Consider the following 144,179-nt stretch of genomic DNA (forward strand, 5'->3'; position numbering starts at 1 on the left):
TTCACACAAAACAGCATTTTCTGTCTGTACCAGGTACATAATCGGTTATGATGCACATGGTTGCCCCTCATACTGGAATTAGAAAGTCAGAACTGCAGACCAATACTTCTAAAAGCTGAATAAGTAATTCCATATTGCTCGTCCAGGAAATCTTGGCAGTTTATGTGGACTCAGACTCCATTTCTTAATTTTGATGTTTCTTCTGTGCTGAAGAGACAGTAAACGTGTGCTTGGGATACAAGAAGCAAGGAAGATCTGATATATTTAATTAATAGCATATTTCATTTGGAAGCTCTTAAAAAGCAATGGGTAGCAAAATAACACATTCTTCCTATCAAACTTGGAGCTGATTGCTTTGCTTTCCCGCAGGGCTTTTCTCTTTGCAGGAAGACAGGGCACTGATTTAAGTGAGGAGATCATTGACCTCTCAGTAGGGCTGGTTTTCCCAGAGGAGAAGATGTAACCTAATTCTCTGCTGTTTCTTGCATTATTGTGCAAATGATGGCTGCTGGTTAGCCAAATGGGATTTAATCTGGTTTTGTCTTTGGTCTTCTGTAAAATCCATACCTTGCCTTGTGAGCAAAAATGCAAAATTAACACATGTTTTCATGCCTTGATTAGCGAGATATCCCTCAGTTTAATTATATATAATATAATTAATATAATTATAATTAATATAATTAATAGTTTAATTCTGTGCATTAAACAACACTTACATGATACAACATTCTCAGGTAACATACACTTAATATTTTATTACAATAGGAATAAATAACAAATCTAGAAATAATCATATACATACACATACATGGGTCAGGATTTCCTTCTTTTGCAATAAGCAATATTATATAAAATGCAAAATAAATATACACCTCCAAAAATGCAGGTTTATCAACAATCACAGAAAAATGGCCCAGTCAACAGCAACAGCACTTAAACTTATATGCCGCTTCACAGTGCTTTACAACACTCTCTAAGCGGTTTACAGAGTCAACATTGCCCCCAACAATCTGGGTCCTCATTTTCCTGATTTTGGAACGATAAAAGTCTGAGTCAACCTTGAGACAGTCAGGCTAGAAACCCTGGTAGCAAGCAGAGTCAATCTGCCATACTGTATTCTAATCACTGGGCCACCAATCAGAAAACTACCTAGATCAAGTGGCAGAGAAAAGGTAACCCAAAAGGGTTATTGGGACCTCTCATTCCATTTCAGACCTTAAAAGTATCTTAAGGTTAGGACTCTATGCTAGTTGTTTCTTAGCTAAGATTTGGTTAGATGAGCCAACTGTTTGAATTTACATAAGCTATAAACTGGTTTACCAATTGTATTAGGATTCATACAAGGCAAAACCAAACAAATTAGATTTTTATGTTTGTGTTGTGAGAATTCAATCTATCAGTCCAATCAGAATGATCACGCACTATGCCAAGTTAAAATGTGAGCGACTAGTTCATGTGTGTTCACACAAGACTAACCACATCAGATAACTAGCAGTTTCATTTACAGCAAGTTTTATTAATGTCAACCTTGGTTGGTTGGTTGTTCTTGTGGCACTGCAGGTTGTGCTAAGCCAGCCCATTTGGCTAGCTTATTTGAACTCCTAAAACCTGATTGATTGAATAACCAGGCTAATGTGTAAGTGCAGCTAATATTTGCAGAAAGTCAGTATATTTAAATAGTCTGGGTTTTTCCCCCAAAAGTTTATTTTTTTATCTTTTACATCTCTTTTGGTGAACAGTATGATTCCAGGTTTTTACATTTCCATACAAACATGAGCATAATTACATATCTATCTCACATATTGAGTTTCTTGTCATATAGTTGCATTTTCCATTTTCCATAAATTTTCAAAAATATTCTTATATTTTTTGCTTTTATTTTATCCAATTTTAATTCTTATTCTGTTTTTCTTCATATTCCTATCTTCCTTATATCTTAAAATTATTTCTTATTCTATATTCACTGTATTCTTATACTTTTATCTGTCATATTTGCAATTTCATCACATCTTATTTCATTATTCAATGAATTCCACATTAGTATTAATAATTCCAAACATTTCCCCCTTAATTACCTGTTTGTGTGCACCACCTTTTTGTCTTATACATCATTCAATTTAACTCATACTAAAAATTACCATAATATAATCATTTTTAGTTATCACCTAAATACTACATATCACACATACATTTTAGGTTAGATTCCACATGGTATTCTTTTTTTTATTCTAAAGCATTTATTTTTTCTAATACATTAATCTTTTCAGCGAAATAAAGGAACTATATTTGTCTTTTTAGTACAATTCTCATAGTTCATTTTTAACTATATTTTTAATTTCATTTAATGTAATTAACATTCTTACTATAATCCCATCTTTACATGTATCCCAGTTAATTTAACAATAATTCTTAGAAAATAATCAAATGAAAGAAATAAAAACATCAGTTCCAATCATTCCATTTTTTACAATCTATATTCTTATACCTCTTCATATATTATACCTTGTAGAATCCCCTTTCTTATTCTCAGTTTACCCATTATCTCTAGGTCTTCTAGCCATATAGCTTCTTTTCATTTTTTTGGCTTTCTATATGCCCTTCTTTTCTGGTCCTTTCCCTTATTCCTCTTTTCCTTTATTTTTTTATTTTTCCATTCCATTTCTGACTCCATTTTTTATCCCTCTCCCTCTTTTGAACTTTCTTCTGTAATTCCCCTTTCTGCTGTTTCCTTTGTTTGACTTTCCTAACAATTACCTCTTTAATTGTCTCCTCAAACCTCCAAGTTTTAATTTCCATGTTTTTTCCCCCTGTTCCAATGTTCGTTGTATCTTTTGTTCATTAAGGCTGGCCTCTTCTTTAATCAACTCCGCCCCTTCTGGTTCTCCTTGTCCGTCTTTGTTCTCCAACAACACCATTTCTAGCATTTGCAAAGCAATACTGCACAATTCCACTTTTCCCCATATCATTTCCCTTATACTTCTTAAGTCCAATTTTATTTCCAGACAGCATTCTGCCATTTTTGTGCACCTCTTTTAATTTTAATTTTTCTTTTACCTCTTTCTTCAGTGTTTAAATTCAGTCCAGTTATCCAGTAGTTAATTTAATCCAGCTTCTAACCATTCACTTCTGTTAAATCCTATTTCGAGTTTCCAGGTTCAAAACAATCAAATGTTCATATATTTTTGTTGTTAAATTCCTTCTGTTGAGTTTTAAATTTTCCTCAAAGGCACCTAGTATTCCCAGGATTCAGGCTTCTTTCTTCTTCCTTCATAGTATAGTAATTTCACTTTTCAGGGTTTCTGCCTTATTGTTTCAAAGATCCTCTTTGAATCAAGTTCCGGTCTTTATAGAACCAAACGCTTTTTTAAAAGTCATTAACAGTTTTCCTTTACCATTATTAGGTGGCACTCTTTGTTATGTCCAAATGCCACCTTTTCCTTTCCACTTTCCTTTACCTTTTAGGGCTTTTAAATTTAAAAAATCCAGTAAATCCAATTATTGTAAATGTTTTCCTTTTGGCACATTCAAGTTCAGCTTTTAAGTATGCCTATTTAGTGCAAATTGTATAATTTAGTATAATCCAATTTACACAGATGTTTCCCTCTTTCAATTTACTTATTTTACTGTTCAAAGCATATTCACTTATCTCTTTTTCTTTTTTCCACTCTCTCTGGTTGCTGCTTTTCCAGTCTTTTCTTTTAAAGTCTCTTTAAAGTTTTAAATCCGGGGTACCTTGTATTCAGATATTACACTTAATTTGCCTGGTCTCCACACTCTCCGCTTCTTCACCACTCCTGCACGATCTTTGTCCTGGGTAGCTCTCCTTCTTCAGGGTGGCCATATTTAACCACCATTGCAGCCCGTCTTCGTGGGGAGTCTAGCCAAGGAGGGGAGATGCGGCTCCCTTCGACCTGACAGGTGGTCTCCCCCTTCTTCCCCACCCCTTTAAGGTGGTTCCAGCCCCATTTGGAGCCCTCTAACAGGTATAACACGGATCGAAGCCACGCATGATCGCAGTCTTCGGTCCATCCTCGAAGAAAACACAACCAGAAGTCCAAATGGTTTGTTGTAGGGGTGTCAAACTAGAGGCCCACGGGCCAGATTTGTCACATGCTCACCCCACCTCCATGAAGGGAAAAAAGTCACAATACATCACATGACAGCAAAGTGACACCCGTGCTCTATTGTGTTGTGTTAATCCATTTAAATCAGTAAACTTTGGCCAGGTAAACCATAGGGTGGTATGTTACAGGAACAGAGTCGTCCAGAACCAAACTAGGTCTTTACTTTAGGCCTGGGAAGTTTTCTTGAAACTTTGCATTACTTTGAATAACCTCAAACCATCCCAGACGTGATGAAAAATATATAGCAATACATCTGGAGCAGCACAGATTGACTAGTACTAGAGTCCATTAAATACTAAAGTTCTTGCCATATTGTGTACCATCTTGCACAGTTAACTATAACAGTAAGTTATACTAGGAAACAGCTGGCAGATTGAGAAAAAGCCCTCTGGAATATCATTCAGGCTGTGTACAATATTTCATGGCGTTTTATGTGCCATATTTGTTACTGTAGGGAGTCAATGTTTTGTTACTTTAGGAGAGAAATTCTGATGGAAAAGCTATTTGTTAAAACAAAGAAAATCAAGACTCTAATTGTAGGCTATCACATATACTGTACTCATAGCCTTACTGAGATCAGCCCACTGAAAAAGAAATTCAAAAGAATCTCCCATTCAGACAATCCATAGGTACACTACAGGGTGTGGAGGGAGCTATGCAATGACTTGGACCTTGGGGTTTCCTTTCCCCAATCCTCCCCCACTCCAATCTGTTTTCAAAGTGATGGATTATGTTGCACGTGTTTTAAAGTTTATCCTACAAATTCCCCTCTGAAACCCTAAATCCAGAATCGGCAACTTGGTGTTTCTTTATATCATCCCTTCTCAAGTTGGCCAGCTGAAAGAATTGGAACTGAAACCCAATTATTTGGAGAATGCCTGCTCACTTTTTCTAAACGTTCCGGAAACCAAAAGCTGCACTTAAGACTGCATGCCTCAGCCAATCCTGCTTCTGTCTACAAAAACAAGGGAAAATCTAGTCATACCATAGGCCCTAGGTAATTCACTCTGTATCTGACTGATCTAAGCGCAGGTGGTCTGCAACTTTCTTCTGATCACATACCAGATCTTCAAGGAAGATGCTTGCTGTGCACTTCATATATAAAGCAATATCTTGCTGTGATACTACTACTTTCCATAACTGGAAGATATATCTATCTAAAACTGCAAACTTTGTGGAAAGCCCTCTAGTGGATAATTTTGGTAAATGCCAATTAATCAACTCACAGCAACTAGAGAAGACCATGGGTCACAAATTGCACTAAAGTAAACAACCGTCAATAGCCCGGTTCAGGCACTACACATTAAGCTCTAAACTGTGATTTACAATGTCTTGATGCACACAAAATGCATGACTTTTGAGTTAACATAGCAATGTTCCAGTATTTAAGGGGCTGCCACAAAAAAGGAGATCAAGCTATTCTCCAAAGCACCTGAGGGCAGGGCAAGAAGCAATGAATGGAAACTAATCAAGGAGAGAAGCAATCTAGAACTAAAGAGAAATTTTCCTGACAGAACAATTAATCAGTGGAACGGCTTTGCTTCAGAAGTTGTAGGTGCTCCATCACTGGAGGTTTTTTAAGAGGAGATTGGGCAACTCTGTCTGAAATGATTTAGGGCTGTGATAGTGAACCTATGGCACACGTCCCAAAAGTGGCATGCAGAGCCATTTCTGCTGGCACATGAGCCATCGCCAAGAACAGAGCTACTGCGCATGTGTGCGTGCCTCCCGCCAGTCGATTGTCAGGTATTCGTTGTGCATGCGTGGGAGGCGAGGCACACGGGGGGGGGGTCATGCACAGGGGTGGGGGTGTGACACGCACATCACATTATGGGTGCAGGCATGCATGCACACGCCCACTTTCAGCATGCGATGACAAAAAGGTTAGCCATCACTGATATAGGGTTTCCTGCCTGAAGGGGTGGGGGACTGTAGGACTAGAAGACCTACAAGGTCCCTTCCAACTTTTTATTCTGTTGACAAATCATCCAAACCAATAATAGTGATGTGTAAATCACGGGGTTTTCCTGTTTAGTGGGGAGAAACTTGTATCTTATTCCTGTTTAGTGGGGAGAAACCGTATCTTATTTACAACCCAAAGGCTACCATCAATGCGATAAAGCAAATAATGCTACTTGGGAGGGCAGTGATAGTTATTATTTGTGAGCAGTAGAACATTTAAAATTCCTCCATAATCTTTAAGATTACCTAAATTTGTATATATCATGAATTATCAGCAACCACAAATGAGTCCATGTACCAAGTCAAGCTAAAAACCCAATTAAAACATAATGGTGAACTCCCATCATTGCTCACAGTATTTCTCCCATTTTAATAGCCAAAGATACAAAGGTTCTGCAAGGTATGATTATAAAAGTCGAGGAGCACATTGAAAAACTGGGACAAAAATTAAATACAAAGAAAACCAAGCTAATGATAACTGGCACAGGGGCAGAGGTGGTATTCAGCAGGTTCTGACCAGTTCTGGAGAACCGGTAGCGGAAATTTTGAGTAGTTTGGAGAACTGGCAAATACCACCTCTGACTGGCCCTGCCCCCATCTATTCTCTGCCTCCTGAGTCCCAACTGATTGGCTGGGTCTTCTTTTGTTGCCCTGCACAGGAGAACGGAGCTGGAAAGCAGGTTAGTGGGGTGGGGAGGGAATGGGATTTTGCAGTAACCTTCCCCCAGGAGTGGGGTGGAGATGGAGATTTTACAGTGTCCTTCCCCAGCCACGCCCACCAAGCCACACCCACAGAATGGGTAGTAAAAAAAAATTTGAATCCCACCACTGCACAGCGGCCAGTCTTAGAAATGACATGGAAGAAACTGAAGTGGTGAGTAGCTTCTGCTTTTTAAAATCAACCATCAACAATAAAGAAATAAGCAGTCAAGAAATATGCCGCAGACTAGTGCTTGGTAGAGCAACCATTAAGGCCTTGGAAAAGATACTCAGATGCTATGATACAATTGTATCTACAAAGATCAGATTACTGTAGTACAAACCTTGTGACACTTTATGGAAGCAGAAGTTGGGTGTGGAAGAAGCAGGATAGAAAGAGTATTGACTCTTTTTGAAGTTTGATGTTGGGGAAGACTCCTGAGAAGAGCATGGACAGCCAAGGAAACAAACTGATGGATCATGAAACAAATCGATCCAGAATTCCATTCAAGACACAATGACTAAACTCAAATTATTCTAATTTGGGTACACTATGCAGAGACCCAGCTTTCTAAAAAAAGGCTCTAATGATGGGAAAGGTGGAAGGGAAAAGAAAATGCTGACCAGCAGTGAGATGGATGGACTTAATTATAGTAGCAACAGATACATCATTGGAAGATCTGAAGGGACAGGTTAAGCACAGATCATCATGAAGAAAATCTGTATATCAACATTAAAAAAAATAACCTGATTTAATAGCACATTAACTAGTATTTCATTTATTTGAATTTCTGCTGTAATACAGTCCTCTAATTCATTTTGTGTTGCTTTAAGTTCTTGGTATTTTTATTGTATGTTAACAGAACAACAAGTTGGAAGAGATCTTGGAAGTCTTCTAGCCCATTCCCATGCTCAGGCAGGAAACCCTATAATACCACTTCAGACAAAGTTGTTCAATCTCCTCTCAAAAACCTCCGGTGATGGAGCACCTACAACTCTGAAGCAAAGCGGTTCCACTGATTAATTGTTCTAACTTGTATTATCATATGAAATACATCTTTACCCACCATTTAGGTGGCCAGAATAGGAATAACGAACAAGTAATTTTGGTGAGAAATCAGATAACAAAATAATACTTCTGCTTATTTCAACAGTTGTAAAATACTTTTAGGGAAGGAGCGCACACATTTGAAAGTAAAATTCAGTGATTGAATTAGATAAGCACAGTATAAAAGTGAACCCTGCAATTAAGCCAGATAAGCATTAAAAAGAAAATACATTAACAGGTAGGGAAAAACATTCAGGGTATGTTTATGTGTGTGAGTTATTTTGCTTTTTACTTTGTTCTGTTTTGTTTAACTAACTGAAGGCCAAGAAACAAACTATGTTACAAAGGTTTTTAATTAATAGAATAGAATAGAATTCTTTATTGACCAAGTGTGATTGGACACACAAGGAATTTGTCTTGGTGCAAATGCTCTCAGTGTACATAAAAGAAAAGATACATTCGTCAAGAATCATAAGGTACACTTAGTGATAGTCATAGGGTACAGTAAGCAATCAACTCATACCAGGAAACAGTCAATATAAATAGTAAGAATACAAGCTGTAAAGTTAGTCATACAGTCACAAGTGGGAGGGGATGGGTGATAAGGAGTGATGAGAAGATTAATAGTAATAGTAGTGCAGACTTTGTAAATAGTTGGACAGTGTTGAGGGAATTATTTAGCAGAGTGTTGGCAGTTCGGGGAAAAACTGTCCTTGTGTCTAGTTGTTCTGGTGTGCAGGGCTCTATAGTGTTGTTTTGAGAGGAGTTGAAACAATTTACGTCAGGGATGTGAGGGATCTGTAAATATTTTCACAGCCTCTTTTGACTCGTGCAGTATACAGGTCTCGATGGAAGTCAGGTGGGTAGTAATTGTTTTTTCTGCAGTCCTAATTATTCTCTGAAGTCTGTGTGTGTCCTGTTGGGTTGAAGAACCAAACCAGACAGTTATTAGAGGTGCAGATGACAGACTCAATAATTCTTCTGTAGAACTGGATCAGCAGCTCCTTGGGCAGTTTGAGCTTTCGGAGTTGGTGCAGAAAGAACATTCTTTTGTTTTGGGATTCTGATCGTTTAACTTCTAAAAATTAGCCAAAGGAAACTTAACACAATGAAGTCACCTTGATCCTTAAAAGAAAATTGAGCGAGCAACAGGACCACCATAGAACTAATACACATACTTGTTCATTTTGGTACAACTGCCATCATTCTCCTGTATTATAACCTATTCTTAAATTTCTTAAACAATTCGTCCCCCGTGCAATTAACAAGTGTTTCTTTAAACTTGGCCACCTTTGAGACAAGTGGACTTCAATTCCCAGCATTCCCCAGCCAGCTTGCATTCTGGGAGCTGAAGTCCACTTGTCTTTAAAGTGGCCGAGAGTTTGAGAAACATTGCATTCATATTTCGGACACAAGGCACAAATAATCCATTGCTGGCGTTTTCGCTCCCGGCATCAATATTCTTTCCTGGGTTGGATTTCTTTTTTGCAAGAAAGGAGATGGGCTCTAATTTTTCTGATCTCAAAATTCTTTTAAGGACAATTCGGCCCGAAACAAAGACCGCCCTAAGAACGGAAACACGCGTTAACAATCCTAATTTTAAAAATCTCCCTTTTCTTCCTGTCCAAAGACTCGCCTTCTTTCTGAACTGGCGACTGCTGTTGTCATTCAAAACCGCTTCGCCAATCATGTTCGCCTTTTCTTCCCTCCCAGCGTATTAGTCCCGCTCACCAGCCGTGACGCGCGTCCTTGAAATATAGTGATTGGCTACGACCAACTCTCCCTCTCGTCGCGCAGGCGCTCTTTCTTTCTCAAGTCTCCTCTAGCCGCTTGTTGGTGATATAGAAGCGCTGCTTGATTCGACGTCGACTCGTCTCGAAAGACTCTCGCCTAGAGAGCAACGCCATGTTCCGGCGGAAACTGTCGGCTCTCGACTACCACAACCCAACTGGGTTCAACTGCCGAGGTGAGGGAAGCCGTTACCAATAGGCCGCAATGCGAACCCAAACGTCTCATTCATGGTTGCTGTTGGCATTTTGATACGCATGCGCGAAGCCCCCTTCGCTTTCTCTCAGATAAGAGAATGGTTGCGTTGACCACGCCCCTATGGCGCTTTTTTTTCTCCCTGTCCCCTCCCCTTAAAGCCGCTTCCCTCATGATGCCCTCCAGGTATATCCAACTACAGTTCCCATCACTCTTAGTTGAGCCAAGCCAAGGGTATTAGCTCATATGAAGAACGGCTGCAGGATTTGGGGTCTGGCTAGTCTAAAGAAAGAAGAATTAGGGGTGACGTGATATTAGTATTACGGTATTTGTGGGGCTGCCGCAAAGAAGAGGGGGTTAAATAATTCTCCAAAGCACTGGAGGGCTGGACAAGAAACAATGGTTTGAAGCTAATCAAAGAGAGAAGAAACCTGGAATTAAGGAGAAACTTCCTAACAGTGAGGACACTTAATCAGTGGAACAGCTTGCCTCCAGAAGCTGGAGTTTTTTAAGAGAAACTAGACAGCCACGTGTCTTAGATTGTATAGGTTGTCCTGCTTGAGCTGGACTAGAGGACCTTATTCTATTCTATTCTATTCTATTCTATTCTATTCTATTCTATTCTTGGTAATCAGCCATATTTGGAGAGTACCAGGTTAAGAAACGCTTCCTTAAGTGCTCACATTACCGAGAGTACAAAAGTTAGGTTTGCATGGAACATAAACATTTGGTATCTTGCCAGGGTACCAGCCCCTGGTGGAGTTGTTTCCCAAAAGGGGGTTGAAATTAATTACTATAAACCCTGTAGTGGCAGCTCCTGAAATTACAGTGAGCCCTCAGGGGAGCAATTCCACACTTTTCCTGCAACTTCTTATGACTTCCTGGAGATCAAAAGAGAAGGAACTCACACTTGGGAACTTATGACTAGAAAACTGGAGCCAAAGTTGAGCAGATAAAGTCTTCTCATTTCAGGCAAAATGGAGGTGGGAGAGAGGTTTGATTTTTTAATTTTTTTTTTGCTACTTGTGGTTATTTTAGAATGTCAAACAGGCGTTCACCCTTGGCAACCCCCCAATTCTCCAGCCAGGTTATCAGTACTGATTCAGTATAGGTTACCAACTCCATCTTTAAATAAAGTTATATAGAGGTAGGATTTAAAATTGTAAGCTACCTTATAGAACAATAATATATGACTATATTGTTAGTGTAGAGTAGAATAGAATATAGAATAGAATATTGAATTGAATTCTTGATTTGGCACACAAAGAATTTGTCCCTGGTGTATAAGCTTTCGGTGTACATACAAGCAATAAGTGATAAATCGTGATCGTTGTCATCGTAAAAATGCATTCATTATTTGCCGCCCACCTCACTGCAGTACTCCCCCATTAAGGGCCCTAGGCCAACTGGCAGAGCCAAGTCTTCAGGCTCTTAGGAAAGGTTAGGAGGGTGGGGCAGACCTCACTCAGGGGGGACAAGAAGTTCTAAAAGACTGGCGTTATGGCAGAGAAGGCTCTTCTGGACCCCACCAGCCAGAGTTCCTTGACCCACAGGATCTGCAGCGTGCCACACTCTGCCAGCATGGGGGAGGGGGGGGAGAGGGAATATCTCATTAGGGTGAGATGGTTCTTCAAGTAATCTGGACCCATATTATCCATGCAGGGCTTTATAAGTAATAACCATGCCTTGAATTGCACCCAAAACCAAATCAGCAGCCAGTGCAGTTCACAGAACAGCGAAAAATCTGTCCATGTCAAATTTTCACCAGTTGTAGCTTCCAATTGGTCTTCAGGAGTAGCTCCATTGCTGTAGTCCAAGCGTGACCAGGACTTCAATGACTGAGTGCACAGAATCCTGATCCAGGAAAGAAATACACTTGAGAGGTCAATGAAAATTGGAGTAGAATGCTGCATTGACTATTTACTATCTCTGAATAGTGCAAGAAACCATTGGGTTAGGCTGCAGTCATGTGATATTTGATTTACAAGAATTTAGTAGGTTTTTTCAGAATTGACCTAAAGATTGCTATTAATTATGGTATCTTCTAGGTCCAGGGTCTTTAAACTTGCCAAGTTTGAAGACCCATGTTCTAGGTACTAGAGAATTTAGTAAAATAATGCAAAGATTTTATGAGGACTTTTTATTTAAGGAAAAATATTTTTTATGATGTAACTTGTATTTATTTGTTATTGTAGATGAAACAGAATTCAGAAACTTTATTGTTTGGCTTGAAGACCAGAAAATCAGACACTATAAAATAGAAGACAGGGGGAACTTAAGAAATATCCATAATGCCACAGAATGGACAAAGTCCTTTGAAAAGGTAGTGTTATTTTTAAGTGCAATTTCTAAGCAAATGGATGGGATCATTACACACTAATTAAGTTAGACTATTAAGGACTAAAGTTGATACAAGCACAGAAAAGTAAAATTAAGGTATTTTCCCAGGCTATAGCATTTTTTTAACAGATAAAAGTTTGGACATACTAATTTGGTTTCTACAACTACATTGTCAGTTGCAATAGAGGTCTGCAACATGCTTAAAAAAAAACAAGAGTAGAATTTAGTGATAAAACCTATTTGCCCTGATACTGCTAGAGTAGTTACATACTTTTTGCTCAATATGTGATACATTATAAAATTTTCTTCCAACAATTGGTAGCCTTGCTGATTTTAAATTGGGATATTTTCATATTAAATTGGAGTATTTTCATATATTATCTTTCTGTTAATAGCCATGAGTGTTGAGAATATTTTCATATTTGGGAACAATGCATGTTTCTAAAATCCAGCAGAAATCCAGGAATCTTCTCTAAATAAATTTATAATGCTTGTGGCCTTAGAGAGAATGAAGGAAAAGTTTTAATAGAGCAGCTGATGTTAGTATACCATAAGTCAGAGCCATTGTACATTACTTTCTAGAAATCTTGAAAGAAAGAAACCCCCAATTTGCATTCATCAGTTACTCACAATTGCAGTTTTCTTCCTGTGTTCATACAATTCTCTTGTTATAGGAAGATATTTAATTTTGTGGTTTCACTTAACTTAAATCTTTGTTTATACTATAGGATAGATCAGTAAAAATTGTTTTCAGCATTAAGGCTAAAAAGGTCAACTTACAGAAATCATTACCTCTACAGAAGAAACCCAGTTTATATTTTTCTGCCATCCAATATTTCCTTTTAATCAGTCTTGGAAGTAGACCGCCAAAATAGTGGGTACACATTGTAAAAATCCATTGTGAAGTAAGAAATGTGTGAGAGGGATCAACTAAGAATTCACTGTGCTAACAAGTAATTTGGAGTTAGGATTGGGAAAGATTGAGGAGGCACAGCAGCAGAAAAAAATGTAGCAGAATTAGAATATAAACAACTGAGAGTTAAAAATAAGTATACTGCTTTGCTCCATGGCACTGTGAACATTTGAAACTGTTCAGGATCTTATTACCCAATGTTCATAGCTAATGAAAAGTTAGATGAAAGGAAAGAACTGGTCCTATTCATACAGCGATACTTTTAATATTATGATTGTGGCATAAATAAGATCACAAGGAAGTATTTTCCAAACTACACTGCTCAAAAAAATAAAGAGAACACAAAAACAAGACATCCTAGATCTGAATGAATGAAATATTCTTATTAAATACTTTGTTCATTACATAGTTGAATGTGCTGACAACAAAATCATACAAAAATCATCAATGGAAAGCAAATTTAGCAACCCATGGAGGTCTGGATTTGGAGTTACACTCAAAGTTAAAGTGGAAAAAAACACTACAGGCTGATCCAACTTTGATGTAATGTCCTTAAAACAAGTCAAAATGAGGCTCAGTAGTGTGTGTGGCCACCACATGCCTGTATGACCTCCCTACAACGCCTGAGCATGCTCCTGATGAGGTGGCGGATGGTCTCCTGAGGGATCTCCTCCCACACCTGGACTAAAGCATCCCCCAACTCCTGGACAGTCTGTGGTGCAATGTGGCGTTGGTGGATGGAGCTTAAGTCATGATGTCCCAGATGTGCTTAGTTGGATTCAGGCCTGGGGAATGGACGGGCCAGTCCATAGCATCAATGCCTTCGTCTTGCAGGAACTGCTGACACACTCCAGCCACATGAGGTCTAGCATTGTCGTGCATTAGGAGAAACCCAGGGCCAACCGCACCAGCATTTGGTCTCACAAGGGGTCTGAGGATCTCATCTCGGTACCTAATGGCAGTCAGGCCAGCTCTGGCAAACACATGGAGGGCTGTACGGCCCCCTAAAGAAATGCCCCCTAAAGAAATGCCCACACCATTACTGACCCACTGCCAAACCAGTCATGCTGGAGGATGTTGCAGGCAGCAGAACGTTCTCCACGGCGTCTCCAGACCCTGTCATGTCTGTCACATGTGCTCAGTGTGAACCTGCTTTCATCTGTGAAGAGCACAGGGCGCCAGTGGTGAATTTGCCAATCTTGCTGTTCTCTGGCAAATGCCAAATGTCCTGCACGGTGTTGGGCTGTAAGCCCCACCTGTGGATGTCGGGCCCTCATACCACCCTCATGGAGTCTGTTTCTGACTGTTTGAGCAGCCACATGCACATTTGTGGCCCGCTGGAGGTCATTTTGCAGGGCTCTGGCAGTGCTCCTCCTGTCCCTCCTTGCACAAAGGCGGAGGTAGCGGTCCTGATGCTGGGTTGTTACCCTCCTACGGCCTCCTCCACATCTCCTGATGTATTGGCCTGTCTCCTGGTAGCGCCTCCATGCTCTGGACACTACGCTGACAGACACAGCAAACCTCCTTGCCACAGCTGGCATTGATGTGCCATCCTGGATGAGCTGCACTACCTGAGCCACTTGTGTGGGTTGTAGACTGCGTCTCATGCTACCACTAGAGTGAAAGCACCACCAGCATTCAGAAGTGACCAAGCCATCAGCCAGAAAGCATAGGAACTGAGAAGTGGTCTGTGGTCACCACCTGCAGAACCACTCCTTTATTGGGGATGTCTTGCTAACTGCCTATGCTTTCCACCTGTTATCTATTCCATTTGCACAACAAGCATGTGAAATTGATTGGCAATCAGTGTTGCTACTTAAGTGGACAGTTTGATTTCACAGAAGTGTGATTGACTTGGAGTTACATTGTGTTGTTTAAGTGTTCCCTTTATTTTTTTGAGCAGTGTATTTCATAATAGCTGGAAGTAACCTTTATCTATCAATAGTAGATATTAACTGCTCTTGACACAAAAAGTGCTGAAATGTCTCAGACCAACAAGGGATTTTTTTCCTGGAAGATTCTTTAATGCTGAATTCATAATTCAGTGCTAGATGCCTGTTAAGCTGTTCACCCAAGTGAGATGTATAGCTTTTAAGATTTGTTGTTGTTAATTGAAATGTTTGATTTAAAATTGCTTTTTTTAAACAGTACCTTAAAGATGTGAATTGTCCCTTCACTATACAAGAACGGCAAGAAACCATTGATTGGCTTTTGGGATTGGCAGTTAGGCTTGAGTATGGCGACAATGGTATGCTGAACTTTTTAATCTTCTCTTGCCTAAAATGTGATATATTATTATTTCATTGAAAATTGCAGTCATATTTTTAAATCTGAGTAAGGAAGAGATTTGCAGTTAAGCTTCAATTAATTTCTTTATTTACACATACTCCAAGTTTAAGTACCTAAAAACTAGAAGCGTGTATAATTAAAATATATACTAGAGAAATCTTTGTTTCTACCTGGTAAATTCAAAGTTTGACTCCAGTATAGCAATAGCACTTAGACTTATATACCACTTTATAGTGCTTTACAGTGCTCTCTAAGCGGTTTACAGAGTCAGCATATTGCTCCCAACAATTTGGGTCCTCATTTTATCCACCTCAGAAGGATGGAAGGCTGAGTCAACCTTAAGCCTGGTGAGATTCGATCTGCCAAATTGCAGGCAATGTTGTTTGCTGTCACTGGACATGATAATAGATGCTATTTAGGATTCATTATTAGTAGCAATTAACAAGCATCTAAAATGAAATTTTTGAACAATGTAGACAGCTGCTGCTGTTATGCACATGCTGTTCTAAGGAATTAGAATAGTATAATGCTTATTTCCTTTGCTCTGAGGCTTTCTTTAATTTTGAGCTTGTTCTTTATATTGTGATTTATAGTTATACATTGAGTGAACTGGCTTTTCTTTTAACAGCTGACAAATATAAGGATCCTACACCAGAAGGGGCTAAAAATGCTGATAATGCAGCCAAAAATACAGAACCCTTGATAAACCTGGATGGTGAGTAAAGATGTGGCTTAATTTTTTCTTAGTGTGAAATATGCATTTTAAAAAACCCTGTATCAATGTCTCTTTTTTTTGCAGTGAATAATCCTGATTTTAAAGCTGGTGTGATGGCTTTGGCAAATCTTCTTCAGATCCAACGTCATGATGACTATTTGGTTATGCTTAAGGTTAGCTTATTAATGAATTATTCAACTAGCTTTAATTTAAATTCTTCTTTAAAAATGATTTGCGCAAACTTGCTGAATGTTCCATATCCATCACCTTTAGTGTGTATTTGATAGCCATGAAAAATTTGAGGTGGACAATGTAGTGTAAGAAAAAGACTCATAAGCGGTTGCCAACCGGTGGGCCGTGAGAAAATTTTGGTGGGCCGCAGAGAAATCTCACCCCCAGAGCATCCCCCCAAGGCAATTAATCCAGGCGGCGCAGAAACACAAGGCTGCGCCGGCCCCATGGCCCGCGGGAACCCTCCCTGCCCACTCACTCCTTACCTGGCAAACTTGCCTCCTAAATTGCTATTTTTCCTTTTTCCGACCATCAGGTGTTCTGTGCCAGGAGATTTAAATTAGCTAGGAAGCAGGAAATGGTTGGATTTCTTGCTTTCTAGCTTGTCTTTAGACCTTCGGCTCTGCTTTTAATCACAGCTGAACCTCCCTTAGGACTGAAGGTTCTATTATTCAGTGCAGACTCACGGCAAGCAAATTTGAGAGACTTGGCTAGCCGATGGCAGATAGATAGATCACTGAATGATTCTGTGAGCAATTCAATCTGCCTGCCTGCTTTGCTTGATTTGGGGTAAAAGTTTTTTTTTTTATAAAAAATTCAATATTTTTATAAATATTTATAATATTTACTTACAAGCCATGCCCAGCAGTCACATGACCACCAAGCCACACCCACAAATTAGGCCATGCTCATAGAACCAGTTAGTGGTCCCTGGGATTTAAAATTATGAGTTTGGTGGTCCCTGAGGTCCAAAAGGTTGATGACCCCTGGTCTAGATCACGGGTGTCAAACTCATGTCACATTGCCATCACGTTTTGTGACATTTTTCCCATTCATGAAGCTGGGGTGGGTATGGCCTGCATGTTTTGTATCCGGCCCATGGGCCGCCAGTTTGACACCCCGGTTTAGATGCTGCCTTGAAACCTAATACCCTTCTTCAGAAATATCTGCTGTTGAGGATGTGTATTTTTAGAAGTTTCTCCTTTTCCAGAATTTTTTCTTTTTAGTTGTTTTTCCTGTATTTAACATGTTTCAGTAACAGGGTGTTCATTTTTCACTTGACAGCTGTATCTAAGGCTGTATTCATACTGTTCTTCTTTACTCTTTTTTAATTCAGTTTTTTGGGGGGGAAACTTATGTCAAATATAGGACTACTTACATAACTACCAACTATAAGAGCAACTCAGTTGAAGAACAGTTTAAGAAGATTATCAATGATCTCTTCTTTAGAATGAAAAAACAAACAAATGCATCTAGAATCTAAGTAAATACACATGGTTTGAGTTTCAGGCCTAGAGTTGTGTGCTTTTGCCAATCCCTGCCTTGGATAAACTTATGCCTGGTGGTTGATTCATTTTGTTAATGATTTGATGATCACATGCAATATAAGTTTTGCACTGTTTTCAATAAAGAATGATGGGCCTTTGCAACATGGCCTCTTTGTTATGAAGGATACAAATTGTAGGACTTTGAAATACCTTTCACAGCTTCAATACTAGAGTGTTGACTTTTCTTATTCTACTAATATGTCTGTAATGATTCATCTATCTCTTTGGAATGAGGTAGATGTCAAGAGTATTAGCTAGTGAGCCCGCAGTATAACAGGCACAGTGATGATCAAAAGTAATAACTCCCAACTCATTCTTCTACAGTTGTTCAAACACTGTAGAGAAAGAGCAGGTAGAGAAACATTAAATATGTCCTTCTTAGATGTTTTTATACCTGTTTCCCTACAGCACGATAGAGTTCAAATATATATACTGTAGATGCAACTATATTTGTTCTTAAGCATGTGTTTACATTTGTTCAGTGGGACTTATTATCTTTCTCCACTATGCTTGTTCTACAATAGCAGTAGCACTTAGACTTATATATCACTTCACAGTGCTTTACAGCCTCTCTAAGTAGTTTATAGAGTCAGCATATTGCCCCCAACAATCAGGGTCCTCATTTTACCTACCTCAGAAGGCTGGAAGGCTGGAAGGCTGAGTCAACCTTGAGCTGCTGCAGCTGCCATGTTGCTTTCATACTCATACTGAGAAAACATGACTGCAGGTATATAAATTATGTCACTGGACATAATATATAGCACTTGGCTCCAAAAATGCATTTCTACATGAAGTCACATCTAACACTAAATGTTGAACTGCAATAAAAACAAACATCACCCCAAACAGAGAGCTGGAATCAAATGTGAATGTACACATTGCTGACAGTTTCCATTTGATCTTAGTATTTCCGCTTCTTTCATCCTTCCCGCTTTTGAATTCTAGTTCATAAACTGCTTGAAGTTAGAAACGATTATGTTTTTCTATGTAAAATGCTCCATAGCAGCAGTATGAAACTTACGTTGTCATGTGACATATCGTGACTTTTTCCCCTTTGGGGGCGTGGCCAGCACATGACGCATCCAGCCCATGGGCCGTGAGTTTGACACCCCTGCTCTATAGCAATATGTATAAGTGCAGTGCTGTATAATTTGTTGTATATGTTACACTAGCATTTATAAGCACACAAGTACATCTACTATTTTTCCTATTTCTCAGGCAATTCGCATTTTGGTTCAAGAACGCTTAAGTCAGGATGCTGTTGCAAAAGCAAATCAGTCAAAAGAGGTATTTTATATTTTAAATACAAGAAATTATGGTTTATTTCATATCTTTAAGCAGGATGCTGATAGCTGCAAATCCTAGGGCTGTATAAAGCTTTGGAGGAATGTTTTGATTCAACAAAGCATCCATTCATTTTTTTTCAATCCCCTTCCTCATTCTACCACAAAGCAAATCATGTCTCTTCTGAACGTAAGATATGTTGTATCTCATCAAGGTAAAGAACAGCTACCTTATACTAGCCCCTACTAAGTTCTTTTACAAGGATCAGTACAGGTTAAAACAGCAACAGTCCACACAAACATAGAAAAGCTACGGAGTAAAATACTTTTGCAGAGGTAGCCTTAAACACGAGTCTCCTTGTTTTAGAAAATGTCTAAGAAAAGATCCTTGAGGCTGGGTAGAACTGAAGTAATCTGTTTTAGCCATTCAGACATTTGCTTAAGTGTATAAATAAAAGATCCTACAAGACTGTTTAGCTACAATCTGATAACACAAGCATTTCCTAAAATAATATGTTCAGAAGCTTAGTAAGAGTTGAGATTTGTATTTATTAATGGAGAATGTGAAACTCCCCAAAATTGAAGTACAAAGATCAGAATGGGTCATATTTCTTTATTTTCTCAATCTGAGAGCAGCTGTTAATATAATAACTGGACATATAATTTGATGTTAAGTCCTTCCATTCTGTGTAGTGTCCACTCTGCTCTTAACATCTTTTGAATGTTTCCCTTTATCAACTTGTCGTGTTTAAGGATAACTCCAGAGTTGTGTTTAAGGATAATTCTTGCCCTTCTCCTAAGGATACTAGACAAATATTCCTCCTGGATCATAACAACACCCAGCATTATAAACTTGAATTGCCAAGTTAGCCAACAAGAATTTTATTTGCTGAATAAATGGTATCTGGTTTTAATCAGGAACATGTGAGTTTATTGTTTGTAATGCATAATTGTTACTTTATAATTTAACCTAGTTTTTGTCTGTTTAGCTTGTCAACATGGTCATAATCATTACCATTTCAGTGACAATCTATGATGAATTCTCAGTAGTTTCCTGTTTAGATATATTTTAAATCTGTAGATCTGTTTTTTACAAAGTACAAAAAGAAATGATTAGCTAAAAAAATGTTTGATACCCAAAGACCAAGTTATAGGAAAAATCATTTGGGCCATTGATCTACATGGATAATTTATATGTTTATTTAATTGAGTGATGAAAGCAAATTATTTGTGAGACAGCTTTTTTGTGGAACAATTTTTAAAATGTTTGTGTATTTTATTTTGAATTCTTTAACATCTGAAGCTGTTCTGCCCACAGTGTGTAGTTGGTATTGCTCAACTAAAGTTTTTGCAGGAAAATCCATACACATGATGATCCAAGCACTTGGTAATTAGGAATGTTCCTTTGAAAGACACAATTTAAGCACAGCAAATTACCTTCAGTCTAGATAATTACTGCAAAATCAGTAGGATGTGCCAGATTCAAATTACACAAAGTAATTTGTTTTCCACTTGTGCATAGCATTTTGTTTCAGTGATGAGTTTCCTGTCTCTTTCTTTAAGGGTTTGCCTGTCACCTTAGATAAACATATTCTTGGCTTTGACACTGGAGGTAAGTGATCCTCTCCTTGCTTTCTCTCAAAGCTTCTTCCTCAGGCTTTCTGGCCTGATCCCATTTACCATTTCATTTGTTCAGAACAATCCCTTCTTTTCTTCAAGAGTGTGCTTCTTTAACAGGATGAGTGTTCCTTATGTGCAGAGGAAAGCAGATTTTATTTTTAGGAAAATGTGCCAGCAAGATCAAGGAATATTTATTATGTCACAAACTATACCACATTTGTCTTTCAATTTACTGCAAACTATGTAGTTATTCTAATGACTAATATGCCATAATTTAGTCTGGCATTTCCCCATGAATTTTCATCATAATTATACTTTACTGGTTTGGGGGCGTGATGGCTCAGCGATTAAAGATGCTGAGCTTGTCAGCTGGCCGCCCAGGTTCAAGACCTGACATGACGGGGTGAGCTCCCATTCTTGCTTCAGCCCCTACCCACCCAGCAATCTGAAAGCATGCAAATGTGAGTAGATAAACAGGTACCACTTTGGTGGGAAGATAACAGTATCCCATGTGTCTTGGCATAATCATATAGTCATACTGGCCACATGTCTATGGAAGTGTTCTTGGACCATACTGGCTCCCTCAGCTAAAAACCAGAGGTGAGCATCACCCTCTAGAGGTGGACATGACTGGACAGGGGAAACTTTACCTTTTATACTTTACTGAGTACTGTCAGTAGGGATAAAATCAAGTAAAAACAAAGAATGTTAAAGATGAATTAAAATATTCAACAAAAGAGATTTGCTTTCAAGGCCATTTTAAACACAAAATTAAGCACCTCAACTTACTAGAAACTGCATTCCAAAGAATTGGTAATAATAAAGAAGGCAAGCCTATGGCAGCTGTAGGCAGACTGCAGGGACCTAATATATGTGTCATCACCATAAAATGAGGGACATTTCATATCCCCATGGCAGGGGTGGGAAATTGATGTGTTCTATGTAATCTTCAAGTCTTGTTTTTTTTCTATGACCTCACAGCATCAAATTTATCTCAAAACTCTAGCAAAATGAATCTCATTCCACAGGGTAGAAAATTAAATTGATACACTGTAAGTTTAAAACTTCTATAAAAGGATGCTTGTTCCAAAGGGTTGTAGAGGAATTGACTGAGGTCCATATTTTAGACCCACCACTTAAAGAGTTTTGAACTGAGCTGTTTCCTCTTTCTTACCTTCCTCTCCAGACGCTGTCCTCAATGAAGCCGCTCAGATCCTCCGACTATTGCACATAGAAGAGCTCCGTGAGTTACAGACCAAGATAAATGAAGCCATCGTAGCCGTTCAAGCGATTATTGCGGATCCAAAAACTGATCATAGACTTGGCAAAGTCGGGAGATGAACAAAATAAAAAAAAGCTTTTGGCTCTCCTGTTGCTGGCATGCAGTTTAGGGACTCCTCCAGATCTAGCATGCAATTCCAAAAGGATACAATTCCCATGTTTGGAAAGAAGCCAAGGCAACTGCCAGCACATCCACTAAATATTTTTCTTCACATAAATAAAGCTTGGGTTACACCTCCTGTACCGGGAAGTTGTCCAGTACAGCAATGGCCATTTTCTCATCTTTTAGAGTTTATTCATTCATAAGACATTGCATGTGTAGGTAGAGTTAGATGTTTCTATGTGGCTTTTTGGGGAAAGTGGGAGGTTGTGTGTGTGTGTGTGTGTGTTTTAACTAGATTGTGGTACAGTTCCTATCCTGTGAATCTAAAGTGTTATCTGCACATCCTCAGTTCTGTGGTTTACGATTAGGAAAAGTGTTCCTGGCAGGTTGTCAAATACAAAAACTGAAGTGGCCTCATGAAAAATTCAGCCTTTTTATTGGATTCATGTAATAGCCTATAAAAACATTAGCAGTTACTGTCAGATATTAACATACACGCAAACACACTTTTCTCTCATGCAGTCCCAGAATATGAAGAGTGGAAGGTAAATCTGAAACATTTCAGCATATTCTTACATAAATCTTAAAAAGTCATGCACCAAGTCGGAAGCAACAAGAGATGGCAGAATATTAAATTTTCTAAAATACCTTTAGCAATTTTGCCTGGCTCCTAAGAACAGGCAAAGAGACTAATTTTTTCCATTCTGTTCATGTAGTGTTTCCAGAAGTCATTCTAGACTGTTCCCTGTTTGAGTTAAGATGGTTTATTCCCCACCCTATTCCACTTTTTAAAAGTCTTCCCCCCCCCCCCCATAAAATAGTGATGGAGTAAGGCTATTTATATGGTCATATTTTTTTTACAATGTTGCTCCAATCACCAGAAGAATATATATCCCTGTCATAGCACCATTTCTTTTTGGCAATATATAAAATTGTTTTCATTGTGAAAAAAAATACAGTAGTAAAGATTTGAGGTATAACTTAAAAATACTAGATAATTTTGTTCTAAGTTAAACCACTTAATTCCCTCCAGTACATATTAACGGTCCTGATACAGCCAGAGGGGACTTTTGCATGGTGTGCAATAATGATAGGAAGTGGAACTCTTCTTCCAGCTGCCGTGGTGGAATTTATTTCCTCTCCTTCCCTCCACTTAATAGCTTATTTTCTTCCTGCAAACATAAATAAAAATAAAAGTGATTCTATAAGGGCTGCTGCCAGCTGACAGTGATGGATCGCATAGACAATGTGTGACCAGTAACTAATAGTGCAGTTCTTTCTCAAGTAAGAGTTTTGCCATTTCCTATTTGACCCATGACTTCCTTGTTGCAGAGACTGCAAAATGACTTGGGGTCTATTGGCACCAGCATCTCATCAAAGCTAGAAGGGAACAATTTGCTAGACTGGCTCTAAGAAGCGGTAGCAACAAGTGGCAAAAGAAGCCCAGGGACTCCATAAATGATAAAAGACCATAAATAGTCCTCAGTGTACAGCCACTCATTTATTGATTGAAATGTGTTTAAAATTGGGTTTAAAACTTGCCAACGGGTTCATATTTATGGCATTTGTGGGTCATGGGATCACCTTTTGTGACCTGACAAGTGAAGTCGATGGGGAAGCCAGATTCACTTAACTATTTTACTAACTTAACAACTGCAGAGATTCATTGAACCACTGTGGCAAGAAAGGTCATAAAATGGGACAGAATTCACTTAACAACTGTCTCGCTTAGCAATAGAAATTTTGGGCTCAATTGTGGTGGTAAGTTGAGGATTACCTGTATTCTTTCTCAGCTGACGTATCTCTCTTGGAGCAAGTCAGGATTGGCATAAAATCAGAAGAAAAATAGCAAGATTTGTGTTCTAATCACTCTTTTTTCCTGAAACCTGTCAGGTGAATTAGGGACTTAAGAGATTCAGAATACGTCTCCAGTTTTAAGTGTGCCTCCTATAAAATAATCAAGACACCTTCAAAACACTAAAATCGCTTTCTGACATGTATCTATGAATGTTCTCCTTTAGCTATGATTGTGCCAGATGTTTAAACAGTGCCAGGGTAAGAGGTTTGTTTTCACAGACAAAACTTTCAGACTTCCACCCTTTTCAATTGTATAGGTGCCATTTTCTCCATTACAAAGTAATCCTGGCCAGCCAAGGATCACAGGAATTAGAGCATCCTACAACCACATGGCTGTTTAGGAGGCGATTTTGATTACTCCATTCTTTCTAGACTGCAGGGCGGGAATGTCTATTACCAAGGCAACTAGGACATGGTTTTTGTATTCTATGGTAGCTCAAACTATTGCAGATCAGCAAGATAAATGCAGAGTTGTTTCCTATAATGCTAATGGCTCTGATGCACTCTCGAAAAGAAATTCCAGGAGCAAAGATATGGGGCCATTTGTCCTGCTTCCTCCCCTTAAATCCTGCCCCAACATTTACCGTTAATTCCTAATTTTTACCTCCTGGACAGTATGGATGAACTACGGTTATTCCATAGAGATGTGTCCGCTGATCTGGAAGATACTCGCCCGTAAAAGCACCATTGTCTTTGTTCACAGCTATAACACCATCCCTGTTGAAAGAAATTGAATAGAACATGAGGAATGTGTCAAAGCTAAATAGAGTCAGACCTGTTTAATATTTGCAGAGGACAGCATCAGGGATTCCAAGGGCAGGAGCCTAGTTTGGAAAGTCGGGGGGGAAAAAGCTAGATGAAGGCGAATAAATCACATTGTTGCCAAGAAATCTACATACCCTATCACCGTGATGGCGAACCTATGGCACACGTGCCACAGGTGGCACACAGAGCCATTTGTGTGGGCATGCAAGCCCCAAGCAAACTTACCTCACTGTGCATGCGTGTGCCTCCCAAATGATTTTCAGCCTTTTTTCTGCCTCCCAGAGGCTTGAGGGAAGCCTTTGCAGCCTTTGTAGGCCTGTTTGGTCACTTCCTGTATTTCCAGAAATACCAATAAGGGGGCAGCAGGGGGCAGATCGTGCACGCATGCACAGGGGGCATGAGGCCCCCCGCGTGCATTGCCTTCTGGGTGCTGGCACGCGAGGCAATTTTCGACACAGGAGCCCAAAAAGGTTAGCACCTATCAGGTCCCCAGGAAATCAATTTTTTACCAACTTGAATTGCATTAAAGAAACGTAGTTGCCCAAATCAGAACAAGTGGATTGCATCCAGATCTAAATCTAATCCTTTGCAGATTGCGAGACATTCTTAATTCTGAGGGACACTAATAAATGCAATAGTGTACACTTTCTTCCAACTTTGCCCCATAAGCAGAATTCCAATGTAGAAAGTATGAAGGTTTAATTGACATTTGGTTATCATTTCATGAGGTCTCTTTTTCTCATAGAACCAATAAGCAAAAGCATGGGGTCATTTGTTCTATCTCGTCCCCTACATTTTGCAGGTTTCTTGCCCCCAACCTGCATGATACCCAGGATCAGTGTCAGGGAAAACAATTTTTTTTCTCGGACCGGATGGGAGGAGGGATGGTTTCATGCACTATCTATATCCCACATATGAACAGATGACGTTTCGCTCACTTGCATGGCTTGACCACAGACCAGCACCAGTCTGCGAACCATATATATATATGGTTGATGATGGTTGATATGGTTGATTGATGAGGGCAGATGAGATTCTGCCGAAACGTTGCTACAACTTTAAAAGCACAACTATAATGACGTGGGAAATTTTGCAAATTTCTTTGGTACGGTTACCTCAATTCTCTTTCTCATGGCAGGACTACATTTTAAAGAACTGCTCCCCAAATATTTGCTATATAGACTTTCTTTGGAAAGCCAAATTTGTAAGTAATTTTTCTACTCTGAATATATTGGCCTCCTAAGTACGATATCACACATTTATTTAATGGAGTTGATTTCTAGATTTGTCTTTTAATTCAAACCTTTACACTTTGAGAAGATCCTACCTTCTCCAATCTGTATGATAGAAGTGATTGACATAGCCGACGATGCTGAAGGGATAGTTGAGATTATTCTGAATGACCCGCCGTCCTGTTCCGTTGGGTAGTACACACTCCAGCTTCTTGGTTCCTTTTCAAACGAAGAGACTTAGATTAGAAATCAAGTTCTGTCTCCATGTTTTTCTTGTTCAAATTAATAATTGCAACTGCATCATCTTGATTGTACAGTTAGATTTATTATATGTGATGTTGTTGTTAAGGAATCTCCAACGTGTCAAAAGACTTATCCCTACAGGAGAGGTCATTCAATGCATTTTTGTGCATTGATGCCATAGCAACCATATGAGATTGAGGGTTGGCAATTGTCACCAATATCATCCTTTCCTAGAAGATGTGGTAGGAAGCAATCCTTTTCTCACACAAACAGAATGCTCATTCCCCATTTCCCATATTAAAGGGCTGGTCTTACAATGGATACTGCCATCAATGATGATGACAGTATCTGTTGTAAGGCCAGCCCTTTACATGCTATATATTATTATGGTCTAGGAATCCCAAGAAGGTTTCTAGGGTTCTATTACTTTAATTAGAAAACCATCGTGGTGGGCAAGGGCTTTTTGGTACACTTTTGGCAAGCACTGCCTATTGTCCATGCAAAACAGTCTGATCTTTTCTGCTTTTCAGGGGAAAGTATAACCACCTTTAAACACTTATATAGGCAGATTCTTATCTGTTTTAATTATGATTTGCATCAGTATGGTCTTATCTGTTTTAATTAAGCAGCAGCATCAGTATGATTGCTGATGATTGAGTACATAATCCAGATCTCATTTTGAAGCGATTCCAAGTTATATAAATATAAATTAACAGAACTTTGACTCTTTAACCAAAGCATTGAAAATAATAGCAGAATAATGTGGATGTTCCTCTCAATTTCTGACGCCAATATAGAGGGGACTGGAATTTTTCAGTCAAACCATTATATGTGGGTTCACACAACGCATTACACTATGGTAAAATACATGATTACATTATGTATCAGGATTTGGATCCCAGCCATTGACTTGCAAATTTCTGAACTATTGAATTAAACATACAGTTGTTTGGGTCTTACAGTTGAGTAAACATATTCATTTTGTTAAAACAGATTTAGAACACCCCATTTCAGCTCAGTTAAAAGTTATTTCTTTTAAAAAGGCGAAGTGTAAATCTGGGTTCTTCAATCTAACTACAGGATGATTTTGGTGATGATAATTCTTACAAACTAGGAAATGTAAACAGATCTGTGCATATGATACTATGTTAATCTCTAAATACCTTAGGTAAAAAATGGAACATGGGAGATGCAATTGTTTTGACTAGGGATGTCCAATTGCCTTAAGAAATTTCCCATCTAGCATTTCACACATGCACATTCTCTCCAGTATTTAGTCTCAAGCCCAGTTTTTATTCTGGACCTTAGCTCAGCTTCATTCTCCTGTACAAACTAAAACATTAAGCAAAGAGCTCCTTGCATCTTGTCATCCCGAAGAACCCAAGTCCTTCACTCCGAAAACAAGGAAGGATTCTTACACACAAAGTCTGAAAGAGAAAAGCCCTCCAAAGCTCCTTTTTTGTCTGTACACTGGTTAAAGGGCCAAAAACTTCAAAAGAAGAGTCAGGGCCCTTGGGCTCATGTCTGATTCAAAGTATGGCCCACCATTTCCATACTGCCATTGATTAGCCTTCAATGGGGGGTGGGGGTGTTTGAAGCTAGTTCAGTTCCTTGTGGTGCACCCTAGATAGCACGGTAGTGTGAATCAAATGACTAGCAACAATCGGCAACCAGCCTACATTGAAGAATTGGCAGTTAACAACAGTTAGCAGTCAGACATCTTTGTAGAACTCCTGGCTCTCTAAATACATGGCAAGGGGTAAACAAAACAGGCCTTCTAAAGCCCCAAGGGTGGAAGAGCACTCAACTATACCATCAAGAAAGCGCTCTCAGCCTTTCGACGGTTGGTTCCATCACACTCTGAATTCACCCACCTTGGACATTAACTTCTGAACCACTATAAGGTCACGTATTTGCCCTATGCTAAATAAATAAATAAAGCCTTCAATGGGATTTTTTTTAACTAAAACAAGAAGTGGGATACTTGATGCAGAAATCTCATTCCTTTCTCCCGAGAAAATCCACGTTACCTGCATCTGCCCAACAAATCAGTTTTGAAAAATGATCAAAGGTCAACCCATTCGGCAACCCAATGTCTTGGTTGACCAAAATCCGTCTGTTTTCTCCAGTCACTGTTGATGTCTCAATTTTGGGAGCTTCACGATTCCAGTCTGTCCAATAAAGATTCCTAAAAGGCAACCAAGATTGCCTGGGCTTTAAAAGCAGTTAAGCAAAAGAAGAGAGAAAAACCATATGGAATCTGACAACTACATGCCTCTTCCCAAGAGAACAATCTCGTATTTAGAGATAATTCACAAAACTTGTCCTAGGCTACCATCTTGTCTTACATGACACATCACTAACCGGTATACATAAGGAGAGAAAGAACTTTTGCGGGAGTAATTAGGAATTCACATCAGTTGCTTTGGGTTTGATTTTAATTGTTTTTATTACTTAAAACAACCTTCCCTAACCCAGTTCTTTCCAGAAAGGATGGACTGCAGATCATGTATCCACGAAAGTGAAGAGAGACTACTTGAGCATGATTTTGTCACTTTTACAGTAACATTATTTATGTTTGTCTAAATACAAGTGGGAGAATGGAATGGAATTGTTAAAAAATAAACTTTTAATGATGTTCCCACCATGCTATTTATATCATCTGAGAACTTAATGCACTGCATTAGCATAATAGACCATTCTTAGTTTCAATCTTTCATCTCAAGCCCCCCTTTTAGATGAAATGGTAATTATGCTTGTCTATTTTAAGAACCTATGCTCATTATGAAATCATCCATAATCCTAAGGCATAATAATTTGTTTGACGTTTAGCACAATGAATAAACTGGCCACTATTCAATCCAGCAGATTTGGACAATTTTCATCTGGTCTTTGGAAAGATTGCTAAGAGGGCAGTTGGCTTCCAGTTCTAGAGGGTCTTGGAAGAAACAAATTACTTGAACCCCTTTCAGTTGGAATTCAAGCAAAGGTACTGTACCAAGTGTCTTTCACACATAAGGATGATCTTTGGTGCATCTAGGTTCACCCTGACCTTCCTTGATCTCTCTGTAGTTTTTGATACCATCAAACATCACATCCTTCTAGAAGAATCCACAGTACTCCCCACTTTCTTTCAGGGCTGGTTCTATTCAGTATAGGGGGAAGAATGGTTTGATCCTAGGACACAGTTTGCTGGGTGCTGCAGAACTTTATTCTCTCCCTTTCCCCTTTAACATCTACATAAAGTCACTGGGTGAGATCATCCATCAGCACAGGATGAAGAAGTATCACATGACTGTGATTCTTGACGATATTTTTTTTACTAGTTTCTGGCATTTTTTGCTAGTTTCTGGGAAAAATATCATTTCAATGAATGGATTCACTTAACAATCTCTTGCATTTGCTTAATGACTGCCAACTTCACTTAACAGTGGTGAAAAATGTCAGAAAAATATTTCCAGTCTCATGAGTACCTCAACTTACAAAAGTACTGTTCTAGGACCAGATTTCCGGTCCTAATAACGGTTGTAAGTCAAGGACTACCTGTAATGCCAACTTAGTTCAGTGGCTCCAAGATAGATATGCAGATAAATGTATATAAACTTCTTCTTTGCTTTGTTTTGTCTTTTCTTTCTTTTCCCAAAGCTGACACACCATCAAGACGGTCCAGGCCCTTACCCATGGATGGGATCCACTGCAATGGCACGGGGGTTGACAAGGTCACTGGCAAAAAGCACTCGCCGTTCTGTGCCATCCAGCTTGGCACTCTCCACTTTGTCCAAGCCACTGTCCGTCCAAAACATGGTTCTTCGGAGATGGTCGATGGCAAGACCTTCTGGGCTAATCAGTCCTAAAGGAGGGGAAACCAGCAAACCATTTACTGGACTTTAGGAACACTAAATCATTGAGCTTGTTTAAATAAATTATACAATAAATAAATTATTTTGGCACAAGTTGTCATACAATTTATAGCTTTTTCTGTTCAGTGTAGTGTTTAGTGCCCCTCACTCTTCACAGATCACTGACTGTATCTGCCAATGTGTGAGTGTACTGTATCTGTATTTTCTCAAACCTGTCCTATGTGTAACATCAATAAATGCCTAAATCAGTGCTGTGTGCTAGGATACTGAATTAGGACCAGAAAGACTCACATACAAGTCCATCCTTAGTCCCAGAAGTTCAAAACACCTGTCTCTAGGCCTCCTTTTGGCTACGTTCATACAGCATGCTTCTCATCTATTCAACCATGAGAAAAGTAAGCAAGGTTAAAGTTAACCTCAACATTAAATTAAGCAGGTTGTACATTTGCAGTTGCTGGGTCTCCATCCTGATTACCTGTAAGGTGCGAACACAGGGATTATCTGTGATAATGATTCAGACAGAATTTATAGAATAACAGACTTGGAAGGGACCTTGGAGGTCTTCTAGTCCAACTCCTTGCTCAAGCAGAAGACTTTATACCATTCTGGACAAATGGCTATCCAATCTCTTCTTAAAAACCTCCAATGATGGCGCACCCACAACTTTTGAAGGCAAGCCATCCAACTGACTAATTGTTCTCACTGTCAGAAATTTCTCCTTAACTTTAGGTTGGATCTCTCTTTGACAGACTTCCACCCATTACTTCTTGTCCTGCCCTCAAATGCTTTGGAAAACAGGTCACACACACACACACACACACACACACACACACATCTCTGGGACAGCTGCTCAAATGTTGGAAAACTCCTATCACGTCACCCCTAGTCCTTCTTTTTCTCAGATTCCACATGCCTAACTGTTCATTGTATAGTTTAGCCTTTAGTCCCGTAATCATCTTTGTTCCCCCTGCTCTGCACTCTCAACCTACAGATAAACCTTAATTGATTTTCCTGGTGTCTCAGAATGATTAGTTTACAACTGCTTGCGCTAATCATATTAGTAATAATGGTAAGTCAGTAGGTCTGTTTGTGAGCTGTTTTGTCAATAGTGTTTCTATTTTGTCTTGGCTGAGGGGTTACTGCCAAAAGATGATGAAAAATATTAATTAATAGGCATGTGTTGTATTACATTATAAAATATTATATTCGCTGATTCAAATCTTATGCAGAACTCATCACCTGACCCCACCTTCTCCTCCCTTTTTAAGGAAGTGACTCACACTGAGACTTCAGATAGCTGGAACAGCCTGAGACCCTGCCAAAAGAGAAAGCCATCTCCATCAATTTCCTACTGAAGTTCCTAATTACTATTAAGTCAGCTGTCCTTTGGAAAAGAAATCAATCAGAAGCTGTTCTGATCACCGTTATCACATTATTTACACCTCCAGGTTTGGTTGGGAAGGGAGTGTTTGCTTGTACAAGACAGACAAGACTTGAGCAGAGCTCATACACACTAAATGGATTCGCTTAACAACCTCAGCATTTGCTTAACAGCTGTCACACACAAAAAAGGTTGTAAAATCAGGTTGGTCACGTGATTATCCACTTTGTGACCCTAAGGGGTCCATTATGTTCATAAATTGAGGACTACTTGCAATGACAAGGAAGCTGTCTGTAGATCTTCCTATGGAAGTTTGGTTTGGTGGCAGTAGTGCCTTAGATAGAAAGTCCATACAGAGAGTGGTAAGGACAGCCAAGAAGATTATAAAAAGCTTGCTTCCCGTTATTCAGGATACTGTGCTTAGAGCTCAAAGCTTTGTTAGAGACCTCATGTCATGCCCCTGGTGGAGACTGATTCTGAGGGAGAGGAGGAACAGTCAACAGGGAGTGGAAGTGTGCCTCAGAAGGCTGGGGAAGGGCAGAGGCTGGCTGAGCAATCAGAGGAGGACCCAGGCCCATCCCCTCTCCATCCTAGGGCATGCAGGGAGGAGAGGATAAGGGAGAGACATGGTCCTTGATCCTCTTCATGGGCTGCAGCTGTGACAACTGAATAAGAGGACGGACTTGCATACGGGCAAACACTGGAAACAAAGCATGGAGATATCTCTAGTTTATGGTTCCTCTCCAAGTTTGGTGTCCTTCCCAGTGTGTGTTATCTGTGGACACCCTCCAGCCCTTATCTTGCCTGGTTTGTATCGCTTTTTTCCTTCTTCTTCAAACTGTTTGTGTGGGAGTTTTTTGTCTTCCATCAAGAATATTTGGAGCTTGGAAGCAAAGTGAAGGAATAAAAGGGACTTCACTTGTTTTCTGTGACTGTGTTTGTTTTGTATCCCACCCTGGGTTGTCATACCCCACACACCCACTTTACAGTCTCTTTCTGTTGCTCCCCTCTGGGAGGAGGTTTAAAAATATTTCTAGCAGGATTGTCAGATTCTATCACAGCTTTTGTTCCCTGTGCCATCTGTCTGGCAAACTCGCAAGATTTGTTTTTCTTGCCAAGTACATGTATACATCTGAACTAGACTGTGTGGTTCCTCTGTGTCATATACTATACGTAGATATGTAGGTCTATGTGTAACTTTGTACTATTTATTTATTTATTTTGTCATGTTTATGTAGTGTACATTGGAGGTGGTGACTCTTTGCAATGAAATTTCATTTTAATGTATGCCGATTAGGGTACATTTAAAGTGACAGTAAAGTTATTCTAAGTTGTAACGAAGGATTATCCCACATGTCCCTCTTGGTCAGCTGATAAAGCAAACAACTTTATTCAGACAATTGCTAAATGACCATTCATGACCTCAGCCTGAAATTTCTTGAATGAAAATTACAATATAAATAAATCTCATGAAAGTGTACGTTTAATAACTGACTGTTTAAGCTTGTCTCTAGAAATGATTAACTAGACGCAAAAAGGCAGTGAGACAACAAGGCAATTCATATCATAATGGAGAAGGGCACTTTTCTGTTTATTGCCCTTATTAGTGTGTTTAATTTGGGCGTATGTAAACATGAAAAAGCTACTCTACTATTATGAATACACATGGCTAAACAAATATTTTTGCTTTGCTTCAGAGCAGAAATCCTCTGAATATGTCAGGGTGGCTTAAAACCAACAGAGCCAATAAGCTGGCTGGCTGTCTGCTTTACAGTGCATTTTCTGTTCCGTTACCCAAACAATCTTTTCACTGGGTATGCGATGTTGGCTTTTTGCCACAACACCTTTGCTTAGCTACTGCACAAGCTGAATCCTGGAGATGAATGCTTTCTTTGAGAAAATACACATATGGTTTTCTGGTGAAACAGAACGACAGAAACTTTATCAATTTCATGTAGTTTGGGCTTTAAAAAACTGGACTGAGAAAACTCCTTCCCAACCCCAACTAGGGATTATATTTATTAAATTCTTTCTAAAAATGAGCTGAGGCAGGCATTGATGAACGAAACAATGTTTATTGTAACAAAGAAACAGGTTACCCCAGTCTGCTGATATGCTGCCAAATTGGCCAGCTGACGGGTAACAGCTGATGCCGTCTGACAGTTCCCTTTTATAGTTCGCTGTCAAGCTGCTCAGCCAATCGGAACAAACAAAGCTCCCACTCAAAATGCGGATCAACAAATAGAACACAATAATATTAATCCAGGGCATGTCAAATACCTACCCGAACTAATGACGGTCTCTGGATCCGCACTCTGCTCCAGACTTGCACGGCTAATAGTCCGTGCTGCCACATCTGTCCAGTAGATCATTTTCTCCCTGCAGTCATAGTCAATGCCTACCATGATGGAACCCTACAATGAAAAATACAAAACATTATACAAAATAATGGTCAGTTCTACAATTCTCTCAATGGTCTGCTGATGGAAAAGGTGCTTTGCTCCTAATTATGAAATTTTGCATTTTTATATTATCTGCTGTCTTTTTTTATGATTTCTATAGATCAGGGGTCCTCAAACTTGGCAACTTTAAGACTTGTGGACTTCAACTTGTGGGAGTTGAAGTCCACAAGTCTTAAAGTTGTCAAATTTGGAGACCTCTGCTATAGATCTTAATAAGCAATGTAGCTAAAGACTATGTTGAACATAGTGGACTTCAGCTTTGTTTAAATTGTAAATGCAGCTGAAGTATCATTTTGGGCACTTGACTAAGGGCTAACCCTTAACAACCGCTTGCAGGACCCCCATGGTAATTTGTGACTCTTTCCCTGGTTTCAAGCATTTATTTCTGATTTTCCAGCAAATAACGATTGGGGAAAACATATTTTTTTAATGACTATGTTCACTATGTTCATTTAGGGACTGTTATAAAAATGGTCATAACTTCTAGTCTGATCACATGATGTTTTGATTGAGGACTACAACCATTTATGACCACAATTCCAGGCTCAATTATGGTTGTAAGTCAAGGACTATTTATAATTTGAATTTCTTTGTGGAGCAGACGGTAGCTCCAATGGGCCCTTCCAATTCTATTCAATTCTATGACAATGATAACTGTCACACAAATGTGCTGCATCTGCGTTGGGGAGGAAAGGTGATAAAGTTTTGTTTTCGTTTTTTCCCCCCATTGCTATACATCTATTTGGCTGCTATTTCCCACTTCAAAACAGCAGGACACCCATTTTTAGCAATTGAAGTTGGAAGGAGGTCCAAGGGCCACCAAAAAGAAAGTTCAAGAACAATGTCTCTTGGAGCCCCTGATTCATTAAGGGACCATAATTCTATCAACCTCCTCGTACTAAAATCCAGCCCCCTCCCAAGACTTGTCCCCACCTTGCATGGAAATACATTACATGCAGTGAGAGAACCGTCTTCGCTGCCTCCTTCTTAAACCTCGTTCCGTTCAGTGGCAAGGAACCGATTTGCTGGCCCTGAGCATAGAGCAAGAATGTCCCAGATCCAGGCAGAATTATCTCAGGACGTGGAGTTGGACGGATGGTTGGAGGAGGGACGCTGGGAAGGCCTGTGGGCAAAAGTGAGACATCACTGGGTCACAAGAATGAAAGACCTGTTTCTCCACCTAAGGCCAGTCTGCCTGGCAGTCTAAATCACAACATGAAACAGCTGCCTTTCTTCACACCTCCTTCTGAAGGATGGCTGCTGAAACATGATGGCTCTTTCTCCAGCGTGTGAAGCTCTCTAAGCTAGGAAGTTCATTTCAATGGCACGTCCCCTTGGAGCTATTAAAGGGTGTGTTTTTCCAGCCCTCTGTCTCCTGCTGATTACCTTTGTGGGATCCCCTGATTTTATTCTTTGCTGAGTTTATACATTTACTCATAAAATGTACAGGTAGTGCTCATTTAGCAACTGCCTTGTTCACAGTTATAACAGTGATGAAAATAAATATAACTTTACAACCAATCCTTGCATTTACAATATTTGCAGGTCTGTAAAGCAAAGGAAAGCTGAAAGAAAATCAGAAGCAGAGTTGTAGTTTTAATTGATGACTGTGTCAAGATTCCAGCAATCGCTCTAATTAAATCATGATTCTCGAGCCAAACTTCAAAAAACTTCAAAGGATTCGTTAGAGGCAACATACTGGCCCTGCCCTGTATGAAGCCAACTCCGGCATTCGTAATTTACAGTCATCTGTGACCCTGTTTCCCCTTTCTCCCTGGATGTCTCATAAACCAGATTCTCCAATTGAGCACATTCACAGGCTGGGTGTCATCATTCACATTCTCCAATTAAATATATTCAAAAACTCTGATATTTTAGTTACAATCTTTTAAAGATAAGAGTTGGAATGTACTTTCGCTTTCCCCCCCTTTTTATGGCAACTACTAAAATAGGCATAGGAATGTTTTATGAGTTGACAGACTGCTTTGTTTAATGACTGAGTTGCCAATTCCCATTGTGGTTGCTAAACAAGGACAACTCTATATTCCAATTTTCTGCTAAACTGAAGGATTATATCAGTACTGCAGCTGCTTTTTAATAAGACTATGTAGGAATTTTTAAATCTACATTTCAAAGCTGCTTCAAGTATTAGTCTGGAATTGGGAAGCTGTGTAAACATTCTTAAAACATTACACGAACTACACTAAGTGTTTAACAAAAACCCACTATGTTTTCTTTTTTTAAAGATTCCTTCAATTAATTAAAAGGGAGCGCCATTCTGGAATCGGACTTTACACACATACACATATATATGTATTTCTAACAGTGTAACACAGGTCTACTGGTGCTTCTAAATCTATTACTCTCAAAATACATTTGCTGACTCCCCTCACAAGGATCAGAAGATGCATTTTCCAAGATATAAAGATGAAACATACTTTCCATTTCAGAACTATTGTTCCTGTCTTAATGCAGATTTAGATACCAAATAATTCAATTAACAAACAACCTGACATGATTAATTAACATATATTTGATTTAGCTTTTTATCCATCCCTGGTAATGTCACATTGTTATTCGACAAATCCCCTGTTGCCCCTAAGCTCAAAAAAGATTTAAAAAGATTCCCAGCTCAGAGCTTTGTGAATCATTGTCATCCTCTTACATGCAGGGGGTACCCCAGGCTCCGATCGAGTGCCTTGAATTTCCCGGCCATGTTCATCCACACACCAGCAGTAGCCGCTATTTCCATGACACTGTAGTGGGTTAAAGTTTCCCAGAGGGTCACATTGGGGCACATACTGGTCACTCTGGGGTCTGCCTCCATAATGTTCCAGCAGGCTCTGTCTCCAGCGTTCACACATCGTTTGTGGCCTCTGAGTTGGCTCTAACGATAGAAAGAATTATAGGACTGAAGCTGATACCATCATATGAACCATGTGAAGCCTGAACTGTATAAAAGCTATTTATTTACATATCCACCCCAACTCATTCATGGTGACTCCTAGAGGCTTTCAAAAATAAAACGCCGAATGACAAAAGCCACTAAACCCTCAATTCCCTGGCACGAACAATCTAATAAACTATTTATTAGACCTACTGGCAAAACCACATCTTCAAAAGGGGTGTCATGCCCCTGTCGAATCTGATTCCAAGGGGGAGGCCGAGCAGCTGTCAGGGAGTGGGAGTTTGGCTCCGTTGCCTGTGGAAGAAACTGGGAAGGGTAAAGTCTGGCTGGGCAGAGCAGGAGACAGGTAGAGCAAGGCAGAGGGAATTCAGAGGCAGATCCAAGCCCACCCTCTCTTCATCCTAGGGCACGCAGGAAGGAACAGAGAAGGGAGCAACATGAGTTGCATGGCTTATGGGGGAGGAAAGGGCCCTGATTCCCTTCATTAGCTGCACTGGGAACACAATGTTTAAAAAGGGAGTTTGCGCACAGCAACTTGTTGGAAACAAATCATGAGTTATTTTGTTTTGTTGAGACTTATCTGGGTTCCTGGCGTCTTCCCAACTGTGTGTGTTTTGTTGGCCTTTGAAGTCTGCAATTCCTTCTCCTGCCCTGTCCAGTTAATTGCTACAGCGTGGTTTGTGTGGATTTTTATTTACAGTTTATATGTACTTTGTTTTCGGATTGAATTTCCTTCACGTAAAGACTGTTCTTGGGAGAGTTTTTTCTCCAGCCAAAGGTAACTTGACTTTGGGGGCAAAGTTGGAGGTATTAAAGGGGCTTTTCTTACTTATGTGACTGTGTTGCCTTTGTGCCATGCTCTGGGTCATCACAATGGGTATCAAGGTGGGGGCCAATCTTATCTTTGCAGAGATTATATTCCACAGGGTGGGAGCCAGTAGTGGATTCCTACCTTGGTTGCTACTGGTTTGGTGGGTGATTGCGCACATGCATGCACATGCACCCCTAACATGCACACACATGCACCCCTAATGCGCCAATCAGCTGAGAGGATGAAGAAAGGAAAAGCTAGGAGCAACCCTCCCATCCACCCATGAGCTTGTCGCTTCTTTTATCCTCTCAGCTGATCATCGGAGGAACCAGTTGGGCTATACTGGTAATTATTTTTACAACTGGTTTGGGTGAACCTGTCCAATCTGGTAGCATACCACCACTGATGGGTGAACCTGTCCAATCTGGTAGCATACCACCACTGATGGGAGCCACTGATGGGTCCTTCTTCATCATCCCATTAGATAGATCTCCTTAACATACCAGGCCTCCCCACTCTGGTAGGTCATGTAGATGTAACCAGAATAAGAAGGTCCTTAAAATAACCTGGCCCGAAATCATGAAGGGCTAAACCCGGAAGCAGAACAGCAATCAATGCAGCTCCAGTAAGAGAGGGGACAGGTATGCAAATGTAGTCTTGCACAAAACCACAGAGGCTACTCCATTTTGAACCACTTGCAGCTCCTGGATGTTTTCCAAGGGCAGCACCATATAGAGCACATTGCAATAGTCAAGAGGTAAGGGGACTAGGGCATGGGTGACCATGAGCAGGTCCAGGGAAGAGTATAATTAATGCACAAGTTGCAGTAGCATAAAGGCCCTCCTGACCACAAAATGCAACTGTTTCTTGAACAGGAGTCCAGGAGAACCCCCCAGATTACACACCGGGTCTGTCTGAGGCAGTGCAACCCCATCCAAGACCAAAGATGCCAATTGTCCATGGACCAAAGAACCCCAAAGCCAGAGTCATTTCGTTTTGCCAGCTTCGGTTTCAGCCTGCTGCTCCCCATCCAGCTCTTAACAACTTCTAGGCACTGTGAGAGGGAGGTGAGCATTGCTTAATTCACCATGGGCTGAGACATAGGGACATTCAAAAGGTATGCCTGCAATCAATGCTTCCCACTGCCATAAGAAGTCTTATCCCCGAATGGAGTCATTCAGAGAAAGGGTCAGCAGTAGTCTCTGACATGCTTTCAGGGCCTTCACAACAACACAATAAAGGGAGCTGAGAGCCAATTCTTGGAGGGCCTTGCCAAATGCTTTAAAATTCAGACATTTTCCAGTCTGAATTTTGAAAGTCAATCTGAAGAATTCTATTTCTTCTGCAGTGCAAAAACACCGAATGGCAATCTTTACCAACTTATTATTTTCCAGATGGGCTAAACTGCAGCAGTAGTCCAGGACAACTGGGGGGTATAAGGGTGGGGAAGACCACATTGACATACAGGTCTCCCCTATATTTGTCAGATACTAGAGGACAAATGTAATAGCTGAGTTTCTTTGCATTTACTTTAGTTACAGAAAAATGTGATCCTCATCATTCCAATGTTTGGATTACATCATCAATTCCAAGGGAAAGTGTATAATAAAAATAGGCAGATGCAAAGGATTTTTAAGTTCTTCTAATATGCTGTCCATAAAAGAAAAGAAAGAGATGGCGCCCAAAAAACAAGATTCCAGATTCAAAGAAGCCACTGATCTAAGCCAGATCAGCCCACAAAAAAGAGGAAGCTTCCCCCACAGATTTGTTCTTTCCACCTTCAACCTCATAATTTGACATATGGTGAAACGAAAGCCAAGAAAAGCTAGCCATATCTTTAAGATATGCATTTAAAGACTGCGTAAATCAAAGTTAAATTAAGCTCTGGTCATTCTGCTGCATCCTGCATTATTTGCTGGCAAATAAGTACATTTCAACACCATCTGCCTTTTGATCTGGGAAAGGAACTGGGTTGCCTTGTAGAATTTGACCTTGCTGGAACAGGGTTTTCCTAAACAGCATAAAGAGAAGTGAGCCAAGGACAATGCCGTAGTCCCAAATTCTTATTTTCCTGTTGGAGTTATAAAAAATTAGTAATGGAAAAATGAAGAGCTCTATGAACATGCTTTTCAGCCCCCTCCAGGTTCAAGTTTCATGAAGTTCCTTTAGAGCAAGATTTCTCAACCTTGCTGACATGTTGGCCTGGGAATTCTGGAAATAGATGTCCATTCAATCTTAAAGGTACCAAGGTTGAGAGGCACAAAGTGGAGAGAGTTAGATTGTGCTAGATTAAGTGTATGGTAGAAACAGCACTTAGACTTATCTACCGCTTCACAGTGCATTACAGCCCTCTCAGTATTTACAGAGTCAGCATATTGTCCCCAGCAATCTGGGTCCTCATTTTACTGACTTGGAAAGATGGAAGGCTGAGCTTTGAACTGGTCAGGATCAAACTCTTGGCACTGGGCAGAGTTAGCCTGCAATACTGCATTCTAATCACTGCACCACCACAGCTCCTATGGTACATTTTGGCAAAAACACAAGAAATCCACACTGCAAATGGCAGCCTCCCGAAAAATCTTACTTTTCCCTTACAGAAGATAAAGAACTAAATTTTAAGAGCTATAATAATAATAAGTGATGCTAACAACAGAGCCAGAACAAGAAAAAAATCTCTGTTTATTGGAGAAGGGATAAATGTTCTCTGTAAATTCTTACCCCTTCTCAAAGCCAGGGAAATAAACAAAATATTAAAAACTGCAAAATAAGCTGTGCCAAGTAAAAAAAAAAATGAAGTGCCTTTCATATACATACAGAAGGTGAGGAAGGGGAACAGATGGACAATTTAATCAGTGGTGGTATTCTACCGGTTCGGCCTGGTTCTGCCGAGCCAGTAGTGCCGATGAGCAGTGGAGACTGAACCAGTTTTCTCCAACACTCTGCTGTTTGACCCGCCCGCCCACCCACCCGGGCTCCCATACTAACCTTTATTTCCTGCTTTTGAAGCACAGCTGCTTTGCACGGCACAGCAGATTGCCACACGGCAGCTGCTGAAGCAACAGGAAGAGTGCAGGATTGCAGGAAGTGAGTCGGAAAGTCTCTGCGCCTGCGCAAAGTGCATGTTTCGCGCACACATGCACAAAGCGCCCACCAAGCCACACCCACCGAACCAGTGGTAAAAAAATTTTGAAACGCACCACTGAGTTCAATGAATTATAACTTGCAACCAGTGGTGGCATTCAGCAGGTTCCGACCAGTTCTGGAGAACTGGTGGCGGAAATTTTGAGTAGTTTGGAGAACTGGTAAATATCACCTCTGACTGCCCCCACCCTCATCTATTCGCTGCTTCCAAAGTCCCAGCTGATTGGCTGGGTCTTCTTTTGTTGCCCTGCACAGGAGAACAGAGCTGGAAAGCAGGGTAGTGGAGTGGGGAGGGAATGGGGATTTTGCAGTATCCTTCCCTGTCATGCCCACCAAGCCACGCCCACAGAACCAGTAGTAACATTTTTTGAATCCCACCACTGCTGGGAACAATGTGAAAGGGCAAAGCTTGACTGTTAGCTCTTTCTTACCAAGAAAGCCAATCTTCCCAGAGCTAAGTCTGGTCATCAGGCTTAGCTTTAGGTTTCAAACTACTAATCAAGCTTTTTAAGGATGATGGCAACTCATCACATTGAGAAAAGGTGAGCAATCTCTTAGTTCTCAGTTCAGATGGAGAAAAAAGAAGAAAAGATGTTCCCTTCTCTGACTTTAGGGAAGACAAGTCATAGATTCTGTTTGCAGTTTTGTCTAAACATTTGCCTAAATCAGGAGTGTCCAACCTGGACAACTTTAAAACTTATAGACTTCAACTCTCAGAATTTCCAAGCCAGCAAGGTCGACTCTAAATCATGTAGAAATGCCAATCAGTGCAGAAAAGTAATGAACTAAATTTTCTGTTTTAACTGTATTGTAGTGTTACGTACTTTAAGTGCTTCTGTTGTTTTATTTTGGGAGAGGGTTGTTAGTGACGTAAGGCTATATATACATTTTTAAGCAACCAACCTGGAATCCTGCAACGTGGTGGGGCATCACCTGGAGGGATTCTGCTCCCAGGAATCTCTTGGCCATCAGTGTCAACACACCAACACTGCCCGGTGCTGCCATGGCACTGAAGTGGCCGGTAGTTTCCTTTCTCATCACATTCAGGCACATGAGGCCCTCCTGGAATGGGGGAACCTCTCTGGCTGGAATACAGTCGCTCATGTTGACAACGAGTCAGTCCTGTCACACTTTCTGTGGGTCAGAAGGAAATATGAGGTTGTAACACTGGGGTCTCGGCAGCAAGAATGAGCTTTCGAAAGCATCTCCTGTGATGGACAGCCTAGGGCAAGAAACGGAGCCAGGAAAAATGGCCAGCAAACTTATCAATACAGCTTGCAGAAGTTCTGCAGATTTTAAATTATTACCAGTACTACCATGTTTTCCCAAAAATACGATCTACTCAGAAAGTAAGTTCTAGCTTGATTTTTTACACATGCACCCAATATAAGACCTACCTCCAAAATAAGCCCTTATTAAGATCCCACCCACTCCAGGGTGCATGGGTAAAAATTAAACTAGTGTGGGGATGGGAGGGGTGGAGCAGGCCTACTCCTTACCTTTGGATAGTTGCAGCCAGGTCTTGCATACCTTGGTCCATTTCTTCAGCAGCCAAAAAGGTTTCCTGAAGGCCTCTGCAGCCGATAACAGAGCTCCAGATCGATCCGAAGCTCTGTTATCAGCTACAGAGGCCTTCAGGAAAGCAGGAAAGCCTTGCTGGCTGCAGAAGAAATGGGCCGAGGTATGCGAGGCCTGGCTGCAACTATCCAAAGCCGAATAAGTTCCTGAAGCAAAAAGGAGACCGGGGACAATGCATGCAAGTGAGATGAGTCAGTGGATGACATCTCCCCCCCAAAATAAGACCTGGTACCTTTTTTTGATGGCAAAAAATATAACTCAAGGTCTTATTTTCAGGGAAACAATGGTATCTAATATAGAAGTATCAATACTGATATTTTTGAGTGCTGGAATTCTTGGGCCATGGATGTCACATCATCTTATTGAAAGCTACTGTGAAACCCAGTGGGACACAGCAGCACAAAGATGTGATGGAAGGAGGAGGATGTGCGCTATTAGCACAACTGGGAAATCCACCCCCCAGCTAAAGAAACGTATACAAGTAGTCCTTGACTTACAGCAGTTCATTTAGTGACCATTCAAGTGGCACTGAACGGCACTGAAAAAAGTGACCTATGACCAATTTCACATTTATGACCATTGCAGCATCCCCATGGTCATGAGATCAAAATTCAGATGATTGGCGCTGACTTGTATTTATAATGGTCGGAGTGTCCCAGGGTCACGTGATCACCTTTTGTAACCTTGTAAGACAAGCAAAGTCAACAGGGAAGCCAGATTCACTTAATAACCATGTTAGTAACCTAACAATTGCGATAATTTACTTAACCGCTGTAGCAAGAAAGGTCGTAAAATAGGGCAAAACTTACTTAACAAATTTCTTACTTAGTAACAGAAATGTTGGGCTCAACTGTGATTGTAAATCAGCAACCTGTTCTTGGGTAACTGTACTTGGGGAGCTGAAGATCTTGCACTGAAAGGTGGGGATGGATGGGCATTTTGATGGTTTTGTAACTATCCCACCTTTGGACCCCTACCTGGAGTGCACTGGAAACCATCCCCCACAAAGCCAGCCCGACAGCTGCAGGTGAAGGAGCCAGGTGAATTGTGGCAAATGGCAGCTTGGTGGCATTTTTCTTCCTGACATTCATCCACATCTGTCAAAGAGATAGAAAACATCAAGATTGGATTCAGTTTGGAATCAATCTGAACTAGAGGTATATACACACCAGAATGGTTTGCATTGTCAAGGTTTTCTGGGAATTTTGTCAAAGTTGTATATGTTTGCTTTTTTTTTAGTGGCTGTTCCAAAAAGAGAGAGAGAGAGAGAAGCAGAGATTTCATGGTTATTCCACACTCACAAATAAGGTAGCCCAAATCTTTGTGTTGAATGTGGATATTGAGATGAAGGTACTAGGCAAAAGCACACTCATTTGAAACGTTCTACAATTTAGAATAAGAGCCAGTTTTGTTTTGTAGTTAAGGCATCCAGGCTACAAGCCAGGAGATTGTGAGTTTTAGTCCCATTTTAGGCATGAAAGCCAGCAGGATAATTTTGGCCCAGTCACTCTTTCTCAGCCTATCTCTCTTCATAGAGTGGTTGTTGAAGGAAGATACAAGGAGAACACAGTATTGTATGTGTTGCTGCCCTGAGTTATTTATAAAAACAATAAAGGCAGGAAACAAACAAACAAATTCAGGATTTTTCCAGTCCATCTCACTGGTCTGGATACAGAGACATTTTTACCCCTAATCCAACATCAACAGTTTTTTGATAGACTGATGTTTGGGGGCAGATTGGGGAAAAACTGTATTTTCAAATTTGCAATATTTTGTCATAGCTTTACAAAAAGCTGGAATTAGCTTATGTAGATTATGATTCCCATATGATTAATCTGGTGAATCTGAAAGGATAATTGTCCCCATCTCCTTTACAGCCTGAGAAACTAGGGAGGGCCTTTTATAGGGAAGGTCTTTGTTGCCCCTCCAACTATCCAGCTATCTCTTATTTGACTATTTCCTCGGTAGCATCTCTTCATCCCCAAGGTCTTTCCCACATGCCGTGCCCATTACAACTATCTGTCAATTACCTGTGCAGTTGTGCCCATTGCCAGCATAACCAGTTAGGCACAGGCAGCTGAATGAAACGCCTCCATGATAGATACATCGTGCCCGGTCAGCTGAATCACAGTTGTGAGTCCCTGTTTCACAAGGATTGGGTGGTGGACCAATAGCTGAAAAGGTTAAAATTGGGAGAGGAGGAAGAGAAGTCAATTGCTACACTGCAATTCATTTTCCTTGCAAGGGAAGTGATGGGAAGCCCTTGAGGATTTCCAGCAGAGGTAAGATAATTATTTGCATTCCTGCACTGAGCAAGCAATCAGGCTGAGTGGCCTCAATGACTCTTTGAACTCTTAGGTTTCTAGATTACAGATGAGTCATCTAAGTCAGCATGGACAGCCTCTTCATGATCAGGAGCTGCTAACAGCATGTTCTGCAGGGGAAAAGTTTGCAATGGAAAAAGCAGTGATATCACATGGTCAGGATTTGCTGGGCACAACATTAAGATTGTCTATGTGTCATGGGTTGTGGGTGGACTTTAAAGAAGCAGAATAGGAAAAAGTATTGACACCTTCGGACTTTGGTATTGAAGAAGACTTCTGAGAATGAGCAGCCAAGGAAACAAATTTGGGTAATGAAATGTCTGCAAGAAAACAACCAAGCTCAGAGAGCACCAAGGACCCCACAATTCAATCCTGCAGTCCTGGGGAAAGTCGCAGCTTCTTTGAAGAATGAGCCCTCCTGTGCATTTTTAAATGCCCCTTTTCTCCCCAAACCCAAATGGTTCATCCTTTATCCTACAGTTATGTTCCAGATTACAGTAACTACCCCAGTATAAGGGCAGGAAATGTAGGACTCTCTTATATTACAATATATATATTACCCTCTGGGGCAAACTCAAAGAAACACACACACACACATACTCAGCTGACTTCAATGGTTAAGAAATTATTTTGCCCACTGAAGATGAAACATTTGCAGGATGAGAAGGGTATTGCCTTTTCTTAAAAATAAGAGGGAAAGTACTAAACATCTTCCTGCTGCTCCTTCCTTTATTCAAATTTATAACCTGTTCCTGGTGCTTTACATCAAAATAACTTTACAGCTTTCCACTGATTTTAATCAGAGCTGACCGCAAAAGCTTGCACTCACTGTGCATAAAACCTTTTGTTTTTTCAAAGAAAGCATTAGAAATAGTACTGTAGAGAAATGTATAAGAGGGGGAGGAGATCTAAACTTTTTATACAGTACTATGCCTCACCTGACTCTAGAGCTAGAGAATTTACATGATTTATAAAGAGTAAATAGTAGGATTCCCAAGACAAAATTCATCGGCAGAATTTTCCAGCAACTTAAAGGTTTAGTTTGTGACATATGAGAATTGGTTCATTCTGGAATAATACAAAAGCACTGAAAACAGACTCCCCTTGCCAAATATAGCATTTGTTTTATTTAATGTATTTCGCAGTTGGGCTGTTTTAATCTTTATCGTCAAAATTCATGTCAACAATACCAAGTAAAACCTCGGGCAGTAAAGCAGCAGGCTGGACTTTCCAAATAGATTCTCAAGTTTCTTCTCTTTCTCATCTACCTCCAGTCTCCCAATTTCCAACCTCCCTGCCTTTTCTTGACAACTTCTTAGTTGTCAGTGGAAAGTTAATTAAAAACAGGCTGGAAAACAAACATTCATTTCCCATTCAAATCAGAGAAATCTGTGACAAAAGAAAGGCCAAACATTGTGTTATTGGTTACACCTGCTAAAGTAGTTCATGCATCCTTTTATATACAGATGCATATATATATACATACACACACACATATATAGATCTATCATATGTCATATCTGTCATATGGAGGCAAGGAATTCTAATTATCAAGATTGCTCAAACATCCAACAGAATTTCTGCTTCCTGAGATTCTCATTTCTTAACAAGAAAATAAAAGAGAATGGATTATTATTTAAAAGATGTACAACTACGAAGCAGATTAACAATCTGCCCAAATTAGCAAACAATACAATACAAATTAAAAATCAAGTGAAACCGAAGACCCAAAACAAAACTAACAACAGGAACTTCTCTCATCAGAACTTTTCATGTTGGACTCCAGCCAGAAACCCAATGGCAAACTGTGGGAAGGGAGGCCTCATGATACAGAGGACCATAATGAAATGGACATTTAGTGTATTTGATGTCAGGTTGCTGACATCAAGTGAGTGTAATTCTTTAATACTAGGGGTCTCCAACCTTGGCAACTTTAAGCCTGGAGGACTTCAACTCCTAGAATTCCCCAGCCATTTTTGCTGGAATTCTAGGAGTTGAAATCCTCCAGGTTTAAAGTTGCCAAGGTTGGAGACCCCTGCTCTATACCACATGTGCCTTTTGGTTGATGAACACATTCCAAAACAGGTGGCTTAAAGACTCCTGTGGATGTCTCTGGATTAGGGAAACATTAGGTCTTGTACCAAATACGATGAATATGCTTGGGATAAAACTGGGTCTAATATCTATGGTGTACTGACCTCAACATGCCTAATATGACTAGAGACATAAACAAGAGAGAGACATGGAAAGATATAGACAAAGTCAACTACAGTTTCTACTATGAAACTGAGCATCCTAGATCAACATAAATTCAAAACCACTATGAAATTCTTGGAATCTTGGCATTGAGACAAATCAGCCATCAACAGATACATAGAGATGAACCGCATTTACACACCATTCAAAAGAGACAATAAAAAGTTAAGAAAGAAACAAAAAAAGCAGTACACATCCTTTCCATCAGTCAACTGTCAGATAAGTAGGAATTAACCCCAGACTAACAATCAAGCAAAAAACAATAACCTAATTCAGGAATTACCAACCTAATTTAGAAAAAAAAACCACATTTCTACCAACACCTTCAAAGCAAGCTACTTTATAAACAGGGGGAAATCCCCACACTACTAGCACTGATGATGTTACCTAGTTTGTTACTGAAACTTCTGCAAGCAAAAAACTAAATTCAGAGAGCACCAAGGACTCCGAAAGAAAAATGAGTATGTTGTATGTTTCTGAGTAAGAGAAAGGGGGAGAATGTAACAGATCTCAAGGAAGAGGATTTGATCTTAAGAGATAATTCTATTAGTTGAGAATACTGATAATCATTAGACTTTGTACAATATGCTATTTTATCTCATGGCCTCTTCTTTTTTGCTCTCCCCAAACTGCAAATTTTTGGTCAATTATGCCAGGTCTTGTATTCCCTCTGTTCAGGGCAGGCACCCTTCAAAATAAAGCAATTCCATACCTATGCAGGAAGCCCGGTTAGGTGCCAACTGGTATCCTCTGGGACATTCACATCGATAGCTGCCCGGTGTATTGATGCACAGAGCACCCTGGCTGCATCTGCTGAAGCCCTCAGTACATTCATTGACATCTGAGAAGGAGCAAAAAGACGAATGGCACAAATCAACATCCAGGCCTAAAGCAGGAAAGCTTTCATTAATATTTCCATATTTCCAATTTCCATATTACAGCCCATTTCATATTATAACCATTGACTCCCTGGCTTCTCATCTAGCTCATTCCAGCCAGGACATTCAACCTTGTTTCAGCTATGAAAACACAACTGGGGCCAAATGATTCCAGATGTTTGCAGGTGGGAAGTCCCAAAGCTTAATAATCTCTGAAATGTCTTGAAAACACCAGTTCATCCTTAACCGATACTAGCAGATGGGTAGAAATGAACTTCCCTTTAATTTAGCACAGGTCTGGAAAGAAACAGACCTCGGGTACGTAAAGCTACTACAGTCTGAAATAAGTTTATCCTATCTCATAGAATCAAAGGATCACAGGGCTGGAAGAGGAGATCCTCTAGTCTAGGAGTCCCCAACCCCTGGGCCACAGCCCGTTTGGAACCAAGCTGTACAAGCAGTGTGTGTGCAGCTCCATTTGTGCAAGTGATGAGCACTCACGCGTAAAGCTCCACTTGTGCAAGCTGTCAGGGCTCCGACAATCCACCCCCATTCGAATCATGAGTCTCTAGCCATATCTCTCAGAGTTTTAAAAAAATCATTTATTAAGAATGAACATGTTGGTGTTACCTGGGTGCAGCTGACACTAAGACACTTCATTCATCTTACCCTTGACCCTGGTCTTCCCCCACCCACCCCCTGGATGTATATTCTCTAATGGGACACATCCATAGCCAAGAGTCATCAATCATGCTCTCCAGTAATAATCTTGTGTGCCAGAAGCTTTGACCGCCTAGCAATTATCTACGGTATGCATTACTCCCTCTCTGCTGACAACTCTAAAAGACCAGAGAAATATTTTTGAGTTGACACGAGCAGCAGGTGCACATACCCACTGCTTGTGCAAATGGAGCTGTGCATGCTCTCACACACACCTGCCACTTACACAAAACCATTCACTCTCCCTCCCCTCAGGCTGCCAAGCCGGAAAATCTGGGGACTGCTATTCTAGTCCAACCCTCTGCCCAAGGCTGGAGGCCTTCTATCATCTCAGGAAAAATTATATCATTTCAGACAGATGGTGGTCTGTCCAGTGATGGAGCAATCCGTTTCTAAGCAAGACATCATATGACTGCGTCTTGTGATTTTACTGCCAGCTTCTCCATCGACTCTGCTTGTGAGAAACCAGTTGTGAAGCATATAAACAGCAATCATTTGATTACAGAATGCTGCAACATTTGTAAGTGTGAGAACCAGTCATAAAGTGATTTTTTCAGCACTGTGGTTCACTTGAATGATTATCAAATAGGTCAGTCATTAAGCGATGACTACCTGCATTTGGGAAGAGTGCTAACGTAATAGTAAGCCATTGCTTTGTAGGTGGGTCTAAGTTCAGATCTTGGTATCTCTTGTAGGGTAAGAAATGGTCCAATCCAAATTCATACAGATCCATTGGCAATTTATTCAGAAAAAGCAACATGGGCTTCTCAGATGTTGTTGAACTACAACCTTCCATAATACTGATGTATCCATGATTTAATTTAGCAATTGTGTTCCCATAAGATGCCACCCCAGGCTAAAGATGGAATAGCTATATGCATGCCATGTACTAGTCTTGACTATGTTTAACTGTTTTTCTCTAGTAGATTTTGTGAATTTACCAGAAATGGGCCAACTTAGTAATAAAGTGAAGCATCTTCTGCAAATAATAGTTACTAAAGGTAGCTTCTGCTGCTCCCCAAAGCAAATCTGTAAACTTGCAGCAGATTCCTAGGATAAAATGTAAGAGCTTTGAGACAAGACAAAAAGTAAAAGATTTATCCTACTCACCTACACATTCTTTGCCATCTCCCCAGTACCCAGCGGTGCACTCACAGAGGTAATCCAGACCAAGCCCTGGCTGGCATCGTGCCATTGTGTCGCAAATGTGGGTGCCATCATAGCATGGGTTCACTGTAGTTGGCCCAGAACTGTCTAAAACAGCAAGGAAATCAGTGAGAGGAGATATTTTGTGTCTATATTCTGCCTTCCTTCCCATCCCATCCCATCCCAGTGTTGATTTCAAACCCATCTGGAGGGCGTTTAAATGTCATGATAGCAACTAATAATTATTCCACTCTCTTTGATAGCTTTGTGGAATTTACTCATAGTTTCCTATTGCTTTCAAGTGGACTAAGTTTTCTCTATATATCATCTCCAGGATTTACAGCTGGATAAACACTCATCCTTCAGCTATGCCTGTTTCCCTTTTTTAAACCTTACATTTGGATTCCTAATCCTGAAATCTGGAACTCATTTACATACTTAAGAGTGGGAGCGGAAGACAACAAACTGTGCTTCTTTTTGTTAGGGAAGCCATGGACCGACCCCCTCGTCTTGGAAGAAGGCACTCTAAGGTTGTAGCCCACATGCTCTGAAATCTCTTTATCATTATCAGGCAGGAAGTCTGGCTAATCCTCGCTGATTGCTTCAGGAAGCATAGTTTCACAAGCTCAGGGAAAGGTAAAGGGGTGAAAAAGGCAGCAGAGAAGTCAAAAGGCATCTCAGTTTCTATCCCCCCCACCAAAAAAAACCCCTTTAAGTCGGGGGTCCCCAACCTTGGCAACTTTAAGACTTGTGGACTTCAACTCCCAGAATTCTCCAGCCAATTATGCTGGCTGGAGAATCTGGGAGTTGAAGTCCATAAGTCTTAAAGTTGCCAAGTTTGGAGGCCTCTGTCTTAACTGAAGAACCATGAAACTGATATTTGGAGAGTGATACCAATGGAAACAACTTGCATGCCATTAGTTCTCTTACGATCACAATTGATCCCAAAATTTTTGTTGCTAAGTTTGTTATGTGGGTTTTGCTCCATTTTACGACCTTTCTTGCCAGTGTCATTAAGTGAATCGCTGTAGTTGTCAAGTTAGTAACATAGTTGTTAAGTGAATCTGGCTTATTGACTTTGCTTGCCTGAAGGTCCCAAAAGGTGATCAGATGACCCTGGAACACTGCAACCATCATAATTGTAAGCCAATTGCCAAGCACCCAAATTTGGACCATGTAACCATGAGGGTTCTACAATGGTTGTAAGTGGGAAAATGGTCGCAAGTCAGTTTTTTCAGTGCCATTGTAACTTTGAATGGTCACTAAATGAATTGTTGTAAGTCAAGGACTACCTGTACTCTGAAGAAGCTTTTATTTAAAAAACAAAAACAAAACTCTAGTTCACAACATGTTGACTGGCAATTCGAATTGCAAGTCTGTTTCTGAGGACGTGTGAATGTTTCCTTCTATGTTGGAAAAGTAATTCTGGCTCTTCCTTAGAGCTCAGTATTCAGGAGAGTCTGTCTGGAATGATCGTTATACCTTTGAAAGCAGAAATAAATGTTCCTTACATTTCAAAGCAAGTGGTTCCTTTATCCTATAAAATATTCAATGCAGAAACAAAGATTCTGCCGAGCCATTTATTGTATGCACTAGTATAGAGGTGCTTTTCAATATTATAATCTTAAGAGACTAGCTCGATACCCGTGCTTCGCTACAAAACTAGTTCTAGTACAAAACTAGTTCTAGTGCAAAACTATGTAGTTGGGCTTAGTTTTGGGGAAGGGAAATAAGGGGGAGGGGAATTCTGTCTCTGCCTACTAGTATCCATCGGTTTTCATCTGGCTAGCATCCTGTCAGTGTGTGAGAGTTGAAGACTGTTCAGAAACTGAAACAGTATTTGCTGTTTGAGCAAGAAGGAGACAGCAAGGAGCCTGGGCATGGCTTAGCTCAATTGTTCTGTACTAAAGCTGCTTGCTACTATAAAACTAAAACTGAAACTCCTCTCCTCTGCTTGTGTTTCGCATTTGGAACAGATTTCTTTTCAGGTGGGGAGGGGGAGTAGAACTCCTTAGCATCAGAGCATGTTAATAATAATATACGAAATACTGATGCTCTGATGGTCATTTCAAAAAATCCTTTCTTAGTGAGCACCTAGAAGCCAAGAGGAACATAGGGGCCAAATTTCAAGTTTGTAGGCTTTATGGTTCTGGAGATTTTGTGATGATGCGTGAGTGGTATTACTCTTTTATATAAAAAGATTGCAAGCCAACACTCCCAAGGAATTTAAATTAGTAGAGAGAATGAAGCTGAAATGCAAAACTGCTCAAAATCTCTCATTCCAATCCAAACTCACCTCCCAAGGGCCCAATTTGGTTGGTAATGGCATACCGAAGTACCCTTTCCTCCTCATTGTATAAAGCAAAGATCCTGTCCACAGTCAGCTGCTGGGTAGTTCGAAGTAACCTGAGATGGCGTGCATGTGGACACTCTTGGTAGGTTATATTCTGCTGCAGCTGGTAGGAGAAACTTTGGTTGATGTTTCCAGAAATTAGGGAATATTCTCGATAAGAAGTAGATGTCACAACTATAAAAGATTTTTTTTAAAAGTGTCAGACTTGGTTAGAAGAAAGGTTCTCAAACTTTCTTGGTTCACAGAGCTCTTCAGGTTGCGAAGGCATGATAGATACCACAAAACTCAACTTTGCCAATGGATATCACAAAAATGTAAAATATCCCATGGTGCCCTTGTCCGTTGCATTGTCCTGAGGTGCCACATTATACAGTCCACACACTGCAACGTTAGAAGTTCAAAGTAGTCTTTAAAAATTGTGCATTAACTGATGCAATCATACAGTAGTGTATTTGATAGCATGAAAAAAATGGGGAAACTTAGAACTGAACTTACAGAATTAATACCAATTCCTCTCCTTTTTAAAAAAAAATCATGTATGCTATTTATTTACATAAATGCAACTTAACAACAACAAAAAAAAGAAATGATAACAGTTTGCTGCATAGCAACTAATATGCTTGATGGGTGGTGGAATTTTCATCCTTTAAAATGTCCAGTTTAGAAAAGGGGAATTTTATTTATATCCTTGTTATTTTTTATAAAGATACCTACTACTTTTCCCTCCTCCTATTTTAACTTTTCTAAATGTTAACTAGAGCTTTGAATATGTCAACTAACTTTCATGTCATAGGATTCTTGTCTTTAAAAAAAAATCTATCTTAATTGCAAGATTGTGAAGGCAGGTGGACTTTGACAGCATGGCTGGCCTCCAAAGGACAAATGACTGTTTATACAGCAATCAGTCATACCTGAATCCAAGTAATGGTATATCTCCTTATAAGGGGCTATGTGGACTGTAAAATTCTCAGGAATATAAGGCACTCGCCCTTGAATTTCAGTCCTAACGCTGAGGTAATTTTCTGCATCCAGACCATTGGCTGTTTGCTGGATGAAAACTCTTTCTTCTCCTGGATAGAACGTAGCTTCCAGACTATGAGTGAATTTAGCACCTGGGGAAGAGCGTTAAGGGAGAAAAACAATAAAAACAATAAGCCCCAGCATAAACACGCAATTTTATGGCCCTGAAATACAGCATCAGCTAAAGTACAGGGCCAGACCCAGAGGAATGTGCTTCCAGTCTTTATAATAGTGACTGGAAGAAAATACTTCACAGTTCATTCCATCTTCCTGGCATGAATAAGGAAGAAAAGTAGGCAAATGTGTATACAGGCAGTCCTCAATTAATGACCACAATTGACCCCCAAACTTCCACTGATAAGCAAGACCGTTATTGTGTGAGTTTTGCTCTGATTTACCTTTCTTGCCACAGTTGTTAAATGAATCACTGCAGCTGTTAATTTCGTAACACAGTTGTTAAATGAATCTGGCTTTCCCATTATAACTTTGCTTGTCAGAAGTCTGCAAAAGGTGATCGCGTGTCCTCAGGACATGGCAACTGTCATAAACATGAGCCAGTTGCCTAGCATCCAAATTTGATCATGTGTCCATGTGGATGCTGCAACGGTGGTGTGAACAACGGTCACAAATCGCTTTTTTTTGTGCCATTGTAACTTCAAACAGTCACTAAACAAGTGGTTGTAAGTCAAAGACTATCTAGAGTTAAGAGTTTAATTTATTGGTTAGCCCATAGGCCAGGAGTGTCAAACTCAAGGTCCGCAGGCTAGATTCATCTTGCAGGGTGCTTAGATCTGGCCCGTGAAACCACCCTGGAAACAGCAAAGGACCGGCCCAAGGTGCCTCTGCCAGCGAAAAGGGGGTGTGGTATGTTGGAGGTGTCTAATGGAATAGAGAACATTCCTCTCTGTGCACACCCTTGCTATCCTGCTTAGTTTTATTTTAATTGAATTTTTAAATTTAAGATCTATATGTATTTTTTAAATGTTTTATTCTGCACTTTATCCAATGTCTGTAAACCACCTGGAGTCGCCCCTGGCAAAGTGGGCAGCCTACAAGTTTGTTAAATAAATAAATAAACAGGCTCATCTGTTTGGATGAGGGGCGTGTTCTACTCACCAGTGACGCTGAAGCCATTTTCGTAGCCAGGTTTCTCCAGAGCAAAAAGCCAGCCAAACAGGCCCCCGATGGGTGCCAGTGGCATCAGGGACGAGGCAGCTGGCTGAGGCACATGGCTGATAGCCGTGTATGCTCTTCCATCATTGCCAACAATGTATGCGTGTAGGTCTACTTCACTAAAACGCACCGGTGTTTGTCCTACCAGGAGGTTTCCGCTCACTTTGCCATTTAGACGATGAGCAGCTCCTATGAAGCAAAAGCATCATCAGCCAACTAAGGACTAGAAGTTCCCAGAGGCAGCCATCTTTCAAGATTTTACACTCTTTCGTGCATTAATATCTATACCACTGTAGAAGAAAGGATTTAAAATTCCTAACTGGAAGATCTTCCGTGGAAGGGGTTCCCAAAACATGCTAAACCCTTCAACCCAAGTCAGTAAAATACATACTGTGGTAGGCCCAAATAAATAAAGCAGACTATGACTCAATACCATAACCTGATTCACATAACATTTTGAAACAGTCTTCCAACAATACACTGAGCCACCAGCTACCAATCCCGTTTCAGTCTAGTTTTATTCATTGCACAGGTTCTCTCCAGATGTTTTCTTTAGGGGCTGACTTGAAGCACAGAAAAGCAGGGGGAATCACTTCAGAGATGACTGTACAATGAAATACAGGGCATTCTCACATCCTTTGGCTTATATGTAACTACGAAAGTGTAAGAACACCGCCTTCCGATTAGAACTTCACCAAACCCTTTTCTCTTGTGTAAAAAAATTGGGGGGAAAAAACCCCATTGTTTGTCTGCACAGCACTGCACCTAAGCTTCAAAACAAACTTAAGAGCTGTGGTGGTGCAGTGGTTAGAGTGGCTACTTCTGCTGACTGCTGGCTACCTGCAATTAGTCAGTTCAAATCCCACCAGGCTCAAGGTTGACTCAACTTTCCATACCTCCGAGGTGGGTAAAATGAGGACCCAGATTGTTGGGGGCAATATGCTGACTCTGTAAACCACTTAGAGAGGGCTGGAAAAGTACTGTGAAGTGGTATATAAGTCCAAGTGCTATTGCTATCAAAATCACTTATTTGAGCTCTATGGGTCAGAGAAAGTGCTTTTTCTTTTCTATACTAAACAACCTGAGACCTGTTGGGTCATCATTTTGGAGATATTTCCTTACCTGACAGAGAAACCGAATAATCAAGGGCAAAAAAGCAGTGGAACAAGAGTAATTTTTGGCTTCCTGGTAGGATGGCTGCAGGCAACCACCCTCAGGCTAGTCTATCTAGCCTCCAGAGGGCTAGGATGAGACTGGTCCTCTTGATCCCCAGGAACTGAAGAGGGGGGCATCTACCAGGCCTCTAGAACAGGGGTCTCCAACCTTGGAAACTTTAAGCCTGGTGGACTTCAACTCCCAGAATTCCCCAGCCAGATTAAATTGCCATGGCTGCTCTAGAAGACTAGGGAAGGATCCATCTACTGAACCCCTGGGCGGTATCTCTGAAGCATCCACAAATTTGACAAATTTCAATCCCACAAAAATCATGGGATCTGATTTTGGATGCATTCTGTAAGTTAGCCAATATGAGGTACCTTGATTCAAAAAAATGCTGCCTTATAGTGCACTGTTTTGCCCAGTTAAAGGTTATAGACAGAAGAGTTTTAGTAGTAGATGGCTGAATTATTCATGCTGCGGTTGCACACATCTGCCCAAGGAAATACAGAGCTGGTGCAGACACATCTCAGACCCACCCCTGGCACATTTCAATGGCATCCAGGAATGTAAATGGACATACCTTCTGGCAAGCAGTGCCTGCCATTCCCATAGAACTTGGACTGACAGTGGCAGCAGAATCCGGTGCTATAATCGGTGCAGAATGCATTTGGGGAGCACTGGCTATGGTAATCCTCACACGTTTCCATATTGGCAGTGCTGTATGTGAATACTAAAGGGAAAATATATGGTTACAAGGGAACAAGACAGTCTTCTCTGATCCGGTGCCACCAGTGGTTTGGAAGGACTCCCAGATTCCCAGCCAGCCTTCTTAGGTTGCACAAGGATGCTCTTCCACAACATCCTGGCCTACCACATACCAGTCAATATTTGTCTGGCAATGTGGGTGAGCAACAGAGGTGGTATTCAGCAGGTTCTGACCAGTTCTGGAGAACCAGTAGCGTAAATTTTGAGTAGTTCGGAGAACTGGCAAATACCACCAGTGACTGGCCCCGCCCCCATCTATTCTCTGCCTCCCTAGTCCCAGCTGATTGGCTGGGTCTTCTTTTGTTGCCCTGCAAAGGAAGACGGAGCTGGAAAGCAGGTTAGTGGGGTGGGGAGGGAATGGGGGTTTTGCAGTATCCTTCCCCTGCCACTCTCACCAAGCCATGCCCACCAAGCCATGCCATGCCTACCACACCATGCCCATAGAACTGGTAGTAAAAAATTTCAAATCCCACCACTGGTGAGCAACATTCTCAGTAGGCACATTTACATGGGTGAGGCCAACATTTTCTATATTTCCTTCCTCCTCTTTGGAGAGTTTTTCTTAGATTTTTAAAACACATTTGACAGTTGTTCTTTTTATTGATTCTGAGGCTTTTCTATAATTGAGGAACTAGTTGTGATGAGCGGCTTCCATGACTTTTATTATAAGTTTTACCTAATGAGTTAGGTATTGTTTTATGTGATCGTATTTATTTACTCCTTTTATTCTAAATAACCATTCCATATCTATAGTAACATGAATAAATTATATTAAATACTCTTGCTCCTTAGAGCAAGGGTGTTGAGCCGGCAGCACGCAGGCCAGATGTATCATGCGCAGGCCACGCCCACCCTGGCTCCGCAAAGGCAAAAAAATGTTGTTTTATGTCATGTGATGTCATGAGACACAATCGAGTTTGACCCCTGTGCCTTAGAGTAGAGGTATTTAGGTTTGTAATATATGTTAATTTTATAAGTTTGTATATTTTCAATAGTTGATAGTCCTTTATTTTTGTTCCACATTTAGTTTTTAAGCATAATGTAAATAACAGCATGTGATGATGATGATGATGGTTGGTTGCACAGTCAGCCAGAATGTTCTGACTGGATTTGGCATTTTTATCAACCTATCAAGTTCTTTCCAAGGACCTGGGATAGGCAGATGTGGATGTGCTTGATGATATTACAGATCCTGGGGAAGGACTCAATACATGGATAAAAATGTCAAATCGAGTCTAAACGTCTGGGTGACGTATGACGGATCATAATAATAAAAACAGTCTTGCACATCCACATCTGCCTATCCCAGGTCCTTGGAAAGAACTTGATAGGTTGATAGATCTGGGAGAGACAGAAGCTATTATTTGATGGCGTTAAAGGTATCATTGTAGGATGTAAGCTGTTCCAAGTAAAGATGCCTTTTGAAATTGACCGATGACTATAGTCAAAAGCAAAGCCAAAACATTATGAGTTTATACTTTCTAATCTGCTCTTTTCGACAATAGACACTATAAATTGCATCTAGAAAGCCTCCATCAAGACAGTGACCTGTTATAGTTTATCCAGAATGGGGAGTGCTGTACTTCTTGGCAAAGACCTTTCCCCCTTTTTTTTCTTTTTAAACGCAAAGCCTGAAATGTTCCTGAACATATTCTGAAATGTTTTGATATTACAATAAATGTTTGAACTTAATTTTAAAAAACAACTATTAGGGGAATTAACAACTGATGATACTCTCCTGGACTTTACTTCCTGTATCCCAAATAAGCTTAGGAATGATGTAAAATTTAGCCCAGCACTTCCCATCAATGAAATGGTAAACCTGTCGTGCTTAAACTGAGGTGCTATGTCTGTGTGTCCATCATTCATATTTCAATTCATACAAAATGAAGCCACAGATGTTGTGAACTGGAATACACATTAGGAAACATATCTTGCCCATAATTTAAAGAGCTGGCAGCTCTTTCTGAACACTATGTAAGGTCTTATTCATTTCTACACAGTTATCCTTACTTGAGACCTGGATATTTGAGAAGAAACTTCCCCCTTAGAAGCCTTGTCAAACTTTCTGAAGCCCTCTTTAAGGGTCTTGCCATTACATGAAATTAAGCTCTTCTCAGTTGTGACACCTCTTATATAAAGCTGATCTATATGTCATTGTGATAAGTTTTTGCTACTAAGTAAAACAGCCATTTTTCTTTTGTTGTTGGCTCTGCAGTCCTTCATGGAGTTTTTTGGGCCTCACTTTAATATTAATCTTATTTATGAATTTCTACAAAACATAACAGAGCCTTCAGAGCTTTGCATTTGAACTTTACATTATAAACACATCAATACAAACATTTATTTATTTATATGACCTCAATCGCTGGGAAATTCTACGTGGCTTACGCCACAGAGTTAAAAATACTGGAAAAATAACAGCTAACAACCATTAGTGAAATCCGTAAGAGGAAATAGTACACATTGGTAAGTGGACAACTCAAACATCTATCCGACCAAAAATTACTACTTGAGGGCACATCCCTCTAGTCTAGCCTATCCCAGGACCTGCAAAATGAAGAGATCTTTATGGAATCCTGACAGGATCAGCTTCATACAGATCACAGGGAACAAACCATTCCACAGGATAGGCATGGCTCTCAACATCTATTGCGAACCAAAAAAATGACAAGGCTTGATAGCTGAGACCTGGAGCATGCCAACTTTTCCAGATGTTACCAGTCAGGCAGAAACAATAAGAAAAACATAGTTTTGTAGATAACCAGGGTTCAAACCATGAAGGGCTTTATACAGTAGGTGACATCAGTCCTGTGAATTGTATCAGGCAGCCCATCAGTAACCGATGCAGCTCACAGAGCAATGAACCTATAAAATCTATGCACCCTAAACCAGTAACTTCTAAGTGGTCTTCAAGGGTAGCACCAAATTGAGCATTACAATCATCTAAACAGGAAGTAATTAGATGAATAGCTATGAGAACCGCCTCCCAATCCAGGCATTGACATAGTTAGCATACAAGATGTGTCCCTACAAATAACTCACAGTTGCTCATTGAGCAGGAAGACAGTAAATCACTATAAAAAGCAAGTCCTTGAAACTAAAGCCAGTTTAGGCTTTAAAGGGTTAGGCTTGGCCTGTTCCCATCTGCAACCCCTCACCTACACCCTTACGGACTCTAAGCCCCAGGATAGGACTTTTACAGCAACATTGTTTAGCCTGAGACTGAAATGGAAAGCAGGGCATCATCTGATGTTATGCCAGCAAATGACTTTGCCCAGTGGCCTGTTGAATAAATAGATTAACAGATCATTACAAATCAAAAGCACGTAGCCCGGGACTATTGTTAATGGTGGCCTAAAGGAAGTGTCAAAACTGTGTTGAACCATGCACAGATTTATTTTCTCCATGCTTCAGGGTTTCATTGGACCAAGAGTGATCTCCTTGGGGAGAATCTTTGCTAAATAAAAACTTGCATTTTTCATAAATAATCCAAAAGCAAAAAGTGTGGTCTACTAAATGCTTGGTACCCCCAATGCTTAGATTCAGCTGGCATTAAAAGCTGGAGGCTTACTGAGATGAGGGTTTTTTGTGGGGGAAGGGGTTGCCACCATTTGAACACTCCCACCGTCTCCCATCAATCATCTGAAGTGCAAAGCCTAGAGGGCGAAAAGGGGAGTTAGCTGCAGTACAATCAGGGAACTGACGGCATATAGAGCCATGGTGGTGCAGTGGTTAGAATGCAGTATTGTAGGCTAATTCTGTATTCCCAACTGCCAAGAGTTCGACCCTGACTGGTTCAAGGCTGACTCAGCCTTCCATCCTTCCAAGGTCAGTAAAATGGAGGCAATATGCTGACTCTGTAAGCCACTTAGAGGGGGCTGTAAAGGACTATGAAGTAGTTATATAAGTCTCTAAGCTATATAACAATAGCTATTGCTAAGTGCTATTGCTATATAGAGGTTGATATTAGAGCATTAAGACTGAGATACAGCTATTTGTGCTGTGCAACTTACTAGTATACTGCATTTTCCAGCTGCTGGGTGTCCTGTTTCATGATACAAAAAGCTATAGTCAACCTCTCTTCTCTCTAAATGAATAATTTTCAACAGCCAACAAACTAAATATCAACAACCTGCCTTGTTCTATGTCCCCATGAGCTGCTACTCATCAACAATCAGGGCTTCCTAGAAGTTTGCATGCTTGTTCATTTGTGTATTTGCCTGGTCTCCTAGATCACTTCAGTCATGACTGACCTAGGTAGCTTATATTCCTAATATACAATAACACAGTTAAAACCATAACCATAGTAAGAACAATTGTTATTTCAAATCATACTGTGCCAAGGAACAATGGCCAAGGATACTCAAGCCCTGAGAGATTTTGAAGATAACAGCCACCACTTTGAACTTCGTGCAGCATTAGTAGTAGTTTCAAACCTGACTTAGAGATCAGAAGTTCAGAATATGAGGACTCGGTTATTAGGAAGTCTTGTGAACTTACCATCTGGGTTGAAACTAACATCCTCATTTATACCAATGACCCGTCTCCTGGGGTTGAAGGGAGGAGCATGATCTGGAAAGCTTTCAAGGATAACTTCACCTTCTGGATAGACAGGAAAGAGTTCTGTGTCTAAAGGGGAGCCTCTCTTATCTTCTTGAGGCAGTAGGGCATCTTCATTGCCAGAGCGCCCCAACAAGGTGGCAGTGACCGCCTCAATTGGGCTCTCATACACCGTAGATAAGGACAGAGTCCTTTCTTCAGAAGATGGTGCAGATGGTGCTTCCTCTACTGGGTATAAGGAGATAGAATCCAGGACAGAAGAAGATGGAGGATATCTAGATGCCGGGTAATGAAAGGCAGAATCCTGTTCAGCACCAGAAGGCCTTGGCTTGCTATGATCTATTTCATCGTGAAGATTTGGTCCAGTGCTGGCACCCATTTCTGGAGCCAGCTTAGTGGGGCTGACAGGCAAGTACTCAAAGTCATCTTCGGTCTCATCATAGAAGGGATCTGCATAATCAAGTGTTAAGTCAGGGTATTCAGCCTCCAAGGTACTGTGATAAGCAGAGCTGCTCTCTGGGTTTCTTGGAGAAGGAGAAAGCTTCCCACCCACTGCAGCTGGGACCACATTTTCCAATGGGGAGGTGCTGCCAATGTGAAAGGCCCATAGACCTGGGATCCCTGCATTGCTGTTCCTGCATGAAGACGGAATAAAAGTTAAATCCAGACATGACATGAGCTAAGTATTAAATTTACTAAAATAAATAACATTGGCTTTCCTCACCCATAACAAATGGGAAGGTTGTTTGGATTACAAAGAATATAGTACTGGGGTTCTGTCTAATCTTTTTTTTTTTTCAGAAATGGAAAGGGAATGTTTCAAATACAGTCCTCTTCCCATCAGGTAAAAAAATAATAATTTATGGAGTGGCAATAAACACAGAAATACAAAGGCAGCATGCACACAAAAACAGACACACATAACACGTACATTTTTTACATACAAAAAGCTTTCAATTATTTGATTTCCAACAGTAGGTTAAAGTATCCAGAATCACACCCTCCCCTCAAAGAAAGAGTAACAAGGGATGGGTTTGCAAACATCAAAAGGGTCTAAGAGAAAAGCTATGAAGGAATCAAACCGTGAATGACCTAGTCTTCCATCTTATTTTCCCCAGGGCTCACACAAATGTTATTGGGTACTGGAATGGGAAAATCTGGTTTATTTCTCATTAGGGGTGGCTGCTAGCACAAACAAAGCATAGCCTAATACACAAGGCTTCTATCTAGTAAATTATGTCACAAGCAGGAAAGGAAATAAGGAATGAGTAGGAAGACTGAGCCACCTTTATGCTTTGGAAGTGAAGTTCTGTCATATAGTAGAGTCCTGGAATGATAATCATCCTCATTCATTCATTCATTCATTCCAAAATTTATAGATTCATTCATTCATTCCAAAATTTATAGATTCTCTACTTCCATAAAAATCTGCTGCAGATTTTGAAGCTACATCTGCTTAGCGAGGCCATGATGTTGTCTCACATCATTTCCAAGCAGGAAAACTCATTTGTCCAAGAACTTTATTTGATTCCTGCCTTCTTTACTTTCAGAAGGATGAGGCATGGCTCTTGAGATTCAGCTTAAATCACATGGGGATTTGATTTTTTTTTAAATAATGTTTCTAAATGGGAACCTTTGCATTTGTTTGGGCAGTTCCTTGTGTCCTTGGTGATGACCTTGAACACCCATTTAAGGTAGATGACAAAATACATATCAATGAACATCTGTAACGATGAAAAAGAACATAATGGGCATTTCTCCATCCACAGACCGGGATCGTATTACTAATTACAGTAGTAGTAGTTGCAGGCCTCATTAAGGAGAAATATTGGCATGGGAGGCAACCATCTGATCTGGATTAGTCATGCAATTGAGCGTACAGCACAGATGCAACTGGATTCCAAATTGTAGAGAGGGATCAGCATTAATGTGTCCATGAAGTTTATTGGAGCATAGACTAGTTGAAGGCATCCAGAAGCAAAGAAGCAAAATATTTGCACTGGAGATGTGAAAAGAGAGAAATCACAGAAAGTTTTAAAAATCAGCAGCCACACAATTATCCAGGGAGAGGAGTGTTTGGGAAGGCAGGAAAGAATCAAGGGAACATCTGATATGGGACCACGGTCAGGAGGAAATGTAACTAGAAAGATGACCTGAAGGAAGAGACACAAGGGCTTACTTGGGTTAAGCAGACAACTACCGTAAGATATAACTAACTGCTAAGATATGGATGGGTGGTGTGGTGTGGTGTGGGCTAGAGAGAGACTGACTTCATTGTATGTATTTGCAGTTGTTCCTTTTGTGCTCATTGTGCAAAAATTGGACTAACATCTGTATCATAAAATAACTGGTTAAATATTTAGATATGAGTTCCTAGCCTATCTAAACAAATAAAATAGCCTTTGTAAAAGTTTATTTAGCAGTTGCTCTTTTGCCATTATTTATGCAGATGCTTCTCACGTCAGCCAGATCCAAGAGAGGGAACAGATGGCTTTTGATAGTGGGAATTATATATGGCAGCTGTTCTTTTACAAGCTTGACTCCTTGCAGTGGTCATGTTTCAGGGAAAAATCTAAACTTTCACCTCCAGTTCCCTCCTCAAAGCACTTTAATGCTAGCCTAGGCTGCTATGAAGTTTGAACTGCTAGAAACTATGTACTTAATAAGATATTCCAATAGATTGCTTTGACGGTCTTTGAAAAGAAGCTTTTCCTATTCCAACACTTTCCAGATATAATGGACTATAAAACCCATCATTCCTAGCCATGGTTAGTGATATGGAGCTGGGAATGAGACAGAACCCAACATTTCACAAGGGCACCTTCAGAACTTTTTATTTTTATCAGGTAGATCGATAGATAGAAAACCCGATAGATGTTCTTCATTTCTCAACCTTGGTAACTTTCAGATTTGTGAATTTCAAGTCCCAGAATTCCCAGCTAGCATGCCAACACACACACATCCTGATGGTCACCATGGATGTGGGTAGGTTTTTTTGTTAAATTCAGAGACAGACAAACCTATTTTTGAAAGTTGAAAAAGGACAGGGAGATTTGCTCATTTCCATAATATATTTTGCTTCTTCTAGACACAGTAATAACTAGCTCATTTGTCAATGAAAGTTCTTTAGATACTGGATCCCTACTCCATGTCAATTTTTTGGATTACTTATAATAATAGTGTCTCATCTCTGGATGACACCAAATTATAGAAGGTAATGACAATTTACCAGAGAAGTAACAACTCTGCCTTTTCATACTAGATGAATGGCAAAAATAGCAAAAGGGATTCATGATATGCACAAAGTTTGAAGATGGTCACAGATGGTCAATTATCAGAGATAATCTACAGTAGTTTCCCAACTTTGGTAATTTCCAGACGTGCAGACTTCAAATTCCCAAAAGTTCACAGTCAGCATGGCAATCAATGAGAACTGTGGAACTGTGGAAGTTCTCACAAGATCTGGAAGCTGCCACAATTGGGAAACACTGTTCTAGCAGATTCTGCCTGGAATTTGGAATAAATGACTTCTGTAAAGTTTCCAATTCCACGATAAAAAGAACCAGGATGCCAGACTACACGAGCTTTAAGTCTGATCTAGTAAAATTATTTTTATGATCTTTAGTCTATAAATCTTTTCCAAACGAGTTTGCTTGCTGAAAATCCCTTCCATAAAGGCAAAGGATTGCATTTGTGCCAAATTTGCCTTTACTTTGGCTTTAAATCAGAAACATTCCTGTTTGCCCAGGGATTGTAAATATTAAGCTTAATCTAAATAAATCTTGACCAGTGGATTGATTTTGTTTGCTAGTTTCATAGTCATTATGCCTTATGTTATTTTCTTTTTTTATAAAGTTTTATTGTTTTTTTAAGACAAACATAGACAAACAAAACATAAAAATATCAAGCCATCCTCCATATATATACATACAGTGTGTCGGTTGGTTTACAAATGCCTTGTATTATTTTCATTACTGCTATTAACCTGTATTTATGGACGATGAGGACACAGTATATAAACATGTAGAGTAAATAAAAATAGAGGAATGAAACAGGATTCGAGGATTCATAACTGATGATTAAATATGGATGTTACATGTTGAACACAGTTGGGCTCATGTTTACTCTCCATGAATCAAAAATGTATTCAAACTTTCCATTGGCTACATACTGCAAATGGCAGAGGTTTTTTTAGGACAGGTTTACCTTCATATATGATTACCTACTACCATTGAACTGGTGTAGAGGTTAGGTTGGCAGCAGAGACTCAAATTTAGTCCACTCTCAGCCATGGAAGCTCATTGGATGACTTTGAGCCACTCACACCTCAATCCATTCACAGATTATAGGGAAAAATAGGAAAAAGGAGTGCCAGGCACACTGCCATTATCTCGTGAACAAAAGACACAATCTAAATTTAAATCTAAAAAACAAGCAAGTAAATAAACAAAATTTAAGGCGGCACAACTTTTGCTATATCATTTCAAATTGCAGGTCTGAATTCTTCCCAACTATAAAAAATACTATTGTTGGCAAAAGAAAAGAAAGGAAATGTACCAGAGAAAATGCTAGCCTGTTGTAAGAGACATGAGATGTATTTCTCACACTTTTAGAAATGAGAGTAATTGGTAGATGTCAAAAAAAAAGGCCTTTGTAGCAGCACAACTCTTATATGGGCATACAATATCAATGCATGAATAAAAAGGACAAGGCCTGATCACGCTGCTGCGACTGCCATCTTGTTTTCATGCACACACACTCACGTCACACCATGTAGACCCCACTAGTCCACCAGTTCAGAAAGATTGGATAAAAGTCAATAAAAGGGAGCAAAGTGCAGCTGGAATCCAGGCTTCCTCTTTTATCTCTTTGCTTATGAAATCTACAGCCCACTTTATTATTAAAAGCAATCCCAAAGTGGGATTCAAATCATTACAGATAGCTCTCTTCTCACTTAGCTTGAGCCACCAGGAACACTCTGCAAGGAGCATCTCATTTACTTTCACTGTAGGAGGCAGAGGCCTTTTTGCACACCACAATCTACTCCTGGGTTTCAGTCAAAGAAGAAAGTTTTGCTTCATTTCCCCACCCCCAAACCTTTCAGATCAATAGGGAGCTAAATGTTTTCTCTCCAATCTTGTTTCCTTTTACTATCCAAAACTTTAATGGCATCAATATATCCCCAAGTGGCAGACTGTAGAAGCCATGGAGATGACCTCACAGGAGGCAACCAGAAGCTGTTAGAACAACAGCAGCTGCAGAAGAAGCACGTGTTAAGCTGGGAGGTGGAGAGAGAATATGAGAAAGAGACGGACATTTTTCTGACTACTTAGGGTGTAACGAGGCAGAGAGAACATAGACAGACTTGCAAGATTCTTTTACTAAAGCCTATCTCAACAAAGGTAGAGTTCTAATCTTCCTGTGGAACCCTAATCTGGTCTACTTTGTAAGATAAAACTCAATGCCATGATGGTGAACCTATGACACGCATGCCACAGGGGGCACACAGAGCCATTTGTGCGGGCACACGAGCCCCAGACAAACTTACCTGCACTGCACATGTGCGTGCCTCCCAGCTGATTTTCAGCCCGTTTGAGGCCTTTTTCGCCCTCCCGGGGGCTCGAGGGAAGCCTCTGTAGCCTTTGGAGGCCAAAAAACCAGAAGTGCTGAAACAGGCCCGTTTTTCAGCCTCCCGAGGCTGCAGAGGCTTCCCTCGAGCCTCCGGAAGGGCAAAAAAGGCCTCAAACGGGCCAATAATGATCTGGGAGGCACACACATGCACAGTGTAGGTAAAGGGGCAGAAGGATGTTGCATGCGCATGTGCAAGGGGTGGGGCGTATTGCATTGTGGGTGCCGGCACACATGCACTTTCAGCACTCCACAACAAAAAGAGGCTACTGGACTTCCTGGTTTTTCTTTGAAGACGTTTCACTTCTCATCCAAGAAGCTACTTCAGCTCTGATTGGCTCATCCAGTCAAGCATCCAGTCGGAGCTGAAGAAGCTTCTTGGATGAGAAGCAAAATGTCTTCAAAGAAAGTCCAGTTGCCTCTTGAAAAAAAAGCACTTTTGGGACAACCATCACCTGGATGGGCCGATAATCTCCATAGACACTCACAGCAGCTACTTACTGATAGAGGTTTTTGACAGATTGTTCACTGCTGGTGATGCTGAAGTAAGGTCCTTCCCTCCGCTGGTAATCCCCTCTGCTGAAGCCAACTCGAGCTGGGAGCTCCAAGTGGACGTTATAGGATTCCTTGGGACGTGTTCCAAAGAACTGGAGCCCATCTTCAGGATAGAGGAAAAGGGCATAGGTATCTGCATCATCGTAAGCTAAGACAGCCTGGAAGGTGTTACGCTGGAAAGCATAAAAAAGAAAATAGCAGTTTCTTGGATGGAAAGCAAAAGAAAAACAAAGGAAGTCCAGTTGCCTTTTGAAAAAGCATCTTTCCGACAACCATGACCTGGATGACCGAGAATCTCTGTAGACGAGAGGAGCAACATCATTAAGGGAGCAAGATGTAATTTTGTGGTTGCAAGCAAAACGCTGAATTCAGATCTTCCTTTTCTCATCAGCTCGCTCCATGACCTTACTCCTAGAATCCTGCATATCTTGCATTGCAATACAAGGGAAATTATACTACCTCACTTCACAGGGCCATTGTAAAGATTTATGTGGAGGAAAGTTCATTCAGTTCTTTGAACTCTTGTTCTTCAAAACATTTTAATAACTCTGCTCTCTGCCCCCATTTTAATTAAGAAATTAGTCCGTTCCCTCTTTTTTTTATCTGCAATTCTGCATTACGGATTTTTCCCCTTTGCATTCTGTTTGTCCCTAAGAAAGCTAATATGAACTATTGAAGTCACTCCTGCACTTATCAATTAGTTCAATTTTCTGGGTTTGTACAAATCATTAAACTAAGATGTCCTCTAGATGCAGCAGGACTGTAGTTTCAAGTGTTTCCAGCCTTCATACTATACACCAGATTAAGATAGGATACTATAACTGCTGAATGTATTGAAAATAAATACAATCATTTATTTAAAAAAAATACTTAAGAAGTAAGATCTCTGTAATTAATGAAGGAGATTTCCCTTCCATGTTTCTCCCCAAAGATCACAGGCCATTATTAAACTGCCTGCCCAGCATCATTTATCTTTCTGTCCTCCTGTTTTATCTTCCTGGCCTTTAGCAAACTTCTTTTTTTTCCCAGCTACAAGGGAAAAATATTTTCCTCTTTTTCATAATCACCCCACTTGGGAAGCAGAACTTTTCAGGAAAAGTTTCCATCCAGGACAAAAACAGAAGTGAAAACTGCAATGCTTGATAACCAAAAAAGGGAGAAGACTTTGCTCATGTTTGCAGCATAAAAGCCACAACCCAAATCCTCAGGTGGAGACGGTTTCTGTGACTGAATGAAGAGAGGTAAACCTCAGGGTTTGCCTGTGTAACCCTGGGCCTCACCATTGAGCCATGCCATTCCTAACTAAAGAGACATGTTAAATAAGAACCATTAAACAATACTATGAACATGTGAAGAACTTTATATTATAAGGAAGCGCAGAACAGGTGGATTTTTTCAATGTATGTACCTATTGACTGCTACATCTTAACCAGACAGCCATGGAGATCTTCTATCCAATAGTATCTTATGTGTTACAGAATAACTGCCTAACTCCTGATCTCCCCTAATAGCTTGGTGAGGAATCTGGGCATTGCAGTTCAGCATCCCTTGGGACTGCAGACCTTCTAACATCCCTGACACAATGCAAGCAACAGTCAGGCTGCATTTAAAAATATACATCTGGAGACCTGGATGGCCCCCAAGAACAAAGCATTTGGACATCCCTAATGAAATTAGGAAGCTTCTGGCCAAGATTTTTTTTTCCCTTCTCAAAACAAGCTTTATAAGTGCTAAGTAAATAAATAAGAAGATAGTATCTGTTGACATATCCAGGGACACGAATGCAAGGGCAAAATTAAGCATTGAAAATCAAGCATCGTTTTTTTAGAAAAGGAGCAGATGCTGAACTCCATAGCAACCTCAGTCATATAAATTATTTTTAGGGATTTCACTGTCCGTGACAACTATTTTCCTCTTGCCTCAAGTAGTCACAATTTTAAGGCATAAAAACCTATCCAGGAAATGACAGACCAATCAGCTTGACATCACTAGCTGGGAAAAGCCGGAGGGAATTGCTAACACTTTTGGAAGATAGACTCAAGATTCAGAAGGATCTTGACAGACTTGAGCATTGGGACCTAGCCATCAAAATGCAGTTCAGTAGTGAGAAAAGTAAGGTCTTGCACTTAGGCAGGAGAAACCAAGTGCACAGCTCAGCCGTAGTAATAATAAGAGGGATCTAGATGTCCTAGAGCAGGGGTCTCCAACTTGCGGACTTCAACTCCCAGAGTTCCTCAGCCAGCAAAGCTTGGAGATCCCTGTCCTATAGCAGTGGTCGCCAACCAGTGGGCCGGGGACCACTGGTGGTCCTCAAGAAATGTCACCCTCAAAGCACCTCCCCCAAAGCAATTAATCCAGGATGCGCGGGAAAACAAGGCTGCGCCACCCACATGGCCCGTGGGAACACAAGGCTTGCGTCGCTTGCATTGCGAACAATACAAGGTAGTGAGGGGAGGGGGGAAAGGGTGGAGGGGGAGAACTTGCTTGGCCACCAGGCTTCTTCTTTCCGCTTCTTTCTTCTTCTGCTTTTGGCTGCATGCAAGGAAAGCAGCAAAAGTCTTTCTTTCTCTCCCTCAAATACCTCCAGAAATGAGTCTTTGGGACCATGCAAATCTTTGGGATCCTGCTCCAAGAGGCTGTGCCGGCACGGCAAGTCTCACAAAGACTCATTTCTGGCAGAATTTAGGGGAGAGAAAGAAAGACTTTTGCTGCTTTCCTTGCATGAACCCAAACAGAAACGGCTGTGAAAGTCTGACTCACAGACAAACACTATACAGAAACCTGATGATGGCAGATGAGATTCTGCTGAAATGTTGCTACAACTTTAAAAGCACAACTATAATGACGTGGGAAAATACCCGAACAAAGCTGAATACCATACATATAAATACATATACATACACATACACATACACACACACACACACACAATCAGTAGAAAAACTGGGTGGGGAATTTTCCTGCAGAATTTTTTGGGGGGCTTTTCCCACAGTCTCTCTGGTCCACAGGATTTAAAATTATGAGTTTGGTGGTCCCTGAGTTCCAAAAGGTTGGCGACCCCTGTCCTAGAGGACAACCACTTAGGTATGAGCCAGCAGTGTGCTGTGACTGCCAAAAAGGCCAATGAAGTCCTAGGCTGTATCAACAGAGCGATAACATCAACATCAGAAGAGATAGTACCATTTTATACTGCACTAGTGAGGCCACACTTGGAATATAGTTTCCAATTCTGGTCACTAAGATACAAAAAAGTTGCTGAGATTTTAGAAAGAGTACAAAGATGACAAGAGGTCCGGATGCTAAATTGTACAGTGATCAGTTAAGGGAACTAGTTATGTCTAGTCTAACAAGGAGGGCTGGGGTTACATGGTAGTTATCTTCCAGTACTTGAAAAACTGTCACAGAGAAGAGTGGGTCCATCTATTCCCCAAAGCACATGAGAGTATGACAAGAAGCAATGGGTGAAAGTTCGTTAAAGAGAGATCCAACCTGGAATTAAGGAGAAATTTCCTAACAGTGAGAACAATTAATCAGTGGAATGTCTTGCACCTTCCTCCATTGCTGGAGGTTTCCAAGAAAATATTGGACAACCATCTGTCCGAGATGATATAAATTCTCCTGCCTTGAGCAGGGGTTTGAACTAGAAGACATCATCCAGCCCTATGATTCTAGGTAACCAGGGAAAGCCATTTGATTGATCTAACCTCCAGAACAATATGTGAGAATCTGTCCAAGTCTTGCCACCACCAAGGATGGCGATGATGATGGTGGTGATTAGAGATTGTCAGAACCCCTATGGCCATTCAGAGTATTGGGAACCAGTTGCTCTAGACTTCTAATAACAGAATTGAGTTTGTCCAATATTCAAGCTCAAAACCTTTGCATTCAAGGAAATCTTCTCATCCCTAGGTCCCTCTTCGCAACCAGATATCCTCCAGAGTTCTGTATAAGAATTGTCCCACATGAAAAGCACTGGATTTAGGAAAAGAAACACTGTTTAAAAAAATATGACTATTTCTTTCCAAATTACCATGCCGGAGACCCCCAAAACTCCTATTTACATTTCATAATACTGTTTGAAGCCTAAGACAATGCCTCTCTTATACATAGCCCAAAGGACACCAGCCATAAGATTATTCCCACATTATAGTTTAGAAATTGATGGCCTAATGGAACATGGATTCTTGAAGCTTGTTTATTTCCCAAGGTATGTTTAAAGCAGTTTCGGCATCCCATTGCCTGCCAGCTCAAGAATTCCTCCAGATCAGTTTTTCTTCAAACTTGGTAACTTTAAGATGTGTGGACTTCATCTCCCAATGCTTGCTGGGGAATTCTGGGAATTGAAGTCCACCACATCTTAAAGTTGCCAAGTTTGCTCCAGATCATCTAATGGTCATACCTTAACATCCTAGGAAGTACTTCTCATTGTCCAACCAATTCCTGATCCACGTACAAAAGCCTGCTGTATACTTCAGCACCAGCAGTGGAAACAATGCAAGAATCATTTCAGAAGACTCTTTAATGCCTGATGCATTTTCCTAGAGACGTGACTGCCAAGGGAAACAGACGTCTCCCTGTCATCTGCTGGGAGGAAAATGGAGTGGAAGGAAACAGGCAGAGATACTGAATACAGCTTTATATGTGCCACATGGCTAGTCTAGTCTGCACCTTATCTTACCACCTCAAGTACAGTGCTTAAGAGTTAAAGCAAAGTTTAACCCTATCTCATCTCAACCCCACAGCCCAAGGCTGAATTGGCTTTTGGGCACAGAACCAAGACAAACTAGGCAAATCATCTGATACTTTTCATGGGCCAGATATTATCCTGGGCCAGCTCAGCTTCTGACCATGGTTCCCATCTTCCTAAGTCAAAACTATTTTCCATGGCACCTTGGAAGCAAGGTTAAGCTCTGTTGCAATATCATGACACATCAGTAGGAAGTCACGTACACAGAAAACCCAATACACATACAATACACATATAGGGTGACACTGTGGAACAGCAACATGTAAAACATGAATTGGCTATAGCATAAGGTGTAGCCATATATGGCAATATTCCCTATTCCTGTCTAACTTCCTCATGCGTAACCTAACCCCCCCCCCCCTGCTTGCTGCACAATAAAAGAGAGGTGCGTAGTACTAACTGGGCTTCCTCTCACCAAAAGAAACCTTTGTGTCGCTGTCATCTTTGCCACTAAGAGGAGCCCGCCCGGACAGTCTGCCTGGGTGCAGGTCGTCAGCTGACTGATTCATCCCGGTACTGGGACCCACAACGCATCAAAGCTCACCTAAACTCTCCATCCCCTTTCATTCTTCCAGAGCAGGACTATGATGAAGCTAACCAAGCAACTCATAAACTGACAAGGAAAAGTCTTCTACAGTGCAGCTCTTGGACATGCCGGGCTCAAACCCTGCATTTTCTCCATGCAAAGCACATACGCAACCAATGAGGCTTGGCTTTTCTCAAAAAAGCATAGCCAGAGTTCTCTTAATGATGGGTTTTTTTTTCCCCCTAACAGGAACGGGATACTGTAAAAGTCATGGAAAGAAGCTTGTGGGCCTCAGCCATTTGCTCTCAGCAGCTTCCAGAGATCAGGGAGGGGCTCTCATTTCACAGATTCTGAGCATTTTCAGATGGCAAGCCTTCATCATTCCTGTCAGGGTTATAAAGGAGGGATTGTTGTCAAATGGCATATAAGCAGACCTACAGAACTGCTGAGCTGTGTAAACAGGGCTAATTTGGGAGGGAGAGATCTGGAAAGGAAAAACACCACAGTTAGAAACCTGGGCAAATAAGGCAAGGAGGGGGAAGCACAGAATTTGGCATTAAGGCACTTAAGACCAAGCAGGACACGATTCAAAGCCTGATCTGCTGGAGAAGCTCTGCAAAAATCTCTTTTGCCAAGAATGAAAAGCACGTAGGAATCCTGCCAGAGGATTTTTGCAGAGCTTCTCCAGCACCCCCCTTCCCCATGGGTGGATCGTGCCCTTAGCAAACAAATGGACGGGTGAAAGAACAAACAAGGGTCACAAGGAAACCAATAGCTTGCTGAGAGCTTTAAAGGGGAAAATTGACAGATAAAAGGATCCAGGGGCTTAAGGGTCAAAGGGCAACAGCAAAGGTCAAATGGATGCTGATTTACAAAGCCACTTTCAATGGACTTTTGAGAATGGGTGACCCAAAGGGGGCACATTCTACCATTCCTTCTGGAGGAACAACATTGTGGAGGAGCGGGGGAAATGGGAACCAAAATTCGCCACCATACCCTACCAGAAAACATTATATCCCTGGTTAGCAATTCCCCTCCCGCACCTTCTGTTGCAAATGTGTCTTATGGTAACTCCTCCCCTTCGTGCAACATACAAAGAGCCTCAAGTTGGTCAGACCAAAGTCTTTCTTGTTCCTTATTGCATTCCTGCTAATACCAACCAGATTCAAGGGAACCCACCAACAGGATCCTAACTCTGAAGTTAAAATATAACCACCACGATCAGAAGCCAGTGATAAACTCCAGGAATGTGTCCAACCTTCTTTTGAAACAATGCACATTGGAAAAATTCACTGATGTGCAGCAAAATGTCTAACAGTAGAGTTTGAGACGTATTTTTGTCCATCTCCACTGGATGACCTGAGATTGGGCTAAAAATAAGCATCTCCTCTTTCATTTTTTTCCCATAAGTCTACATTTAGATGCTTATTGTGCATCATTGTTAATTCTCCTTCTTCCAAGCCAGAGGGACAGGCCATAGTACCAGGATCACATGCAACCTTAAACCCTTAAAGTCCAGTGCACTGTAAAAATTCACTTTCCTGCCAATTTGAGATAGGAAACATAAAAACCATTACAGCAGATCTAAATTGAGCTGAACATAATGTTGAAAACAAGCTTTCCTGTATACATCCTTCCATTTCAAAAAAAAAACTCTAAAAGGAAAAACAATTCCAAACACAGAGAGAATGCAATTCACTGCCCCTGCTCCTCCAAGATCTGAGGAATATAACTCCAGGCTACAACTTGTTTTCCAACCATTGTTTTAAAAACTCAGAAATCCCAAAGTCTTTCCTCGTGGATTGGTATTCATTCCCTGGATCATTTTTTGCCCTTTGTTACGTCTTTTCTGTTTGGACTGCAGTGGTCTGATTGCACCACAAACTCATATATGGCATTACAACTACCATTTGTATTTATTTATTTGAGGACTTTTTTAATTGTCTTAATTTTTTTAATTGTTCTAAAATTTTACAATCCTATAATTGTGAGCCACCCAGGGGCTCCAATCCACTTGAGATGGAGGAAGGAGAACTAGCCTTAAGCTACAAGGGGAAATGGTTTAAGGAGCTGAAAGGCAGGTTCATAAGAATTGCATATACCTACTAACTATGGGAACCAATCAAAACTAAAGCTGGTGTATGATTTTTCAGAGGTCACATAAGGCACTGAGATTGACAGGCTAGACCAAGCTCAATACAGATCCTTTTTTTTAAAAAAAAAACCCTGACATTTTCAGATAGCAAGCTGGTATGTTTCTCCACATTTGGAAAGCAAAGCCAGCTCTCCATGGATAGGAATGGCTTGGTCTTATTTTCTTTCTCCCTTTTTTTTTAAAGATGGGCGAGTCCACGTTGAAAACAAAATACAATAAAATGCATACCCGTCCCATTATAGGAATGTTATTAGTGTCTCTTTTCCATGTGCTATGGAAAATATGAAATAGGCAATTCCCTGCTGACCTACAATTGCATTGTTTGGAGCAATCCACCCACCATCCCCAACTAAAACCATTTAAGGCAGCAAGTTTCAAAAATAGGAAATTATCTTTACTTCCTCCACCAAAGGGTTGTCTCTGTTTGGCTGCAAAATGTGAGAAAACTCCTATTCTTTTCAGACAAGCATGCATGCCTCAAGGTCATGAATCAAAAAAGACTGCCATACAGGAAAGCCATCCATAAAAATGAGAGAATACATGGGAATGATATTTACCAAAATTAATTTTAACAAATGCATATTTTATCATAGCTTAGTTTAGTCCTGGGCCCTCCTCCTTTGAGAGCCATCACCAGAATGCCTCACAAAGCTTAGTGGTCTAAAATAAAGACCTCTTATTTTGAAAACTCTATAAATGCAAACTTTTGCTGCATGAGAACTTCTTTCCATACTACATGGAAAAATCTGAAAATCTGTTTTTGTGCAAAGGTATACTTAGACTAGGCCACACAACATCTCCATTTATCAGCCTTAACTTCAAACATAGGTTTACACTGAGATCACATTTGTCCAGCCAGTTTAATGCTGTCTTGCACCACTTTTTCAGGATCTTTATTTCCTATAGTAAAATCTTCTATTGAGATTCTAGAGAGAGTGCAGAACAGAGCAACAAAGATGATTAGCGGACTGGAGACTAAAACATATAAAGAACGGTTGTTGGAACTGGATATGTCTAGTTTGATGAAAAGAAGGACTATGGCAGTGGTGGGATTCTATTTTTTTACCTACCAGTTCTGTGGGCATGGCTTGGTGGGCATGGCGGGGGAAGGATACTGTAAAATCTCCAGTCAGAAGTGATATTTGCTGGTTCTCCGAACTACTTAAAATTTCTGCTACCGGTTCTCCAGAACTGGTCAGAACCTGCTGAATACCACCTCTGGACTAGGGGGTGACTTGACAACAGTATTCCAATATCTCAGGGGCTGCCCCCAATAAGTCAAGCTATTCTCCAAAATACCTGAGGGCAGGACAAGAAGCAATGGGTGGAAACTAATCAAGGAGAGAAGCAACTTAGAACTAAGGAGAAATTTCCTGACAGTTAGAACAATTAATCAATGGAACAACTTGCCTCCAGAAGTTGTGAATGCTCCAACACTGGAAGCTTTTAAGACTTTTCTTTTAAACAAATGTCTGCAATTAAATCAGAGATTTTCAGCATATATAATATATGCTCTTTTTTTAAAAAAAAAGTCACATCATGGGGCTCACAGCTTTTAAAGGTCCCATTTAGGACCTTCCTTCCTGCTTCTATGGTTTCATCTGAAATTTCAGATTTTCAGGATTTTCAATGCAACTTCAGAAGAACTACAAACTTCCTTCTTTCCTTCCTTCTTTGTAAAAAAATGATTATCAGCCTGGCATTATTATATATTATTAATCTGAGGCCTTTGATTATTATATATTATTAATTTGAGGCCTTTTGGGCCTAGTTGTCCTCCCCTTACAAGCTGTTTCCAGGGCCCAGGGTTTCCCTACCCCAACAAATTTAAAGATATGTGGATCTCAACTCCCATAATTCCCCAGGTCAGCATGCTGAGTCCCCATCTTGGCCAGGAAATTCCACACATCTTGAAGTTGCTGATGTGGAAAAATACTGATTTAATCCCATACTTGCAGAGCCTATTAACATAATACACACAATGTCCTTATCTCATTCCAAGCAAAATTCAAGAGTCTTGTTGACAGGACAAAGGCATCTATTGACATCAAATTTCTCCCTCAATTTCTATCTCAGCCTTTCAGAGGGAGAGGAGAGAGATTGTGGAGTCTTGCTCTCTCCGTCCCCTTTCCCCTTTGCCACTGTCTCATCGTATGAGGACAGAAGTGCTCTTGTTCGAATGTCCCATGTGACATCAACTTCTAACCTCCTCCCAAATAACAATTGTAACAATCAACTTTCTATGCTTGATATTTTCTCTCTTTTTTAAAATAATTTCATAGCATCCTAAAAACTTGGCCCAATGGCTACAACATGTATCTCTGTTTAGCAGGCTACGGACACAAATCACAGGAAAGATGCCACAAAGCATCAACTCACCTGTTTGGAGGGTGCAGAGTTGCGGGTGACCTCTTCATAGGCTCCTACATCCTTCCAGGTGACAATGAAGGCATGATGCGGGACAAAGGTAGTGGCTGTGGGAAATCCAGCTTGGATAAAGTGAGCCGCCTGCTCCAAGACTTCTCTGGAATCATCCAGCCGGTAATAGATTTTACCTCGTCCGTGGCTGGTGTCAATATCTGAGAGAAATGGAGCAATGGCAGGGAAATCTGTAGGGAAATCATCGTCCACATACTGGGTCTCTCTGGGGAAGTCCTGAGTTGAAATGATCCCATTGGTTCCAACCTGTTGCAGCAGTCAGGAAAAGTATAGTGAGACAAATCATGTCCACCTCTGAATAGTAAATGAATGGTTTTCTCAATCCATTAAAGAAAGTTACCACATGTTAAAAACCCTTCAGTACAATATTGCAGAAAGGGTATCCCTCAAGCATTTTCAAATCAAACACTGAACAGTGATTATTCTAACTATCCAGTCTAGACCAAGGATGTTCTGACTGGACTTTCTCAGAAGCCTCTATTAGGAGAACTTTATTGGAAAGATGACTAATTGTGGCCAAACATCATGGTTGTAGCCAAAAGGGAGCACTAGCTTTGTTCCATGATACTTTTTTCATTTCACATAGGGCAGCTATTCTCTGATATTCTGGATGATAACCTCCATTACTGTTCTGTTCCAAGAGAGCCAACACCAGACAAAGGCAGCAGCCCCCACCTTTTAAGGTTTCATCTACAAATTCTGTTTCTTCACAGATAAAAGGCTGCTTCCAACTAATTAGCTCTGACAAGAAAGAGCCCGGCCAAGTTGTTTTCCAAAGCTGCCAAAAACCCACAGATAAGAAATAGTTTACAAGAGTTTTCAAATAGTAACTATAATGTCCACGAGGCTGAGTTTCAGAGTGTCTTTGCCTTCTGCAAAGAACACTTCTTCAAACCTGGCTTTTATCCTCTTGAAGGAAGGGCCATTACCTTGCAGCCTTACTCCCGAGTCCCCCATGCTGCTATAACTGCTCTCTCCTATGAGCAATCCTGCGTGCACACGCACTTGACACAGGCTCCTCGGGAACCTCCTCATCGCTGCTGCCAGCCCCCACAATCTCTGAAGGCAGAAGTCTACTCCCTAATGGTCCTGGCCCCTCATCTGAGTCCTCGCTCTCCTCCACCATCTGCACCTGCTGCTGGCTAACCACAACAAATACTCCCAACCTGACCAGTGGTGAGATTCAATTTTTTTTACTACCGGTTCTGTGGGCGTGGCTTGGTGTGCGTGGTAGGGGAAGCACACTGTAAAATCTCCAGTCAGAGGTGGTATTTGCTGGTTTCTCTGAACTACTCAAAATTTCTGCTACCAGTTCTCCAGAACTGGTCAGAACTTGCTGAATACCACCTCTGAACCTGACCCAAGGTCAAGAATGAGGTTCAATGAATCATTCTCTCACTCCAGAAAAAGTTACCAAATTTCTCACAAAACACAGCAGTCATCTGCAACGCTTGTTTGTGTTCCACCTTTATTATTTTTATAAATAACGCAAGATGACAAACATATCTAATACTGCTTCCTCCTCCTATCTTCCCCATAACAGTGACCCTCTGGGGTGGGTTGGCCTGAGAAAGAAGGATTGGCCCAAAGCCACCCACCTGGCTTTCATGTCTAAGGTAGGACCAGAATTCACAGCCTCCTTGTGATTGGTCCAAATTCACCCAACTGGCTTTCAAGCCTAAGGCAGGACTAGAACTCACACTCTCCTTGTGATTGGCCAAAGCACTCATGCCTAAGGGGGTACTTCCTGCTTCCTAGCCTGAAGCCTTAAGCACAAATTACACAGCTCTTATCTGAAACAGCCTTAATATGAGCGTTGCCAAGCAGACAGAAGAGAAGCTTTTCATTTGCTGTTATAACTGATACAACAAATTATTCTTTACAGCTAACTATAACTATTGATAAAATGACCTCTGTGTGATACTATGTGAAATAAGGAGTTTATGTTAATGGGTCATTGTCCCACAGGGCTTTACCAGCAGGTCACTTTACCAATAGACAGCAGTCATGAAAACCTAAACTTTATGAATGTATAAAAAGAATTAATCACTAAATCTTCAATTGGACTCTCCCAAAATATTAGATTAAGCTAACATGAGTGTGATAATCTATGATTCAGCATAGTGTGGGAACCAAGTGATTGTCTTGATATATTGTGTAAACAGGGCCATTATTCAAGGCATCTTCAGTTTGTTTATGTATATGTTAGGTAAAATAATATACTTTTGGCCAGGAACTCAAGGCAGTATATCTAGCACTCCTTCCTCTCATTTTCCCCACCTCCCAATGAGGTAGGTTAGGCTGAGGGAGAGGGACCGGCCCAGTCCCCCACTGAGTTTCTGTGGCTAACAGAGGATTCGAACTTGGATCTCCCCAATGACAGCCCATTGCCTTAATGCAATGTTTCTCAACCTCAGCAATTTAAGGTGTGTGGAGTTCAATTCCCAGGATTCCCCAGCCAGCTAAGACAGAGCAGGTCATAAAATGGGATGCGGCTCCCTTAACTGTCTTGCTTAGCAACAAAATTTTGCACTCAATTGCAGTCATAAGTCGAGAACTATCTATTCACCTATCACGAAAGTTGAAGCAATGAGAAACAGTGTATAAAACAATTCACGGTTAGACAAAGGTTGCACAAAGTTCTGGTGTAAGAGGGAGGAAGAGAAGATTCTCATAAAAATAGATATAACAAACTTCAAGTGAAACTGGGTGGGATATTATCAAGAAGAGGCTTTGGGGCAGTCTATAATTAATTCCTCCTTGGATTTCCTGACTCGATTCTAGTCTGTAGATTTTTTTTTCTCCCTCCCATCTTTGGAGCTCTATGCCATCAAAATCTTAACAATACCATATCTGACTTTACGCCTGAAGCGCAACGCCAGGACTAGATGTTTCCTTCCCAATATACCACAAAAGGAAAGCTTGAGAACTTCAGAAATATATTCCTCCTATAAGAGGAAACTGGTTTTTAATGCCTTATACAGAGCTGCGTTTCTTGCCTGGGTTTTTTTGTTTTTCAAATTTACTAAGCACGGAGTAAAAAGTATAGGTGCCAGTAATCCACATCTCTGGTTGCATTAATCAGGCTGTTTTAAGGCTTTAGAGACCCAGCTATCCTTTTTTGCCAGCCCACAAGACATCTGCCATCACAAGCTGCTAACTTTTGGCAAGTTCTAATTCGACCACCACGTTGGGCCTCCTAGAAAGAAATAGAAGAGCTATTGATGTCATTTGACTGAGCATCAGACTGGAAAGAAATCTTCGAGCGAAAACAGAGCCTTATTAAGTACCCAGGAAATTCTTGGGCTTGCAGCTCAGGCTGAGGCAGAAAAGACCCTGGGCTGGCGCCCTGCGCTGCCTTTGCCCAGGCTGCTCTCTCCTTCACGCACTCTTGCATGGATCGCACATTTGTTGAGGAAGGGGAGGGGGCTGGTTTTTCTTTCTCCCCACCCCCCCCACCCCAGCCAGCTCCGATCCTCCAGATCAAAGGTCTCCAACCTTGGCAACTTTAAGACTTGTGGACTTCAACTCCCAGAATTCCTCAGCCAGCAAAGCCAGCAAAGCAATTCTGGGAGTTGAAGTCCACAAGTCTTAAAGTTGCCAAGGTTGGAGACCCCTGCTCCAGATCCCTCCGGGGTGTAGACGGGAAGGGGCCAGAGGTTGACCATGGCCGGACACTTACGTAGAGCTGACTGAAGTGGGTCTCGTAGAAAAGCAGCGGGCTGGGCAAGGGCGTGGGCACCGAGGTCTCGTCGTCTCCTTCGGGCAGCTCCTGGTCCCCTGGGGACCCCCAAAGCGGAAGAGCTGCGAACGGGGCAGGGCAGCCCCCCAGCCCAACAGCCGCAGCAAGAACAGAGAGAGGAGCGGAGATCTCCCGAGCATGCTTGTTGCTTGGCCCCTGCGATGGACTTGTTCCTCCCGGGCTGGAGTGGAGTGGAGTGGAAACCACAAGTCCCAGCCCTGGGAGCCGCCTCCGCAGGCATCCCACCCCTGAGTTCCCAGGACTGGCCCTGGGCGTGGCGGGAGGCGGCTCCCGCGCCTCTCCATTGGTTGCCCTCCGCCCGGGCCGATGACCAATCCCCTCCCAACGAGCAGCTCCCCCGCGAACATCTGGATCTCGTTAACCGCTCCTCTGGCACGGCTAAGCCTTTCCGAAGGGCCCTCTGGGCTGGAGTCTCGGAGTTGGGCAACTACTTCAAGGGGTCCCGTTCCGTTGGCGCCTCTTGAATTCCGCTTCTCATTGGCTGGACTGCGTCGAGCCCCTGGCAAAAATAGGCAACCCGACCTGGGCTGTTAAAAAGAAAAAAAATAATCCCTAAAACGACGGACTGGGTGGCCGGAAGCGTCTTTGCTAACAGATAATCAAAGTTGGAAGGGGCCTTTGTAGGTCATCTAGTCCAGGGGTCTCCAACCTTGGCAACTTTAAGACTTGTGGACTTCAACGCCCAGAATTCTTCAGCCAGCTTTCTGGGAGTTGAAGTCCAGAAGTCTTAAAGTTGCCAAGATTGGAGACCCCTGATCTAGTCCAAGCCCCTGCCCAAGCAGGAGACCCTACACCATTTCCGACAGGTGGGAGTCCAATCTCTTCTTGAAAGTCTCAAGCTACTCCTAATGGTCAATCGGATTTTGCAGACCGATATGGTGAGCCGTGCAAAAGGTGATATTTCCATTTCATATGAAAGAGCATTGATTCACTGACAAGTTTCAGACATTAGTTTACTGCATTTCTAATAATTGACAGTTTGGACAATTAAGGAACTTTACCAGCGTTGTGAGATAGGTTTAAACTTCAGGAAGGTTAGCCAGCCACTACATACATGGGTTTTGTTTTGTTTTGTTTTGTTTTTGCTTAATCCATATTCCGACACTGAGTAGCATTAGCTCAAACATCTCCAACCTCACCTCTCCAAATAAGTTGGGCTACATCGTCTGTTCTTCTGCCACTGACTTAAAGCTGGAGAAAACTTTGAAGGCTACTCCAACATTTGTCCATGGTGAATTCAATTTAAGCACAAATTAAAAACAAACATTTATACCTGTGAAGAAATGCAAAAACTCTTTCTACATCAAAAATTGTACAAGAGGAAGGAACCTCCTTGGAGAGAGAAGGGATATTTAGCATCATGCAGGATTTTGCCAAATATGGTGTCTTCTGGATGTGTCATCCATGCTGCTTGGAGACTGTGGGAGTAATATCCATCGCACATAGACGACCCAAGGCTGGGAAAAGTTACATATGTCCAGATGTTAGTTCTGATAGTGGATCTGTGGCTGAATTCACATACTATGCTATGTCATGGTTAGTTTTCACTCAGTGTAGTGTGTAAGCTCAGCCTTTGCACTATTTAAAATAAACTCTGCTTATAACAACAAAAAGTTATATAATATTATAAAATAAACTACGATTATAACAAAAATGTATGAAACCAATCTTTCTCTCTGTGTACATTTTTCTCCAGTGTGGTAGTTCTAGATACGTTGCAGCTCTGACTCCCAGTATTCTCAGCCTCTGTTATGTGAAACCAGTAATTGGTAACTTCTAGTCTATTCTCAACAATCTGGAATGTACCAAGTTTGGGAAGGCTGGCATGAAAGGGCGGGAAAAAACAAAAACAAAACCCCAAACTGTTCCAGAAATGTATACTGCTAATTCCTGGTGGTTTGCAAGAAAGTTAAGAATTAAATACATGAAAACCAATGAAAACATACCCTCACCCAAAAATCCAGCATCCCATAAACAACCTCTCTTTATAGAAGAGATCAGATTTAATGAAGACTGTTAGGGAAAGTGCAGTTCACGTCTCTAGAGACAGAATAGCTCACAGTATCAGGCCATAATAATAAAATGGAACTAAAAGTATTGATAGAAGAGAATACAGTATTTGTTGCCCAGAGTTGAATTGTGGAGTCTGTGATGCTCTCTGAGCTTAGTGGCTTTCTTGCAGATGTTTCATTACCAAACTAGGTAACATCATCAGTGCTAGAGGGGAGTGGGGTTTGCTCTTAATTGTATATGTATACAAATATACATGTCAAATCGTGAAGCTTTCCTAACCTACTCCCGAGTTGCCATAGGGAAGAGGATGGGAATCGCACCTCGCAGTTGCACCAAGGAATTCACACCTCAGTCAAAGCAAGACACAGCCTAGTCAAGGCTATCTCCACAGAGATCTGCAATGGCTGGAGGGAGTGACTTCTATGACCTGTGAAATTGCTTAGTTGGGGGATGTGACTGGTGACACACTCTGGAGGGAGCGGGAAACAGGGTCAGAGGCAAGGTGCAAATAGGATGAAGTCAGAGCTGGCTTCACCTAGATCCGTGATGGCGAACCTATGGCACGTATGCCACAGGTGGCACACAGAGCCATTTGCCCGGGCACATGAGCCCCAGCCAAACTTACCTCACTGTGCATGTGTGTGCCTCCCAGCTATTTTTGGTCCATTTGGGTTCTTTTCTGGCCTCCCAGGAAAGCCTCTGCAGCCTTTGGAGGCCGAAAACCAGGCCCATTTCATCACTTCCGGTATTTCTGGAAATATCGGAAGTGACGAAACGGGCCCAGTGCTGGTAAGGGAGGGGATCATGCATGCAAGCGCATAGGGTGTGGAGGGGGCCACACACATTGCCTTCTGGGTGCTGGCACGTGAGCGTATGCACGCGAGTGCACACACAATTTTCAGCACAGGAGCCCCAAAAGGTTAGCCACCACTGACCTAGGTTGTGCCGACATGATGCTCCTACTACACAACTGGATTTTTCTTGCTAAATGGCTTGAGACTCTTAATTGTATTAGGGCATTGGTCAGAACCCTGACAGTGTATATGTATAAAAATAAAAACTTCACTCCCTTCTAGCACTGATGATGTTACCTAGTTTGGTAATGAAACATCTACAAGGAAGCACTAAGCTCAGAGAGCACCACGGATTCCACAAGTCAACCCTTGGCAACAAATACTGTATTCTCTTCTATCCATACTTTTTATTTCCAGCTATGCCCCGATATTGTGAGTTACTCTGCCTCTAGAGATCTGAATGGCACCTTCCCTAACAGTCTTCAGGAGAGCAAGTAGATCTGATCTCTTCTATAAAGAAAGGTTGCTTACATATAAAAGAGAGGTTGCCACATATACAATTACGAGCAAACCCCACTCCCTTCTAGCACTGATGATGTTACCTAGTTTGGTAATGAAACATCTGCAAGAAAACTACCAAACTCACAACATTAAGAACCCTACACAAAAAGCATTCTCATTCTCCACCCTCTTTCAGGGTGGGGAGGGGGGTCCAATCAATCAAGACAAATGGATGTGATGAATTGATTGAAGTAGGCCATCCTACGGATAAAATACATTGGTGGGTAGAGCTTGATGTGGCCCAAGCATGCAATGGGATTCAAAACTTCAGGGCTTTGTCCTTTGCTATATGTTTTGGCTATTTATGGTAAATAAGGGAGGGCACACTCACCAGAATTTTGTGCCCCTCCCCCCCAACACCAAAAGCATTGAGATGCTCTTGCATAGAGACATTTTAATAGATATTTAGAAATGCTCCAGAACGTATTATGGGGCTGGAGGAAAGCTTGAATTCTGCATTTAGGGAACTGAGTTTATGGTACGTAAGATGGTAAGTAAATGAGTTCAGTCACAATGGGAATGAAAGAGTGAGAACCAGTATACGGACTGCCTATCTACCCCCACTTCTTGAAATAATTTGGGGAAGAGTACTTAGAGAAGTTGGGAAGGGGGCTCAGACTCCTTGTTGAAAAGGCACACTATACCTTGTCATACGCAGTTAACCTACTACTGCAATTCCGTGCATGTTTAACCTATGGAAGTCTGTAAGGTTCAATGGGGCTTATAGCCAGGTACCTGTGCATAGTTCTGAAGCTTAAGTGGTCTTACTGGATGAGGAAAAAGAGCTTATTTAAACTCCTTTGGCATTCGCCATATCAGATTAGTTCTGTCTTTTTGTCCAATGGTACCTTAATTCTAGAAAGCAGTTGCCTTTACTATCACTTATTAATCAATTCTGTGCACATCTACTCACAGGTAAATCTCATTGGAGTCACAGAGATTTATTTGCAGGTAAATGAGAACAACTTTGAAGGTTTTATGGGCTATAAAATAGTCCTTTGGCCAATGACAGCTGAAACCCCAAGGCTAATCCCAGCTGTCTCCTAGTGAAACAAAGAACACTCTTTTGTAATTATTAAAAAAAAAACTCTTGTTCAATCATTTGATATCCATTTAAAACACCCCGGGGAGAAATGCAACATTTCCTTTTACTTCATTTTAGCAGATCATTTAATTAATTCTTTTAGGGTCCAAAGGCCAGGGGCACAGGCAGGGTGAGCAGACATAGGCCTGCATTTACTAAAAATAAATGAGGAAAATCTGAATTCCTGATTAGAGGGAAGCATGGCATCAACTAGTGTTTCTCAACCTCAGCAATTTTAAGATATGTGGACAATTCCCAGAACTCTCCAGCTAGTCCATGACCTGTGCCATGACTTGATGAGAGATACTTTATAAATTTCCAGTGAATCCTTAAGATGAGCAGAGGTGCTTCCTTTTCCCTGCCCCAAAGACCCCTCTGAAGAAGCTTCTTGGATGAGAAGAAAAATGTCTTCAGAAAAAAACCAGAGAGTCCAGTTGCCTCTTGAAAAAGCACCTTTGGGTCAACCATGACCCGGATGACTGAGAATCTCCATAGACATTCCTTTTCCCTGATTAATAACATCCTATCTCCCCAACACAAATACATTTCCTTTCAAATTGAGCTTGATTTCTATGATTAATTTATCTATTTGAAGGGGAGGGATTATTGTAAGCTCACCTGGTTCACACCTTCGAAGGAACTCAGCACAATGAAGGACTCTGACTAATCCAGAGAGACAGCAAAAACATCAAATCTTCCCAGTTTAGTCAGCCTTTGTGGGCCAAATGAGAGGATGTCACTGTATTCTTAGATTTGGGCAGTGTTTCTGGCTAGTCCTAGGGATAAAAGAGTTAGTACTACCAAAGGCAGGGCCAGCATCAGGACTCAGCACCTTGGACAGCTGCTAGGGCCCCAACAGGATCTACTAAACCAGCGTTTCTCAAGGTTGGCAACTTTAAGATGGGTGAACTTCAATTTCCAGACTTCTCCAGCAGCAGGCTGGCTGGAGAAATCTGGGAGATGAAGTCCACCCATCTTAAAAAATTTCCTAGTCTAAGAAACACTGCATTAAACTGACAACTGAAGTAGGCAATTGGATCTTTCAGCCACCAATAGTATCCCAAGCCATGTTTTGTTATGTTATGCGATGTTGTGTTGCAAGCAATGCAAAAATAGGGCTGGACTTTGGGACCATTGTCCAGTGCCCAATGGCTAAAAGAGTAGCACCGAGGAGAGCAATGAAAATGGAGGCTAGACCAGTTCATTGGCTGATATGATATGCCCATTAAAGTTAAGACTATTCATCAATGCATTCTTACTAAGGTGTCAGGAAGTAGGTAGCAAAGTATGGTAGCTCATCTTTATTATTTTTTAAAATTTTCAATTGAACATATGTCATCCTTTTTGGTGCTGATGTGCTATTTATTCTGAAATCAGACATGTGACCATCTAAAACTTCACCTTTCTAGGTAAAACATTTATAGCTGGTATTCTCCAATTTTACAATTGCTCCATTTAGCTGCTGTGAAACTTTAAATGCAACCTAGAACTAAGAAGAACTTTCCTGACAGTGAGAACAATTAATCAGTGGAACAACTTGCCTCCAGAAGTTATGAATGCTCCAACACTGCAAGTTTTTAAGAAGAGATTGGATAACCATATGTTTGAAGTGGTGTAGGGTTTCCTGCCTAAGCAGATGGTTGGACCAGAAGACCTCCAAGGTGCCTTCCAACTCTGTTATTGTGTTCTAAATTGAGGCTCAGTAGGCCTCTTAGCACAGAGGGGATGGGGCAGAGAGTTGGGAACCTACATCCATGGCCAAAGAAATACCTATGAACCACAGAAGCAATTCCATCTTTGCATCAGTATAGAATAGCACATTGACAGTGATTGGATAGCAACACATTATATGCTGGGGCACAATTCAGTTGGTATCAGAGGGGTATTCAGCAGGTTCTGACCAGTTCTGGAGAACCGGTAGTGGAAATTTTGAATAGTTTTGAGAACTGGCAAATACCACATCTGACTGGCCCCACCCCCATCTATTCTCTGCCTGCCGAGTCCCAGCTGATTGGCTGGGTCTTTTTTTTTGTTGCCCTGCACAGGAGAACGAAGTTGGAAAGCAGGTTAGTGGGATGGGGAGGGAATGGGATTTTGCAGTAATCTTCACCTGCCACGCCCACCAAGCCACAACCACCAAGCCACACCATGCCCACCATGCCATGCCCACAGAACTGGTAGTAAAACAATTTTGAACCCCACCACTGACTGGTATCACCAGTGTGCTATTTCAGCAGGCCTCCAGGCCAAATCTGCAGGAATTGGTATAGTGTCAAAGAAGAAAGACCAATGAGCAGGTATGTAGAACAGCCATTCCTGACCCAAAGAGCAGTGCAGAGTCAAAGGCAGCAGCATTGAAGCTATTGTCTATCTTCCTTCCCCAATTAATCTCTTGGCTTTCCAACCCAGGCACTGCAGCTACTTGAGTCTCCTGCAGTGCCAACAATCATCTGTTTTATCTTCTCAAGGTTTCCATAATCCTTCAAGGGGAAGGTTGTTCAGTTGCTCTTGAGAAAAGTCTGCCTGTTTCATTCCAACTCCAACTTGGGGTATTTAAAAGGGAGCAACTTTTTAAGTATCCTACAAGAAGGCATTGAGATCTACAGACTGTTTTGTGAGATCTGTTCATTTAAAGACCTGGAAGGCAAGGATGGGAAACAGACAACCATCTTGGAAACAGGCAGGGAAATTAAAAAACAAACAAACAAACCATTATAGATCTGGAAACGGGGAAGCTATTTTTTAAAAGCAGCTTCTGGTCTTTCTTGACAGTTGCTCCCCACCAAAAGTGCCTAAACACCACCCCAAACAGGCACATTCCAATTCCTTCTTACCAGCCTGCCACAAAATGTCTGCCTTTGGGATCGATGTGTTCCAATTGCCAAACTTCATTCCTCAACCTTCAGCCTAACAGATAAGATCTTGGTAGACATAGATGATGGTGATTAGTCCTCAAGTCTCTTTTTCAATTAAAAAAAAACCTAATTAAATTAAATTAAATTACATTTAAATTTAACTTCAATTAAATTTAGTATAAAGAAATGGCATCTCCTTTTCAGGACTGGATGTCCTTGGATGTGAGATAGGTAGCAAATAAAATTTACAAATAAATAAATAAATAATGTCATTGATCCAAAGTCAGCCCAATTGCCAATTTTTAATTGGCTATATAACAATACTGAAACTCCATGCGTAGTTACTCTGGAGGAAGCTCCACTGAACTTAGTAATCCTTCTGACAGCCTAAGTTCCACTTGTCAGATGCCCTGAGCTTTAATAACAGATCATCACACAACCTATTCCACAGTATTTAATTTTTAATGAGCAGCAAAACTTTGGAAATAAAGGTTATCATTTAAACAGAGCCAAAGGAAAGGAGCATGCCATCTTCACTTTTGTTTCCTTTCGTTGTTGTTATCGTAGTTGCTGTTCTCTGAATTCCTCCATGTTAACCTCTCCTCAAAATTTGAAAGCCTTGTTATCTGCCCTTTCACCTACCAGAGCAATTACTAGAGCATTCTGGCAGATGATAAAATTTCCCTGCTCTAAAGATAGTCCTGGAGTTGAGTCCCTTTCCACAGACCATTCCTCTGCAGTCAACAAGAGAAATGCAGGGTAAATTGTGAAATGAAGAGTGGAAATGCTGGAGCTTTAAAGAGATGATCTAGGAAGTTCTTATGGAATCTCATGACTGCCTTCTCTAGACCAAGTACCAAACTAGCATCACTGAGTTATGGAGAAAATGTTTTATCCAGAAAATTTTATTTCTTCAAATATAATGTCTTTGTTTAACTAGGGCAGTGCCATTAGTACATCCCTATCTCAAACAAGCTCTACAGTGTATGTGAAGTTTTCTAGGTAGCCACAGTATTAGGAAATGAGAGACCTGGTGGTGAGCCCAATCTGATCTAACTACATGGCAGTCACAACTGTTACTTCAAGATGTAGATTTTGCCTTTCTTATAGCCTAGATAGATATATGATAGATACAGACAGATATAGATAGAAAGATAGATGATAGTTGATAGATAGATAGATAGATAGATAGATAGATAGAGAGAGAGAGAGAGAGAGAGAGAGAGAGAGAGAGAGATAGGCAGGCAGATCATCTTTTAGAATTACTGGCTGGGGAATTCTGGGAATTATACATACACTTTTCTGAAGAATTATTCTACAAGCCGTCCCACTGAAGAAAGAATGATTACATTGCACAAAGCTACCTTTTGCCAACTGAATGCAGGATGAAACCTCACTTTAGAACCTTTTTAGTGCCTTAATATTGACTCCTGGAAACTGCCTTGAGTAATCCCTGCAACTCGTAAGATTTCAGAATTGGTTTGTCATTGCTTCCTTCCTAGGACTGTGAGGGTGTGACTGGCCCAAAATCACCTAGCTGGGTTTGTGCTGAAGGCAGATTAGAGCTCACAGTCTCAGTTTCTAGCCCGGTGCCTTCGCCACTATATCAAACTGGCTCTACTTTTAAAATTATTTTAATAGCAAGGATTGCTGCCCCAGAGCTGGGAGTCACAAAGCACCCAGGCTTCAGGGCCATCCATATTCCCTAGCTCCACTTGCACTACATCTGCAAACTTCCTTCTGCAACATTCACACAGGCTGCAGAACGCGGAAGCAATCAACATGGAACTTGAGTGGCTTTCTTGGCTCCACATTTTGCTGAAAGTCCGACAAGAGGAAGCAGCAATAGGAAATTTTTAGAACGTAGCTAATTTTTCATCGGATGCAAATAACTATGATTAACAGAAGGTCCCTGACGTGCACGAGAGCAGCGTCCAAAGAACTGAGCCTTTGTCTATGAAAGAGAGTTATTATCAGGCTGCAAACCACCATTGGTCCCCTTAGCCTGTGGATGGGAACAATTTGCTCTCCATCCCACTCATTTTCCATGGTATTGTGGCAGCTGCTATGAGAATGGGAGGCTGAGCTCCTACTGTAATTAGCTCTTCTCCTTGTTGTCCCTAGGGCTCGGACTAATCCTTCTGGAGGAAGGATCTGGAATTCTTTATCAGTTCTCATGACTGCAAAAATAAAACAAAGAAAGAATAGGCCCCAGCAAGACAACATGGCCACTTTTGCTTCATGCCGTTTGTTTCCTAATTGCATTGGACTTTCTTTTTCTAAATTCAGACACAGACATGCAAAGAGGCAGATTTTTGTGCTGAAGGCAGAGAGATAATAGTACCATGCAAATGGATGCATATAATTGTAAACCTCCTTTTAAACTGTCAGTTTTGGTCTCAATTTACCAGCTCCAGAGATGCTGTTTTCTAGAGGCAAAGATAGGTTGCCCCCTATATTTTCAGATGAAATCAACACGGTGAAAGGAAATTTGTGAGTAGCAACTGCTCCAATAGTAAAAATAACCTTACATAACTGTAAATGAGTAAGGAAGAGTTCTGGTTTTTGTTATGAGGGACAACGGCTTTTAAATCAGAGGTGAATAATATATAACATATAAATCACATATCTTCTCCCACCCCTACCTGACCAGCCTATCATACTGCCCAGTTTTAGCAGCACAACATTGATTGTCCCAGAGATGCTTTTCAAAAGGAAACTGGACTTTCTTGGTTTTAGCTTCTTAGATGAGAAGCAAAATGTTTTCAAGGAAAACAAAAACAAAAAAATCCACTTGCCATTTGAAAAACGCCACTGGGATAACCATGACCTGGATGATTGAGAATCCCTGTAGACACAGCACTGATTTTTACCATCATTATTTATATCACTTTATGTGGAGCAAAAAATTAGAATAAGAGTTCTACTGCTTGCCAGTTCTACATTCCTCCACAGCCCTTCGGGTTTCTTCTTCTTTTTTAAAAAAAAGACCTAAATGAAAACGTGTTTTTCAATACCACAAACGATCATCATTGAGCAGCATATAAATTTAATAAATAATAATAACAAAAATAATCCTGAGGTGAACTTCCTCTTCCTCCCCTGGTGCCATTTTTTCCTTTCTAATATGCTTTAATGGTTGAGCCATGCCTCCAGGTGGCCATTTGCTAGTGGATTGAAAGTGGTAGGTCACTCCCTGAAAAAGGACATTTTTATGTGCTGAAAGAACCAGGTTTAATTTCCAGCATCCCCACTGATTGCTGCCAATCATTGTTAAAGAAGTTGCTAAGTTAAACATTCAAATCTGGAAACAGTTTAAGAAGTTTCTTCCGTCAGGGTAGCCCCTGTTTTAAACACTTGCAAAACTTCTGCCATAGTTCAGCCCTTGCTGTATCGAACTCGCATCTTGTCCTGGTTGAATCTCGTCTGGTTGCCCTTGTAATTGGCTAATATTATAAAGTATATTGTCATTACTGGAAATACATTTGGAAAGATAATGTTTTAAGGATACTAATTGGCTAATGAATAGACAATAGCAGGTATTTTATGCCTTGTACCTAAGATATTGGTACCTATTTCCCCAGGAATCTACCATTGATCAATCATGGTTGTGAGGATCACATAAAATGCAAGTAGTAGTTTTGGAGGCTAAGGCTTTTGTATACCCAGCCAACTGCATATTATCCTAACAACGTGATTGGCCTAACAACATTATTAGCCGTTTGGGACAGCCGTAAGCTGGATGACTGAAAATCTCTATAGACATTCCATAGTCATAGATATTTAGTGATTAGTCTAAAGTTCAAGCTATTTAGTGATTAGCCTGTGTTGCAGTAAAACCCGGAAGACTGGATTTATAGAATTAGCCATGAGAAAGTGTGTCATGGGAATCTGTCCTACAAGTAAAACTCTGAGAATGTGAATGATAGCATGCTTCAAGGGGGCGGGGGGGGGAGGGGGAAGTTACTAGAATTTTGGAAAGCTATTTTATTCTCAGGTAAAATTTCTTCAGCTTCACACCCTCACTGCTTTGTACCACAGTTCCCAGTATTGACATCCAAAGCACACAAGGCTGGAGAAGTTTCACCTTAAGTTGAGTGTGCCCTACAGCTGCTCTCCACTGGCCCATCAGCTCTGCCTCCTGCATCTGACTTGCCCAAATAGCACATTCAGGATCTGAAACAACAGCTAAAAGATGATTTCATTTTGGGCGAGCTTCATTTCTTCATGTCAAGCCGGGACATTTCCTGTTTTGGCAACGTAGAATGGTTTCTGATGAAATCTAGTCTTGTCAAGGCTTCTCTTTGGGAATAACAAATATTGCTACATATCAGAGAGAAGATATGTTTTTCTATGTGCTATAAGATTAGATTAAGGAATTCACATCCACATAACATTTTTATTACAGTCTGTCTGGTAATAGATATTGGAAGACATGATAACTTTTCCTGTACTTGAGGCACTGTCGCAGAGAAGAGGGAGTTGACTTATTCCGCAAAGCACCAGAGGGTAGGTGGACAAGAAATAATGGGTGGAGGCTTGCTAAAGAGAGATCCCACTTAGAAACAAGGTGAAATTTTCTGAGAGGGAGAACAATTAATCAAGGGAATAGCTTGTCTCCCAGAATTGTGGGTGCTTCATGATTGGAGGTGTTCAAAACAGACTAAACAATCATTTGACCAGGTTGGCATAAAGTCTCCTATCCTGAGCAGGATGGACTAGAACAATGGACAACAACTGGTGGGCCGCAGCCCACTGGTGGTCCACAAGAAAATTTTGGTGGTCTGCAGAGAAATATCACCCCCAGAGCACCCCCCCAAAGCAATTAATCCAGGCTGCATTGGAACAAGGCTGCAATGCCCATATCACCAGCCCATGGGAACACAAGGCTTGTGTCGGAACAACATGAGGTAGTGAGGGGAAGTGGGAAAAGGTGGAGGGGGGGAATTTGCCTGGCCACCGGGTTGCTTCTTTCCACTTCTTTCTTCTTCTAAGCAGGTTAGGAATGTGGCTGCCTTGGAGGGTGTGTATGTGTGTGTGAGGGATCTCTGTGTTAGATTGGATCTCTCTCTCTCCCTCCCCCTGAGAACAGTGCTCAAAAGCAGGAATGTGGCTGCCTTGGAGGGGGTGAGGTGTGTGAGGGTTTTGTGTGTGTGTGTGAGAGAGAGAGAGAGATTAGATCAGATCTCTCTCTCTCTCTCTCTCTCTCTCTCTCTCTCCCACTAATGTCAGCAAGCCACCGTCAGTCAAAATTCATATTAGTAGTACCCGGGTTTTAAAATTATGAGTTTGGTGGTCTCTGACGTTCAACAGCCAGCAACCCCTAGACTAGAAGACCTTCTAGCCCTGTGATTCTACGCTCTGTATGATATAAAATTTATCTACATAGGTTTCTTTCTTTTTAAAGATAAGTTTTACAAGGAGGATTTTGTAAGGGAGCACCAGCAAAAGACCGATCACGTTTTATCCCAGTTCTTCTCCAGATATATCTCGAGTATTTTTATCCTAGTTAGAGTTTCAGATTCAAAAATGTAGATTTATTTACTTCCTGGGATTTACAGTGTTGCGTAGAATGCTTTCTGGTCTTTCAGATATGCTACAATATGACCAGCAATGGTCTGTTATTGTTATGCCCAAGAGGGAAGGAGACTATTTCATTCCAACAAAATACTAAGACATTATTTGGTTTATTTATTTATTACTATCATTTCTATGGCGTTCTACTCCTAAAAGCTCAGAGCAGCACACATAGAAAAACCAGAAGATTTAAAAAAAAACAATTAAAAAAGGTCTTTATACTGGCACTCACTGCAGAGATAAATAGCAAAATCTAACATCCTCCCAAATGCTTTTCTCCAGAGCCAACTTTTTATTTCTTTACAGAAACATATTAGGAAAGAGACAAATTCACATACATAAGGCCAAGGAGTCTTTTGCACATGGGATCCTTAGCACATGATAGGTTTAATATGGTTTAGCATGTTGTATGAACTCAGCCAACTGCAATTTATTCAATTAAGCAAAGCTAAACAAAACATGCAATGAAATGTTTTTACTGTGTCATTATCTCAAGGAATAAGTGGAATGATACCATTTCTGTTTTGGAGACTATTTATGTCTTACCAAGCTGAAATGTTAAACATATTAAAGCTCTTTTAGAAAGAAAGAAGGCAAATTAATGGGGAGATAATACATATGTTTGAAAAGATTCTGGTGTGGAATAAATGAATAAAAAAAAACCCTCCCATTTTTTTCATAATAATATTAGAAAATGTGGATACACCTGGTGAGGTGAATGATTGGACAGTCAAGACAAACAGCAATATGTCTTCATCTATTGCCTTGTTTATTAAACTCTGGCATTTACAAGGCCATGTAGCACTTTGGATCTGACCTCTGTTTTTATTATAAACCCTCGGAGATGCTTCTTCAGAGGAAGTGGTATGTACTATTTATAAACCACAATGGCTGGTTTATATCTGCTAGGCTTTACATAAACAAGTTCTTTTATGGCTTACAGAGAAGAGTAAATCCAGCCTCCCACACATCTACCCTACTGCCAAGTAGACCAGGAACATACACAGGAGTGGCAAAGAAGTTCAAGATGGTAGCCTCAGCTATGCAATTGAAGCCCTGCCTCTTTTGTCTGTGAACCAAATGCACAACACGCATGAAAGGGGGAAGGACTTACAATTCACAGCTGCCAGGTTAACTTTTTGACTCCTGTTAAGTTTGAGCAATGAGAGGCTGAACCAGAGCATGAGTGCAACAATACTTTATTATACAATAAAGGGCTGACCGTGCTTGCCACGCCTGGAACTGGCTCGCAGCAATCAGCAACGGGTTGGACCCCGCAGCCTGCTTTTATAGCTGGCTGCTGGGGAGAACCAACCAATGGGAATGGGGGAATAACGCCCACACAAAGTGAGTGGACCTGAGTGAGAACTCCTAGAGTCCTCAGGACATAACACCCCTTCCCCCCAGATGCGAACACGCATAGTCCTTGAGGTAGACGGGGGGTTTGTGTTGGCGCCCGGAACGGCGCAGCTCGGGAACATTGTCTGTCTGTTCGGTATCAGTCTGTGATGGTTGAGCCGGCATAGTGTCGCCAACGCTCTCTCCGGACTGGGCATCCTCGGAAACCACCGGGTTGGTTACTGGGGTCGAGCTCTCGTGGGTTGGATCAGGCTGGTCAACCCTCTGGGCGCTGTTGTCCGAGTTTGGGCTGACTGGAACGACCGCTGGTGCAGACTGGTCGTTGGGTGCGATGTGGCTGGGCGGCGGATGAGGCAGTTCCCCTTCGACTGGAGACTCCGGATTCTTGTTGGCAAGGGTGCTGAGGCGCCTCCTAAGCTGGTCTATGTGTCTCCTCCAGACGCGACCATCCTCCAGCCTGACCCTATACGATCTCGGCCCGGTGACGGCGATGACCTCGCCTGGAATCCAAAGTGGGTCCCCAGTGAAATTCCTTGCGAATACTGGCTCCTGTAACATAAAATGTCTAACGCCCGAAGTAGAAGCGAGGGGAGAGTCAGGGCAGTATTGTGGGTGCAGTCTGTCCAATACAGTCCTCAGGCGCCGGCCCATCAGAAGTTCTGCTGGGGACTTATTGGTGACTGCACAGGGGGTTGAGTGCTGGCTCATCAGGAACCGTGAGAGTTTGTGGTGCCAGTCATCCCTGCCAAACCTAGCGAGGGCCTCTTTGGTGGTCCTGACGGCCCTTTCAGCCAACCCATTACTGGCAGGGTGAAATGGGGCTGTGAAAATGTGGCGAATGCCCAGGTTGGCAGCAAAACGGCTGAATTCTACTGATGCGAACTGTGGGCCATTAAGGAGACAATGGAGTCGGGTAGTCCATGTGTAACGAACAGGCGCGTTAACACGTTGGTGATTGCTAGTGTGGTGGTCGTGGATAGCTGTGCCATGTCTATCCATTTGGAATAAGCGTCCACGACCACTAGGAACATCTTTCCATGCACGGGCCGGCCAGATCGATATGGATTCTAGACCAAGGGCGCTGGCGCTCTCCCATCTGGTAGGGGTGTGGCGATGGGGGGAGCAGGACGGGATTCCTGGCAAATGCTGCAGGAACTTACCCAATTGACAATGTCCTCGTCTAGACCCGGCCACCACACGTAGCTGCGTGCTAATGCCTTCATTCTCACGATGCCGGGTGTCCTCGTGCAACGCCTCCAGGACTCGGGTACGCAGCGAGGTCGGAATGACCACTCGAGTGCCCCACAGTAGACAACCCTGCAAACTGGACAGCTCCTGCATGCGAGTCTTAAAGGGTGCGAATTTGTTATCAATGTTGCCTCCCGGCCACCCCCTCCTCACCCAGTCGAGCACCTGGGCGAGCGTTTGGTCTGCCTTGGTTTTAGCGGCGATGTCAAGGGCGGTGATGGGCAGGTCCAACTGGGTGATCTCGAAAATGGCGTTGACAGGAGCTGGGTCTTCAGCCGGAGCGGGTAAGGGGCAGCGACTGAGAGCGTCGGCGTGGGATAGAGTTTTGCCCGGGCGGTGAATAAGTTTGTATGAGTAGGCCGCTAGGAAAAGTGTCCACCTTGTCATCCTAGGGGAAAGGACTTGAGGGGTCTGTTTGTCGCCGGCCAGTAGGCCCAGGAGGGGCTTATGGTCGGTGACCAGTTCGAAGAAGTGGCCAAAAAGGAATTCGTGAAACTTTTTCACGGCCGCAACAGCTGCTAGGGCTTCCTTGTCTATCTGGCTGTAATTTCGCTCCGTGGCCGAGAGCGTCCTGGAGAAAAAGGCGATGGGGGCCTCGGCGCCATTGGGGAGTCTGTGACTAAGGACCGCCCCAATTCCAAAAGGGGATGCGTCTGCTGCCAGTACTAAAGGAAGGTTGGGGTCGAATTGGATGAGCACTGCCTCTGACGTAAGTAGTGATTTGACGGCGTTAAACGCCTGGTCTTCTTTGTGCCCCCAGTGCCACGGCAACTTTTTGTCTAGTAATCTGTGTAGGGGTTCGGCTACTGAGGCTTTATGGGGCAAGAAGGATGCATAAAAGTTCAGCAGCCCCAAGAAAGCTTGTAGCTCCGTTTTGGAGGTTGGTGTGGGAGCTTCGTGGATTGCCCTAACCTTGGACTCCAGGGGGTGAATGCCAGAGGCGTCAATTTTATAACCCAGAAAGTCCACCTGTCTAGTGGCAATGGCGCATTTTTCTTTTTTTAACTTGAGGCCATGCTGTCTGAACCTCTCTAACACTGCTCGCACTCTCTGGAAGAGTTGGGGTCTGTCCCTGGCCGAGACCAAGATGTCGTCGAAGTAGGGTACTACACCAGGGAGGCCCTGTAAAATCCGCTCCATGAGGGATTGAAAAATACCCAGGGCAACACTTACGCCAAATTGGAGACGCTTGCATCGGAAGGCACCCTGTGAGTGACGATGGTCTGAAGTTCCGCTGTTTGGTTATCAACAGGGAACTGCTGATATGCTTGAGACATGTCCAATTTAGCAAAAATACTGCCCGGCTCGAATGTGTGTAATAAGTGCTGAATGACGGGCACAGGGTAGGCGCTAACTTGTAAATATTTATTGATTGTTGTCTTGTAGTCCGAGCAAATTCTCAGGCTACCATCTTTTTTAAGGGGTGTGACAATGGGCGTCTCCCACTTGGCGAAATCTGTTGGCTCAATGACCCCTTGTTTTAATAGTTTATCCAATTCAGCGTCTAGTTTTGGCCGAATAGCAAATGGAACTCTACGTGGTTTTAATCTGATTGGGACTGCCTGGGGGTCAACGGTGAACGAGATGGGGGTTCCATTATAACACCCCAGCTCCTCGCTGAACACATCTGCGTAGTCAGCGAATAAGGAGTCAGTGTCTGAGGTTGAGACAGCATGGACTCCTGTTAGCCCTAGGCCGAGGTGGGGAAACCAATCGAGCCCCAATAAGGTGGGTAGATTGCCGTTAACTACCACTAGAGGTAGGTGGCCTTTAAAAGCTCTAAAACTGACAAAGAACTTGCCTCTGCCGATCACGGGAATGGCCTTCCCCTGGTAGTCCTTCAGACCGAACTGGCATCTCTGAAGCCGGGTAGTAGATAGGCTGGGGTGGAGTCTCTTGAGGGTGTTCCACGAGATTATTGAGAGCGCTGACCCTGTGTCAACCTCCATGTGGCACGGTTTACCTTCTAGGGAAACGGAGAGAGAAATTTTACTAACAGTGTGGCAAGTACGCCTGGCAAGGCGGTGCGTGCGACAGTTTAATACTTGCCTCTGTGGCCCCGAGTGCGAGGACGGGGGTCTGTGTGCAGCGCTTTGGGGGGCTTGGCAGACTCTCGCGATGTGCCCCCTCTTATGGCAGTTGTTGCAGGTGGCTCCTTTAAACTTGCAGGTGGCCCTTTGATGCGATCCCCCACAGGCTAGGCACAGTGTGATGTGCTTGGGTGGACCGGTGTTTTCTTGTTTGGCCCCTACCTGCGACCGTCTGTCGTTGGCGAGGCGGTGGACGTCGTTTTCATCGTTGTGGGTTTCCTCCGCTTCCACCTCTTCGGAATGGACTGGGAACGATGCCAGCTTGGCACTTGGGCCCTGAATTTCGGTGGCTGAGTTCGTTGCTAGCTCGGCTGCTAGGGCCTCCTCGACCGCTTGCGCGAGGTTGAGGTCTTTTTTTGCTAGCAGGCGCCTCTGTAGGTTGAGATCCTTGACCCCACAAACTAATTGATCGAGGAGCATGTCCTCCAGGTATGTTCCAAACCCGCAGTGCAGGGCTGCTGTTCTGAGGGCGGCCATATATTGATTGATGGTCTCCTTACTCGATTGCTTCCTCATACGGAACGTGAACCTCCTGGCGATTTGTGAAGGCCTGGGAGCGTAGTGGTTAGTGAGGATCTCAAGCAACTCGGACCACGGAACGTTTTTCAACTCTCTCGGCACCACGAGTGCTGCGGCGGTATCGTAAACGGTGGCTCCGCAGTAGATTAGGAAATAGGATTTTTTCCGATGCTCTCCCGCATCCGCCAGGCCGACTGCATCGATGTAATGATTGAAGCGGTTCTTATACGATTCCCACTTCTCTTTGTCTGGTTTGAACGCCGGGAATACTGGGTTGGAACTCATGGTGCTGGAACGGCTGGGCTACCTGCGGAAAAAATCTCTCTGGGACAACGGGCGCCGTGGGTTACTAGTGATATTAGCTCTGGAGAGGTTTTTTGCTACCCTCTCTTTCTCTCTCTGGGTTACCACGTTGGCTGTTAGCCGTTGGAGGTGTCTCGATTCGCACCAAAGTGGGCGTTAGTGACTTCCTACAGCGCTGTGCTGTGTCTCATACTGGCTCGAAATTCAAATGACACCCGTTTGAATTTTGCGCCAAATACAGAGCGGCTGCGGCTCGCAGCGCTTCACTTTCCTCAGCGGGGCTAACAAGCGGCTACAGACGCTTCTAACTATTTGAACCAGACCGCTTTCTCTGGCTGCGGATCAGCGTTTGCTCTTTTTGATCGCTCGTTTTGTTGGCTGACCGCTCTCTCTGGCTGCGGATCAGCGTTTCCTTATCGCCAGCCGATCGCTCTCTGGGCTGCGGATCGGTGGCTAGTGACTCAGCGGTTGCATGGTGCTTCTGGTAGCCATCCCATCCTCGTCGCCAGTGTTAAGTTTGAGCAATGAGAGGCTGAACCAGAGCATGAGTGCAACAATACTTTATTATACAATAAAGGGCTGACCGTGCTTGCCACGCCTGGAACTGGCTCGCAGCAATCAGCAACTGGTTGGACCCCGCAGCCTGCTTTTATAGCTGGCTGCTGGGGAGAACCAACCAATGGGAATGGGGGAATAATGCCCACACAAAGTGAGTGGACCTGAGTGAGAACTCCTAGAGTCCTCAAGACATAACAACTCCCCTTGGCAAATGCTCCTGAATACAATTTAGAACATCTATATGGATTTTTCTGGGCATCCAGGTGAACAGAGACCTACCTTACAGTGGTGATATTCGACTGGTTCTGCCCAGTTCTGGAGAGCCGGTAGGAGTGATGAGCAGTGGAGACCAAACCAATTCTCTCTGCTGCTTTAATGCTCTGCTGTTGGGCCCACCCATCCACCTGGGCTCCCATACTCACCTTTATCCACTGAATTTGAAGCGCAGCTGCTTTGCACGGCACAGAATAGTGCCACATGGCAGCTGCTGAAGCGACCGGGAGATCATGCAGGTTTGTAGGAGGCGAGGTAGAATGCCTCTGCACCTGCACAAAGTGCACATTTGGCATGCGCATGCACACAAAGTGTGTGCACGCACGCAAAGCGCGCCCACCAAACCACATCCACTGAACCGGTGGCAACAATATTTGAATCCCACCACTGCTACCATGGCATCCTTGGGACAGGTGTGCAGGAGAAGAAGTCTCCCAAGAAATAGCCTGAACTCTTTTGGTGGCTTTAATGCATGCCACTCTGTAGGTGAAGGAGTCGCAAAACCTGGGGGTGCAGTTAAAAGAGGAATCAGCTTAGAATCCCTGCATAGTCACAAGTGGACTAAGCCTGATTGCTCTTTTAACTCCGCCCCCTGATTCTGCCACTCCTTCTCCTACGTTCCCCTTCCATAAAAATAAAATCCTATCACTTCAGCCAGACTTTAGGAACTGAATTTATAGTTTGGGCCTCAGGAAGGGGCAGCTTCGACACAATTTTCATGGATCTCTGAGGAAAGTAAAACAGTACCTAAGTTAGAGACCCATAGGAATTGTTGGACTGTTGGCTCTACTCGGAAGTTAAAGCCAAGGCAGCAGCAAACCATTTCTACAACTTTACAGGTAGTCCTTAGTTTATGACCATAATGGACCCTGCCCATCATAGTCATAATTTCTGACAGCTGTAAACTGGATTAGAGATGAACCAAGTTTTACAGCCTTTTCTGTGGCAGGCAGTTGTTAAGTGAATACCAGAGTCATTAAGTGAACCTATGGTTCACTATGGGCATGGCTTTAGCAAAAGCATCACAAAACGTAGTCACATGACTGAAGGACACAACCAATGGCTGCAAATGCTGCTGCTGTGTTGCCAAGTGCCCAGTTGGGCCACTTGAGGTCAGTCACTGTCTCCTTCAGCCCACAAAATCAGGCTCGAACAACAAACTTGTAGGTCCATTCCTGTCACAACCAATGGATCGAAATTCTGTTGATTTGAAAAAGCAGAACCTGGTCTTGTGGGGAAACGTTAGGAAGGGGGGGGGAATTAAAGTAAGTTGCTGATGGCCCCGTATTCCTTGAGACTTTTTCTTTAAGAACCCCATGGTTTGCTATGAATGTTGGTCAGATGGTTTTATGCAATGCAGCAACAGGTCTAAAAAAGGAATGCATCAAAAATGATTGTATCCATTGGCCTGGAAAATGAAGTACATGAGCACAAATGGTGAAAAACTAGAGCAAGTAAATGATTTGGTGCGCTTCTGATAGAATATTTACTAATGATGGCGATATTTTGAGATATACCAGCAAATGCTGATGGAAAATTACTGTTGTAAAGAAGAGATGTTTGTTGAAAGAAGGGGAAATTATTTTGGGTAAGGCCACACTTCTACCATGTGTTATATGGAAATGGGAACTTAACGTTTCACAAGTAACATAAGAATTGTTATGAAAGGCCAACAGTAAGAGAGGCAACCTAAGCTCATGGCAGATGATGTTCCAAAGCAACACCTGTGGCACAGCAGAAAAAGTTCTCCTTCACCCCACCAGCTGACACTCTCTAGCAATGGTACCCAGAGCACATTCTTCGTGCCAGATTGGGTAAGACAAGTAGAAACAAATAGGTTGAATGCAGCAGGGAGGAGAAAGATAAGCAGTACGTCCTTGAAAACGTGAACCAAAGAAGCTTCTTGGATGAGAAGCAAAATGTCCTCAAGGAAGAAAAGCAAGAAAGTCCAGTTGCCTTTTGGAAAAGCAACTTTGGGACAACCATGACCTGGATGATTAAGAATCTCCACAGAGATGAGGAGAGAATCTCCGTAGAGATTCTGATGTTAAAACAAGACAGGCTGTGGTCAAGAATGAATGGGTGGTAAAGGAATGTGGGCTGAATGAGCAATCAGGTTGGAGAAAAATGAGGAAGAGGTTTGATCCACCAGAAAAAGGATGCGGATTAAATTGAAGAGTAAATTTGTGAAGGGAGTAATGAATGAGTTGAGAGGGAAAAACTGGAGGAAGTCAGGGTGAGAGGATGAGATCCGCATAAAGAAGCACAAACAGAAAAGATGAGCAAACAGAAGTTTAAAGAAGGAAAAGTTAGGGTATGAAATGGTGCCTGGAATGGATAAGAACCAAGATGCTGTGTCAGAAGAGGCAGAGGGAATAGTATTATCTAAACAAGATTTCACTGATGTCATTTCTTATTTCAGGTGTTTCGCTTATTGGGATAACCGTGTCTTATTCCTTTTCTCCACTCTTTGTGACATTGTTTACTCTAAAAAGCAACAGCCTGATAAGAACATTTGTGTATTATTAGGTTGTGTCTATGGAGAATCTCAGTCATCCAGGTCATGGTTGTCCCAAAGGTGCTTTTTCCAAGAGGCAACTGGACTTTCTGTTTTGTTTTGTTTTTGGAAGATGTTTCGCTTCTCATCCCAGAAGCTTCTTTAGATGGTGGAGAATGGAAGGATTTATACTCCTTGCAGATGGTGGAGAATGGAAGGATTTATACTCCTTGCAGACAGCTAGTCATTTTCATTCTTTTAGTGGGCCATTAAGGCCACCTGGAGGTTTATCTGTGTCCTCAGAGTCACCTGAGTGGTGCAAATGGATGTGGAGCCTTCTTGGAACTGTTGAAGGGACTGTGTTCTAGATTGGAAATAGATTATGTGGTGCCCTTTCCCCTCTGATGAGAGAGGGCTGCTCAATTTGGACATAGATGGCTTCTTTGACCCCTCTTACAAACCAGCGTTCCTCTCTGTCCAAAATGTGGACTTTGCTGTCTTCAAAAGAGTGACCTTCGTCTTTTAAATGCAGATCAACTGCTAAATATAGTCCTGGTGGATTTGTTCTCCTCTTTTGAAGACAGCAGAGTCCACATTTTGTGCAGAGAGGACCGCTTGTTTGTAAGAGGGGTCAAGGAGGCCATCTATGCCAAAATTGAACAGCCCCCTCTCAACAGAGGGTGAGGGATATGACATCATCTGTCGCCAGTCTACAACACGGTCCTTTCATCAGTTATTAAACTCTGTTTCCCTCTTAAAAGTCTTTGACATTTTGGAGTCAACCTGTTCCTCAAAGCACTTGAAGGCAGAACAAAAAGCAATGGATGAAAAGTTACCAAAGAGAGATCCAGTTTAGAAACAAGAAAGTTTGTGAGAGAGACAACAATTAATCGGTGGAACAGCTTGCTTCCAGAAATTGTGGGTGCTTCATCACGGGAGGTTTTTAAAAAGAGACTGGAACCATTTATCAGACATGGTATAGGATCTCCTGCTTGAGCAGGAAGTTGGACTAGAAGTTGGACTTCCAATTCTGATATTCTGTCTTTTTCACAAAGATGGGAGGAGGAGGAAGAGAATGACTCGATAAATCATTTGAAAGGTTTCTGTATATCTCTTCCTACAGATCAAGGAGAGAGTCCCCAAATATCCTTTCACCTAAGATTTTTGGACCCTGGTTTAGATGCCTATGCTATAGTCTCTAATTATTTATTTTTACTTCAGCTTAAAATAATAATTAATTGTAAAAATGATTTCCCACCTCTGCCTTTCATCCCATTAACAAAAAGGCATTTCCAAGAACTGCTTGTCGTATATGCTGCATGTAGGGCTTTTCCTATCTAACACAGACCTGGCTTTCTTCTTGCTTCTATAAAACTAAAAATGTTTGAGAGCCCATCATGAATTCCCCCTCCCCGGCACCATTCTTTGCATTTTTATGCAGATATTGAACAGCGTGCATAAAAGGCTGAGCAGCGGATGAAGTTGCCAAAGGCAGCTTTCTTGAAGAAAGCTGATCAGATTTCCAAAAGGCCTCCGTTTGCCTTTAATAAGAACATCTAAGAAAACTCCTGCTGGAGTTGACCAGAAGTTTTGTTTTCAACATCCTGTTTCCCACCACGGCCAACCAGATGTTTCTCGGAAGAATCCCCAAGCAGAAAATGAATTCCAAACAGCGACTATTGTATAGTCTGGTAGACTTGCTCTCTAACTGGAGGTTCCATCACCCTCCCCCTGTATATTCACCTGGTCTTGTTGGAAAGGCATTATTACCATTTTAATGGCTCCTGCAAAATCTCCTCACAGAGAAAGACGCAAATCAATTTTGGTTTGATTTTGGAGTCCTTTATTTTTATATGGAGTCATAGCTTTAATTTAAAAAAGAAAAAAAAAGAGGGGGGGGGGAAATGGCCAGATTTCTTCTATATACATGCATTTAAAATATTGGTAGTCCCCAACTTACAGCAGTTCATTTAGTGACTGTTTTAGGGGAAACATTTTATCCTGCCTTTTTAAATATTTCTCAAAATATTTCATTCTTCTAGGAAGGTGTGTGTCAGGGGTGGGATGCTACCGGTTCTGCCCGGCTCTATAGAACCGGTAGATCTGAAGAGCAGCAGACACAGAACCGGTTCTGTGTCTGCTGCTGTTTGGCCCACCCGCCTGCCCGGGCTCTTACCTGTCCTTTATTTCCTGCTTTTTCAACCTCAGCTGTTTTGCACGGCACAGCTGAGGTTGAAAAAGCAGGGGAAAAAGAGGCTTTCCAAATGCTGTGCACCTGCGCGCAGCGCTTTTTTCAGCTGCCCGGGCGGCACAGCTATAGGTTTTCTTACATGCGTGCACAGTGTGTGTCTGGCGTGCGTGTGCGTGAAGCGCGTATGCGTGTGCAAAACACAATCACCAAACCAGTAGTAACACCGGTTGAATCCCATCCCTGATGTGTGTGCTAACTTTCTAAAATTCTGAGAAGCAAAGTGAATGGGGAAGCCAAGTTCACTTAACGACCGTGTTACTAACTTAACAACTGCAGTGATACACTTAACCACTGTGGCAAGAAAGATCGTAAAATGGAGCAGAACTCAACAAAGTCAAGGATTGCCTGTATGCCTGTTTTTTTTAGCATTGTCTAAATTAAAGTAATAGCAAGCAAACATTGATCACAAGACACTGAAACATATATTTAAACAATATTAAACAAAACAAGGGAGAGGAGTCAATGAGAAAGATGGAGCTGGTGAAGGAAGTGGGGGCCAAATGAAGCTTCAAATGGTCTTTGTTTTGTCTTAGGAGCAGAGGTGGCATTCAGCAGGTTCTGACCAGTTCTGGAGAACCGGTAGTGGAAATTTTGAGTAGTTCGGAGAACCGGCAAATGCCACCTCTGACTGGCCCCGCCCCCCATCTATTCTCTGCTTCCCATCGAGTCCCAGCTGATCGGCTGGGTCTTCTTTTGTTGCCCTGCACAGGAGAACGGAGCTGGAAAGCAGGTTAGTGGGGTGGGGAGAGAATGGGATTTTGCAGTAACCTTCCCCTGCCACGCCCACCAGGCCACTCCTGCCAAGCCATGCCCACAGAACCAATAGTAAAAAAAATTTGAATCCCACCACTGCTTAGGAGTCACCCTAGGGAGGCGTCTTGTAAGATGAGCCTTTACATTAGTGTCTCACAGCTTTCAGATGGAAGGACTTCAACTTCCAGAATTCATGGCTGCCTGGGGAATTCTGGGAGTTGAAGTCCACCCATCCGAAAGGTGCCAAGGTTATAAAAACACAGCTCTATAGGCCGAGTGTCCTCAAAAGAGCCTCACCTCTCTATTAACCTCCAGGCAGGTTGAAACAAGACAGATCTTCCTCAAGAAGTGAAGCCCTCGATGGCTACAGCTTGAAAGGGTATTTTAAAAAGTTAAGTCTTTGAAGTGCACGAGTTGGCAACCTTCCGGCTGTTCGAACTGAGGAAATACCAGGTACGTTGCTTAAGAACTGGCCAGCGGAGTGTTAATCAGGACCAGTCAGTGGATCCCAAAAGTCAAAGTGGCACCACCAAGCGGCACATAAAAAAAAAGAAGAAGCAGGGGGCTTTGATTTCTACTCCCCCCAGCTGCAGCCGCCATTTTGACATTTTCTTTTTTCTTTTTGAAAACAATTTTATTGATTTTTAAAAACAAATAAAACAGACAAAACATAAAAACATCCAACTTTCTTTCATAAATATACAAACAGTGTATCGGTTGGTTTACCAATTTTTTGTGCATCCATTTCGTGGTCTCAATTACGATTATATTACATAATATCTCATATTGTCAATCAGAAATTATATACCCTAGCATCACTATTAAACAATCATTTGACCATGATTTTATTCATTCATACTTTACGAGATAACTATAGTTTACTTAATTCATTTTATAACAAATCATATAGTCATACCAAATCTATCTTAATAACATTTTATAAATATAATATCAAAAAAGAAAAGAAATAAATCTTTATATATTTGTTATTTTCTAAAATTCTAAATATTCTAATATTGTATTTTATTATCTAACCATTGGTAGAAAAGGTCCCAAATTTTATAGAATTGTTTATCCTCTTGTTCTCTAATTTCAAATGTCAATCTACTCATTTCAGCACATTCCAATATTTTCTTAATAATTTCTTCCTGCAATGGTATTTTCTCATTTTTCCAGCTTTTAGCAAATACAATCCTAGCCACTGTTAATACATTTACAATCAGGTATTTCAAATCTTTACTGTATCAGGTAAGATTCCCAATAAAAAAAATCTCTGGTTTCAGGTCTATGTGTTTCTTTGTCATTTTTTCCAACCACATGCGAATTTTAGTCCAGTATTTTCTAGCGTCCTCACAGGTCCACCACATATGGTAATATGATCTGATGACATTTCCAGCATTTTTCAGATTTATTCTTGAACATCCTTGCTATTCTTGTCGGGGAAAAGTGCCACCTGTAAAACATCTTATGCAAGTTTTCTTTATAAGCTGTTGACATTGTCATTTTATAGTTTTGAGACGGCAATTTTTGCCATTTCTCTAAATCAATCCCATTTGACATTTTCAAGCCCCTTCTCCAAAGATCAGTTAAAGTCCCATGTGTTTGTGTATTTCAAAATACAGAATATCAGAGCTGGACGAGAACTTGGAGGTCTTCAAGTTCAATTTCCTGCTCAAGCAGGAGATCCTATACTGTTAGGGACAAATGGTTGCCCCATCTCTCCTTAAAAACCTCCAGTGATGAGTGCCCACAACGTCTGAAGGCAAGCCATTGCACCGTTCTGATTGCCAGGAAATTACTCCTTAGTATCTAGGTTGTCATCCTGCCATCAGGTGTTTTGGGGAATAAATTGACTCCTTCTTCTCTGTGACGGTCCCTCTAATATTGGAAGACTGCTATCATGTCACCCCTAGTCCTTCCCTTCATGTTGATTGGCTAGAAAACATCTTAAGTTGAGACCCTAACTCTTATAGAAAATAGAGGACTTGTGTATCAAAATTCCTTAAAAGCTCTTTTCCTTGTACTTTCTAGCCTGGTTTGTACGTGACAATGGCGCCCTCCAGTGGGCACAGAAGTTGATTTTCCTCCCCCTTTTTACCTTTCCCATTTTTTTATTTTTTTATTGGGCAAGGGAAAGAGGTAGTTTGTGTTTAAAAATGTAGAATAGAGTAAAGTAGAATAGAATAGAATAGAATAGAATAGAATAGAATAGAATAGAATAGAATAGAATAGAATAGAATAGAATAGAATAGAATAGAATTCTTTATTGGCCAAGTGTGATTGGACACACAAGGAATTTGTCTTGGTGCAAATGCTCTCAGTGTACCTAAAAGAAAAGATACATTCGTCAAGAGTCAAGAATCATAAGGTACAGCACTTAATAATAGTCATAGGGTACAATAAGCAATAAAATCATACTAGGAAACAGTCAAAATAAATTGTAAGGATACAAATGACAATGTCACAGTCATACAGTCACAAGTGGGAGGGGATGGGTGATAAGAAGTGATGAGAAGATTAATAGTAATAGTAGTGCAGACTTTGTAAATAGTTGGACAGTGTTGAGGGAATTATTTGTTTAGCAGAGTGATGGCATTGTGGGGAAAACTGTCCTTGTGTCTAGTTGTTCTGGTGTGCTGTGCTCTATAGCATTGTTTTGAAGGTAGGAGTTGAAACAGTTTATGTCTGGGATATGAGGGGTCTGGAAATATTTTCACAGTCCTCATTTTGACTCGTGCAGTATACAGGTCCTCGATGGAAGTCAGATGGGTAGTAATTGTTTTTTCTGCAGTCCTAATTATCCTCTGAAGTCTGTGTCTGTCCTGTTGGGTTGCAGAACCAAACCAGACAGTTATAGAGGTGCAGATGACAGACTCAATAATTCCTCTGTAGAACTGTATCAGCAGCTCCTTGGGCAGTTTGAGCTTTCTGAGTTGGCACAGAAAGAACATTCTTTGTTGTGCTTTTTTGATGATGTTTTCGATGTTAGGTGTCCATTTTAGGTCTTGTAATATGATAGAACCTAGAAATTTGAAGGTATCTATTGTTGATATTGTGTTGTCTAGTATTGTAAGAGATGGTAGTATGAGACAGAAATGTGAAAGTTTTTCAAGAAAACTGGGTTTTCTCTGGCTAAAACGAGCTAAATCAGTCAGTGAGAGTAGTAAGGGTTTAGTCTGGCAAGATTCTGTCTGCTGTGTGTAAGCAACTAAAGAACTGGAGTCATGCTAGATTGTTCTATGTCAGGGGTCTTCAAACTTGACAGCTTGAAGACTTCTGGACTTCAGTTCCTAAAATTCCTCCTCTAGTCATATTAGCTCAGGGATTCTGGGAGTTGAAGTCCACAAGTCTTAAACTTGCCAAGTTTGAAGATCCTTGGTCTAGATGGTTGCCAGGAGTCAACATTGATTCAAAAGTGGGAGAGGAAGGCTGGAAGAGGAAGGAGGGGGAAGGGGAAGGTGGGAGCAAGGTGGGAGAGGAAGGGGAGAGGGGAGGAGGAGTGGAGGAGGACTCATCTCAAGAACACCACTTTTAAAATTAAGGATCTCAAAGCAATGATCATACATCCTTTATTTCAGAAAGCTGCCCTTTAGACTTGTCCTTTATTTTATTTCTTTTTTTTTTCTTTGTCCCTTCTCAAAAAATTTTCAAAGCTTTAACAAGCCTTTTTTGTTAAATCCCAAAAAGGAAAATTATCCAGGTCATTCTCTTGGTTTGTTATTTGTATATCCCTCTTAATTGTTAAGATATCAACCACTTTCCTTTGTATGTCTAGTATAACTTTTTTTCTATATCATTCTATATCAGCCTATCATTTTTAAATCCAGTTTCAGATGAGTCTTCTTCCCCTACCATAACATCTTTTAAACACCATTTATCTAGAGGCAGACACTTTTAAAATTAATGCCTGGTTCCATTGTTAGAAATATGCCTCAATGCGTGAAATATTAAAATAATTGGCCTCATTCTGCATTAGTCAGTCATATTTAATGTGTTCTTTAATTGTAATTTTTAGTTCCTTCTAATTCCCCCCAGTGTCCAACTTGCAAAGGCTCATCCTATCATTTTTTTTAAAAAAATTCAAAACAAAAGTATTTTCCAATGGAAATGATTCTTATAATAAAATTCCCAAATCTTATTTTGCACCCATAGGGCCCCTTAATCCATTTGTAACTTTTCAAAATCAAAGTTCTGATCACTCTTTTGCCATTTATTTAAAAGTATGTTTTTTTAAAAAAAAAATCCTTAAACTTGTGTTTAAAGCTTCATTTGCTAAGGGTTGAAGGACACTTACCCGATTTGTCAATATAAAGCTTCCGAATAACTAAAAGGAAAATAGGAAGCAATTTCAAAAAGTGATTAGAAAAGGAAAAAAGCAAAATGCCAGTGTCCTTAAATGGAGGGAGCCAGATAACTATTCCCTCATCTCCCAGAGCTCTAAACCCACTGGAGATAATTGTCATGTGTTCTCCTTCAGGGGTGGGCTTCAAACATTTTAGCAAAGGGTTCTCTGCCCGATTGCTGGGTGGGCCTGGCCTAGTCAGCCTCCTGCACCATGGTGGGGGGGGGACTTTTTGCCCTCCCCAGGCTCCAGAGGCTTTTTTTGAGCCTCCGGGAGGGCAAAATGGCCACCCTGGGCTCCGGAGGCTCTCTGGAAGCCAGAAACAGGCCCATTTTTGGCCTTCCTGAACTTCCAGGAGGCCTGTTTTTCTCCCTCCCCGAGCCTTCGCACACGCCCTGCACTTACCTGCATCCAAAACTAGCTGCATGGGACTCCTGGGAGGGGCGGGGGTGGGGTGGGCGGGGCCAGCCAGGAGTGGGATTTGGGGGTTCTCCCAACTGCACAGAATCTTGGCTAGGGGCTCTCCTGAACCCCTGCAAAATCCCAGAAGCCCACCCCTACTCTCCTTGTGAGAATGATATGCTCAGAGCACTTGTGGGTGATCCCAATTTCTCTCCCTATCTGGAGAAGAATTAGAAAGGGCCACCTTCCTTACCAGCAGATGAATAAGGGGGTATGGTAAAGTTCTCCTGCCACGTGTTCAGAGGTCCTCATCTGCAATCATTCTTTTGGCCAGTGCTGAACACATGCAGGTCCCCTCAGCACCTCATTTGCACTGTCCAGCATACCCCAAAATCATGCTGCTAAAATTCAGAACAAAACAGCTCGTTCAGCCTTGGATGGAAGCACCAAGTTGCTTGACAGGACACCCATTTTCCCCTTCATGTCATTTTAATCCTCTAGGCTGAACATTTGGGGTCCATCCTCTAATATCTAATATTGGTAAAGCCACACTGCATCCAGTTTTGGTCACCACCATGTAAAAAAGATGTTGAGACTCTAGAAAGAGTACAGAGAAGAGCAACAAAGAAGATTAGAGGACTGGAGGCTAAAACATATAAAGAAGAGTTGTTGCAATTGGGTATGTCTAGTAAAGTTTATAGAAAAGAAGGGCTAAGGGTGACAGGATAGCAGTGTTCCGATATCTCAGAGGCTGCCACAAAGAAAAGGGAGTCACGTTATTCTCCAAAGCACCTGAGGGCAGGGCAAGAAGCAATGGGTAGAAGGAGAGAAGCAACCTAGAACTGAGAAGAAATTTCCTGGCAGTTCAAACAATTAACGAGTAGAACAACTTGCCTCCAGAAGTTGTAAATGCTCTAACCCTGGAAGTTTTTAAGAAGAGATTGGATAACCATTTGTCTGAAATGGTATAGGGTTTCCTGCCTCAGCAGGGGGTTGACTAGAAGACCCCCAAGGTCCCTTCCAATTCTTGTTATTCTTTTATTTTGTATTTTGAATATAATAAGAAGGGTATATTAGCATGGCAGGAGGGGGAATGTCTTTCTTCCAATGCTACAAAAAAGATGAAGCATGAAATCTGGCCTGACAGTTGGAAGAAGATAGGAGAAATTGTGTGAATAAGATAAGTGGATAGCTAGAAGTTTAAAAGACAAATTCCCTGTGTGTCCAATCACACTTGGCCAATAAAGAATTCTCTTCTCTTCTCTTCTCTTCTCTTCTCTTCTCTTCTCTTCTCTTCTCTTCTCTTCTCTTCTCTTCTCTTCTCTCCCATCCCATCCCATCCCATCCCAGTGTTGATTTCAAACACACCTGGAGGGGGTTTAAATGTCATGATAGAAGTCTGGTTTGCGGGTCAAGGAAGAACAGCCTCTAAACTGGAGAATGTCAAGAAAGAAAGAAAAACATTCAAAATTCCTTACTGCTTAGTAGGGATTGAGACTGTGAGATGGATGAGAGATTGCAGGGAAGGAATCCCTCCAGCCTCCTGTGAGGTCTGGAAGTGGAAACACACACACACATACAAGGGACAGCCTTCGTGCCTTACACACACAGGCCGCTGCGGAGGAGCACAGGATGATAGCAGCATTAAGCCATCACAATGCAAACTCCACCCTTTTGGCATGTGTGCTGTGACATTGCATAAATGGCTAAAACAAGCAGTGCTGGTAAAAAAAATCTATACTAAAATGCTGCTTTTTTTAATTCAACAAAAGCTTCTGATCCTGAGAAACAACAATGCTTAATCTGTGTGTCACCCAGAATCTGCCTCTTTAGGCCATATAATATTAGGAATGCAGTTAACCTACTTCTTTTAAACTAAACCTAAACTTTGGTTTAACTCATCATAAAGTAATGTTAAATCACATTAATCTTAACTTGTATAAATATATATTGTTTGAACCATGGTTAGTGTGATGACTTGGGGCGTGACACAAAAATAACAGAGTCACAAAAGTAGAATAAATTCCCTGTAATGCCTCCAACTTGGCCCCCAATGTCCAATTATCCTCGGCTGGATATCAAACTCTTCCAAAAACAGTCTACGAAGGGAAGAAATGCAGTCTGAACCCAAAGTAAAGAAAATTAGAAATTTAAAAAATCAACACAAATCACCTTGAAGTAATTAACACGGCAGGCCAGGATGATTAATTGCAGATTTCCAGAAGATAGCTCAGCACCCAAGTTGGGAGGACGCCCAAACCCAGTTAAGCCTCGACAAAGATAATGCACACTTTGCTTCCAGCAAGGAGCTATGTGCAAACGACCCACTTATATCCTGTTCTCCCAGCTGCAACTAATGAAAGGGATCAGGGCCTTTTCCTCTCCTGTAAGAAATGTTGCTCCCTTCTCTGTTCCTCCCTGCATGCCCTAGGATGAAGAAGGGATGGCCCTGGGTCTTCCTCTGAATTCCCAGGTGGACTGTGCCCTTCCCCTGTTTCTTCCACAGCTACCGGAGCCACACTCCCACTCCCTGTCAGCTCCTCAATCTCCCCCTCAGAATCAGACAGAATCAGGGCATGACAGTTAGGTAATCAGTGGTCTACAAGCACCTTTGGTGTGTTTTGCTTGGCAATTATGAGCGGGTTTATTTGTTTATTCGTAGCATATCAGTGGTGGTATGCTACCGGTTCGGCCCGGTTCAGTCAAACCGGTAGAGAAAATTCCCACTGGTTCTAGTAAAAAAGCCTCCAACAATCAGCTGAGAGGAGGAAAAAAAGCCCAGCTGAGAGGAGAAAGAAGAGAAAAGCATAGGATAAGCCCTCCCACCCCTGGATCACCCCTGCGCTTTTCTCTTCTTCCACCTCTCAGCTGATTGGCGCTGCAGGTCTCAGCTGGTGTGTGGAAAGCTACGTGGGCATGTTAGATGCATGCGCATTAGGTGTGTGTGTGTGTGCACGAATACGCGATCACCGAACTGGTAGTGCAACAGGTAGGATCCCACTGATGATTTATATACTTCTGGAGTCAGAAGTGATGGCCTATCGCTCCTCTCGTGAAGAAAATAATGTTGCAGTTCAATGTTTTCCCAATAGATGGCAGTATGGTATTGCTGAATCCAGGAAGGCTTCCCTACTATGTAGTATCCCTTAATTCTCAAGAAGGTCACTCTCCAGAATTTTTAATAGGGGGATAAAGGTCAGAAACCTTTTTTAAAGCCAGGGATGCCCAAGTCAAGAGACTTATTCCAAAACTGAGCAAGGTCAAGATCCATGCTGGAAAGAGTTAAGCATTGAATGATGCCCCAGGTACCTGCAAGCACTTTCCTCTTTCCCCCCACAAAAGGTCAGTATTTGCTTCAGTATTTCTTCATCCATTCAGAAGACTCTGGAGGTGGTGAAAATAAGCTGGCGGGAAGCCCACAACCCCAGGGTTCCAGGCTTTTGGTTTTGTTTTGCGCCTTTGCGCCTTTTTCAAATGGCCACAGTGGTTGTACTAATGAGGGGGGCCATCTAACACTTATCAGGATTATATCCGGGTTGGTTGGGATTATGGCAACTCTATTTCAGCAATACCTAAGATTGCTAGACAGAAGAGATGCTTGCATGTAAGAAGGGAAGTTGAATGTGAGTGGAGAGTCTGAAGAGGCCATTCCATTACAGCATAAGAAGCAACCACCATGGAGCTGCTGGCTTAAAATGGGCAGCTATAGAAATGGAATGAATGAATGAATGAATGAATGAATGAATGAATGAATGAATGAATGAATGATACAGATACAGATACAGATAATAATCAGAGTTGGAAGGGACCTTGTAGGTCATCTAGTCCAACCCCCACCCAAGCGGGAGACCCTACACCATTTCTGACAAATGGCAGTCCAATCTCTTCTTGAAAGTCTCAACTGATGGCGCTCCCACAACTTCCGAGGGATGAATGAATGAATGAATGAATGATGCAGTTTATCTGATTCGAGTGTAAGATGGTTTGCAAACCCGTGCTGCTGGTAAGCCATGGGTTAGCCTTTATCTAATTTTTAGTCCAACATCCTAGTTATTTTGATGTCTCAATCATCCAGATCAGGGGTGTCAAACCCGATTTCATCGAGGGCCACATCAGGGTCGTGCTTGACCTCATAGGGGCAGGGGGGGTGACAAGGGTGGGCGTGACCAGCATGATGGGATTTGTGTCAGGGGCGCCTGTGACGGCCCAAGTGCTCTGCCAGGGAAAATGGGCTTGTGCGCCCCCCCCCCCCCAGCTCCATTTTTGCTGGAAGAGGGCTGCAAGAGGCTGTCACAGCCCAAAATGGAGCTTGGGACAGCTGGGTATGGCCCTCCCAAGCTCCGTTTTTTCTGGAAGAGGCACTGCGGGCCGGTCCTTTCCTGTTTCCAGGGCAGGCCTGCAGGCCAGATCTAAGCACCGGACAGGCTGGATTCAGCCCGCAGGCCTTGACACCCCTGATCCAGATCATGATTGTCCCAAAGGTGCTTTAAAAAAAAAAGAAGACAACTCAGAGAGCTAATGACTAAACCACTGCAAAGAATATATAAATCCTTCCATTCCTCACCAGTCAGTTAGAACTGAGGAAGCTTCTTGGATGAGAAGAGAAACATTTTCAAAGAAAAAACAATAAAGGAAGTTCCGTTGACTTTTGAAAAAAGCATCTTTGGGGTAGTCACTTTGACCTTTTTTTGACCCTTTATCTCCAGCTGCTATACCTTCCATCCAGCTCTGTTTCATTGAAATGCTGCTAAAGATAGTTCCACTTTTTGTACTGTTGGAAGAAATGTCCATCTGGGTTCAGTTCCAAGTGGGGAAAAAGACACTGGAAACATGGAGGCTGTTTGGAAAGATGGTTTAATGGTGGACAGAACCACATGGCCTGGAGCTCCAAAGAAGGAAGATCAAGAAGAAGGAAAAAGGACTGAGATGCTGAAAGTGCCTGGTTTTATACCCTCTGTTGAGATTTGAATTTGAGCTTGTATTCTGATTGGTTGTCAGACTCCCATGGGGCCATGCAGGGGCAACCCTGTAGGCTATCCTGACTTCCAGGTTTGGTTGAGCCTTTCTGGATGATGATGTAATGAAAAGGCTTTAGGCAATTCCTATAATTCTACCTGGAGATCTTTGTTATGTAAAATATTCTGGCCCAGGCCTTAATGGCCCACCCATTAACAAAGGTGGGGGTGAGCTTCTGCTTCTGAGGTAAGTTTCTACTTCTGAGTTTCTACTCTTTTTAGGGGAAATATTCTGCCTTTTTAATATTTCCTAGGATATTTCATTTTTCTAGGAGAGGGATGGGCGCTAACTTCCTTCAGTACAATACACCACAACCTATCTTTAAGTAGTCCTTATTCTTCATTTGATTTTGTAGAAATTGTAGACATAATTGCTGATCTAGATGCTAATCTAGGCTTATGCATTACATTTATATGCACTTGTATTGATTTTTATGAACCTGTTTATTATATAAAGGAATTATATTTCTATTTGGAATGTGCTTACATTGATATATGATAAACCATTCATTCAATATAGTTTTTGTGGTTTAATCAACAAACTGTGATTGAAACATAGCCTGTGCTGAACATGTTATATGATTCAATCAGCAAGTGATCAGGCTCTTACTGAATTTTCAGAATTGTAATTCAATACATCTGGAAATAACCAGGCCAGAGAAAATTGACTAGGTAGTTGGGCAGAGATTGAGGGTTCCAACTTATTGAGTGTTTTACAGACCAATAAAATGGAAATAAAGCATTACTGCAATAAAAACACCTGTTTACTTCCAGCATATCTTCTATCAGTTACCCAGGAACACTAAGGGGTACAATGAGATTATATTGCTTAGTAACAGCAGTTCCTGTAGTCTGGATTGTGGTCCTCAAGACAAGAACTCATCACCCTTCAGGCAAGGACCTACACTTCTCCTGCTCTGCCACATTTGCCTCCACTTCAGTTGGGTCTAGGTAGGGCAATTCACCATGGCCAACTCACCGCAGGACAATTCAATCCTGTATTAATCATTTCATTCAGTTAATTTTATTCTTGGTAACCATCAGTGGTGGGATTCAAAAATTTTTACTACCAGTTCTGTGGGCAGGGCTTGGTGGGCGTGGCAGGGGAAGGGTGCCATAAAATCCGCATTCCCTCCCCACTCCAGAGGAAAGGTTACTGCAAAATCCCCATTCCCTCCCCACCCCAGTAACCTGCTTTCCAGCTCCGTTCTCCTGTGCAGGGAAACAAAAGAAGACCCAGCCGATCAGCTGGGACTCGGAAGGCAGAGAATAGATGGGGGTGGGGCCAGTCAGAGGTGGTATTTGCCGGTTCTCTGAACTACTCAAAATTTCCTCTACCGGTTCTCCAGAACTGGTTGGAACCTGCTGAATGCCACCTCTGGTGATCATGTTTCTGATGAAATTATTGTAACTCTTGTTTTTCTGGATTGTCTTTCTTATTTTGTTATTATTGGCCACAGTTCCATTGAAATTGATTTAATTTTTCGATTTGTTGAATTGTCCTATGGCGAGTTGGCCCCTTCTGTCTTCAATTCCCCCATTTCTGCCCTCTTGGCTGCCTGCACTCCACCCTGTACCACCTGCACCCCCGCCACTCCATGGACTCCAAGCACTTCCTGATTCAGGAAAGCCTTGCACAACTTATAGAAGGCCTTGTGTTGAGGTAATTCCCCGTTAGGAGAATGAGCGCATACAGGGAGACGTAGTGAGAGTAGGGAAGAATAACACACACACAGCACACAGATACACTGTACAGTAAATGTAGGATTTTACTTCCAATAAACGTTTGAGCACAGTCCAAGATAAGCAGTCCAAGTCATTCACAGGTAAAGCAGTCAGTGTTCAGTTCAGGGATAATCCAAATATCAAAGTCCAGTATCAAAAAAACAGTTCAGTAATAGATTTACATCAACAATCAGTAACAGACATTAGGAGGAACGACAACTCTCTCCAACAGAAGGAACAGATACTCACTGAGACTTCGCTGAGACTAAACAACCCAGGTTTCTAGCTCCATCTTATGGCCATTTGCAGAACCACACCCAATTACAGTTTTAGCATTCTCTTAAAGACATAGTTTTAAAATGTCTATCCTAGTTTATATATTTCCAACCCAAATAACTGTTAGGTGACTTATATTCCTAACACCTTGCATGGCCAGCAGCTGCCTCACAAAGGAACAAACAGGCCATGCCTCATCAACAGCAGGAGGGAGAAGACAGCAAAGGTCAACTGGGATGGCAGAGAGCAGGGACAGTGCAGCCAAAAGGACAGAAATGGTGATGGGGGGAGATATGCAGGTGGGAAGAATTGAAATGTCATAAATGCAAACAGAGTATCAGTACCCAATTTTTGTTCACATGTTTGCAGAAGCTCTGCAACAGCCATAACTTCGAGGACCAGTTGTAAGCACCATTCATTCAGTGCCATTGTAACTTTGAACAGTTGTTGTCAGGCTAAGCCGAAGAACGTAGAACAAAGGTTTTCAAACTTTGCAAGTTTAAGACTTGTGGACTTCAGCTCCCAGAATTCCCAACCTAACATGACTGGAGGAGGAATTCTGGGAGTTGAAGTCCACAAGTCTTCAAGCTGTCAAGTTTGAAGACCCCTGACATAGAACAATCTAGCATGACTTCAGTTCTTTAGTTGCTTACACACAGCAGACAGAATCTTGCCAGACTAAACCCTTACTACTCTCACTAAGACTGATTTAGCTCGTTTTAGCCAGAGAGTTTTTAAAGAAAACCACCAGTTTCCTTTAAAAACTTTCACATTTCTGTCTTTGGGGCTTCTTGTTTTGGGGCCTCACATCCTGGCTCTAAAATTCCTGGAAGGCTACATAAGAACCTTATCAAAGACCATGTACCATCCTAAAGGAGAGCAGCTTTGAAAACAAGGCTGGACTCTCTTCCTATTATAAATAGATTGAATAGACTGCACTAACTCCCCTTTTCTTGTTGCAGATAAATTAACTAGAAAATTTTGAATGTTTAATTATCAGCCTTATCAGTTAGAGACAGAAGGATGAAAGCTGTAGCACATGGGTCTCCAACCTTGGCAACTTCAAGCCTGGCAGACTTCAACTCCCAGAATTCCTGAGCTAACATGGCTGGAAGAGGAATTCTGGGAGTTGAAGTCCACCAGGCTTGAAGTTGCCAAGGTTGGAGAACCCTGTGTAGTGTTTTAGAAATGAACCCACCTTCCGGAAGGACCATCATCTCTTGGGGATGTGTGAATACTTCATTGTTGGTTGCCTATTGCTTACTAATGATCGTGTCCCTTCGTTTTTTAAAAAAAATGTATAAAAGCTATGCTATTGTGTATTGGGGCTCTCAATTTGTCCCCAGATCACAACTCTATGCCCTGTACAGAATAAAAGGTTGCAATTTCCCACTTTGTGTGATTATTGGCTACTTCACATCAGGGAAGAATAATTTCCAGCATTTGGCAGGGCCAATTCATGGTTTGTCCATCACTGACAAATATAGCCTGAGAGATTCTGAAGAGGGGTTATTGTGCTTCTCTTTCTCTGTCTCCTAGCTAGCTCGGGTTGTGCTGCCTTTACACACACACACACACTTTCTGGAATGTGCTCCCTCTTTCCTGGTAACAAGGGGTGGGATCTGACCGGTATAACCACCAGTTCGATGATTTACATTTTGCACGGGCATGTGAAAAGTCATCAGCCCTGCTGCCTGGACAGCTGAGCAGCGCTGCACACAGGTCCGCAGTGTTTGAAAAAGCACTTTTTTCCTGCTTTTTCAACCACAGCTGTGCTGTGCAAAGCAGCTGAGGTTGAAAAAGCAGGAAATAAAGGTCAGGCAAGAGCCCAGGTGGGCGGGTGGGCCAAAACAGCAGCAGACATAGAACCGGTTCTATGCCTGCTGCTCTTCAGAGCTACTGGTTCTACAGTAGAATCCCACCCCTGTGGGTAACTGTTATTTCATGTAGTCCATCATACCTGCTCCCCTCCTAGGCAGCCTCTCTCACAGTTATTGAACAAAATAGTCATTCAGCGAGAACTATCTATATTGTGTTGCTTCCACACTAATACTCCTCTACCAGTGCTCTCCCACTGGCTCTGAATTAAGAAGAAAGCTTCAATGCTTAGTAACCTACTCACTTGGCAAGAAATGTTGGCCATTTGGAAGAAAGAGGCTATCGATCCTATAAGAACAAGAAGATGGCTTGCTTGTTCTTGGAACTAGAGTTCTGCAAACCACAGATCAAAGTTTGATTATTGTCTACTAGAGGGGTCCCCAGACTTGGCAACTTTACGACTTGTGGACTTCAACTCCCAGAACTCTCCAGCCAGCTATAAATTCCCAGAATTCTGTGAGTTGAAGTCCACAAGTCTTAAAGTTGCCAAGTTTGAAGACCTCTGATCTACTGGATTGGTAGCTGAGGACCCCAGCACCAATTCTGAAGTTCACCCACCATGTTAAACCTAAGATAATAAAATATAGTGCCTTTGGACTGTTGGTCATTAGCTCTGAGCTTGACAGTTGGATTGCAAACATTTCATCACCACTCGAGGAGACATCATCAGTGAGCTTTGAAGCGCACCAACGATGTCTCCTCGAATGATGATGAAATGTCTGCAAGCAAATTGCCAAGCTCAGAGCTCAGACTAACAGCCCTTTTCTGGTTCACACAATGTACTAAGTATTTGGGATCTGTATTCAACAAAAGCCAATATCGGAGGATGTGCTCCTGAGCATAACAGAGTGCTGAAAGAATACTGAGCTAATATTAAGTAGCTGCAGTTACCATTAAAAAAGAACAAATAAAATGATCCTAATATAACAATGTTAGCAGACATTGTGTAAATAAAAGATATGAAATACATCACTTAGAAAGTCTCACTTCCATCCAAATTATATGTTGAAAACTTTGAAGGCTTATAAGATGAGATTGGACAGCCACTTATCTGAAATTGTATAGGGTTTCCTACTTGAGCAGGGGGTTGGACTAGAAGACCTCAAAGGTCCCTTCCAACTCTGCTATTCTCTTATTCTGAAAAGAGAGAAAGATAATATTGATGGAAAGAAACAGAAAGTTTCCTCTTTGTTTCTTAAGTCAGAAGCTCTTAGCAAACTGTAGACCAGATGAGACGCCATTGGCTGTTTCTCACTTCCCTTTTATCTGTCTTTCCTCCTTTGACCTAGCAGCTGGTCAAAACAGCTCATCGTTGTCAAGAGAGTATGCAGTCTCCAACCCTAAAACATAGTTGGGCTCCTTAACATGTTTCATCACAAACCACCCAAGTTCATTTTAGCCCAGTTTAGTCCGTTTGTGAACTTAAGCTCTGTATTTGAGAAAACTCCTTCCATTTGAATTGGACCTGGTGTTTCAGCTACAATGGTCAATAGCCGTGGGAGTTATAATCCACCTATCTGTAAAACATTAGTTTGCAGCAGCCTGTTCTTGGTGCATCTATGACCAATCAAGGAATAGTTGAGGGATGTAGCTAAGCCATTGATCATTTTGTTTTTCTCTGAGAGGGGCCTCACTGAAATATTTTGTTGATGTCCGTAGGTTTAATGTTCTCTTTCAATAAACCTTTTGTTAATTGTATTGTCCTTGTCCAGATGTGAGAGACAGGTTTACGGCTTCATTTATTATGTAAATTGTTGTGTTCAATTATGCGTGTAGGAACTTTACCACAGAACCAATCTAGTTTGATGTCTGTTATTTTCTATATTATGAATAAAATCAGTTGAGCTTAGACTGCCTCCAATAAAATCTATCAATTATGCTTTTGAGTGCACCTCCCAGGGAATTCGGTTTTTACAGGTTGCAGATGGTGTAACATCCAAAATTGGTGACATCTGCTTAAAGCCATGGAGGACACTGTGACATTAAATCAAATTTTGGTCAAAGTGGCCCCTCAGCAAATATATTTACTCATCATAGAGAACATGGAGATTGTTATTACAGTTAGTCCTTAACTTACAACAGTCCATTTAATGACTGTTCAAAGTTACACAGCACTGAAAAAGTGACTTATGACTGTTTTTCGCACTTATGACCATTGCAGCATCCCCATAGAAAGCTCAAACTGCCCAAGGAGCTGCTGATACAGTTCTACAGAGCAATTATTAAGTCTGTCACCTGCACCTCTATAACTGTCTGGTTTGGTTCTGCAACCCAACAGGACAGACACAGACTTCAGAGAGTAATTAGGACTGCAGAAAAAACCATTACTACCAACCTGCCTTCCATCGAGAACCTGTATATTGCACGAGTCAAAAGAGGGCTGTGAAAATATTTCCAGACCCCTCACATCCCGGACACAAATTGTTTCAACTCCTTCCCTCAAAACGACACTATAGAGCATTGCACACCAGAACAACTAGACACAAGAACAGTTTTTTCCTGAATGCCATCACTCTGCTAAACAAATAATTCCCTCAACAGTCCAACTATTACAAAGTCTGCACTACTATTACTGTTAATCTTCTCATCACTCCTTATCACCCATCCCCTCCCACCTGTGACTGTAACATTGTCGCTTGTGTCCTTACGATTTATATTGACTGTTTTCTAGTATGATTTGATTGCTCATTGTACCCTATGACTATCATTAAGTGTTGTATGTTATGATTCTTAATTCTTAACGAATGTATCTTTTCTTTATACTGAGAGTATTTATACCAAGACAAATTCCTTGTGTGTCCCACCACACTTGGCCAATAAAGACTTCTATTCTATTCTGTTCTGTTCTGTTCTGTTCTGTCCTCTTCTATTCCACAGCCAAAATTGATCAAAATTTAGATGCTTGACAACTGATTCATAGTTATGACGGTTGCATTGTCCCAGGGTCATGTGATCATTTTTTTGGTAACCTTCTGACAAACCAAGTCAATGGGAAAGCCAGATGCACTTAACAACCGTATTACTAATTTAACAACTTTCCTGATTCACTTAACAACTGTGGCAAGAAAGGTCGTACAATGGGGTAACACACTTAACAAAAGTCTCGCTTAGCCACAGAAATTTTGGGTTCAGCTGTGGTTGTAAGTTGAGGACTATCTGTATTGCAATTTTTGTAATATATCTGTTGTTCTCTTTTGATTAGGATAGAATTTGGTGGATTATTTCTCTCCCCATGCACACCCCACAAAAAATAGCTGTTTTGTGACTACTGGAATTCCCAGATTCAGAGGTGGCATTCAGCAGGTTCTGACCAGTTCTGGAGAACCGGTAGCAGAAATTTGGAGTAGTTTAGATAAACCGGCAAATACCGCCTCTGACTGGAGATTTTACAGTATCCTTCCCCTGCCATGCCCACCAATCCCCGCCCACAGAACCGGTAGTAAAAAAATTTGAATCCTGCCACTGTCCCAGATTGAATAAATGGGAGTGCCTGAATATGAACCCAGCAAAGAGGATACCACAGAGTTCATTGCTCTGATCACTTCTGCTGGGACTGTCTCAGCTTCACATACAACAGGTTCAGATAATCACTCAGTTCAAACACAGCAAAACAAGATTACTCGATACTAAATGCAAGATTACCAGCAAGATTTACACTGACAAAATGGCTTGCTATTATAAACTCTAAGAAATAAAAAAGTGCAAGAAGAGTCATGTAAACCATAAAGGATGCAGGATTAGAGGATGACCTTGAAAAATATAGGGGAGATCTGTTACCAAGGCAATGAAGAGAGAAACATTACAGAAGGCCTGATGACAAAAGAAGAGGGTGAAAATGTCTCAGGCACACACAAAAACACACACACACAGAGAGAGAGAAAGAGAGAGAGAGAGAGAAATACACATGAAGGTAAAAGAGAGGGAGGAGAAGCACATTCAGACTTATAAGATTCTATTATTAATATAACCAATCTAAATAAAAGTAGTTTCAGGCACATGTTGGTCCTTGGTCGGGCCTACCTTGTAGGCCCAGGGTAGATGGATCTCATTCAAAGATGGGGTCAGCCCTCCCATTAGTCAGACATACTTTATCTTGGTTAGCTACATACATTAGCTACATACTTTATCTTAGTTAAGTGATGCTGATGTAGGAAATGAGATGCAAGGGAGTTATTTGCTTGCATGGGTTTTTCAATGACCAACACCACGGCTTTCAGGGGCAGTGTGGAAAATGTCCATCCAGCAGTGTTGAAAGGAGGAGATTCAGCTACTCTTGGCTTGGCTACCATACAAGGAACTGAGCATGGCTCATATTCTCCACACCAGCAGAATGTCTGAGGCAGCCCTGGTGGCCTTTTGTGGAGGAACTTTTAATGTATTATATACAGATGGGTTAAATTTGGACATTTAGAAAAATGAGCCAAACAAATCTGTGTTTAATCTAGTATCTCTGCCTTCCAAAATCATTTTTTGGCAGGGATAAATGATTCTGTGTGGGCAGCTTGCTCTGAAATAATTTATGAGCTCCTTCCTTTCAGTTTTGGTTCCTGGTGTTTTAAATTTAAACATTTGAGATGCTAATTCTATCTACCTATCTTTAGAGGGTGGAGTTATTTAAAAAAAATTATTGGAGCAAATCTCTATCTCATAGAGATAGAGCATCATTATGTACAGATGTGGTCAGCTATAAGTTTTACCCACAGCCAAGGGCATCCATGAAGTGCTCAAAAACTAAGGTTGCAATAGAATGCACATAGTTCCACCCCTTTAAAATGTATTACATGCACAATGCACATTAGCAAAGGGCAAGTTGGTATACTCACAGCCGCCATCCTGATTGTCAGACCCAATCCAAAGATGACAGAATCCAATCCTTTATTTGCTTACATCTAACAGACACAATCTTGCCAAACTAAAGCTACAACGTTCTAACCTAATCAATATATCCAGAAAGATTCTAGGGTGGGACTACCCTGAACCTCTTACCAACTTCCCCATCCAGTTTGGGATTGCACAGTTCCTTTCTCCAGGCCCCTTTCTGGGAAAGCTCTGGATTGTCAGAACTCTTCTCCTTCAAGTTCATGTTCCATCACATCAACCTCTTGTCTACTGGTTTTAATCCCTATTCATTCTGGCATTAGCAAGGAGTAACAGATGTTGGAAGAAATGTCCCTCAGGGTTCAGTTCCAAGTGTGGAGAAAGACACTAGAAACATAGAGATTGTTTGGAAGGATGGTTTAATGGTGAACAGGACCACGTGGGTTTGAAGTCCTGGATAGCTGACCATATGGAGAGTGAGATATATTTATACCCTCACTTGGGCCTTGCAAGAAATGCATCCTATTGGTTGCAGTCCGACTCCCATGGGGTTTTGCATTCATAACTGAGTATATCTGTGTCCCAGGCTTGGTTGTATCTTGCTGGGTGATGTAATGAAGGAGCTTTGGGCAATTCCAATTCCTATCACGGCTTAATGGCTTTGTCCTGGTTTGGATCTTGAATGAGAGCTAATCCTATCACCCTGGAGCTGAAGGCCTTTTGTCTTTTAGATAGGATGGCCCAGTCTTTCTGGAGCTATTCTGGGAGCTGCTTCCTTCCAAGAGCATGTTTCTCCTTTTCTCATCCAGGGAGGTATAATATTCTGCCTTTTTAATATTTTCTAGAATATTTCATTCTTCTATGAGAAGGGGGGATGCTAATTTTCTACACAGGTATTTTGCTGTTCTCGTTGGGAAAGGAATTTTTGGGGATAATAATGGCCTGGGATACCCAATATGAACTTAGGTGAAATGGACATCCTTCAAGGTCCTATTGATTAAGCAACAGTCATTGTGGAAAATAAGGAAGATGACGATGAAAATATGCTGGAACATAATGATTGCCATATTTAATTACCTACCATTACCTCAGCAAAAGCGGCTGAAACATTTTTTTAAGTCCAGAACAATGAGATAACTTTTGGAAGCAGCTTAGCCAAACACCTCCCTGATTCACTGGAATATAATAAATTGGAGAAGATACAGCATAGTCAGATTTGCAAGTTTCTATTATCTCAGTCTCAACTAAAGTAGTTTTAGTATTTCTGTGTGGTTGATTTCTTGGTAAGGTCTGGTCTGGTCTGATGGAGCCAAAGAAATCAGAGCTTCAGTTGCACTGTTGCTACCGCCATCTTGATTTTTGTCATCTGCTTCCAAAAACATCCCTGCTTCAAAACGGTTACTTAGCTAAAAAGCAAAATCACATTTGGGCAAGAGAAAACCTTCATATTTTTATAGCTGCCTCCACCTATGAACGTTACACAATCTCTTTGCCACATTGCTTCATCCCCTCTGGCCTTTGCTTGTTCAAGCATGTAAAGTGAGGGTCCCAGCTATTTAAAGTCTACCTATCTGGTGCTTGGCAGATACATTGAACCCAACTCTTAGAAAGGCCAGGCCCTTTGGAAACCCAACATCTCCAATGGCAGCAACACAAGTAACTCACATCCAGTGACTGTCTTGTAATAATGCAACCTGGCTTGGCAGGCGTCTAAGCTAGTGCCTCTCCATTAGATTGTGCTTCTTTTTCCACAGAGCATTTCTTCTCTTGCATGCAAGTAAGGGTGCCTGTATGGCAGCTTCATTCTTTAACTTTGATCTGGGTCCAAAATGCTAGGTGTATATGAAGTCTGCAAGAGTGTATCAACCTCCCAGAGTTGCTTGATAATGAGATGGGTGTGAAGGAAGAACCCTCTCCCCATATAGAAGAAGAAACCACGAGGCAGAAAATAATCCAAACACAATGCACATAATTAAATCATAACTATACTGAGACAGTATATAGTTGGTTTAGGAGTGAAGCATTCCCTTAAGGGGGCAGCTTGCCAGTCCTGAGCTGTTTGGAAGCATTCAGGAGCATGGGACAGGAAAATAACCATTTACACAAGGGAAGAAAAGCCCTGTCTGGCTCAGTGGCAGAGCTCAAACCTCAAGCAAGCTCAACCCTTGAGATAAACCTAACTACAAAAATGCAATTAGTACTAGAATGTAGCAAAAGAGCAAACATGGTAGCTGTTGCTTGATAGATCAATTACCAGAACAGATAGACACAGGAATTAGATTTCTCAACCCTGCTTCTTTTCAGGAACAGAGATTAACCTTCTTCCTTCCAGACAAAGTTGAATAAGGAAAATTATCCCATCAATAAACACAGAATTAAACATCACCAAGCACGGAATTAAACATCACCAAAAACCAGTTTTAGACCAAAACTCAGAAAGGGTATATAACAATCACATTTGAATATCAATCTTTTTAGCTAGCCAAGAAACTTTGCTGAATGTCATTAAAAGACTTCTTTCCGGCAGCTCTGCTTCGTTATTCCATTTATTCTTCAAAGTGTTGTTTCCCGGCTGGAAGAATTCTCACAGGGAGGCATTTTCCTCCCAACAGGCAGCATATAAATTTAAGAAATAAATGAATAAATACATTTGCTTGCATCTCTTTTTGCAAGCCTTTGTTTATCTATTTCACACTTGCGTTGGCTTCCTTGAAGGAGAATTTTGGAAGGGTTTTTCACAAAAGAAATGCAAGCCATACAGTTTAGAATGAATGAATGAAGCTTCTGGGAACGAGGAGTCCCAGAGCTGAGCTGTCACAAGTGCCTGTCTGAAAAGCTGGACTCTCTCAGCCAATGAAGGCTTTCAGAAACACGCCTGGCCAGTTCACTGAGGAAGAAAAAGAGGCAAATTGCTGCTAATGATATCTGATTGTTTTATGCTGCTGTTAAATCCCAGGTCAGCTTAAATCAACATCAAACAGTTTGAATAAAATAATGATGGGGATGTATATCATATTTGAGGGCTCAAAATAGACAGAGATGAAAAGGAGTATCTTAATAAGCGTTACTGTTTGTACTGTGCAGTTCTGGGGACAGAACAGAGATCCTGTCCTAGAACATCTGTTCTCAGGGCTTGTGTTCCTTGTAAAAGATCAGTTTTAGAAAGTCCATTCAGTGGAAAAGGAGGGAGGGGAAAGAGAAGGAGCCAAGAATTGAGAGACTTGAATGTCTTCCAGAAGAATACAGCGTGCTGAGTTCTTCTCTGCATTTTCAAAGTGTTTTGGATACATTACTTCAATAACTCTTTCAAAGCCTCTGCAAAGGAGGCCAGCCGTATTATCTCAATACTTGCTATCATCTGCCTGGAATCCTCCACAAGTGGTCAGACCGCAGCACAATTGTTTGGAAACTTCTTTTGCAACTTAGAAGAAACTGAGTGTACCAGAAGAACAGCTGAACACAACAGAATTTCAATCAATCAGAACAGAGCTGGGAGGGATCTTGGAGATCTTCTAGCCCAACCACCTGCTCAAGCAGGAGGCCCTATGTCGTTTAAGACAGGTGGCTGTCCAATCTCTTCTTGAAAAACTGTTTTTCCCTTTGTGCTATTCGCTCTTTCGTATTTTCAAAAGGCAAAAAGGTTTTATGACTTCTTCCTCTCGAACCATCCCACGCCTGAGGAAATATCTAATACCTTTTGTAAATTTGCATTAAGTAAATTGTAGTGGAGATAACAAATGCAGCCAAGGTGGTCCTAAGGTAGCAATAAAGAAATGGATTGAATGAATGTAGCGAATGATAAAAATAATAAAGTCGCAACAACAGAGAAAACTGGGGAAATGGCAAGGTTTTCTACTGCTTGCCTGCAAGCAACAGCTGCCAATAGACACCCAGAGTAGGCCCACAGCGAGATGGCGAGCAAATGCATTTAACAAATAAAATAAGAACTGGTGGGACCATAGAATAGAGAAAGTAACAGAAAATGAAATAAGCTGAAATGTTCTGGGATTTCAGAATTCAAACAGACATGCATCTCAGACATGTGACTATGAGATGCTGCAAATACTGTCCATTTGCCAAGTGCCAAAATGTGATCCTATGATGAGGGGGGGCAGCTGTTGGAACTTTGTCTCTGGGTTGTAAAGTACCTTTTTCAGAGTCCATCATAACTTTTCAACCTCGCTATGTGACTGGTCGGAACTGAGGAACTACCTATATTACTAATAGGCTAATATAGTTTGTATTTGTATTTTTACCAACGAAACTTGGAAGTTATTCCTTTTTCCCCTTTCCCCACTTTTTTCTTTTTCTTCACTCTTTGATTTTATTTTTTCTTTCATCTCTTTTTTCCGTAATCCCTCTTTTCTCGCTTTTTTGTATTTTCTCCTCTGCTGAAATTTAATAAACAGGTTGAAAAATTCTCCTCTCTTTGCCTAATCCTATCAGATCCAAAAGGTGGCTCAGTGGCTAAGATGCTGAGCTTGTCGATCAGAAAGTTCGGCAGTTTGGCGGCTCGAATCCCTAGCACCACGCAACAGAGTGAGCTCCCAGCTTCTGCCAACCTAGAGCTGGAAACAACTAGCACGTGTGTGCGAGGGGAACCTTTACCTTTTATCAGATCCAAATTGATCCTCCTTGCCCCAAACCAAGCCCTTCACTGCACTGGAGGGACCACATTTGGAGTACTGTGTCCAATTCTGGCCAGCACTGTAGGAAGTTAGCACCCACCCCTCTCCTAGAAAAATGAAATATCCTAAGAAATATTAAAAAGGCAGAATATTTCCCCTAAAAGGAGAAGTAGAAACTCAAAAGCAGAAACTCACCTCAGAAGCAGAAGCTCACCCCCACCTTTGTTAAGGCCTGGGCCAGAATATTCTACATAACGAAGCCTTCTACCCATCTCACCACCTGGCCTGGGAAGATTGCATCAGCCAGCACACATTTGGTCCAGACAAAGCCTACAAAGTTAGCTAAGACCTGCCCCTGAGAGTCTGACAGCCAATGGGATACATTTCTTACACAGGAACAGGAAACACTAAGGTGGGGACCAACAGATGGTATATAAGGGACTCTCCGCATCTCAGCCCTTCTCTTTTCCTTCACCCAACATCTTGAAGCATGTGATCGTCCTTTTCACTTTGGAGCTCCAAGCCATGTGGTCCTGTCCACCATTAAACCATCTTTCCAAACAGCCTCCATGTTTCCAGTGTCTTCTTCCCCACTTGGAACTGAACCCAGAAGGATACCTGGAGGCTATACTGTACGATGAACGATTGAGGGAGCTAAGTATGTCTACCATAATGAAGAGGATTAGAGGGGATATGATAGTAGTCTTCCAGTGCTTGAGGAGCTGTCACAGAGAAGTGTGGTGACCTATTCTCCAAAGCCAACTAAGAGCAGGACAAGAAGCAATGGGTGGAGGACCATTAATGAGAGATCCAACCTAAAATTTAGGAAAAAATTCCTGACAGGGAGAACAATCAATGGAATGGCTTCCCTCCAGAAATTGTGGGTGCTGGTCCATCACTGAAAGTTTTTAAGAATAGATTGGATAACCATTTGTCTACAATGGTATAAGGTTTCCTGCTTTGAACAAGGGGTTGGACTAGAAGACCTCCAAGGTCCCTTCCGACTCTGTTTTCCTACGTTATTCTGTGCTATTTTGATCCATGTGTGATGTTACCAGTGAAGAGTCTGGGAGGAAGGAAACCCTCAGAGTCAGTGGGCTGATTTTCTTCTTTCACCAAATTATTCCTTTTTAAAAAAATAAATAAACGCTGATATAAATAGAGACGCTAATTCCACAGATATGAATACATTCCACTGAGATGAGTGCAGTAAAGACATTGATATAAGGATGCAACTGCAGGCACATTTTTAAATAATGACTTTAATCCTGCTGATGAAAACATGTCTGGCTTCCAGCTGTAGCTGTAGCTGTAGCCACCTATGTTTCCTAACTTGAATTGGGTGGAAGCTGATGGCTGTTAGCTATTGGCATTTGCTTGGCCAACAGCACCTTGTTGCTTTAGATCCAAGGTCAATCAAGTCATTTCAGATGGCAAAGAAGTCCTTTCTGTCCTTGGCTACCCACAGGAGGATAGTCAAGGCCAGCAAAGTTCACATAAAGCAATAGCAAACCCATCTCAAGAAGGGATACAGTCAATATATACACAAAAAACAATAGCAAACACACACCAAAGCCAACATGGCTTGAGAATCCAGGTCAGGAACAAATCTGTTTATTTGTGTTCCCGTCCAAGTGTTGTCAAAGGATGCCTGGAGTCATCAAGTGACAAAGACAAAAATTAGTGACAGATCTGCAATTGTGACATCCCATCTCAATGAATTCCCCAACCTGATGCCTTCCAGATACACTTAAGTACAAACTGGATGCAGAGAATGAGAGCCAGTATAATCTTGAGTATCAAGTATGTTATTCATCTATCAAATTGATTTTCTTTTCTCCTAAAAGAGGCATGGTGGCTCAGTGGCTTAAAGATGCTGGAGATGGTCTCTGCTCTGTTGGTTTGAGTCGTGGCACCGCATGGCTGAGTGAGCTCCCATCATTTGCCTCAGCTTCTGCCCACTGAGCAATTTGAAAGCATGTAAAATGCAAATAGATAAATAGGTACCACTTTAGTGGGAAATGTAGCAGCATTTCACGTGGACAGTTGGACCCAGTGCTGGAACTGTTCGGATGCAACACCCAACTGCAAGGCAACATTGGTGGTGAGAGAAGGTCCCAGATGTTGCTGCAGGATCCCACTCATCTTTCTGGTGTGGAGCTAGTTCGCTCCCTGAGGTACACCATGGATAAACACTGAGAGTGAACTAAATTGAGGACTGGGAAAAGATCTGGAAAAAAATTATACAATAACAAAATCAGCGGCATATAAAGAAAACCAGTATAAAATGTGCTACTAGTGGTATCTATCCCCCTCGAGATTGGCTAAAATGTATCCTAATTTAAGCCCAAATTGCTGGAAATATAAGTAATCACAGGGTACCATCTTTCACATATGGTAACTATGTCCAAAAATTAAGAAATATTGGACCAAAATACAAAAATGGTTAAAGGAATTAAGAAAGTCCAAATAGATTTTAAAGCAAAAATATTTCTCCTGAGAATTATCAAAGGGAATTATATGAAAGAGATAAAATATCTAAACCTGCATATAATAACAGCAGTGGGATTAGCACTTGCACAATGTTGGAAAGGAGATTCTATGCCGACACATAGCTTAATTATCCAAAAGATTTTCGATTGCACAGAAATGGACAAACTTACATTAGAATTAAAAGAGAAGGAAGACTCAGATTATTATACAGTTTGGGAAAATTGGTATCACTGGAAAAATAATAGAAACAATCAATCAAATAAATAAATAATATATAGCTTTAGAGGTATATATATATAAGAACAATTAGGAGTATAAAATATGCACTGGAATAACAATGGAAATGTAAGCATTGTCAAAATGGATTGTAATATGCACAACACTTTCATTTTAAATATCTGTATTGTATTTTGTATTTTAATGTTTTAAATTTTCAATAAAGGTTATTTATTTTTTAAAATAAGAATGAACTCAATGGGCTAGCATCCTCCAGCAGCCAAATAACTAATATGTACTAACATTGTAATCTCCTGCTTAATTGTACCATTGCCATATGCTAACTAAATAATCATTTTCCATTGTGTAGAACAGAGGAGGGATCACTGGAGTTCAATTTCCCATCTCTTATTCTGCTGCTATTATATATACAAAAAGGTTAAAGTTATAATAGACCTTTGGGAACAGACATGCGAATAACTATTTTGTTTCCAGAGGCTCCAGAAAGTTCCAAGCTTTTAGATAGAGATAATATCAACTCTTGCCTATTCGTGTCTTACTCTTTTCCCCGCTTTGTGTCCCATTTTGCCAGTGAAGTGTTTTTAATGTTTGTTGCTGTTTAATAAAGATCAAGTTGTACTTTGCTAGCTGCAATGAATATCAAGCCAGCTTGCTCCAGCCTGGATGGAGAGATTGACTGGGGTGTCCTGAGGGGAATCCAAGCTGGAAATGGCCTCCAGTAATTTTCCAATGCTGAGGACACCTTGGCAAAGGCTGTTATAAGAATCTCCCTACCAAACACTTTGGACAAAAAGATTCTCTCCCATTCAGAATACCAACTGTTTCTTTTAGCAGATTTTCCCATAATTAATCAAAGAAGCTGTGATGAAGAGCAAAGTTTGGGGTGGGGCATGTTGCAAGGGCTGCTTCACCTGTTTTTCTAAAGGCTATTCACTATGTCTTGGAGAACCCAATAGCAGGTTTAGTTGTTTTCAGTGGTGGGATTCAAAAATTTTTTACTACTGGTTCTGTGGGTGTAGCTTGGTGGGCATGGCGTGGCTTGGTGGGCATGGCAGGGGAAGGTTACTGCAAAATCCCATTCCCTCCCCAACCCGCTAACCTGCTTTCCAACTCAGTTCTCCTGTACAGGGCAACAAAAGAAGACCCAGCCAATCAGCTGGAACTCAGGAGGCAGAGAATAGATGGGGTCGGGGCCAGTCAGAGGTATTTGCCAGTTCGCCGAACTACTCAAAATTTCCACTACCGGTTCTCCAGAACTGGTCAGAACCTGCTGAATGGTTATTTTGCTCATTTACTGTACACGTCTGGAGATTCTCAGTCATCCATGTCATGATTGTCCCAAAGGTGTTTTATCAAAAAGCAACTGGACCTTCTCTGATTTTCCTTGAAGATGTTTTGCTTCCCATCCAAGAAGTTGCTATTCAAGAACTGAAGAAGCTTCTTAGACGAGAAATGATTCAAGGAAAAACAAAGTCCAGTTGCCTTTTGAAAAAGCACATTTGGGACAACCATGACCTGGTTTTCTTCATTTGGAAGATTCTGTGGAAATGTTTTGCAGAGAAGCTTCAAAGTTTCACTTCCTCACCAGCTCTGGAAAAGAATGTGGATCCAACGCTTGAATGCATAATGTGAAGGACCAAAAGAAGGGGTCAGGGATTGGAATGAAATGTCATTTCCTGCAGGTTTTTATCCTTACATGGGAAAATCTGCCATCAGTTTTGAAGTTTTTGAAAGGTGGGCTTCAGTTGAATTGGGATGGGAAACCAAATCCCATCTTCTCAACGATGATCTGCTCAAACAATATGACTTTTGTAGGTAGACCAAAATTTTGCTGCCAAATTTTTGGAGCCAATAATATTCTCTCTGGTTCTGACCTTCTCTTCTTTCCCCCACTCTCTTTCCCTCTTCTTCAAACATTTGGCTTTCCATCAGGGGTGGGATTCAAATTTTTTAACAACCAGTTCTGTGGGCATGGCTAGGTAGGTGTGGCCATGTGACTGGGTGGGTGTGGCTTCTTCTTTTCCAGCACCCACTGTTGAGGTAATTCCCCGTTAGGAGAATGAGCACAGACAGGGAGACGTATTTTGAGAGTAGTGTTTGAATAATACACATACAGCACACAGATACACTGTACAGTAAATGTAGGGTTTTACTTTCAATAAAAGTTTAAGCAAAGTTCAAAATAGGCAGTCCAAAGTCATTCACGGGTTAAATCAGTCAGTTTTCAATCCAGGGATAATTCAATAACAAAGTCCAGTGTCAAAAAACAGTTCAGTATTAGACTTAAATTAAATCCAGGAATACCAGTCAATTAGGAAAAATAGAGGAACGGCAATACTTTCCAACAGAAGGAAACAGAGACTGGCTCACACTCTCTTCTGAGACTAAGACTAAAACAACGCAGGTTTTTGGCTCCATCTTATGGCCGTTTGAAAAACCACACCCAACTATAGATTTGCATTTTCTTAAAGATATAGTACTAAAATGTCTATCCTGGCTTATATATTTCTGTTATAAATACCTGTTAGGTGACTTATATTCCTAACACATACCCCTCCTGTTTTTTTGTTGTTGTTGTTTTGCCTCCTGGGCCTCAGGCAAGCCTCCTGGGGGGCATTTTTGCTCCAATAAGGCTTCCCTGGGGCCCAGGAAGGAAAAAGCATAGGAGGGGCATGCAGCACCCCCCCCATGCTCTGTTTTGTGGCCTTCTGGGCCTCAGGCAAGCTTCCTGGGGGGCATTTTTTCTCCCAGGAAGCTTCCCTGGGGTCCAGGAAAGCAAAAAAATGGAGTCTGTATGCCCCCTTTTGCCTTCCTGGGCCTCAGGGAAGCCTCCTGAGTGAAGCAAGGGGTGGGGGATTCTGGCACAACTGATCATTGGAACAGCTGATTGTCAGGAGGGGGGGGAAGAAATACCTTAGGGACCGACTGGGCGGGGAAGGGGGAGGCGGGCAGAGAGGGGCGGGGCCAACCAAAGGCACGATTTACTGGTTCTCCAAACTGGGCAGAATCATAACAACCGGTTCCATAGAACCAGTCTGAACCGGTAGAATCCCACCCCTGCTTTCCATGCCACTTCCCATGTAACACTGCACCAGGAAAGTGGCAGACAATCCTAGTTGATATATAAAAGATCTGCCTTCCCAAACTTGCCTGCCCTAAAGTGTTTGATTACAATTCCCATCATTACATTCCCAAACAGCACAACCAGGAGCAAAAGAGAATAGAAATAAGTGTCTTAAATAATAATGAGCTACCCAGTTATTCTAAGGGTGGAAAATTCTGCAGAGTATCAGGGAGGAGATGTCAAATTTGGCAACAAGATATCCTTGTAATTTCTAACAATCCCCTAACTTTAGCATTGTTCTACTCCTTGGGCATTATCATACCATGGCTATTTGGTACCTTTCAATATGTAGATTATGGCAGTTACTAAAAGTTCTCTGTGTGTTAGAGCAGGAGTCTCCAACCTTGGCAACTTTAAGACTTGTGGATTTCAACTCCCAGAGTTCCTCAGCCTGCTTGTTGGCTGAGGAACTCTGGGAGTTGATGTCCATAAGTCTTAAAGTTGCCAAGGTTGGAGACCTCTGTGTTAGAGGGATGTCATGAATCAATGTGAGTTCAACTTAGTGTCTTTTTTTGTGTGTATGTAAGTGGGAAGTGTGGTTCCCCAAACCCGAGAAATTTTGTTGAATGCCACAATTTGGTGCAATCTCACAAAACATTTGCATTTTTGTTTGCACCAGTATTAAGCCCCATAGGGTTTTTTCGCCATCATTTTCCAGCATAATATATACAGGGATGGGATGCTACCAGTTCTGCCCGGCTCTATAGAACCAGTAGCTCTGAAGAGCAGCAGACACTGAACCAGTTCTGTGTCTGCTACTGTTTGGCCCACATGCCTGCCCTGGCTCTTACCTGACCTTTATTTCCTGCTTTTTCAATTTCAGCTGCTTTGCACGGCACAGCTGAGGTTGAAAAAGCAGGAAAAAAGAGGCTTTTTGAACACTGCACACCTGCATGCAGTGCTTATCAGCTGTCTGGGCGGCACAGCTTGAGGTTTGTTTACGCGCGTGCGCAAAATGTAGTCACCGAACCAGTAGTAACACCAGTTGAATCCCACCCCTGAATATATATCTAATATTATTTTCATGAATATAAACATTGTTGTCGCTAATATATTTCTTTAATAATTTGGAACCTGCCTTAGAACCTAGAATAAAAGGATTGGAAGTGATCTTGTACGTCTTCTACTGCTCAAGCATTCTGGACAAATGGGTGTCCAATCTCTTCTTAAAAACCTCCATTGTTAGAGCATCCACAACTTCTGAAGGCAAGTCATTCCACTGATTAATTGTTTTCATTGTCAGGAAATTTCTCCTTAGTCTTTGGGATATAAACACCCCCCCACCCCCATCCAAGACATCTGCATGGCTGTCATCCTTCAGTTTTTCCAGAAGTCTTTAAAAACTTGGCTTTGCTCTTAGCCCAGGGTTTAAGGATAACTTTCAAAACTTCTGCTACTTTTTTATGGGTTGAGTTGTCTGTTCTGCATATATATATCTTATTTTCATTCATTTTATTGCTTCCTGCTGTTGAAATGTAAGCTGCCCAGAGTCATTGGGAGTTGACTGGCTTGTAAATCCAATAAAATATTACAATAATAAAATGAAATGAAATACACACGTTGCCTTTATTCACAGTCTAGCAGTTATAGCTGGTGGAAAACTTGAAACTTTTAAATGGGATATCTAGCAAATGATATGTAACAGGACTGTACAGATTCAACAGGGGGGAAAAAGGAGCTTTAAAATAGAATGGAGTTGAACTGACAATGAAGAAAATAACCATGATAACAAAACTTCAGGAAAAGCTTCAATGAATATCAGTCTTTCTTAGTTTTCTTCCTTGGAATTTCCTGCAATTGCACATTCAAGAGGAATCCATTTGTAATACAGCATCAGAGAGATCCATATTACTGCTTTTCAATTAAATATTTTCAATCTGAAATGTAGACTATTTCCATTGAATGTAGACTACAGTGGTATTCCGGTAAGCGTATGCCTCTATTGCAGAGCTATATATAATCGCTAGAAGAAAACTTCTTAATGGAAAAACATTTCTACTCCTTTTGCCTTGTGCAAAACAGCTTGAAAATAATGCAGTTTCAGCCTTGCATAACTCTTGAGGTTTGCTGCATAAGAATAACGGTACAACAGTCCCAGAGTGCAGCTTCAATCCCCAGATTTTTTTTTCTTTTCGTCCAAAAGCAGAGCCGATTAAGCAAATCAGTAAAACTATGCAAAGAAGCTTCATAGGATTCCCTAGTAGTTTCATCTCTAATCTGAATTCTTAATTTTGTATCCTGTTTCTCTGGACACACACACACAGTCATATATACTTACTGGCTGCTAATATTAATGTTAAAGAAACACGATCACTCTGGTCTTTGTGATAACATTAAACAGCAAAAGAGACTTTGGCAATAGCCTGAAAATTCTAAAGAGACCTTTGGGAAGAGTGGAATATATAAGCTAACAGCAGAAGCCACATCCAAGCCATAAAGACTTCAGAAAACACTGCCGAGGTCAGATCAACCTTCTGTTCTTCTATCTTTTCCAGGATGAGGTCTGTTCTAAATGTACTAAAGAAATGAACAAAGGCATTCAGTTCTAGCAGAATAATCCAGATCCTTAAAAGTTTACGGGCAAGCTTGGCGAGACAATGTTTTCAAAGCTTAACCTGAGTCCTCTTCAATGCCAGGGCTTAGGCTTGAACCATGCAAAGCAATAAATATGTTGAACAGTGGAAGAGGGCCCAAACATTGCAAAATAAATGGGGGTTTTTGAAAGCAAAGAACACGCGTGTTGCATTGGATTTGGACATATTTCACCTAAGAAGTATCCTGCAAGGAAGTCACAGATCTCTGATGACTGCAGTTGGAGAGCATGAACAATTTTATGCCTGGCTACACTGACCGATGGAACTTTTGCTGCTCCAGTGGTGGCACACAGTACTTTTTCTCCATGTAGAATATAATAGAATATTCTTTATTGGTCAAAGGTGATAGGAGAGCACAAGGAATTTGTCTCTAATGCATAAGCTCTCAGTATACATACAAACAACAAAGTAATCTAATCATACCAATAGGAGAATGTAATACACCACATTTTCCCGAAAATAAGCCCTAGCCTGATTTTGAAGCATGCATCTAATGTAAGCCCTACCCTAAAAATAAACCCTAGTGAAGGTGGTGTTGGGCATGGCCAGCACAGGAGGCAGTGACTGCGCCCGGGATGATGGTGCTTGGCAGTAGCTGCAGGTGAGTTGATTACATGTCCAAACAGCAGGCAGAAGCAGAGGTGAGGGGGGAGGCATGTGATCTGGATGCACTGCACAGGCTGGAGCAGCTGGTGGCCAAGGGAAGAATGTCTTTGCGCAATAACACTGGGAGCAGATGAAGGCAGAGGCATGTGGGGAAGGCAAGCAATCCAGAAATGGGAAAGCCAAGAGTCGGTGGGTTGGAGTGGGTGGGCAGCCATGGGAGGCTCATCTTCATATCTTGTGTGTCTGCTGGGGGGGGGGGGCACCCAGCTGGGCTGATCACCCTAAAATTGTGTTTCCCTGAAAATAAACCCTAGTGCTTATTTTGGAGTCCCAAAACAGACAAGACCAGGTCTTATTTTCGGGAAAACGTGGTAGGAAAGATGTGAAGGATAATGGTAAAATAGTAACTGTCTCTGTATCTAGTTGTTTTGGCATGTAATGCCCTACATTGGTATCCTGAGAGAAGGGAGTTGGAATAGTTTATATCCCAGATGAGCAGGGGGTGTCTGTAGACATTTTCTCAACCCTCTTTCTGGTTTGTGCAGTGTTCAAATCCTCAGTGGAAGGCAATTTGGTTGCAATTTTTTTTTTTACTGCAGTCCTAACTAGCAGTTGAAGTCTGTACTTGTCCTGTTTGGTTCCTGTACCAAACCAGACAGTTATAGAAGTCCAAATGACAGATTCAATCATTCCTCTATACAACTGTATCAACAGCTGTATTGTGTAGTCCCATATCTCATGCAAAGGAAATCTAAAAGACAGAATATTTCCAAGCAAAATATGCAAAAGCCACATAGGAATTGCTTTGCAGGAGACACATGCCAGCATAACATTTTTAGATTTCTAAAAGTTTTTAGTTTTTGTAACTTAAGAAGTGGGTTGGCAAATGGTCAAAGCACGATTTGCAAGCCTTGCGTTCCCTCCTCCTCTCACACGTGTGGCCTCCTGGTTTTTGATTTAACAGCAAATGCAATGCTACATCCAAATTTGCCAAACTATGACTTGTAAGCCAGGTCAATGAGAAAACTGAATTTCCAACAGTCCATAGCTTTGGAGATAAACTGCTAAACCAGAAGTGAAAATAGAACCAAAATTTCTAGAAGACTAATTCATGCCATTATCCAAGACATGCTGTACAATAGAATAGCTATCTTTCCCCCTTATTGCTCTGACATCCATAACACCATGTTCTGATCAGTGAATGCTTGCTGACCAAGCTAATTAATCAGCAATTGTCCCTGCTGCCTGTCCACAAGTCCTCCTCCATTGCATCTGAACAAGAGAAGATATGGAGCTGATAAGGCCTCACCCTACCCCCGCCCCCACCCCATGCACAAATGGAGAGAAATAACATGCTAGCAGCAAAGTTATTTTTTCTTCTGTCTCTGTGTACCATAGAAGTTGGAAGTCTGAACTTTGAGTGGATTATGGAGAAATGTGCAAAAACCTCGTGAATGACCTGGTTGGAATTGAATGTCCGGAATATCAATAGATTTTTCAGCAGCATGGAAGAATATCTGGGGGGATCATACTGAGATTGGTCCATCTACTGGATTGTAGATTAGGGTAGTCAGTAAATTGTATGTCATGGGTATCAGAGGTGGTATTCAGCAGGTTCTAACCTGTTCTGGAGAACTGGTAGTTTGGAGTAGTTTGGAGAACTGGCAAATACCACCTCTGACAGGCCCCACCCCCATTTGCTTCCTGAGTCCCAGCTGATTGGCTGGGTCTTCTTTTGTTGCCCTGCACATGAGAACAGAACTGGAAAGCAGGTTACTGGAGTGGGGAGGGAATGGGGATTTTACAGAATCCTTCCCCTGCCATGCCCACCAAGCCACGTCCACCAGGCTACACCACACCTACCAAGCCACACCCACAGAACTGGTAGTAAAAAAAATTGAATCCCACCACTGGTGGGTATGCAATGTGAACAATCTGATTTAAATAGTTGACTGGAAGGCCTTAAATATGCAAGGGAAGGAAAGAATACACACATCCCCACTGAAAGACAAATGTGAGTGGAGGACAGAGGAAAATACACTTACAGGATGTCTTCAAAATGTCCTAGCAGCTCAAGGCAGGGCTGGAAAAGACCTCTTGTTTGTGAAAGCTGTCCTAACCTACATTAATAAACCATGGCCTGGCATTAATCTGAAAGAGCCCAGGAATACTATTCTCATATTTTCCCCCCAAATGCTATATTAAAAAATGGAAATAATAATAGTCACAGCAATAATGAGAACAGTAATTTGTAAAAGTCCATCCACCCCAAGCTTCATTGGGAAAAAAGCCTTATCCATTTTTTAGCAGAATAATTGTTGAGGGGGCGGAAGAGATTTAAGAACCTCCTCTATCTACCTTTATTGAAGTTTTATACCATACACTTTTTATGCCTTTGTTTGGTTAAAGCAAGCAAACAAAACAAAACAAAAACATAAAAAGGATCCCCAGAGACAAAATATACCCACTAGGAATGTGTGGCTTGGCCTATGGACAGGGTTGAGTTGTTTTAATAAATAAATAAATAAATTCTGATCCAGAAAACCTTTTAAGAGATTCATGCTCTTTCATCTTAATCCTGTTTGGGATATTAAAATGGGAAATAGATACTCCTAAACCCGGGACACTGACAAGGCAAAAATCTCAGCTTGGCTCCTTCGTTGGCAGATAGAACTCTTGCTGAGGCAACATACCCCAAATGCTTTAGCTTTGCAGCAAAGAGTGGCCGTTTCTCTCCTAGTCACTGTGGTCCAGCAGCATCCATGGGGAGGTCAGGTCGATGGCCACAAGTGTGCGATCAAAGCCCTGTCTCTTCGTTATGTGCATTGGGCATGCAATGCCATCTTGACTTTTTGACACCCCTCACAGATGCCCTGCTGGAGCCATTGGACAAAGGGAATTATGGGCCGTTGTTATTCCTAGGGGTTGAAGGATTCTGGCTGTCACCACAGTGGCTCAGTGCTAAGACGCTGAGCTTGTCAATCAGAAAGATTGGCAGTTTGGCGGTTTGAATCTCTAGCACTGCGTAACGGATTGAGCTCCCGTTACTTGTCCCAACTTCTGCCAACCTAGCAGTTCAAAAGCATGTAAAAAATGCAAGTAGAAAAATAGGGACCACTTTGGTGGGAAGGTAACAGTGTTCTGTGCACCTTCGGCATTTCGTCATGCCGGCCACATGACCACAGAGACGTCTTCAGACAGCACTGACTGTTCGGTTTTGTAATAGAGATGAGCACCGCCCCCTAGAGCCGGAAATGACTAGCACATATGTGCAAGGGGAACCTTTATCTTTTACACAGATGCCCTGCTGGAGCCATTGGACAAGGGGAACTATGGACTATTGTTATTCTCAGGAGTTGGAGGGTTCTGACTGTCATTTCTGACACCCCTTTTGTGTACGGTAGAGTTAATTTTTCCCATTGGTGGTTGGCTGTGCAGTGTGCAGTGGTTTAGGTACTGTGTGTTTGGAATATGAAGTTTTTTGATAGCTGTTATGGAGAAAGATGTTGAGCAGCCATTCCTCTTCTGCTTTTCTTAGTGTTTTAGTGTTGCGGTGTTCTGCACACAGCTTATTTTGTGTGCGATGGGGTGGCTGCTTGTGAAGCTGAGGATCTGGTCCATGTGTGAGGGTTTGCGGTAGACATGGGTTTCTAGTTCTCCGTTGTCTAGTCTCCTTATATCGACATCGAAGAATGGTAGTCTCTTGTTATTTCCTCTTCGCGTGTGAATTTGATCCCAGTGAATATGTTAATGAGTACTGAGTAAATTGAGTTATTCAATTCAATTATTTAAAATAAATAAAAATTATTTTCATGTTTGTCATTCACATTTCATTTTGCCCCTTCCTTTGCATCCTTTCTTTAAGGATTCTGTCCCACCATTTCTTCAATATTAGTGTTACTTGCGTCCCACAGCAAGTTGTCTCACAGTGACTTGGCTGGGGCAAGTTGTCCCATGGGCATGGTAAGTTGGCTATGGTGAGATGGCCATGGTGAGTTGCTGTGGCGAATTGTCATAGATCCTTTTGAATAAGCTGGAATTTCCAAATGCTTTCAACTCTGTCTAAAACGGGTTGCTGTGGTGCAATTGAGAAGTGACTAAGGATCACAGGGGACTGCCTGCATGAAAAGAAAGCTTCCTTTCCTGACTCAACAGCCATAACAATGGAAATCAGCTGACAATTTCCCTGCTTCCACTTTTCCTTCCTATGGAAAACCATCTTAAACATTCAAGACAAGGGCTATTGTCCTCAGTTTCCTTCACAATTTCTCACAGCTGACATTATCAAAGACTGCTGCTAAACTTATCATGGTTTCTTAAAAATATACAGATACAGATGTTTGTGGTTTCCATAGGGTATTTACTTACTAGGCAAATGAAAAGTTGGTCAATATTAAGTTATTTTCTCACTTAAAACTGTACTTTCCGAACTCCTTGGCTCTTACTTCAAGTATAAAAAAAGGGTAAATAATATGAATGGGTTTGGGGAATTAAAAGAGCAAAGAACTAATTTGTTACTTTGGCAAATGTCCAGAGGGAGGATGCAGGTCAGAGAAAAGCAAAGCCTTCTTTCATAGCAAAGTTTTATGTAAAATAAATGTGAGCTGACTTTAGAGAGAGAAATCTCATTGCAGTTTCAAATGTATAACACCACAAAAGCAGCTGCATGAAAAGAGCATTACAGAAACATTTAAAAGAAATCAGCAGTTAGAAGCATTAAATGTAAAACAGGGAATATAAATCACCATCAAAACAAAGTGCAGTGAAATATCCAGATAGTTAAGGCCTCTTTCCAAATAAGAACTATAAGTGACATATAGTTCCGATAGAAAGATATCCCAGTGGGTAGGTAGGTAAGTAGGTAGATTAAGATGATAGCTAGCTAGCTGACTGGCTAGGGAGCTAGATAAATAGATAAATGATAGATAGAGATAGATAGATAGATAGATAGATGATAGATAGATAGATAGATAGATAGATAGATAGATAGATAGATAGATAGATAGATGATAGATAGATAGATAGATAGATAGATAGATAGATAGATAGATAGATAGATAGATAGATAGATAGATAGATAGATAGAGATTGATAAATACACATGATAGATTTTTGTTTGTTTAATTGATTTATTTTAATCCTGCCTCTTAAACTTTATAAGTAACTCAAGGCAGTGAAAAGAAATAAAACTGCTTGAATCCTTTGCCCTGCAGGACTCCTTGCAGTACTTATTAGTTTAATTTTAAAACAAAGTTTGACACATCTATGGGGAGATGAACAATGCTGGATGCCCAGAAATGTATCCACAGGCATATAAAAAAACAGAATACAGGTTGGATGCAGCAGAACTTTCTTTATGTTTTGGGGCCATTATTCCCCCCCATTTGGGATACAGTTTCCATGTTGACATCATAGAATGCTTTAATGAAGACCGAGAACCACCAGGCGAAATGGCCCAGAAGAGCCTTTAATGTCTAGCATGACCTCTCCTGAAACATTATATCCATGGCAGTCCTCTGTTAAATTGTTAAACTCCATTTCGAAATAGTATCTCCCCTAGGTTTAGTAATTTGTTGTCCCTTGGATACGGAATCTTGATTTTACAATACTCAGGGCACTCCAATTCAGAATGTGCCTCTGAGACCGGAGACAAAAGTGGTGTCCAAGCGTTACTCCTCTAGAATGGTATGCTGCAATGTTGCCAACAGTTTAGATGGCTCCCTTTGAATTACTGAGGCTTGCAGCTGAGCTCAAAGCTGTCATAAATAATGTGTGTTTGTTTCTGCATTAAGCAGCTGTTTTTATTGGCAATAGGAGCAAAGCTGTAACATGTGCCGAAGGTTTGCTGTGAAAATGCAAACAACTCTTCTTGGACTGTTTTCATTTGTCTAACAAACAGTAGATTTAGGACTTTGAAATATTGGTTAGAAGTAATTGCTATTGGCGGCTACTTGCAGATAAATGCTTGTACTATTCTTCAAGCTGCCACCATTGCTTAATTGTACAATGTATAGCTTGCATACAAACTTCCACAGATTCAATCTCGAGCTCTCCGGATTGATTCTGGGAAAGATTCCTGCCCCAAACTTTATAAAGTCAGGATAGATCTCTGATGCACTGTACAGTAAGCGATGGTAGATTGTGAACTATGTGTGAGCGCCAAATTCCCAGACATTGCTCCCAAGTTTACTGTTTGTAGAATAATAAAGTAGAAAGAGGCTATTTAAGCCATCGAGTTCAACACTTTGCTCAGTGCAGGAATCAAATGAAAGAACCCTAGATAGCAGAGGTGGAATTCAGCAGGTTCTGACCAATTCTGGAGAACCGGTAGCGGAAATTTTGAGTAGTTCGGAGAACCAGCAAATACCACCTCTGACTGGAGATTTTACAGTATCCTTCCCCTGCCATGCCCACCAAGCCACACCCACAGAACCAGTAGTAAAAAAAAAATTGAATCCTACCACTACTAGACAGAGAGCTTTCTACCTCCTCTAGAAAGGGACTCCTTGGCACGATGGAAAGCCAAACTTCCATTCCAGGTGAAAAGTTCCACTGTCAAACTGTTCATGCTATCAGGACTAACATTTAATCAGAGTATGCCTTACTGACTTTTGTGTTCTGCATGAAGAATTCAGCACTTGTCTATTTTTAATTTCATTTGTTTATTTTCAGACCCTTACTCTATCAAAATTGTTCTGAATTGTATTTCTTTTAGGATAGTAGCTTTCCTGCCCAATTCTGAATATATCATTTGCAAATATGATAACCAATTCCTCCACTGCAGCATTCAAATCATTAATAAAATGAATTTTTAATTTTTTATGAATTAGTAAAGTAACAATATTGAGAAATAGATGCCCCTGGAATAAACCTTGTGGTACTCTGCGCGGTATTTTCGAAAAAACAGGAAGTGAAGAAACAGGGCTAGTTTTCAGCCTGCAAAGCCTGCAGAAGCCTTCCTCAAGCTTCTGGAAAGCCAA

The 144,179-nt window shown here is 41.6% G+C and overlaps 2 protein-coding genes across 2 annotated transcripts; one reads left to right on the forward strand and one right to left on the reverse strand.

Moving 5' to 3' along the window:
- Window positions 1-9,578: 9,578 nt before the first annotated feature.
- RTRAF (RNA transcription, translation and transport factor) lies at window positions 9,579-22,077 on the forward strand. The gene is made up of 8 exons (XM_026698730.2): window positions 9,579-9,799; window positions 12,012-12,139; window positions 15,218-15,317; window positions 15,987-16,073; window positions 16,158-16,246; window positions 18,851-18,919; window positions 20,479-20,527; window positions 21,722-22,077. Exons 1-8 carry the CDS (start codon window positions 9,739-9,741, stop codon window positions 21,874-21,876), a joined length of 738 nt encoding a protein of 245 aa, XP_026554515.1. The 5' UTR covers window positions 9,579-9,738; the 3' UTR covers window positions 21,877-22,077.
- A 261-nt stretch (window positions 22,078-22,338) lies between these two features.
- On the reverse strand, window positions 22,339-80,536 carry NID2 (nidogen 2). The gene is given in 22 exon segments (XM_026698729.2): window positions 22,339-23,091; window positions 24,381-24,493; window positions 25,869-25,992; window positions 28,047-28,204; window positions 29,695-29,866; window positions 33,542-33,671; window positions 34,673-34,842; window positions 36,385-36,606; window positions 41,483-41,713; window positions 43,135-43,254; window positions 44,188-44,331; window positions 47,450-47,578; window positions 49,446-49,589; window positions 51,778-52,008; window positions 52,746-52,946; window positions 53,971-54,216; window positions 55,766-55,915; window positions 60,454-61,148; window positions 66,643-66,869; window positions 76,504-76,809; window positions 80,246-80,346; window positions 80,349-80,536. Coding segments are annotated over 22 exon segments (4,122 nt in total). The 5' UTR covers window positions 80,446-80,536; the 3' UTR covers window positions 22,339-23,080.
- Window positions 80,537-144,179: the final 63,643 nt, after the last annotated feature.

The sequence above is a fragment of the Pseudonaja textilis genome, chromosome 1 (genome assembly GCF_049901715.1).
Source record: "Pseudonaja textilis isolate UNSWEBS1 chromosome 1, rPseTex1.2, whole genome shotgun sequence".
Taxonomy (NCBI): Eukaryota; Metazoa; Chordata; class Lepidosauria; order Squamata; family Elapidae; genus Pseudonaja; species Pseudonaja textilis.

Bases quoted from the DNA above. Each gene is read 5' to 3' on its own strand.
- RTRAF (XM_026698730.2), top strand. From the start codon at position 9,739: ATGTTCCGGCGGAAACTGTCGGCTCTCGACTACCACAACCCAACTGGG. The intron at 15,318-15,986 runs GTATGCTGAACT...TTCTTTTAACAG, and splicing joins GCTTGAGTATGGCGACAATG to CTGACAAATATAAGGATCCT. The intron at 16,074-16,157 runs GTGAGTAAAGAT...TTTTTTTTGCAG, and splicing joins ACCCTTGATAAACCTGGATG to TGAATAATCCTGATTTTAAA.